Source organism: Podarcis cretensis (genome assembly GCF_951804945.1).
Source record: "Podarcis cretensis genome assembly, chromosome: 3".
NCBI classification, from domain to species: domain Eukaryota; kingdom Metazoa; phylum Chordata; class Lepidosauria; order Squamata; family Lacertidae; genus Podarcis; species Podarcis cretensis.
This window is the reverse complement of record NC_137172.1, coordinates 97,494,692-97,638,870: the sequence shown is the minus strand read 5'-3', so window position 1 is coordinate 97,638,870 and position 144,179 is coordinate 97,494,692. Positions and strand designations below refer to the sequence as shown.

The window sequence follows — 144,179 nt, the reverse complement described above, 5'->3', positions numbered from 1 at the left end:
GATTACTGCAACGTGATTTTTGTGGTGTTACCCTTGAAAATGGACCAGAGGCTGGAGCTGGTGCAGAATGACACTTTCTGGCTGTTATGTGAGGCAGCAAGATGGGATCACATTACAGTGGTACCTCGGGTTAAGAACCTAATTCGTTCCAGAGGTCCATTCTTAACCTGAAACTGTTCTTAACCTGAAGCACCACTTTAGCTAATGAGGCCTCCTGCTGCCGCCGCGCCGCCAGAGCACGATTTCTATTCTCATCCTGAAGCAAAGTTCTTAACTCGAGGTACCATTTCTGGGTTAGCGGAGTCTGTAACCTGAAGCATCTGTAACCCGAGGTACCACTGTACACTATTCTTTAATCCCTTCCAGTCGGGATTCAGGCCTCATCATGGGACTGAAACTGCCTTGGTCGCACTGGTTGATGATCTCCGGCGGGCTAGGGACAAAGGTGAGAGCTGTTTCCTAGTTCTGCTGGATCTCTCAGCGGCGTTTGATACCATCGACCATGACATCCTTCTGGACCGTCTTGAGGGGCTGGGAGCTGGGGGCACTGTCATACAGTGGTTCCGCTCCTTCCTCCTGGGCCGTGTTCAGAAAGTGGTGGTGGGGGATGAGTGTTCAGACCCCTGGGCTCTCACTTGTGGGGTGCCTCAGGGTTCTGTCCTCTCCCCCATGCTTTTCAACATCTACATGCAGCCGCTGGGAGGGATCATCAGGAGGTTTGGGCTGGGTGTTCATCAGTATGCAGATGATACCCAGCTCTACCTCTCTTTTAAATCAGAACCAGTGAAGGCGGTAAAGGTCCTGTGTGAGTGTCTGGAAGCGGTTGGAGGATGGATGGCGGCTAACAGATTGAGGTTGAATCCTGACAAGACAGAAGTACTGTTTTTGGGGGACAGGAGGCAGGCAGGTGTGGAGGATTCCCTGGTCCTGAATGGGGTAACTGTGCCCCTGAAGGACCAGGTGCGCAGCCTGGGAGTCATTTTGGGCTCACAGCTGTCCATGGAGGCACAGGTCAAATCTGTATCCAGGGCAGCTGTTTACCAGCTCCATCTGGTACGTAGGCTGAGACCCTATCTGCCTGCAGACTGTCTCGCCAGAGTGGTACATGCTCTGGTTATCTCCCGCTTGGACTACTGCAATGCGCTCTACGTGGGGCTACCTTTGAAGGTGACCCGGAAACTACAACTAATCCAGAATGCGGCAGCTAGACTGGTGACTGGGAGCGGCCGCCGAGACCATATAACACCGGTCTTGAAAGACCTACATTGGCTCCCAGTACGTTTCCGAGCACAATTCAAAGTGTTGGTGCTGACCTTTAAAGCCCTAAATGGCCTCGGTCCAGTATATCTGAAGGAGCGTCTCCTCCCCCATCGGTCTGCCCGGACACTGAGGTCCAGCTCCGAGGGCCTTCTGGCGGTTCCCTCACTACGAGAGGCCAAGTTGCAGGGAACCAGGCAGAAGGCCTTCTCGGTGGTGGCGCCCGCCCTGTGGAATGCCCTCCCATCGGATGTCAAGGCGATGGACAACTACCTGACATTCAGAAAACATCTGAAGGCAGCCCTGTTCAGGGAAGTTTTTAATATGTGACATTTTAGTGGATTTTTCATCTCTGTTGGAAGCCGCCCAGAGTGGCTGGGGAAACCCAGCCAGATGGGCGGGGTACAAATAAATTATTATTATTATTATTATTATTATTATTATTATTATTATTATTTAAATCTCTGCACCAGCTGTCTGTTAGCCACCAAGCCCAATTCAAGGGGGTAGTTGTTGTTGTTGTTGTTTAGTCGTGTCTGACTCTTTGTGACCCCCATGGATCAGAGCACGCCAGGCACTCCTGTCTTCCACTGCCTCCCGCAGTTTGGTCAAACTCATGTTGGTAGCTTCAAGAACACTTCCCAACCATCTCATCCTCTGTCGTCCTCATATATAAAGCCCTAGACAATTTGAAGCCCAAATGCCTTCCCCAATACCTGCTGACTCGTGCTTTAAGATAAATGAGGGAGACATTGCTTGTGGTCCCATTGGGCATGGCTTTCTCAGTGGTGGCACCAGTCCCGGGAAATTTTGTTGCACCCACATTGGCAACATATAGCCACAAACTAAAACTGTATTTGTTTGGCCAGGCATTTATAATACAACCAGCTGGGAGTCTTAAACAGTTACAGTTTTATTGTCCGCTGTGTTACGTTTTAACTGATGATACAGATTTTGCCACTATTATCAATAATATTTTTATCTTGAGAAAAGAAGGAAATAGAAAACAATGTAAAAACAGTTAAGCACAATAGTCGTAAAGTAATTGTAAGATTTAACTAGATTTGCATTACAATATAGCATGCAAGGCTTTCCAGACATTAATAAACAAAGACCATCTTTCAAAATATTTTTTTTCTTTTCATGAATGGGAGGTGCAGAGCAATCCAAACCTTCTTTTACACTGGGATTTCGACTGACCTGAGGCATTCCTCCTCTTAGTTCCACTCACAAAGCTGGCCTCCTCCTGAACGTCAAGGTGGGTGGGATCTCCACAAGTGAAGCCCAGCAGGAACCCCAAAATGGGGTGTTCCAAAGGCAAGAAAGGGGCAGAGCTGAGTTGGCCTAGGGCAGTCGTTCTCAACCTGTAGGTCCCCAGATGTTGTTGGACTACAACTCCCATTATCCATGAGCTCTGGCCCTGCTAGCTGGGGGGGATGGGAGTTGTAGTTAAAAAACATCTGGGGACCCACAGGTTGAGAAAGGCTGGCCTAGGGTCTGTTGACCCCCGAGCTTGTCTCCTTGCCATCTCTGGTTGGCAGCAGACCCACTCTGGGCACGACTGCTCTGCCACTATGCAAAGCTCCATCTGTGGAGTGGTTTTGATAAATTGCACTCTCAGTCCATTTAATTAACAATACGACTGCCCTCTCTTCAACATTCTTCGGAGAGACCTACAGGTGACCTCCTCTGAAGCTTAAAGTATCTATTTGCAAAGAATCTGTAATCCAATATTTGCTGAGGGATGGTATTCTCGAAGCCACTGATATTGTTTCGGGATATGTAGTTGAGATTTTAAAAGTCAAATCTAAAACTACAGTGGTACCTCAGGTTAAGTACTTAATTTGTTCCGGAGGTCCGTTCTTAACCTGAAACTGTTCTTAACTGGAAGCACCACTTTAGCTAATGGGGCCTCCTGCTGCTGCTGTGCCACCGGAGCACGATTTCTGTTCTCATCCTGAAGCAAAGTTCTTAACCTGAAGCACTATTTCTGGGTTAGCGGAGTCTGTAACCTGAAGTGTATGTAACCTGAAGCGTATGTAACCTGAGGTACCACTGTATTTAATTTTACTTAATGGTGGCTACCGAGTCTTTTATATGTTTATGTGTTTAGTATGTCTGGATTACCAATGTATTATGGATAGGTTTTTTTCCTCTTTTAAGATTTCTATTGTCTGAATTATGCCAATAAAGGCTGAATGAATGAATGAACAATACTGTGTCCCACATTTTTCAGTACCAATACAGGGTAGTGATGGGGTTGTGTACATTTCCATTTTTCTGCAAGGTGAGCTCACAGATTCCCCAGCCCAATATAGATCTATATCTCTATATGCCTACATAAAGAGACACATATATGTCTTATATCTCTTACCTTTGGATTGTCTCACTGAGGTCTCTTGGTAATTATAGGATTGCTTGCTGGTTCTTCTGAAATAAGCAAAGCTACACATAGATTGTTGTCTCTTTCATGCATGGTGTCTGCAGTTACTGCCCCATTCCGATGAATATGGCCAAATCAAACTGGGAGGAAAGTGCTGTACATTGGAGCCCTCAGGGAAGTTTTCTGTATTGCTTATTTACGGTAATTCATTTCTTCTTTGCTGCAGTTATTTACTTTGGAGCATGTATAATTTATATCTAAAATATTGCATTCTTATACTAAGGGAAGCAAGAGAATGACAACACACATACTTAAAAGCTTACAGCTAGCAAAGCCAAACTATAATTGTTCTCAGATGCCAAATTGGGGAAATAATATAATGGCAGCGTACTGTTTCTTACGTGTGAGTTTCAGGAACTAGAACTGACACTATAAACCTACATTGTGAAATGTACCAGTTTTTTGTTTTTTTCAAATAAAGACTCTCCTGGCCTTTTCTGATTAGAACCCCAATTAATCTGGAGCACTGGGTATAGTGCATACATTATAAATGCATTGCGCATCTTCTAGACTTTTTGAAAATGATATTGTGCTCGGGATAGAATATATATATATATATATATATATATATATATATATATATATATATAAAGTTCCTGTCTAATATCACTCAGAATGTTCTTGGACTACAACCCCCATCATCCACACCCAGGGATGATGGGAATTGTAGATCAAAAACACCTGGAGACTCACGGTTGCAGATGGATGCTCTAGGTCAGGGTTTCCCAAACTTTGGTCTCTAGCTGTTTTTGGACTACAGTTCCCAACATCCCTGACTACTGGACCTGCTAGCTAGGGATGATGGGAGTTGTAGTTCAAAACCAGCTGGAGACCCACGTTTGGAAACCCAGCTCTAGGAGGTGGATTTGCATCTTTAGGACCCGTCACTTAGCCCTGTTCCCCTTCACACATGCACTTCTAACATGGGACCTAACCACTCACAGGATTGTCCCTGCTCAATCACACAACCTCCATTACACCACAGAGAAGCAGCGTGGAGGCGACTATGGATTTGTGAAAGCAACCTTTGTTCAAGAACAAAGCCAAAGGACAGTGCTCCCAAGACTCAGCCTGGACTGCCATGAAGCAGAAAAAGGGGGAGCTATTCCAGATTAAAACCACCATAAAGTTTATTTTCAAGGAGATGCTCTAAAGCAGGGCTGGATCCTCCTTCACATATCCTTACAGGCTACAGAGCTGACAGGAACATGCTGTCCACCTCAGTACTGCAGGCTTCAGTCACATGTGCAAATAATATCAATAGATCATATTTATTAACGCTACAACAGCCTCTGTTGCATCTTCAGTTCTCCCCGAAGGAACACAGACCCTGGTTGAGGGTCAAGCTTCGGCTCGGCCTGTAACAATATGATATTACCCTCTCTGCCCTTGAACTGTGGTATTAGTTGGATTAGAATAGATTTAATTGGCTATTGTGCTTGAGGCCTACCCAACCTCTTTACTGAAAGAGAGTCAAAGCAATAAATGGATAGAGGGGTGGCAGTGGCAGAATGATACAAATAAAAATTGCTTGTTTTGGAGGGGTGCTTTTCTCTTAACAGAACTCCTGTCCCCAGCTATATTTAATGAAGGTGCATTTCAGCTGTTCCCGTAAGAGTTGGAAGAACATTGTGTAATGGAAATGGGCTCGACAGAAAAGGTTGCAGTCATTATATGAGGTTTTTTAAAATCCCCAAGAAATCTATTTAAACGTTAATAAATTGAGGCGAGGGCTGACACAGGAGCAGTAAGTGTTACAATGCAATGTTACCAGCTATGCAAAACTGCCATCTACGCTTCTCCCTCCCTGCCCCTGGTACATATTATTGATTTTTAAATTACATTGTCTTTTTATTACTTTTTTTTTCAAAATCTGTCACTGTAAGGACTGACACAAAATCTAATCAAAACGTAAGGAAACCATCCATTTTATCCAGTTATTCAAATAGCTGGCAGCCAACATGAGCCGCCCCTGGTCCTGTTTATACAGTAATGAGATCAAGTGGTGAGTTGTATATTGGAAGCAATATGTATCTGAATAGAACACCTGTTTAGGGATATGAGGAAGACCCAACGAGGGAGAAACAAAATGACTGAAAATCATTTACCGTATGGACCTATCCTTGGATTGCACTGGCTGGATGAAGATGGAGTGGTTACTAAATCACCCCATGAACCAGTGGAACATAGAACTTCATTAACGTGTGACCCCAACATTCTGGATCCCCCCCAACGGAGGCCAAAGTTTTGTGCTAAAGTTTCATGGCATTTTGTGCAGCAAATCCCGCATTTTGTGCTGCCCCCCCAAACCAAGTAGTTGACAAAGCAAAGCAGCGTCACAAGTTAATGCCCCAAAAATACAACCTTGTCCAATTGACTCCAAACCAATTGCCAATTTGTTCAAAAGCAGATAAGATTAGACTGCTGAAGCAAAGGAGTCTGGCCCAGAACAGGCAATAAGAGTCTTCTTATAACATGTAAAGGTAAAGGTAAAGGACCCCTGGACAGTTAAGTCCAGTCAAAGGCGACTATGTGGTTGTGGTGCTCATCTCGCTTTCAGGCTGAGGGAGCTGGCGTTTGTCCACAAACAGCTTTCTGGGTCATGTGGTCAGCATGACTAAACTGTTTTTGGCACAACAGGACACCATGACAGAAACCAGAGTGCATGGAAACACCGTTTATCTTCCCACCACAGCAGTACCTATTTATCTACTTGCACTGGCATGCTTTCAAACTGCTGGGTTCGTAGGAGCTGGGACAGAACAACAGGAGCTCACCCGTTTCAAATCACCAACCTTCTGATTGGCAAGCCCAAGAGCAAGGGTAGGCAACCTAAGGCCCAGGGGCCAGATGCGGCCCAAACACCTTCTAAATCCAGCCCATGGACGGTCCAGGAATCAGCGTGTTTTTATATGAGTAGAATGTGTGCTTTTATTTAAAATGCATCTCTGGGCTATTTGTGGGGCATAGGAATTCACTCATTCCCCCCAAAAAAATATAGTCCGGCCCCCCACAAGGTCTGAGGGACGGTGGACCAGCCCATGGCTGAAAAAGGTTGCTGACCTCTGCCCAAGAGGCTCAGTGGTTTAGACTACAGCGCCACCCGTGTTCAGTGTAAACTGCGCTGAACCCCTCTGAAGAACTGCAGGGTGTCAATACAATAAAATGCAACTCCAGATCATTATTATATTGGGAGAACAGGCGGTGGAGAGATTTGGTATCAGAACGTGATATTTCTTGTGTCAGATTATATAGTGCATTCCCATGTGCGAAGGTCACTGTACAAGATTGTGTTTGAACCATGGTTATCTTGACATTGGCGATGTGCCAAGGCCTAAAGTGTCATGTTCGGGGCTTCAGCAAATGCAGAGACGCCTCCTCCTTTATGAGGTACCTGGCCCCCCCATGCTTCTTAAAAAGAACACCAAACAACTCTTATGTGCTGGAAGCCTTTGAAGCAACCACAATAATGCAATCCTAAAGAAGTGCAGTTGGAACACAAAATTGGTCAAGCCCCCGCAAGAAACATTTGTAATAATCCATGGGACTCTTTGGATACTGGCCATTTTGTTTCATTTAAAATAAATACATTTTTAATTATTATTTTTTGCATGATGTCTTACCATTAGAGCATTTTTGTGTTTTAATAGGCAAATCGCAACACAAGTAAGCATTAGATTTATAACGTCTTGAATGGTTCTGATTTCACAGAAACACATGTGAAAGAAATTCTACCAAGGCTAAATTATTTTAGCAGCATGAATGCTGGTGCAATTATTTTAAGAGCATTTACAACTCTATAAAATGTTGCTAAAATAATTTCAAGAATGACTCACGTGTTTATGTGTATTTAAATGAGACAAACATTTGCTCAAAATACATTTTTAATGTCATTAAAGAATGACAGAAGTTACTGTCAAATCATCGGCTAACTGTTCAGGAACAGAGAGCAATAAGCGGGAACAAAACAAATCTGTTTTTGGTCCATTTCAATGAAAGTTGGGTACTCTGGAAAGGAAATATACAACCCACTGCCCATTTTAGGAAGAATCTATCAGTGTATGGCATAACTTTGGGAGCCTACCATATATGAATTAGGAGTTTGAGCAGATTACATAACATCAGGACCAGTGACATAACATGAGACAAGCAGTACTTGTGATGATATATTAGCACTCATTCCTGTAGTCTTGGCTAACATCCAAAAGGGGATTAAAATGGAATAGGCAGAGTTCAATTAGATATTTGCTTCCCGATCTTTGTTAAAAGTTTAGAGAAGGTCTGAGGTGAACTCTCTTTCATAAGTCTGTTCTGAGTTTTACTCTGAGGACACATTTGTGTGTACATCTTCCTTAAGCGAACAAAATCTAGGCAAAATTTTGTTGTACTCCCATTCAGATGAATGTGATCACTGGGGCTTAAAGAGAGTTTAACTCAGTTCTGGTCTAGCTGGTTCAGGATCTCAGGATGATTTGTATAACTAGTCCAATAAAACATTTTTATTGCCTAATAACCTCTTAGTGGCAAGGAAGAGATGTTGTGAAGGTCAGCACTTTGCCATAGCACAACATTAAAAAAAATTTAGACATTTGCACAGAGATGTGTTCCATTCAGTGAAAAATCATACCTTTATTACAGCATGGTTTTCTTAGGTTGATGTTCATACTGTTTTACGAATTCTGAGGAAAATCCTACAAACTCAAGCTTAGCTCCAATTTGTCGTCTCAAGGCACAATCAACTTCCCGCACAGGGCCAGCACAGCCATTAGGCAGAAGGAACTGCCTGCCTCAGGTGGCAGATCCTGATGATAGGGGAGTGGACAGAGCTAAGTGTAGATGGCCCTGTGCCCCCTAACCTAGCCTGTACCCTCAGGTTCACTAAGGACACTGTGTCAAAACAGTAGCACAAGGGGTGAAGTGAAATTGAGCAGCCCCACTACCCAGCCCCACTGCTTACTTACCTGAATGGGGTCAGTGGGAGCCCCCTCATAGGCCTGATAAGCAGCAGTAACACCTGCGTTGGAAAGGCAGCTCAGCCCCACCACAAACACAGCTACTGCTGATCCATCAAAGTAAGATTGATCTGCCCACTGGTTGGCTTTTGTACATGGAACAGGAGGAGGCACCATATTGCTCTTCACCTCAGGTAACAAAATGTCTTCAACCAGTTCTACTCTTTTCCTGCCTTCTTCTCTCTTAAGCACACATGCGCGCACACACTGGCTGTGTTTACCTTGGGCTCATGCATGCTCCTTCCCCTCTTATCTCCCAGTGTGAAGAGCACAGAGGTGGTAACACATGCCTAAGTTGTGTTCCACCTTTGCACCACTTCAGACAGCACCGCTGGGCTCTTCCACAGAGAGATATCTACCTGTTGAAAAGATCTGCCACGCAAGCTAGACCTTTCCATTGATATGCTAATTCTTCTATCAGCAGGGCATTTTTTGTATGGATCAGCACTGGGCGAGAGCTGCAGATCAGTGGGTCAATCCGCAGAATCTCTGACTAGAACTGGAAAAGGACCCTGTCTAACATCCTGGAGAGCTCCTACCAGTCAGTGTTGACAATACTGAGCTAGATGGACCATTGGTCTTCCTTGCTATAAGAAGTTCCTAGGTAAGTCCTCATCTGTACTCTGAACTGGTACTGGTACCACTCAGGTACAGGTTTGCCACCAGCTTGTCCAGGCCAAAGATGCCATTGAAGGGCTCTGAAATTCTGCTGGAAGTCCCTCCTGCAAGGCAGGAGTCCTTCTACAATTTAAGCAATAATTTTCATCCTTGATGAAATATAAAAGGGACCCCTGTCCATTAGGTCCAGTCGTGGCTGATTCTGGGGTTGCAGTGCTCATCTCGCTTTATTGGCCGCGGGAGCTGGCGTACAGCTTCTGGGTCATGTGGCCAGCATGACTAAGCTGCTTCTGGCGAACCAGAGCAGTGCACGGAAACGCCGTTTACCTTCCTGCCGGAGTGGTACCTATTTATCTACTTGCACTTTGACGTGCTTTCAAACTGCTAGGTTGGCAGGAGCAGGGACCGAGCAATGGGAGCTCACCCTGTCGCGGGGATTCGAACCGCCAACCTTCTGATCGGCAAGTCCTAGGCTCTGTGGTTTAATCCACAGTGCCACTCGTGTCCTTTTGATAAAATATCGATTTTTAGAATTAACGAATTAATCTGTTTGGTTTCATTATGAACCATGTATCTGATTACTCTGAACTCTGGCTTGTTGGCCAGCTGCTAATATCCTCCCCCTGCAACCCAGTTTTTGCCATGGTGCACCATGAGTCAGAGTCTGGGTTAGTGATCCCAGTTGTGTGTTTCTTGGGTGTATGTGTATAGTTGCATATAGCACACCTGATAACCCTGATGCCTCCTTCCACAGATTCTTATGACTCCCATGGAGGATACTGTTGTTTTAATACTTTATTTATTGCTGAATACTTTGGGTGAGGAGGAGGAACTGCCAGACAGTGATTGTGTTGCATTCATATATCAGACAAGACATGTTTATTTGCGTGGAGTGCTTCCATTTCCAAGCGTTGGTTCAAATGTTGAGTCACAAAACAAAATAACATTCAAGTGGCATATGACTCAACAATCGCCATTAATATGCTAATTCAGACACTGAGTGTTGAATTGACATTTGAATCAACATGTTGAAATGAAATGTTTCATTTCATCAACAATCCCAAAGTGAACATTTCATTTCCATATGTCAAAATATCTGGGTTTTTGTTGGAAATGTTAAAATATTCATTTTTGTACATTGACAAGTCAAATATTTTTGGCACTTTACATTTGAGTTTAATATTATAGGTTTTTGTTTCAGACTGACAAGGAAGTTTGAACTGTTAGAAAGTCTTTCAGAAGGATGATGGGATCAATTCTGTTTTTCGGTCGTCTTTCATATATCTGCAAATGTTTTCTTTTGCTGTGCTTTCCTCTCTTTTTGTTGTCGCCCTTTACATCGTCGTCATCATTCGGAACATTTTGACATATCAAGTTGTCTTAATTGTCCTGTTGCTGGTGAACCATGGCATTGATCACAAGGCCAGGTAAATTAATATGTCTATAAAATATATGAATTATAAATACAAAATCAAACATTCCAAATTAAAGGTAGAACTGGGATCCACCCTCCTCAGAGGAAAAAGCCCCAGGCACAGACAGATACTCTCTCAGATCAGGAAAAGGATTTGATTGTGGAAATACTTCTTGGTATCTCGACTTCCTCATACTGTTAGCAGAAGTTCCGTATTCCTCCTCATAGAGCTACAATTCTCAGAGGGGTTTAACAGCCAATCTTTCTTGCCCCTGGGGGAACTATAGCTCCGTGAGGCGGGGGGACATGACTCTCCTCAGAGCATGCTTAACAAAGTACAGCTCCCATAATTCTTTGGGGAAAGTCATGGCTGTTTAAAGTGGTGTGATACTTCTCTAAATGCATGGTGCAGGTGTTTCCTTCTTAGTAGGAAAGGCAAAAGGAGTCCTCTCCACCATACACTGAAATGCAGAACCATAAAAAAATATATGCTTAATCTACTGCTGGAAACATCTTCTCTTAGCACACATAGACATCTTACAGCAGCCAGAAAGGGGGCAAAGTTACGTTACGTTTCCTCACACTGAAGTGTCTAACTGACTTATATACAGTGGTACCTTGGTTCTCGAACACCTTGGTACTCAAACATTCCGGCTCCCAAACACCAAAAACCTGGAAGGAAGTGTTCCAGTTTTTGAACGTTTTTCGGAAGCCGAACACCCAATGCGGCTGTCGGCTATTGTTTCCGGGGCGCCTGTGCCAATCGGAAGCTGCACCTTGGTTTGCGAACGTTTCAGAAGTCGAATGGACTTCCGGAATGGATTAAGTTCGAGAACCAAGGTATCACTGTACAGCTTTAAGAATACAGACAATATAATACACCTAAGCTTAGCATCTACTATAAACCACTCGCTAAAAATGCCTAATAGAAAACAGCGTTCCATTATTAAGGTAAAGCTGAGAATTATTTTTTAAAAACGTAATCCTTAGTATTTCAGAAGCTAATTGCCTGTTTCGGAAATGAAAAATGATTTACCAGCAGCAGTTGTGTGTTCCACTGATTCTTTGGCAGTGATCAGTGTTAAATTATTCTTCTGAAAACAACGGCACATGCTGCGAGACTGGGTTTTTCACATTTGTTTTTAATTTGGTGTGTTTCTCCATTTTGCACCCTTTCTGTTTTAGTGCAGGACAACAACAAAATTCTTTTAGCCACCACAACAAAAAACAAAGCCTCTTAAGGAATAATAATAATAATAATAATAATAATAATAATAATTTATTATTTGTACCCCGCCCATCTGGCTGGGTCTCCCCAGCCACTCTGGGTGGCTTCCATAAAAACCAAAAATACACTAAAATATCACAGATTAAAAACTTCCCTGAACAGGGCTGCCTTAAGATGTCTTAAGAAGAAGAAGAAGAAGAAGAAGAAGAAGAAGAAGAAGAAGAAGAAGAAGAAGAAGAAGAAGAAGAAGAAACCCTTTCAAAGAAATAAGTAAAATGCCGGCACATAATAGCATAGCATATCGCAGCCCACTATCAGAAGCTGTTCTCTAATCACAGCATTCATGTACAGAAGTGTAAATGATAAAGTAGACAAGGAGAAACCAGAACTATATAAATCTGTCACAAATGGGCACAAATGAAGGGAGCTAAATGCAAGCAGACTGTAAATACATTCATATAACAGCCTGTGGCAGGGGGAAAAAAGTTTACCAAGAGAAAAAGGATTGCAATAAAAATGGCAGGGTGCCTTTATCCAGCAGTCCTTTCATCTTGATCTATCTCCTGCTTCTTCATTGAAATCCTCGAAAATATTGCACTGAATGTACTGCCTTTCAAAGAGGAAGTAGATGTTGCATGCAGCCCCAGCAGTTTGCATCGATATCAAGAATAGAGAATCTTCCTGTGTGCTCTTTTAGGCAACTCCCACCTCTTCATATTGCTTTCTTTGCAGTTCATGGGCACAGCTTTGTAATAATTTGTGATCTTATAAACAACCCGAAAAGGAAGAATCGATCAGTTTAGAAATAGTGAACTTAGATTCCTGGGACGTTCTATTGAAAGGAGATGTTGTGCCTGAGTGGATCATGGGCATGTTATCAATTGTGAATGGCTTCCATGGGGCTATCTTGGTCATCAATACCTGGCAGAAAATGGCATGTATGCCAAACAAAGGAGATGCAGCAGAGTAAAGACACATCACATCATTAGTCTTCATTTCTCCTCGGAATACAAAACAGTCGGCAAGCAGTGCTGTCACCACCGCACCGTTAAAACAAATGAAAACATCTGCAAAGCACTGCTTTAAAAGCCAGCACTGAAATAATGACTAATCCAGCATAACATAACCAACCCAGCCCGCAACACAATTTCTATTGGTTTGAATTAGGCTGCACTCCAAATTCCTTTCACAAAGGGCTTGGTAAGAGGGATTGGACTGAATAGAGCAGGCATAGGCAAACTCGACCCTCCAGATGTTTTGAGACTACAGTTCCCATCGTCCCTGACCACTGGTCCTGTTAGCTAGGGATGATGGGAGTTGTAGTCCCAAAACATCTGGAGGCCCCAGTGTGTCTATGCCTGGAACAGAGGCATCCCTCCACTTACTTCTGGCAACTTAGCTAGCCTCCTGTTAGCTGCCACCAACAATGTGAGGCAAATGTCACTCCATCAGCACAGATCTCCCCCTTGAACCTGCTGAAGGCCTGCCAGTTCTAGCCCCAGCATTTGGACCCTGGCAAAAAGGCCTGGTGTTATGAGTTCAGGTAGGTAGCCCTGTTGGTCTGATGCAGTAGAAATATATAAAAATAAATAAATAAAATTGTCCAGTAGCATCTTAGAGACCAACTAAGTTTGTTCTTGGTATGAGCTTTTATGTACATGCACACTTCTTCAGATACACTGAAACAGAAGTCACCAGGCATTTATACAGTGGTACCTCGGGTTACATATGCTTCAGGTTACATGCACTTCAGGTTACAGACTCCGCTAACCCAGAAATAGTACCTTGGGTTAAGAACTTTGCTTCAGGATGAGAACAGAAATCGTGCTCCTGCGGCACGGCGGCAGCAGGAGGCCCCATTAGCTAAAGTGGTGATTCAGGTTAAGAACGGACCTCCAGAACAAATTAAGTACTTAACCCGAGGTACCACTGTATATAGTGTGGAAGGGTATTACTCAGAAGGGTGGTGGGAATGCGTGATTGACTGATAGGTGTGGTAAACCTGTTGATGACTGTTAATGACTGCAATTGGTCTTACAGGAAAAAGCAAGGGGTGAGATGGCCAAAAATAGCTTTATCATGTATAATGAGATGAGAATCCAATGTCTCTATTCAGACCAAGTCTCTCCATGGTTATAAGTTATTATAATTATGAGGGTAGGGGTGGGGCCAAGCTAACTCAGGACCCACTAGATCCCTAAGCACCCTCACAGCCAGGACTAGACAATGCTGGTCCTCATCTGCGCCTGGCTGCTGTGCCAACTTGGTGCAGAAATTGGACCTCATCTGCTTGCTTCCCCACTCTTTCTGCCACTGTGAATGGCTAGATTTTGGAGGTGGTGATGGCTCCATCATGCCAGAGGTAGCAAGGAGGGGATTGGATAGCTCTGTCCACCACTGAAAACTATGACCAAAAGGAGAAAGAAGGTTCTTTTTATCATATGTGTTGGTCTTGTAGTAAGGTTAAAGCTTACCGGGAGATGATATATAATGAATTGAAAAAGGTGTTTAAAATAACGTTTGTAAACACACACACCCCAAAAAAACCCCAGAAACTTTCCTTTTGAGAATTATAGGGACAACACTACCCAGACTGTATAGAAATTTATTTATTTACAGTGGCAAGAATGCTACTTTCCCAAAAATGGAAAGGAGAATAAGTCCCAGCAAAAGAAGAACGGATACAAAAATTTATGGAATATGCTGAAATGGTGAAACTTACCGGAAAAAGTAAGAAATCAAGGTAACAAACTTTTTATAAAAGAATAAAAATGCTTTATTGAATATTTACAAATAAATTGTAAACAGATAAGAACAGGATTATTGTAACAACCTGCAGTTTTCTAAAAGTATATGTTTATGTTTAAAGTATATGTTTAAAGTAGCTGAATAAATGAGTAAATTAAGTTAATTTGAATATGCAGAAAATATTAAAAATAAATTTAAGGAGCCACAGAAAGGGGGGAAGGAAGTCGAATTTTGAAATGTTAAAATGATTATAAAATTATTGAAATGTATAAAATTGAAAATCATAAATAAATAAGAAAAAGAAAAAGAAAACTATGACCAAAAGATGAGTCTTCAAGGCCCATTTGAAATCAATTTGTTCCCTTCCTTAGCTGTGCCTATCTCATAAGTCAAGCTCTATAAAGCATCTCAAAACAATTTCACAATGCAATTTCACAATGTGTGTGCACACACACACCAGTTAAAACAACTGCATGGATAAAAACAATTTCAAATCCAAAACAGTTACCGAGTGGGACTGTCAATCTACTCTAGCATTCTGTTTTGCAATGTTCAGAAACCGACATTGGCTTTTCCCTTGAGATGCCTTTGGAGTCTGGGCAAAGAGGTTCCATTCAGCTCTCATAGCTAATTAGGGCCGGCTCTACCATTAGACGGGGGGGGGGGGGCAGGGAGCAGCCATGATGGGATGAAGGACAGAACTGTGTGTGCTCCACCTTGTGCCTAGTTTAAATGCTTTAAAACCTAGCCTGTGTGGAGGATGTTGTCCCATTGCCAGCCTTGAACTAAGATTCAATTGCCAGTACTGGTCAGCTTCTATACAAGGATTATGATCGTGTGCCATTATGCCCTTTGCCTCAGGTAGCAAAATGTATTGAGCTTGGCCTGCAGCAGCTAAAAGTTGTTGACAGGCCCATCTAACAACCCAAACCCTTTTTCTAAGGCCTCTCTGGGTCCAACTGCACCCCACAATCAAATGCACAGACACAGCTGTTTTCCTACCCATGGAATCTTTTTTTATGGGTGATCTCTGGGAAAATTTGGAACTATCTGCTTTCACTGGACAAGAAGGGTGCAGTGTTTTCTCTGGAACTTCCCATTGGCTTGTTTGTGGAGGAAGTGGATGTGATATATAAGAAGGTTTGGGAAGGTAAGTGGAGACGGCAGTTTCCGTGAGAGAGGGGCTGCATTATAATTCTTCAGGGTTGCTCCCTAGGCAGACGACCTGTGAGGTCTATGGCAGGAGTAAATTAATCTCCCCTGGAGTGTATGCTTGTCCAAAATTGGAATTTATACCTTTGAAGAAAGAAATGTATGCCTCCAAAAATTTATCTCTTTTTGTCAGATTGTAAGTGATAAAAATGACAAGGGCAATGCATGTACAACACATCTGCAATGGGTGATGTGATTTATACTTTCCCTGCTGAATGGAACTATGATTATTAGCATTAATCTCAAGGGGCCTCTCAGGCAAGGGAGTCTGAAGTGATGAGCATGTGGAGAGTTCTAGAGTCTTGATTTCTGCATGTTTCATAGAGGAGGAATTTAAAATGGCAGAATTTCTAGGCCCTGGGTAAGAGTCATTGAATCAAACAGCCACGAAGGGCTGAGAGCACAGGGAGCCATTCATAAACAAAGATATTAACAACAGCGACAGGCTCTGACTCAAGCAAGCTAAGCAAGATGGCATACACCAGGGCTAGCCAAGGGGTGCCCTCCAAATGTTTTGGACTACAATTCCCATCAGCCCCAGCAAGCATGGCCAATGGCCAAGGATGATGGGAGTTGACGTTTATAACATCTGAAGGGCATGAGGTTTGCTACCCCTGACATGCACAAACTCTTCCTGGGGGCAGGGGATAAGCTCTAACTAATTTGAACCAGAGATATATCCTTTCCTTGAATGGGGGTGGACGGATTCCTCACAAAATGAAATACGAAGGATGTGGGTGACGTTATCACAGATCCTGCTGTTCTGTTGGGGAAAAAATCCATTTGGGGAGGATTTGAGGGTTTCCACTGCCCCACTTTGCATTTTCGCTTTCTGGTGCTGCCTGTCCCCTCTTTTAACGTTTTCCTGGCACAATCAAGTTAGCCAGCAATCCAAGCCCTATGCTTCTAGGCAGTCTTCACCAAACGTGGTGTCATTCAGCTCTGTAGACTCCAATTTGTTCCAGGTTACATCCACAGCCTCTATCATTGAAAGCACTCTATGATGCCACTTTAACAGATATATTGGGAAATGTAGTCCATTAACGATGCTTAGAGCTGGCAGCTCTTCACTGAGCTAGTTCCCAGCATCCTTAACAAACTACCCTTCCCATAGCCCTCATAGGCGTTGCTTTCAAATAAGTTTGAGCGGAGCCACTACCTGTGGGGTCCTATATGCAAAGGTCATGATCCACCTGGAAATTTTTAAGTGCCATTCTGAAAGGAGTAGAAGCTATTATTTTAGGTATTTTTTATGTAAGCCATTAAAAACCATTATCATCATCATCTTTGTCATCTTCATCTTCATCATCCTCATAGTTTTCACTCTTCTGAACTGCTGTTGCTCCTCTCAACTTTCCTGAATAAAAATGCAACTTGAGGCATCAGCTGTTGAACCTTAGTGACTTTTTTTGTTTTCAATCCATCGGCATGAGCCATCAAAACCCAAATTTACAGAATCAATGCTCCCTGCATGAGGAAATGAAATGAACAAGCCTTTCCTCCACCTTCCATCCCTTTACTGCCCAGTGAATCAGCAAGTGTTTGCTGTTTCACTTTGCAGGCTTCCTGCTAGTCCCCCCCCCCCCACTCCCCTCCCAAACATGAAACAGATGCTGCGATAAGAGGGAGCATGTGAGACTTTGTGTGAAGCGCAGAGAGCGATCATCTTTCGGGAGGCTCCTGTGCCCTGACGTTGTGAAATGTCCACATTGCAAGAACGAATCTTTCTGCCGTACGGAAATCACAATTTTATATCTAAAAACTAAACTGTGGCTTTTGGTTTACGCTTCCAGGCAGGAGCCTCGTTTAGGAACTATGTAGACCTCTTTGCCATTAAGGTGTCCTGCCTGTTGTGTGACCTGCTTTTGTGTTCCCAATCCCAGGACCCCAAACAGCTGAGAACCCCTGCTGTAAACACATTATAGATAAGGAAACCTGCCCCCCTCTCTCAATGTGAGAATAATTCCAGCTGGAGATTAAGTCTTGGTGCAGTTGAAACTGACCTGCTTTCGTGTCTGTGAAATGCAGCCTCATAATTTCACGAAAATATCCTTTAGGTGCCAGTAAGCAGAATGTAACAGTGAAGGAAATGGAATGCTGTACATTAGTGACTGCACATTTCTTTCCAGCTAATGCAGGCTGCATTTCCCCTTTGTTATTATTCAGACAAAATAAAGCAGGCAGGCAGGCAATACAAGAATTAGATGTTGACCTTTATATTTCAGGGTTGTTGTTTTTTATCCAAGGTGTCAAATATGAAGAATGTAAGGATGTCTCAGTTCCCAGGAGTTTAGACTCTAATACTTTCAGTAACTGGCATGTGGAATGTGACCAAGAATAGACTTGGGTTAAATGCCTCTTCCATTCATTGGCTGAATTCAAGGTCAGGGCTGAGGTCATTAGCAGGACACAGTAGGAAAACCTGCTGCAGATGTCCTTAGCATCTGTTACTTAAGGACAAACAATACATTTTGGTCTAAAGCCTCTCTGCTCTTTAATCTAATTGGCGAGGAATGCTAGGAAATGATATAAAATGTTTTGAAAATCTCAGTCTCCTTCCACTTCTATGGCCTAAACATGAATCAAACACAGTGGAAAACTGGTCTGTACTGAGTAGTCTGTTACGACACTGGTTTTCAGCTGGTAGATTGCACCCTGAGCTGCAGTGAGCTCAGTCTTTCAGACAGACAGACAATTCAGGAATAAAAAGACTGAGAAAGAAAGAGAAAGGCAAGCGACAGAAGGATGGATGGAGCAAAGTTAAGATTAATGCATAAGTGGCTCGTGGAGTTAGAGCTAGGCAGGGAATATTGACTTACTTCAAGCATAGTATTCCTAACACTAACCTTTGACTTAACATTACACCAGGGATTGAGAACATGATGTGACTAGACTCCCAACTCTCATCAGCTTGAACCAACAGGCCAGTGGTCTGGGAGGGACATTGATTTCCCATCCCTGCTTCACACAGTCCTAGCCCCTCCAGTAGGCATTGTGTGGTGGAGGAGAAGACAGCTTCCAGTCTCTTCCTCCACAAACCTTGAAGAAGAGATGATCTTCACTGTGCTCTGATGCCTGCTCACACAAGGGCCTTATTATCGTGGGAGGTAAAAGGATATGAACAGCCAGGGCCTCCTAGCAACTGAGTGCCAATGTTGGACACCTAACTCAAGTGTTCTTTGAAGACCATGATTGAAGCACCTCCTTCTCCCAGCATGGTGTAGTGGTTAAGAGTGGTGGACTCGTGAATGTAAGAAAGTGAAAGGCTTCTGGGAAATTATTTATAATGAGATGAAAAAGATGTTGAAATATACATTTATTAAAAAAACAACAACCCAGAAGCATTTTTACTTGGTATTGTAGGCACGGATATTAAAAGACAAGATAAAAAACTGTTTTTATATGCGACAACTGCAGCAAGAGTGTTATTGGCACAGAAATGGAAGCAGGAAGAACTACCAACTAAAGAGGAATAGCAGATGAAATTGATGGGCTACGCAGAATTGGATAAGACGACAGGGAGAAGTTGAAACCAGCGGGACCAGAAATTCTTGAAAGATTGGAGTAAATATACGAGTTATCGGAAAGACAATTGTAACCAACTGACTATGCTTGTAGGACTACAAGAAGTTTTGTAAGGAGAGCTATATGAAATATTGTAGAAAAGAATTATGAGAATGGATTTTAAGTTGTGGATTATTAAAAGTAATAGTTAGGATAACAAATGTAAGATTAAGAGATGAGGTCTGAAAATCATTAGACATGGTTGATGGAAGTCTCAGGCTAAAATAGCCAAAATGTTGCATAAGATGAGATGAGATTATATGTTCTGTTTGAAAAATATATGTAAAAACTAATAAAAATGTATATTAAAAAAAGAGTGGTGGACTCATAATCTGGTGAACCGGGTTTGCTTCCCCACTCCTCCACATGCAGCTGCTGGGTGACCTTGGGCTAGTCACACTTCTTTGAGGTTTCTCAGCCTCAGTCACCCCACAGTTTGTTGTGGGGGAGGAAAGGAAAGGAGATTGTTAACCACTTTGAGACTCCTTAAAGGGAGTGAAAGGCAGGATATCAAATCCAAACTCCTCCTCCTCCTCTTCTTCTTCTTCGCAGGAGCCACCACCTCATCTTTTAATGGATATTAAAGGGTATTACGTGGTTCAGTAATATATAAACCAGGACACCAACATCAGCAAAGAGAGTCCAATGTGTTTCTACACTGAATCCAAGTGCAAAGCATTTGTAGCATTAAGTAATATACATATGTGTGGATTTTGCCTTGTGATATTTTTGAATTGCTTGCAATTATGCCAATTTTGCCATTCAATTCTCTCGATAAATCTTAGAGCACAACTCCCTATTTACTGTGCATAAATTTAAGATTCTGTCAATGGATGCTCAGAGGAGTATACCCCCTCCCTTTTGTTTCCTTCGCTAAAGGTTTAATTTCACAAGGGTGACTAGCAGTTAACATGATAGGACTGTCATAGCTGAGATGACAGCGCATCACAGTGAGCTCCTGTCAGCAACGAACTGTCCAGCAAAAGAAAAACAAATCAGCGCTGTCACTTTCTAAGCAATTAGCTTCACCACTGAAAGCCAACCATCACGAGTAGCATTAGCAGCAATGAAGCTTGCACACTGCAACAAAGCCATATACTCTGGCAATTGTGTATGCTGGAGGAATGCCAAAGAGACCCAGAAGCAGCAGCTGAAAGCAGCTAGAAGTTGTCTATGTTGAAAAATATTTAGCAATATCCCATATGATACAAGCATCATCTACCTATCTGTTGAGCCATCTTAATCCTATATGGTACATTGGTAGAGGAGCCCATGTGGATTATGGGAATTTTAATACTGGCTCATAGTATGGGTGACTCTGTATGATGGGTCATATCATTGGCTTTTCTATTTGTCATTCAGAACTGTGAGTTGTACTGGACAAGAATCCATTGTTGAGTTGGATCTAGACCAACAGAGCAATCCCAACTATAGTTACCCCTATTCCAAACTCTGTTAAGGAGGGATTTGACCAGGCTTCCTCAACCTCGGCCCTCCAGATGTTTTTGGCCTACAACTCCCATGATCCCTAGCTAGCAGGACCAGTGGTCAAGGATGATGGGAATTGTAGTCTCAAAACTTCTGGAGGGCTGAGGTTGAGGAAGCCTGGATTTGACTTAAACCATTCTTTTACTCCAGTAGTGATGTATGGAAGTGAGAGCTGGACCATAAAGAAGGCTGGTCACCGAAGAATTGATGCTTTTGAACTATGGTGCTGGAGGAGAGTCCCATGGACTGTAAGAAGATCAAACGTATCCATTCTTAAGGAAATCAGCCCTGAGTGCTCACTGGAAGGACAGATCATGAAGCTGAGACTCCAATACTTTGGCCACCTCATGAGAAGAGAAGACTCCCTGGAAAAGACCCTGATGTTGGGAAAGATGGAGGGCACAAGGAGAAGGGGACGACAGATGACGAGATGTTTGGATAGTGTTCTCAAAGCTACAAACATGAGTCTGACCAAACTGCGGGAGGCAGTGAAAGACAGGAGTGCCTGGCGTGCTCTGGTCCATGGGGTCACGAAGAGTCGGACATGACTAAACAACTAAACAACAACAATTCTTTTACTGGATAAGTTCCACTGGGTTGACAGCTCATATGACCAAGCTGAAAGACGGTTTGAGTCTCTCCTTGACCTGTCCAGCCCCCTCACCCACAGAATGCCCCTTTGGGGGTATTATACCAGTGTAAGTAACACTGATTTAGTGATCTCCTAGCTGAGATTCCCTGAGCTGGGATAAGGGACATATAGGGGCACAGCCCTTGAATAAATTCATTATTACTAAGTTCCATTGATTTCAATGTCAGCAAAGACCTGTTGACTTAGTCTGGATCCCACCCAGTAATTGGTTTGAAGCAGGGTAAATTAGCAGGGACATTTTTAAGGCAGTTGTTTCACCTATCCATCTACTAACACTAGCAGAAATGTTCCTCTTAAGGGCATTCTCAGAAGTATATGTTGTTGAAACCAGGTACAGCTCTCCTCTTTTTCTTTAAATATATTTTTATTAAACAATTTTAACAAAACAAATTATCAATCAACATAGCCAATTACATTTTCCCCCTTTTTGTCGTCGTCCCCCTTCCCTCCTTCTCCCACCCACTAAGGACTTCCTTCAGTTCCCCTCCTGATTTGTTTACACATCTTATTCTCTACATGTTAAAAAATGTAAATATCATTGCCTTATCTGTCATATATTCTACTAATAAATTTGTGGGTGTTTATTCAAAACCTGCCAAGGAGTCCAAATCATTTTGTTGTTGTTTTAGATAATTTGTAAAAAGTTCCCATTCTTCCTTGAAGTCACAATTGTCCTTCTCACGTAATTTGTATGTCAACTTTGCCAACTCCGCCTAACTTATCAGTTTTTCTTGCCATTGTTCTTTTGTTGGGCTTTCCTCATTCTTCCATCATTGTGCTAATAAGACTCTTGCCACTGTTGTTGCATACGTAAATAAATTCTTTGGTTTTTTTGGCGGGTCTCGTCCTAAAATCCCTAACAGAAATGCTTCTGGTTTCTTTACAAATGTCATTTTAAACATTTTTTTCTCCCAGACTTTTTTAACTTCTCTACATTCCAACCACATATGATACAAACAGCTCTCCTCTTAACCAAACCCAAGGAAGCTGTGAGCTGCAAATCTTCCATGGCTCTCCATTCCTAAAGCCATTCAGCAATGTAGTTCCATCATGATCCATGATGCAACCTTGTAAATTCTGAACAGTTCTGAACAGCACCATGTAGATTAGATTACTGCAATGTGTGATACATGGGGCTGCCTCTGAAGATGGTTCAGAAACTTTACCTGGTGCAGAATTCAGCAGCCAGGTTGCTCACTGGGGCAAGACGTTTTAAGCATATAACACCAATTCTGACCCGACCACACTGGCTGCCAACTAGTTTCTGGGCCCAATTCAAAGTGCTGGTTTTGACCTATAAAGCCTTAAAGAGCTCTGGACCACAATAACTCAAACACTGCCTCTCCACATATGAACTTACCTGGATCCTGTGATCATCATCTGAGGCCCTTCTCTGTGTGCCTCTTCCACAAGAGGTCTGGAGGATGGCAACCCCAGAACAGGCCTTTTCTCCAGTAGCTCCGTGTTTGTGGAATGCTCTCCCCAGGAAGGCTCGCCTGGCACCTTCACTGCATATCCTTAGGTGCCAGGCAAAAACTTTTCTTTTCTCCCAGGCCTTTGGCTAATTAAACAACCTTAAATTGTGGGGAGTATTGTTTTTGTTTGTTGCCGAGTTATGTATTTTTGCACTTTTCTATTGTAAACAACCCCATAATCCTTGAAGATTATAAATAAGTAACTGAAATAAAGGTGTAAATAATGTCAGCTCATTCTAACCATACTCAAGCATAGTATCCTTCCAAATAACTAAGCAGACAAGTAAAGTATACAGCAGTCTTTAGCACCATCTAGCAACCTTGCAAGGTAAATCACTATCTTGAAAGATTGAAGGCTGAATGTTCATTTTGGGCCTATCAGCTGAATAGCAACACGAAAAGCCCCTTTTCAGAAATAGACAGGTCAACCTATTTCTGGTCAATATCCATTTTCCATGTGTATAATAATAATAATAATAATAATAATAATAATAATAATTTATTTATACCCTGCCCATCTTTCAGTTCTATGTCCATGCCAGTTTCTTGAGTGTTCAATCATGAAGCTGCAAAAAAAATCAATTTTAAAGAAATCAGCAAATAAAAAATCAATTCCAAATGTATCCTTCCCCCCCTAAAGAAGCATTTATGTACCCATTTCCTGCTAAAATGCACATTGTATATGCATTTTGCCTAAAACACATATATAAATAAATAAATATTAACAATAATGTCTGTCTGTAATTCTGGCAGTGCTTTTTTTCCTAAAAAAAAAATAATGTTTAGGTGTACTCTCATTTTGACTCAAGAAAATCACTATTTTATAGTTCAAATCAGGAAAAATAAATATAGTAAATAACAATGAAACTGACCAATCACCATGCTAGATTCCAACTCCTACTTCACACATTAAATGCTCGCTTCTGTCTGAGACTCAGGAAACAGGGTGAGAGCAAATGAGGCCTCCATCGGGGGTAGCAACGGAAGTGACGATTCACCGTGCTAGAAAAGAAACTATTTTTTTTTTAAAAAAAAAGTTTCTTCTCCCATTAGATTGTTCAGGGGTATGCGTACCCCTGCATCCCCCCAGAAAAAAGCACTGACTTCTGGTATATTATTTTTGTCTGTGTGCGCATGTTTGTGTGCATAGATATGGGTCAGGATCTAATGAACCACATGCACAATGCGACTCCTGAGCTTGATGTTCGAAAAACAACAGCCCCCTTGTCCAATAGAGAAAATCACTTTTGAAACTGAGGGGGCTTTTAAAAGGAAGCTTTTAAATCTTATGTAATAGCATGAAGTCCTACCATTCAAAGTGATGGGAGGGAGGGCAGCGGAGTCACTGGGAATGCCCTGCTCCCCTGGGTGCCCCTAAAGTACTTCTTTGGCTCTCAGCCAGAGATAGCAAGTGAGGCCGGACTACTGCAAAGTTGTACAGTGTCAGTGGAGTATTTGTAAATGTGTTTCTTTCAAAATCCTGCCCCCTTTTTTATTTTTCATCTTAAGGGTGCATTTTGATATGATGATGGAGATGCCATTGTGTTTGATGTGAGATGAAAAGGAAAGGGGTGGTTTTTGAGGCAAAGCCTGAGGAGAAGGAAGGGAGGAAAGAAAGAAAGAAAGAAAGAAAGAAAGAAAGAAAGAAAGAAAGAAAGAAAGAAAGAAAGACAAATAGATGGTTGTTCATTTCATTTCAGAGTCTATAGGCCGCTACCTCCATAATCACGCTGAGCCAAAGGTAGCAGCCCAGATGGTCATGGTTGATAAAGCTTGCCTGAGGCTGAGGAGCTGTTCTTGCTTACACCAGTGAAATGCAGCCTTAGATATTTGGAGCTCAATTGCTTTTATTCCCCCCCCCCCATTGTAAACTCTTCAAGTTAAAAGGGTGAAAGCTCAATTTACCAACAATATGTCAGAAGTGCAAGTCAGCTCTCCCCTCCCTCCTGCTTCATCCAACCCAGCCTGAGACTCCTTTTTGTTAAAAAGAAAGAAAGAAATCTTTTAAAAAACACCCGTTCACAAACTCGCCAATCTCATCTTTGCCCATGCAGTTCAAATCAAGGCACAGCAGATCTTTCTTATTAATGCACCCAAATCATGCAGATGTCCTTTTTCTGCCCTCTTTGAAGTGACATATGCTTCAATTTATTTTTAATCTTCTAAGTGATGTTGTAAGGAAAGCCGCCCTGTGCGACATATGAAGTTACTATATATGGTTGGGCTTTTTTTTTCTTTTCCTTCTCCCCTCCTCCTTCATTACTCTTGTTCTGGAAAACCCAGTCACTAGAATCCCAGCCATATCTGAAGGCAGACCCAAGAGCCATGCAAAAAGAAAACAGCTTTTAACTAGCAAAGATGCCTTCAGATGCAACTGGAAAGAATAACTGGAGAGCCAAGAAAGACAATTTACTAAGCATTTGGAAGAAAAACCTCTCACATCTTCTTCCCCTTTTTGTTTTTTGCTGTTCTTTCCCCAAGTTTCATTAGCAAAGCGAGCCCCTTAGTCCTGCTCTACAGAGCAACAGTGTCATCCAGTGGTGATCCAAATAGCCGCACATTTCCCAAAAGCCCCATGAAGATGTTGAAAGACAGGCCTCCTGTGTGGCTGTGGTTCTCGAGGAATGACAGCTTGAAAATCAGCTGGCATGACATTCTTGCAGGAACAGTTCACATGCAAGAATTGCAGAATGAGGCTATGTTTCATTTGCTGTGGAACTAAACATGAAGTTGTTTAGTGCATGCTTATTTATGAGTGGGGACGCGGGTGGTGCTGTGGTCTAAACCACTGAGCCTCTTGGGCCTGCCAATCAGGTCAGCGGTTTGAATCCCTGTGACAGGGTGAGCTCCCGTTGTTCTGCCCCAGCTCCTGCCAACCTAGCAGTTCGAAAGCACACCAGTGTGAGTAGATAAATAGGCACTGCTGTGGTGGGAAGGTAAACGGCGTTTCCATGCACTCTGGCTTCCGTCACAGAAGCGGTTTAGTCATGCTGGCCACATGACCCAGAAAGCTGTCTGTGGACAAACACCAGCACCCTCGGCCTGAAAGCGAGATGAGCGCCACAAGCCCATAGTTGCCTTTGACTGGACTTAACCATCCAGGGTTCCTTTACCTTTACCTTTACCTTACCTATTTATGAGTGATTCCAAGTGTGAGGATACATCTCAGGTGCCTTTTTTCCCTCACTTAGGTTTTTGCATGCATACCCTGATACAACATGCACACATTTCACCATCAAGGTCTGTGTGTATTTTGTCACATTCCTCCATAACTCAGCTATAAAACTGAGTGGCCTTGGATTATGTGCTACCTGCACAAGGAGGATCATGTGCAAGAATAGGACAACATTGTTGATGTGGATCTGATTGGGTATGTTTGCTTTTCTTACATTAAAAAAACAACAACACTTTTTAAAATTATCTCAAGATCATCTGAAACATTTTGGTTTTCTAACAGCCAAAAGTAATGATCTAAAATCTTTGAGTGGGGAGAGAGGAATTCAATAAAGTGCACTTTAAATATTACATTTAAATTTGGAGCTGGACTATTTTCATTACAATACGAGCAAATATTTTAAGTCTCAGTAGCATATACTTCCATTACGTTATTTTGATTTCAAGAAGAAAAGGCAGAAAACTATTAACATACTAAAGATACTAAAATATTTTAGATTTGACTAGCTTTCTATCTGTTCCAGTTGTCCGGTCATGATTTGTGTTGTGTTCATTCCTTGTGCTGCTGAGGGGTTTTATGATACAACGCATTTCCAAAACTGGAAGATTTCCCACAGAAAAATATAATAGTGGAAAACCTTCCATTCTGGTTTTTGCGCAAGTTTTGCCAGTGAATATGACAAGCAGCACCTGCAGCAGTCAAAGGTGGAATTGACTGTGTGTTTGCTTCTTCAGTGTAACACCTGAAGCAAAGCTTTATGGATCACAGCTTTATGAGTCACGGTGACCAAAAATGTCAAAGGGTCAAACAGGGCCTTCAATGGTCACACAGCAGCATCTGCTGCAAGTATGCTAGAAAGTTTCTCTCCAAAAAGCAAGGCTTTAAACAGTAGGGAAAACACTGCCACCTATTGGTACATACTGTGCAAAACCACGGAAAATGTCAGAAGCCCACCTGCGTACGTGTATTGTGTTTCTCAAAAGCACCACAGGACTTCAGCGGTGCAATAGGATTTCTGCATGCATCTGAAAAGAATGATCTCCAGAAATGTGTCTCCTTCATTGGTAGGAATCTTGTGTCAATTGCAAGGGTCAAATTAACCTTAATAAAATGTGATAGATTTTTGTATTGCAAACGTATAGGAGAGTCGGTAAAATGCCTTCCCTCACCTTCGCTCTTTTTTGCAAAGCTGCTCACAGGCAAAGGATACAGGTAGAGGAGACACAAAGACCTGGTTGTTGTTTTTTTTCCTGAAGAGCTCACAGCATGAGCAGCAGAACGTTGAGAGAAATGGAGCAAAATGGCCGCTGGAAACATAACATCCTCTGAGAAGCGAAGGCTCCGTCAAAGAGGTCGCGAACATCTCCCTAGACTAGATTGGTCTTTCTCCAGCAGAGTTCATAAAACCATCCTATTAAGCAATTGCAGATAAAAAGGATAGGGTCCTTAGGAAGGTTTTCCAGCTTGAACTTGGCCGAAAGGAAAACGACGATGCAAGATAAAGCCATCTGTTCATCATTCTCATCAGAGTTGCGGTTTGTACTGAAGACTTATGATCCTTTTACTCCGTATTGCACTTACAGCTCTGCTCAAGTTTGGCGTACATTGGTGTACTCTGCCCATCTCCACTTTATTTATTAGTTTATAGAAATATTTATATGCCACTTTTCATTTTTTTAAAAAATCAGAGCGGTTTACAACAATTGTACAGTGGTACCTCAGATTATAGACACTCCAGGATACAGACGCTTCAGGTTACAGACTCTGCTAACCCAGCAATATTACCTCAGGTTAAGAACTTTGCTTCAGGATGAGAACAGAAATCGCGCGGCGGCAGCGCGAGGCCCCATTAGCTAAAGTGGTACCTCAGGTTAAGAACAGTTTCAGGTTAAGAACAGACCTCTAGAACGAATTAAGTTCTTAACCCGAGGTACCACTGTACCAGCTAACACAGAAGGATATTATCTTAATTGCTAGCACAAGTTTGTTTTCTTAACATTATCCTCACAAGAACCCGGTGCAGTGGGTTAGACTGAGAGTCAGTGACTGGCCTAAGGTCACCCAGTGACCAAGTGGGCATTTGCAGCTTGGATGCGCAGGTTCAGGTCTGACATGTTTACCACTAAACTACACTCGATCTGTGTTTTTAGTTGAGAGATTAGAAGCATAGCTCTAAGCATACAAGGACAATAGTAGGAAAATACAGGATGGTGGAACTTGATCCGGTTCACATTTAAAGGTGAACTTACTGAATTCCCATTTTCCTAAACAAGAACAAAGCCATCCTTTGAAAGCCACAATTCTTTGAATTTTGCAATGCGCTTTCCCAGCAAAGCAATGGGTAAAAAAATGCATATACTGTGGTGAAATGTGCAAATGAACAGATTTATTAGTGACAGTAGCATACAGAAAGGCATTATATTAGGGGAAATTGCTTTTCGAAAATGTATATATTCGGAGAAATTTGCACCAAAATGCTAATGAATTTTCATGGGGACTTTCCCCCACCAAAAAAAAAAAAGCAAACATATGTGGAAATGTAGAGAACCAATCTTAAGATGGGAAAAAAGAGAAACTAAAGGCTTATCCACACTTACCTTTCCTCTGCTCTTTCCAGGTACAGTCTGTGCTTTAAAGCTCCATGTCCAATCACCCTTTTTGTGCCCTGGAATTTCCCCCATGAAAACCCACTTTCTAATGCTCAGTTGGAGCAAACAACAATCCACAGAAGACCTGAATGGATGTTTGTTCTGATTGAGCACTAAAGAGTGGGTTTTCATGCAGTTCGGGGATTTTTTAAAATAATAATTTTATAAGTTGTGTGCCTTATGTTTCTCAGCTTGATCCTCTTACATGGTTTGGTATGTATTGTGGTATTTTACACATTGTGACTTGCAGTTATTTTTATTGATCACAGTTTAGTAATTATTTATTGTAATTGTTAAGGATGAATTTCTGATTATTATTTGCTGATGTTGTAAGAGTTAATTTTATGGGGTGCTGTTATATTCTAATACATTACTGGTTGTTACTTTATTTGCTATAAGCCTACCCATTTCAAAGTTACGTTTTATTGTGATTTTTGGTATGGGATCAGATTAATTTAAGGTGTGTGTTCTTCGTCTTATGTTCTGTTGCTGTAAGCCGCCTTGCGCATAGCATTAAAGAAAGGCAGTATACGAAATAAAAGTGAAATGAAATGAAATCTCATGGATACACAGCTTTTAAGCTCAGACCTGTGCCTGGAAAGGTCCATGTGTGTACGCCCTGAGAGAAACCAACATTGACATATTCTCCTAACCCAGCCTTTTCCCAAACTTCAGTCCCCAGATGTCATTGGACTACAATTCCCATCATCCCTAGCTAGCAGGACCAGTAGTCAGGGATGATGGGAGTTGTAGTCCAACAACATCTGGGGACCCAACTTTGAGAAAGGCTGCCCTGACCCAAAGCATGTATGAGAAGATCTCTTGCCAATCGGACTGGCGGTTTGAAAAGTAGTGAAGGAGGTGGCAGCAGCCATGACAATCTAACGCTCCTCCAAAATAATGGGAGGAAAGGCCCAGCCTACGTACCTGCCTGTGTATATATTCAGCCTTGAAATGCTGGAAAGGAGGAGAGCTCACTGTTTATACAGCCTTTGGGAATATATAAACAGAGCTTGGGTTCCCCAGGCTTCTGCGAGCCCCAGCAAGAGCATGCAGGACTCCAAGGGCATCGCAAGCACTGGCCAGGTGCAGCCCATATGTCTGTTTATTTGAGCACTTCTGAAGCACAAGCCTAGCGACTCTCTTCAGAGGCTCTGGAAAATAAAGGAGGGAGGGAGAGAGACACAGAAAGTGAGAATTTGTTTCAGTGTGGAAGGCAGAAAGAACCAGGACTAACATTGTTCCACGGTGCTTCTGGGCAGCTATCTAGAGTAGCGCTTTCAAATGGCCGGCATTAATATGGCTGTAGCAGCAAAGCAGAAGTGAAAGGTCCCTTCTGTTTCAGTGCATGAACTTCTGCTGCTCAAGATCAGCAGAGAGACAAAAGGACAGGCAGATTCATTCATGGGCGAGGGTTGCCGTATTTCAAAAAGTGAAAATCCATTCACAAAAGTTGTTGAGCTTCGTCTGAGAAGTTCTGGACGTATGGCACGTAAACAGTCAAGTTTGGGGCCCACTAGCGTGTGTGTGTGTTTGTGGCTCCCAAAACCATTCAGAATTTGACTTCTTTGTTCCTAAGTTGACTTCTGAAATACATTCATATTTTCCACATTGTTTGTTCAAATAAATCGTTGACTTCCCTCCCATCTCATGGTTACCTTAATTCTTTTTTATATCATAGCATTTATACTTCTTCCTCTTTACATGATGTCCCTTCATTTGTCAAAAATTTTATTTTATTTTTTTTAAAAGTTTTTATTAAGAGTTTTCTTAATACAATAGAGAAAAGACAGAATAAACAGATAATAGACAGAAAAACAAACAAACATAAAATTTAACATCTTGTAGTACCCATCTTTTCTTCATCCTTTGGACTTCCTCACATCTCCCGCTCTTGCGTTCCACATTTATAAAATTTTAGCCAGCAACTTATCACCATGTTTCAATTCTTATTATACACATTTCCAATGTTTTGTCCCTAACTTTGAATATTTTTATCTAGATCTTAAAACCTAATTTTAACACAATATTTATTCAAAATTTATTTTTCTCATGAAGTTCACTCATTCTCATAGTCTTATCAACTAACTTTATGGGCCCTGTTATTTTCAAATCTCTCATCCTTCTTAACACTCATATAATTTACAATGTTTTTGCATATAGTCCTTAAATTTCTTCCAATCCTCTTCCACGTCTTGCTCTCCCAGGTCTCGGATTCTGCCAGTCATTTCTGCAAGTTCCATATAGTCCATCAGTTGCATCTGCCATTCTTCCAGCGTGGGCAAATCTTGAGTTTTCCAATACTTAGCGACGAGTATCCTTGCTGCTGTTGTTGCATACATAAATAATGTTCGATCATTCTTTAACACCCTCTGGTCAACAATGCCCAAAAGGAAGGCCTCTGGTTTCTTGGGAAAGGTATACCTAAATACCTTTTTCAGCTCATTATATATCATTTCCCAGAAGGCCTTAACCTTAGGGCAGGTCCACCAGAGGTGGAAGAACGTTCCTTCAGTTTCCTTACATTTCCAACACTTATTGTCTGACAGGTGATATATTTTTGCTAGCTTGACTGGGGTCAAGTACCACCTATATATCATTTTCATAATATTTTCTTTCAAGGCATTACATGCCGTAAACTTCATACCGGTGGTCCATAACTTTTCCCAGTCAGCAAACATAATATTATGCCCAATGTCCTGTGCCCACTTTATCATAGCTGATTTAACCGTTTCATCCTGTGTATTCCACCTCAGCAGCAAGTTATACATTCTTGAAAGTAATTTAGTCTTAGGTTCTAACAGTTCTGTTTCCAATTTCGATTTTTCCACCTGGAATCCTAACTTTTTGTCCAATTTAAAAGCCTCTTTAATCTGAGCGTAATGTAACCAATCTCACACTTTATCTTTTAGTTTCTCCATACTCTGCAATCTCCAATTATCTCCATCTCTTTCTAATATTTCCCAATACTTTGGCCATTTGACCTCCATATTGGGTCTTTTCACTGCTTTAGCTTCCATAGGTGATAACCACCTCGGGGTCTTGTTTTCTAATAAGTCTTTATATCTTGTCCAGACATTAAACACTGCTTTCCTGACAATATGGTTCTTGAAATTCTTATGAATCTTAACCTTGTCATACCACAAATATGCATGCCAACCAAAAGCATTGTTGAATCCTTCCAAATCTAAAACATCAGCGTTTTCAAGAAGCAGCCAATCTTTCAGCCAGCAGTAAGCTGCTGATTCATAGTACAACCTTAAGTCTGGCAGGGCAAACCCCCCTCTTTCTTTAGCATCAGTTAGTATTTTAAACTTAATTCTGGGCTTTTTGCCCTGCCAGACAAATTTAGAGATATCTCTTTGCCACCTCCCGAAACACTCCATTTTGTCCACAATCTGTAAAGTCTGAAAAAGAAACAGCATCCTTGGCAATACATTCATTTTTATAGCAGCAATTTGGCCCAACAAGGAAAGTTTCAATCTTGACCAACTTTCTAAGTCCCTCTTAATTTCTAGCCAACACTTTTCATAATTATCCTTAAATAGACTCAGATTTTTTGCTGTTATGTTCACCCCTAGGTATTTAACTTTTTTCACCACATTTAACTCTGTCTCTTTCTGAAACCTCTCTGACTCTGAAGTTGTCAAATTTTTTTCCAGTACCTTAGTTTTTTGTTTGTTTAATTTGAATCCCGCCACCCGACCAAACTCTTGAATCAGTTGTAATGCCCTTTTCGTACTGGGTTCTGGCTCCTGTAGGGTCAGAACTAGGTCATCTGCAAAAGCTTTAAGTTTGTACTGTTTCGCATTTGTCAAAAATTTTAACCAATATGTATAAAGGTATATATAGTCAACATTATAAGTCTTCTTAATTAAGTCCTGCCAGTGTAGTGTTGTTAATTGCTTGCAATTGTCCTTCATGAAGAAGAAGAAGAATTTGGATTTGATATCCCACCTTTCACTCCCTTTAAGGAGTCTCAAAGCGGCTAACATTCTCCTTTCCCTTCCTCCTCCACAACAAACACTCTGTGAGGTGAGTGGGGCTGAGAGACTTCAGAGAAGTGTGACTAGCCCAAGGTCACCCAGCAGCTGCATGTGGAGGAGCGGAGACGCGAACCTGGTTCCCCAGATTATGAGTCTACCGGTCTTAACCACTACACCACACTGGCTATTGTATGAATTTACTCCAGTCTTTGGAATTTTTGATCACACTGGTTTTGGAGTTTCCCTGTCAGCTTTGCCAGTTCTGCATATTCAATCATCTTCATCTGCCACTCTTGTATCGTTGGTATATCCTGTTGCTTCCATTTTTGAGCAAATAAAATTCTTGCTGCAGTTGTTGCATATCTGAACAATCTTTGATCTTTTTTTGGAATTTCTTCACCAATGCTTCTGGTTTTTTAACAAATGTACTTATGTACATTTTCTTTAACTCATTATATATCATATCCCAGTAAGCTTTTACTTTACCACAAGCCCACCACATATGATAAAAATTCCCTTCCTTTTTATTACATTTCCAATATTCCTTACTTTTTTTAATTTATACATTTTGAGCAATTTTGTTGGTGTTAAATACCACTTTACATCATTTTCATAATATTTTATACAATTTATGAGCTTTCTCCATTATCTGCACAGCAGGGGGTGTTCAGTCAACCGTGCAAAGGCTGAGCTGAAACATTCCCTGCTGGTTACCATATTTCAGCAATAGTCATCACTGTTTGGTAGTACCCGATTGGTTAGCTGTCAGATTCTAGAGCTCCCTATTGGTGGCTCTTAGGTAATTCACAAAATACAGAGTCCATTCATAAAACAAACTGTTCATTCATAAAGCAGTAACATAAATCTCCATTGGTCCATATTGGGTGTATACGTACAGGTTTATGGCCATGCTGTAGTGTAGTGCTTATGCGACTGAATAAAATGTGGCTGGGCTCATTGTCCTGGGGTTTGGGGGGGTGAGAGCGGTGACAAAACTGATTTCTAATAAGTGCTTCCCTTTATTTCCATAACAAGTCCTTGAGTCTGTATTCTGAATAGTGACACCAGGGACCTAGAAGGGGCAGGGCTTGTTAGTCCAACCCCTGCACAGTCTCATCTCATCAGGGCTGGCCTTAAAGCAATTGGAGCAATTGGGCCAATTGGGCCCTGCGGGCTGCTCCTAAGGGGGCCCCTGCACCAGGGCAATCTAGATGGATTTTATTTATATCTCTAAGATTTTGCAGACTTTGGCTGTGAACAGGGGCTGTACCAAAAAAAAAAAAAAAAAAAAATCATGTTGGGTCCCAATGCTTCAAATTGGGCCCCACTGGCTAGCCCTGAGTCTCATAGTTGCTGGGCCCAAGTTGTCCTGCCCTTGCAGGAAGTCTTGGGTTTGCAATTTTGGGAGAGGGGAGACTGTGACACTGGGGTGCAGATAGGCTGGGGAGGCCCCCTAGATTTAAAGGCCCCAGTTGCCCTGCCCTTGCATGAAATCAAGGGTTTGCAGTTTTGGGAGAGGGGTGACTGCCTGCTGGGGAGCGGACTGGCTGGCGAGGCCCCCTAGATTTAGAGGCCCGAGGCCCTAGGCTTCAGCCTACTTAACCTATACATAAATCTGGCACTGCTTCTGACCCACCTTGATCACTCAAACCTCTTGCTACTAGCACCTCCCAGCTCATCCTTTCCCCAGACAGCTCCCCATGGTGTCCCATCACCATGATCTATGGTCTAAGTCATCTTCTATGTCTTCTGGAGGGTCTCTAGGGCAGGTGGCACCTACCACTCTTCCTCAACCAGGCAGTCCCTGACAGAGACCGGCAATCAAAGCCTCTGAGCAGGACACTCTGAATACTCCAAAACCCTCCCCATGCATTTGAGGTTAATTCTAAGAGTGAGCAGCCCTCTGTTCACCTATCCTTGGCAGGTCTAAAGGTAAAGGTAAAGGTAAAGGTACCCCTGCCCGTACGGGCCAGTCTTGACAGACTCTGGGGTTGTGCGCCCATCTCACTTAAGAGGCCAGGGGCCAGCGCTGTCCGGAGACACTTCCGGGTCACGTGGCCAGCGTGACATCGCTGCTCTGGCGAGCCAGAGCCGCACACGGAAACGCCGTTTACCTTCCCGCTGGTAAGCGGTCCCTATTTATCTACTTGCACCCGGAGGTGCTTTCGAACTGCTAGGTTGGCAGGCGCTGGGACCGAGCAGCGGGAGCGCACCCCGCCGCAGGGATTCGAACCGCCGACCTTTCGATCGGCAAGCCCTAGGCGCTGAGGCTTTAACCCACAGCGCCACCTGCATCCCTTGGCAGCTCTACCTTGAAGCAAAGTGATAACTCTGTTTTCCGCTGACTCACAAAGACACTGTGTGCCAAAGCTAGGTGTGGAGGTGCGTAGGAGTTGCTTCAGATCAGCAATTCCACAAAGCCAGGCTTCTTCATTCCTGGTCCAGGGCAAACATACCATGGAGATGTGACGTGGAATTGTGTGGAGTTGCATGATGTGGCCTCCACATAGGATGGCAACTACTGAACTGGTCCTGACTGCCCTCATATTACAGAGATGAGGGTCTGAGAACTCAAACCAAGGAGTTCCCCAGTCCCGTAACTCATTCCCCTCTTTGCCATTATAACACAACCTCTTGCATTCTTCTGAAGAGGGAGATTGTACAGCAAACAGTAAACATTGGGGCCAGCCCAATGCCAAGGCTGTAAATTTTCCTAGGAGTTTTAAAGGACCTCTGAGGGCCATTCTTTTGAAGCTTCTGTGCTGTGCATTTGAGACAAGCAAGAGATGCACGGTGGTTTGGCTCCTTCACCTAAGCCTGCTAAATCCCTAGCGCCATTCCTTTCCCAGAGCTTATGGGCTGACAGAGGATTATGTCATTCTACTAATTAAACCTGGTCCATCTTTTAAGCATAAATCCAGGAGGAGAAAGAGGAAGAAGCAGGGGGATCCTTTCCTACGATTGGGGATGGGTGGAAAATCCAAAATTGTTTGCATTTAAAGGCAAACTTAGCAAATGCACACTTTCTGAAACGGTATGTGAAACAAAACGAAGCCATTCTTTGAAATCTGCACTTCTTTGAATTTTGCAGTGCAGTTCTGCAGCCTAGCAATGCATACAAGAAAGTATATATTAGGATATGGTATGCATAAAAATGTGTGTATTAATGAATTATATTATGACTAATTGCATGCAAAGCATATATCTGTCAAAACTTTGTAACCAAATGCAATAATTTGCATGATGAATTTTCACTTTTAAAAAAACAAAGAAAAATGCAAATTGGTGCAAAAGTATGGAAAACTGGATTTAAGTTTGGGGAAATGATAAACTGAACGAACTCAAAATGGAGAGAGCCATCCATCTCTAGTCTGAACAAGGATGTTCCATTTTCGAGAACGTTCCTAAAAGGCTATTGATAGCCTTATCCTTCTATGTATTGGTCTTCATCAGGGAGGGGAGAGCTCACTGTGTTCACTTGAAGAATGACAGAAAGACATTCTGCACATGCTCAGGTGTATTTGCTTGTTATTCATCCATGTGTCCCAGGGCTGAGGGCCTGGCATTTAAAACTGGTTTAGGAACTTCCTGTAGGAATTCCGCATACAAAAGGGCCTGATTTAATGTTTGAAGTCCCACACTGGGGCTCCCTCTGTTCTATGTTTTACACGCTTGTAAACATTAATCAAGAGCTGTATGAACCTGGCTTCGTTATTAGGATCAGACTACAAATATTGTACAATTAATTCTAGGGAAACCACTGGCTCATAATTAAACCCAATTAGGAGTAGCTCTGGGCAAGAAGGGGAGGGTTTTATGGGGTCTTGGAACGCTATAATTGGACAGTCTTTAATTCCTTCGCAGCCCACGGAATCTTGCAACAACTTGCCCCTGCCTTTTGTCAGTCGGGGAAGCCTAAGAAGATGCTGACAATAAAAGCTTATTTTTTGACAGTTATGTGGAGGCCTCCTGAGGGGAGATAGATGGATGGAAGAGGTTAGCTTCTCCCTATTTGCACACATGCACACGCACAAATAGCAGCCCGCCTAATGAACTGGAGCCAAAAATATGTCCAGCTGAAGAGTTTTCTTTAAAAAAAAATTCTATTTACCCCCTCCTCTTTTTTTTGTTAAGATAATGTCCTCCAGAACTACATTACCACCAGCTAATCCTTTTAACCAGAGGCACATACATACATTCAAAATGGAAATCATATTTGGAACCTTATGTTTGCTGGTTGCATCTGACTGCTGACAAGAGGAGCCTCTCCAATAAGGGGGGGGGGGTGACGCCAGAGACCTCCTGCCTTCATACGGAGGGCCCTGTTACTTCCAGGGAAGTTGGCCCCCTTTTCTTTCCCAAGGGCCTCAACCTGGAGCACAACGCTGAGCCCACTGCCCTTTTGCTGGTGCCCACTTTGTCCCTGGGATCTGGGGTGTGGCAAGCGTTTCAAAGGGAAGTCTGGTGCTCTGAAACAATTCTGGCACCCTGGTCTGAATGCCTCTGGACAGGAGCAGAGTGCCCTTCCTTTTTTCACAGCTGGGAGACATTCCTTGGGTTGCCTTGAAGGGCACTGCACCCCCTCAACACATTCAGAGCGATTTCCACCTTGTAAAGGGGAGGGGAAGTGCTTTTGGGTGTGTGCAAACCACTGCTTTTTTTTAGTTTCAAAAATCACACTGTACAGAAAAGAAATACCTGTTTAAAAGGAACCTCTCTCATGCACAAACACATATTTGCCTCCCCTCTACCCGCTATATGCACTCCTGTCTTGGCTCCTAGCCAAGAGGCTGAAATCCAACTGGCAACCTTATTTACAGGGATTTTGCATTGTGCCACTCCTGCTGCCATCCACATTATCTTAGGAGGGCCTTGCCATCCTCCTGTGTTTGTATTCTTTCATTTGTGTGTGTGTGTGTGTGTGTGTGTTTTTACAGCAGCAGTAATTTGTTTCCTGGTTTACTGCCTTACAATCCACCACAGGGGTCTTTTGCTTCACTATTTATATGGAGCATTCTGCATTACAGCAGGAACCGGCTACGCGCCACCCTTTAAATGCCAGATTTCCGTTTCGCAGTGCAGGCAGCCTTCCTCGTCGCCTCTTTTTAACTGCAGCGTAAATGCAGTATTTGGCTGTATCTTACACAGCCCCTTTATACATGTTTGCAGCTGTGAGAAGCATGAGAGCACCTTTCTACTGCTGGCCCCCAAACCACCAACTTGATTTTCAAAAAGACGGGTTGTATTATCTCAGGCGAGTGGTGATCACAACTTGAAAGTGGGGCGGGTTGTGTCAGCGTTACTTGTATGGGCTCTTACTATTCACTTGTTGTACAGTGGTACGCCGGGTTAAGAACTTAATTCGTTCTGGAGGTCCGTTCTTAACCTGAAACTGTTCTTAACCTGAAGCACCACTTTAGCTAATGGGGCCTCCCGCTGCCACTGCACGATTTCTGTTCTCATCCTGAAGCAAAGTTCTTAACCCGAGGTACTATTTCTGGGTTAGCGGAGTCTGTAGCCTGAAGCGTCTGTAACCTGAAGCGTCTGCAACCCGAGGTACCACTGTATTTCCTTGGTGGTGAGAGAGGTTGGGGGGTGGCTTAGGGTGTGGCTGGTTGTTTTGAGTGACTTGCAATGAGAATTGTGTGTGAATGGGGTGAGAGTGTGTATTCTTGCGGCCGGAACTCGCTGGAACTAAGTTCCAGCACCTCTAAGGTGGGCGCCATAGCCGTTATAAGAGAACAAGAGAGGAATTCATGGTGAGTTCCGGCACCTCTTTTTCTAGAAAAATACCACTGTGCATAAGTATTAAGCTCATGGGGACAGGAATCATCATCATCATCATCCCATGGTGAGAACTGGTGTGGTGCAGAGGTTAGTGGTCTCTCACCTACCTCACAGGGTTGTTGTGAGGATAAAATAGGGAAGGGAACCATGTGTGACCCTACCTTGAGCTTATTGGGAGAAAAGTGGAATATAAATGCAGTTGTGTTCTGGAAGAAGCAAAGATCACCAGTGCCAAAGCAATGATTCCTCAACATCAACTTCGTTGAACTGGTTGTGTTGTGTGGGTGCCTGATGATCGTCTTCCAAAGCAACTACTCTATTATGAACTAAAAAATGAAAAGCCTAATGCTGATGGTCAACGACAGAGGTTTAAAGACCCTCTCAAGGCAAATCTTTAAAAATGTAGTATAAACACCGACAACTGGGAAACACTGGCCTGTGAGCGCTCCAGTTGGAGAACAGCCTTTACCGAAGGTGTCATGGGCTTTGAAGATGCTTGAACTCAGGATGAAAGGGAGAAACATGCTAAGAGAAAGGCACACTTGGCAAACCCTCACCATGATCACTCCCACCCAGAAACCTATGTCCCCACACTGTGGAAGGACGTGTGGATCCAGAATTGGTCACTTATGGACTCACTGTTAAGACCATGTTTATGGAAGACAATCTTGGCTATGAGTGATCGCCAAAGAAGAAGAAGAAGAAATAAATAAATCCATTGTTGTTGTTGTTAACAACAACTCTCCTGTATTTTATTCTGCGAAATGCCCTAAGATCTTATGATGCAGGGTGGTATATAAATCTAATAAATAATAATAACAACAGCAGCAGCAGCTGGATTTTGAACTCATAAACATGCCCTTGCAAGGCCACTCTCTGTCCTGGGTTCTCTTAAGGTTAGAGAGAAAAAGTCCTCCCAAATAACGTTGCCTCCAGCTGACCTATCAACAACCCAGCCTCATTATATTTGCTGTTTTTTCGGGTCGCCCACCCCTCGTGATCCACATTCCAGGCTACAACACAGCTTAGTGTGTTAAGCATGTGAGAGAATATTCTGATTTCTGCTCTAAGCAACCTCTGTTCTCCGACACCCATTTCTCACACATGTGACCAGTCAGAGCCCAGCAAATGTTGCAAAGGAGCACGGCGCGCCTGCATTGCTGAAACTAAGGGTGCCTCCGGAGACTGGAGGGATTCGAGAATGTAAGGTCGATTTAGGTTTCTGCAACTAACATGAGTTAAAGGCCATGTCACCTTGGAAAGCAAATCCTTAAAAGAAGAAGAACTTTTGCAGTTTCGAAAGTGACAAGGAAATGTATTGAACAGTTTGGAACGAATCAACGATTAACAAGACAATGTGCAAAGACGCTACAAGCAAACAGAGATAAATACAGGATAATCATTGTTACATAACCTCACAACAAATAAATCACAGTGGATACTTAATAAGACCTGGATCCAATCTGGCCTCCACGTAAGCTTTGTGCAAGTAAATCAGGATGAATGCTAAAGAAAAAAAAAAAGAGGTCATCTGAAGGAGAACTTAAGTGGGTCTGGCCATTTAAATTACCAGGATGGGAAGCACACACAAGAAGAGAAAGAGAAAGTGTGTGTGTGTGTGTGTTTACTCAGAGATCTTTGGTGGAAGAGTGGAGCATAAATGTGATTGATAGTTTCATAAGGAGAAAGAGCTGGTCTACCTTTACCTTCCGGTGGAACAGAAGCAGCCAATATTGTCACACATGTTCAAAATAGCTGCTGAAGCCCTGAAACAGGAAGGACTGCCAAATGCAGGCAGCCCAGTTTGCCAAGGTGCCATCTGCTCAGCGCTTCTGTTGCCACACTCCTAAAGCTGCAGCAGAGAGATAATGGATCGCTGTTATGCACCAACCTGTCCTCGCCCGTGAAACATCTCCTCTGTCGCATCTGCACCGTTGCCGTTCCAAACTGCAGCGGTGAAATAGAACGGTATTTATTTGGCTGTGCTGAGGCAGCTAAACAACATGGACATCTTCAGAGAGCGGCACAGCTGGGCATTTGCCAAGGCCTTATCTGAGATGGACCTACCCTCCTTGAAGGGAGCATTCAAGAAGACTGAAGACAATGCGTGGGGGATTTTTCAACCTGTGTAGCCAAGCACTAACTTTCAGCTTAATGAGGTCTTTTGAAAGTGCTCCACCAACCCCTGCCGATTCTGGGGCTGCCACCGGCTATGTGGCAGAGAGACACAGAGCCCGATCTACAGCGAGAAGTAACTTTTAAATGCACACCTCACTAGCCAATGTAGCACCGAGTGACTGGTTGGAATAGGCCGCCTTACGCAGGATTCCCAGGCCAAAAGGTTTTTGGAAGCGGGTCAGATTCTGAAGCCATATCTAATTTAGAGCAGGTGTGTGCTTCCCTGCTGCCCCAGGCCTGCTGAAGGAACAGCCGGTGGAGTGACCCCCCCAGAGATATTAGTACATGAGTTAATTCCCTTCCAGTGCAGAGCGTGCCAACTGGGATGCTCAGAAGATGTTATTAATTATGGTGATGCATGCACAGGCACACACACACACACACACACACACACACACACACGATGTTGAGGGCTCCTCTCAAAGTCAAGGATTATCCACAGGGCAGAATAATCAGGCCCATGTGTAAGCCACAATTTTGCAAGCTTGCAAGAAAAAGCATAGGATGTTATTATACTGGATGCAGGTTCCTGACAGGCTCCACCTTATTTTATTTTTTTAAATGTAGCAGGTTTCTAGCCCTTTTGTGAATATACGCTTCCACGTTGCAAGGTCTGCTGAAATCTAAGAAGTCAGAAGGCTTGCAGAGTAAGATATCCAGACGATTGGGAGAAGAGTAGCTTCAGTGCCCTGGACAGGCCATCACTCCACCTCGTGATTTACAAATGTATGCAGAGCAGGAAAAAATATTTCAGATTTCCATTGCTTGGGTAGATGATTTGTACTGGGTGCACATAGCCCAGAGAGTAATGGGTGATTGTGGGGAATCTCTTTGAAGCAAGCAGATGGAGGCTAGCTGGGGCATTTAGCAAAAAAAAAGTACTCGCATATTAATCCTGGAAAGAAAAACTGGCTTGGTTCAAATACTTTCAGGGAACATTTGGTTGCAACGGAGCCAACATGGTTCAATGGGTTCTTATCATGAACAGGCCTATAAAAAGGAGTGAGAAAGAAAACAAGCCTCTTTACCCCATCAACAGTAACTGTTGACGGAGTCAAATCGATTCAAGGTCTTGGAAATAAAACATTGTGGCTTAAAGAATTAACCAGTGTGGTGACTCCTGCGTGCTGAGATGAACATTTAAAAATGAAATCCACATGGTAAAGCAGCGGTATCAAATCCTCCTGCCGATGCCACAACATCATTTATTCGTCTTCTGAGGAGTTCCTGGGTATTTGTCTTCCATAAAACTCTGGTTGTCTGCAGAAGATTCTGGGGTACCTTTTTGGGGGAAGAATTGGGAAACCATAAACCTATAGGCATCTTAAAAAGTAGAGACATCACCTTGCCAACAAAGGTCCGTATAGTAAAAGCTATGGTTTTCCCAGTAGTGATGTATGGAAGTGAGAGCTAGACCATAAAGAAGGCTGATTGCCGAAGAATTGATGCTTTTGAATTATGGTGCTGGAGGAGACTCTTGAGAGTCCCATGGACTGCAAGAAGATCAAACCTCTCCATTCTTAAGGAAATCAGCCCTGAGTGCTCACTGGAAGGACAGATCGTGAAGCTGAGGCTCCAATACTTTGGCCACCTCATGAGAAGAGAAGACTCCCTGGAAAATACCCTGATGTTGGGAAAGATGGAGGGCAGAAGGAGAAGGGGACAACAGAGGACGAGATGGTTGGATAGTGTTCTCGAAGCTGCCAGCATGAGTTTGACCAAACTGTGGGAGGCAGTGGAAGACAGGAGTGCCTGGCGTGCTCTGGTCCATGGGATCACGAAGAGTTGGATACGACTAAACAACTAAACAACAACAACAAACCTATAGGCCAAAAGTGGCCTTTGGTTTCGCTGTATCTAGCTCCTAGGATTCCCTCTAGGCCACACACCCTCTCTCCAACCAGCACCCTTCACCTTCCTATTTGAGTGTGGCTGGAATGTGTGTTTGAGTGCTGGTATAGGATAGAGATGAAGGATAGAGAGGAATGTCTGAATGTGTGTGTGTGCGCGCGCGTGCTAGACTACTGTACAAAGGTGAAATTTACACTTGTACTTTGGCCCACTTAGGCCTCTGGCCTCACCCACCACTGGGATGCGGGCCTCAGGCTGAAAAGGGTAGACACACTGTCTCAGTTCCCTCAGAGATGCCTGTTAGGCTTCAACATTACCTCACATGATTTGGCAGTACACTCTCTGTGGCTCCCACAGATATTTCTAGACTACAATTCCCATCGTCTGTGACACCAGCTGAAGCTGACAAGAACTGGGATTCAGCAACAGCTGGAGGGCCACAGCTTCCCCATTTTAGGGGAAGAGAGTTGTAACTGTAGAAAAGCTGTTCTACAGAGAAGAGCCTTCAGGGAAGGTCTACCATTACTAATCTGTTCGTTGAGAAACCTTTGGTGCCCCAAATCACAGCTGGAAAGCCGTCAGGAGAAAGACATTGTGGAAAGACTTCAGGCTAGTGGGAACTACTGTGGTCTCTCTCTTTTTTTTAACTAGGACCCCCCCCCCAACAGGAGTCATGTGCAATAGTGGTGAGAAGTGGTATGTATAAAGGTAAAGGGTAAAGGGACCTCTGACCATTAGGTCCAGTTGTGACCGACTCTGGGGTTGCGGTGCTCATCTCGCTTTATTGGCTGAGGGAGCTGGCGTACAGCTTTCAGGTCATGTGGCCAGCATGACTAAGCCACTTCTGGCGAACCAGAGCAGCGCATGGAAACGCCGTTTACCTTCCCACTGGAGCAGTACCTATTTATCTGCTTGCACTTTGACATGCTTTTGAACTGCTAGGTTGGCAGGAGCAGGGACTGAGCAATGGGAGCTCACCCTGTCGCGGGGATTTGAACCGCCGACCTTCTGATTGGCAAGCCCTAGGCTCTGTGGTTTAACCCAAAGTGCCACCTGCGTCCCAGAGAAGGTGGTATAGCCAGATACAAAATGGTGGCTCAGCAGGTGGAGCCAATTATCTAATAAACCTCATGAGTTATACATTGGGACAACCTGAATGGGCATGGACATATCAGGGTGTAGCTCAGCCAGATAGTCTGTGTGTGTGTGTGTGTATGTGTATAATACACACACACACACACACACACACATATGTATAATATGTATGTATTATATCTTCATCTAAACTACTACAGAGCATGGATATTCCTTCTTGCTATTGCTAGACAGTTGGAAGTCAATATAAAAATTGCCATCTACAGCAACCTACCAGCAAATTCTGGTTTACCACTTCTTTCCCCTCTTGTGACAGCAAATGCATTTTAACAAGATTTGAGCGCTCAGACTCTGCATTTGCTTTCCTGTGTATTTTGTGCTTTAGTGGTTGGAAGTTTACTGAAAAGCGACCATAATGTGGAATCAGCATGTTGAAATCGAGACAATATACTCGATTAACAGGTGACCATGCTCTTATTCTTGCTGCAAACACGTGTGTGTGTGTGCGCGCGCATTTATGAGTGTGTGTGCGCGCACACACACACACACACACACAGCCTTTAAGCAATTGCTGTTAACTGGAGGTTATTATTTTATTTAAGCCTTTATGACATTTTTAATTAAAAAGGTTTTAGTGCTTCCCTCCGTAGCATGGTATTTGATTGCACTTTAGATAATGTCCCCATCTGAGCCCTGACTAATGGTCAGTAAGCCAAATATAAGATATATTCCCCCAAAAGGGCTTTTGTCAGATTTGCCTTGAATGAAAGACACTCTTTTAGACCAAATTTCCTCTGAAGAATAAAAACACAGCCTCTGCCAAGAGCAAGACAGCTGAAGAATAACACACCACCCAAACCACTGCGTGTGCATAACTGGCTACATTTTCACACTCCCTTCCACAGTCAGCCTTGCGCTCTTGTGCTATAGAGCGACTGAACTCTCTGTGAACCATTTGAAAGCACTGATTGAAATTAAATGTGCTGTAAATTATGTGTTTCCTGTTTGAATAACGCTGGGACTGATTTGTACTCTTATTTAAAGTAAGTTTTAAACTTAGATTTAATTTGTCACTTCATTAATGCAGCTTTTAAATTAAACCACGAGTCGTCGACACTTTGGGAGAAAGGAATGCGGTCCAATTCTTTCTTCTGCTTTCTTTTTAAACATATAACCTGCCGCTTCTCTGGATGGAAACAGATAACTGGAGAACCAGAGCGGATAGCCACTTAAATGTTTCCCATGTGGAGGCAACCAAACCTAGCAAGTGTGTTATTCTTGCTAGTTAGCATGAGAAGGGGCCAAGACCACAGAGCTGTATTGCTGATAGGCAAGACACTCAGACCATAGAAATACAATTGATAGAGAGGGCTATGTGTGATGTCATTTCCTCTCCTTCCCCATCTAGCACCTGCCCTGTGGAACTCCCTCCCACCAGATGTCAAAGAGAAAAACAACTACAGTGGTACCTCGGGTTAAGTACTTAATTCGTTCTGGAGGTCCGTTCTTAAACTGAAACTGTTCTTAACCTGAAGCACCACTTTAGCTAAAGGGGCCTCCTGCTTCCGCAGCACCGCCGGAGTACGATTTCTGTTCTCATCCTGAAGCAAATTTCTTAACCCGAAACTATTTCTGGGTTAGCGGAGTCTGAAACCTGAAACATATGTAACCTGAAGCATATGTAACCTGAGGTACCACTGTACCAGACTTTTAGAAGACATATGAAGGCAGCCCTGTTTAGGGAAGCTTTTATTGTTTAATAGATTATTGTATTTTAATATTCTGTTGGAAGCCATCCAGAGTGGCTGGGGAAACCCAGCCAGATGGGTGGGGTATAAATAATAAATTATTATTATTATTATTATTATTATTATTATTACTCCCCCTCAGTCTTCAAAGCAGCCACCACAGGGCAGTGCTAATTCGTACGTTGAGGGAGTAATCCAAATCCAATCCAGAATAGAATAGATTTGTTTCTGGCTGAGCCACCTGAAGGCCCTCATTCCAACTCAGAAAGGTATATGCCATCGGAAATTCTCCGAGTCACCTGGTGCTGGGTGGAAGCTCGCTGAGCCGAGGCTGGAGAAAGTCCTGGAAAGGGGGCACCCTGGGAGGGTGGAAGGGGTGTGGCGGGGGCAGAACAGGGCAAGTGGGTGACATACCCTCATTCCAAACTCTGTTCTGTCATGGAATTCTGCTCAGTATTGATCCAGAGTAGAATCCCAATGTATAGTTAGCAGAGCAAAAACTTAAAACACATTGCAGGATTCCCAAAAAGAGAGTAGAGGCAATTAATATTTCAACCAGCAGAGCCTTACTGTTACTGAAGGCAAATGAGCATACGGGTCACAAATCCTATACACCCAGGATTGGCATTGTCCATAAGAAATCCAGTTGCAGCAGACTTAAATTTACTGTAACTTATAATAAGTCATAATAAGTAACTTATAATGGGATGCAGGTGGCGCTGTGGGTTAAAGCCTCAGCGCCTAGGGCTTGCCGATCGAAAGGTCGGCGGTTCGAATCCCTGCAGCGGAGTGCGCGCCCGCTGCTCGATCCCAGCACCTGCCAACCTAGCAGTTCGAAAGCACATCCGGGTACAAGTAGATAAATAGGGACCGCTTACCAGCGGGAAGGTAAACGGCATTTCCGTGTGCGGCTCTGGCTCTGGCTCTGGCTCTGGCCAGAGCAGCGATGTCACGCTGGCCACGTGACCCGGAAGTGTCTCCGGACAGCGCTGGCCCCTGGCCTCTTAAGTGAGATGGGCGCACAACCCCAGAGTCTGTCAAGACTGGCCCGTACGGGCAGGGGTACCTTTACCTTTTACCTATAATAAGTCACTAACCTTAACACTAAGCATACTATGTACAGGACCACAAGTAAAAGAGATAGAAAGAGAAAGTGAAACCCAGGCTCCCTCTGGCCCTATTTTTATAGTCAGCATGACCTTGTCAGAAGAGATAAGAAAACCAGCTTAAGCCAGCTGTACTCAGCTTCTCTGAAGGAATAACCCAAACATCATAAACCTCCTGCTTGTTTCTTTCACACAGAGAAGCTTTCCAGAACCCTCTTGAATTAATTAGAAAAGGAAAGATCTCTACACATCAGATCAATACTTTCTGCACTAAGAAACAAACAGACATGTTCTCCTCAGTCATGTGACCTAGCAACTCAGTGGTGTAAGTCAACCTCTCTTTTAAAGGCTTGTTTCCCCTCTGCCAGACTCCGGCAGGCTCCTGAACAGCGTTTGGAAAAGGAGCTTGCCCACATTTCTGCTTCTGTCGGGCCCTAGAAGGCACAAGACCATAGAATCATAGAACTGTAGAGTTGTAAAGGACACCAAGGTCATCTTGTCAAACTCCCTGCAATGCAAGAATCCAAGGAGTCCAAGCTGTTTTCCTCTTGCCATGCTCCTTGCCAAGCTCTTTAGCGATAGATTGGAGCAAGTGGCAATCTGGGGGGGGGACCCAAATTGCCATTTGCTCTGATTGAGCCATAAAAGAGTGGTTTTCCCTGGGGGAAAGCCGTGAGACAAGAGGAACTGTGAATAAGCAAGTTACACCAGCATAATTTACCCTTACGTAAATCGCACTCGCTTCCTTTAGTCTGGATCTCCCAAAAAGGCTTGAGACATCCTCATCAAAGATCTCCTTTATCTAAGACCTGAGAAGACTTAAATTAAAGCCGTATTATAAAACAATGCGATCCGAAGATTAATTAACTAAGCTCTTTGTTAATAGTTCTTTACTTAATTTAGTGAATTTAGCTAGCTAAACTATTGTGTTTGCCTGACATAAAGGGATCGCTAAGCTTGTGGACTGCAACTTGTTCATGTCAAGGGTTGGACTGATTAAGAGAGGCACAAAACACACATAAAACTTCATCTCCCCACTTGAACCACATTCCCATAACTGCCAACTGCAAGATGGTGTTTCAGCGCACCCTTTCGTAATTATTTTTTTGTGATTTCTTTTAATAGCAAATTCACATTACAGCTATATTTCTTTGCACCAGAACAAAATTGGAGGCGGGGGCTGCGTAACCCAGTTGGAGGGGAAGGGAGACTTCAGGAGCTAATGTATTATTGTGTCCACTCCCTTTTCCTTTTCTTAATGAGCCAATTTGGTAAAAAAGAATGTTTTAAGGCATCCAGAAAAACTTTAAAAGCAGCGGGACCTCTTGTATATATCCCAAGATGCAGCCAAGAGTGAAATTTTATAGACCCCCTGAAAAAATCAGATCCCTATTATGGAAAGTCTGACACACCCTTAATTATAACAGCATGAGCGAACCTATTAAAATATAATACATCAGAGGCTCAGAAGGCTCTCTACAATGTGGTGTCAGATCAATGCAATTGGTACATGGTTTCGGAGTTCCAGGAACCAACATTTCCCCCAGGCTGAATGATGCAATAACGGAAATAGCGCTGGTTGAGAACGGCAACGTTGCAGAGCAGGTCCGCTAAGGAAGACTCTGAAAATTAAAGAGCAATGCAGCTGAAAGTGGAGGTTTTGCTCATAGGAGCTAATGAGATGGGCAACTCTATAATGATCAGTGCACCATCACGTTCCGCAGCAATTTAAAAGCTATACGTACATACATGGGGTACGTGCAGGGTTCAAGTTTCACCTTGCATTTTGGCGCTTTAAAAACATCCCAGCCTGTTTCCGAGGTATTCTGTGCACTCTCTGCTTTGCTCTGTAATCAGCTCCCAAGATGCTCTGTGTAGAAAATGAAGCTCTGGGTCCCCTGATTCACTACAATGGGGAATCTAAAAAAAAATAAAATGTTGGAATGCTTTCTCTCTTTCTTTTTGCCAAAGTAGATGCATTTTACCCACATGGGTGTGTGGATTAAGCCTCTAGAACATGGGTAGGCAAACTAAGGCCCGGGGCCTGGATCCAGCCCAATCGCCTTCTAAATCAGAATCACCATGTTTTTACATGAGTAGAATGTGTGCTTTTATTTAAAATGCATATCTGGGTTATTTGTTCTTTTTTCTTTTTTTCAAAATATTGTCTCCCCCCCCCCACAAGGTCTGAGGGACAGTGAACTAGCCCCCTGCTGAAAAAGTCTGCTGACCCCTGCTCTAGAATGGATGAAGCTTGGGAAATTGCAGACAAATAGGTCCAGGGGCTTTTTTGTGAGGGAAGTAAAATGGATTCACTTTCTTCCGTATCCCTTATGGCAGGGATCTCTAATAAGTCTTATTATGTGAGGCTTTCTCGATCAGATCACCGCCTGCAGAGTTCTGAAAAGCTGTGGTGTGTGTGTGCGCACGCGTATGCATGTGTGGTAAAGCAGATCAACACAGGATTTAAAAAACAACTCTTAAAAAATCTAACTCAGCAGAGAGGAGCTACTGATGTCTCCCTTCAACTTAGGGGAAGGGTACCCTCAAAGCACCTCTATTTGCTTTGTTCCTTGACATCCCATTCACAGCCAGTGTACACCCCTGATATATGCAAACACACATGTCTGGTAAAATGGGAAGAACTGCTGTTCAATCAAAGTGCCGAAGAAAATGCAACCATGGGTGTAGCCAGCTGCCTCCCCCCCCCATCAAGTAAATAAATAAAAATACTTAACTAACTGACCAATTGCATTGCAGACAACTTGGTTCTGCCTCCCCTAACATAAAGCCTGCACCGCTAAAATAAATCCCAACTACGCCCATGTGAGCAACCCTGAATACTTACTACCACCACCTCACTGCTTGTACTCTTCATCCCATTTACTTTAGAGTAGTCCTGTTAAAGTCACCTCCATTAAGGTCAATATCAGTAGACAACAGTTTTGCTGCCTTCCTTTATAGTGCAATAAAAAAATAAGGTCTTATATATATATATGTTCATAAATGTACCAACCAAGCACGTACATAGATATGTGGACCACATGTCTGGAGCAGCACAGGAAGATCTCCCTGAAACCATTTTGACTCTCAAACTGACCAAATGTTTTCTCTGCAAGGAGGGAGAGGGTGAGGGAACCTTCCCATTGTCTCAGGAATTGGCATAGTTGTCAACTTTTCCCTTTTCTTGCGAGGAATCCTATTTGGAATAAGGGAATTTCCCTTTAAAAAGGGGGAAAGTTGACAGCTATGGGCATTGGGTAATCAACATCTCAAAGGAATGGGCAGACTACCAGGAAAGGCAATCAGATAAGGCATTATCAGATAACCTGGCAGACAGGAAAAACAACAACATTCAAATTTCTGTTGTAGACCGCCTTTTCTGTGAAGTAGGTATGATGTTTGTGGGGGGTGGTCTTGGGTTACACCCCTTCTGTGATGTATGTTTGATGTATGGAGGGGTGGTCTTGAGCTCCAGGTCAGGGAATTTAAAATGTCTATATATGGGCAGGCACACCTTTTTTCTGGGTCCTCCTCCGTCCTCCTGTGTGTGAGGGAAGTATCCTGTTGCAACAGCTTTAATAAAGATCAGGCTTACTAGCTGCTTTGCTTCTCAATATTCTCTGGTTGGCCTCTGTTATTTTCTCCTACCGATAGGGAACCCACTTAAGGACTCTATACGGGCTCTTGGATACCCCATAAGGGAAGAAGGGCAGATTTTGTTTACAACAATAGTCTGTGTTTTATGTTGCCGATACCAGTTTTCTTGGATGGGTCATCCATTTCAGCAACTCCTTATTAGCAAAATGCCCTTGAACAAGAGCAAAAGAGATGAGCTCCTAGCAGGGGGTCAAGAGATATGTTGGCCTTCCAAAAGCGCTACTTTCTAGTTTTCACACGATTTAACAATTTTTTTTGCCAGCTTTGGAAACACGTGTGAAACGTTTTCATTTCAGAACATGGAAACCGCAGCAAAACTGAGATGCTAAAGAAAGGTTTCCATGTTGGGGATAATAATCACTTGCAGCAGGCACCTTTTCAACGGGAATGCCAAAGTGTTTTTAAGCCAAAACAGCCTTTCTCATCATCCTGGTGCCATTCAGATGAAGTCATTCCAGCACCCATCAGCCAGGAACGATGGGCGCTTGCAAAATCCGGAGGGCACCAGGTTGCCGAAGGCTGTCTCACAGCATTTCGCCCAGGGAAGCCCCCCCCCCCCTTATTCACAAAATCCTGCCAGACCAGGATCTATCAACAGCAGCTCCACCAGAGAGCTCCAGCATGGCCCGAAGCTCTAGACTGAGTGTAATGCGTTCTGCTGTTTCAGCACTCTTTATCTCTGCTCGCTATCCCTGCAAAGCTGCAAATGATTGCCTTGACAGAAGGTATTTGTTGTTGCCTGACTTTTGAGACATGCTGTGCCTAGCTCTTTTCTGCCCTCTAGTGGCAATATCTGCTCATCTAGTTAAAAACAACAACAAAATGAAATTCCCTCCCTAACAAAACCGTTTGCCAATTTTAAAAGGCAAGTACGGTACACAGCAAAGAAACTACAGTGGTACCTCAGGTTAAGAACTTAATTCGTTCTGGAGCACAGCTCTTAACCTGAAACTGTTCTTAACCACTTTAGCTAATGGGGCCTACCGCTGCCGCCACTCTGCAATTTCTGTTCTCATCCTGAAGCAAAATTCTTAACCCAAGGTACTATTTCTGGGTTAGCGGAGTCTGTAACCTGAAGTGTCTGTAACCTGAAGAGTATGTAACCCAAGGTACCACTGTAATTTCCATAGACCACAACCAAGTCCTTTGGATTAAAAAGAGCCATTGTAAATATTGGTTGAGATGGCGACGCAGAACTATGTTAATGGGATTTTGGTCAAGTAAAATATCATGTTAGCTCTAGATCATGGGTAGGCAAACTAAGGCCTGGGGGCCGGATCCGGCCCAATCACCTTCTAAATCCAGCCGGTGGATGGTTGGGGAATCAGCGTGTTTTTACATGAGAAGAATGTGTCTTTTTATTTAAAATGCATCTCTGGGTTATTTTGGGGACCTGCCTGATGTTTTTACATGAGTAGAATGTGTGCTTTTATTTAAAATGCATCTCTGGGTTGTTTGTGAGGCATAGGAATTTGTTCATAATTTTTTTTCCAAAATATAGTCTGGTCCCCCGAAAGGTCTGAGGGACAGTGAACTGGCCCCCTGCTAAAAAGGCTTGCTGACCCCTGCTCTAGATGCACAAGCTAGTGATGCTTTAGCCAAAAGGCCCCCTGGTGGGCCCCACGATATTCCAAGGGGCCACAGGTAAAAATGCATAAATGGGGGGCCACAGCACAAGGATAGGTGGCCACAGAGGGAAGTGATAAGTGAAAAAAAAACTCCTTAGAGTATTAATCTTATTTTTTTCTCTTCAATTTTAGTGAATTGAAATATGCATTAAAATCACAAAAATCCGCTGGTTAACATTTTGAGGCTATCTTTCAATTTATAGCACCTAGCAATTTGAAATATGAACATCCCTCTTCGTGGAAATGCATCTTCAAGCATCTATTAATGACTACTAAAAGTCATGATGGCAACTACACAGAGTTCTTTTTAGGTTATCATGTTGTTGCCCTGAATGAGTAGTCTGGTTTATTTTATATGCACATGCATAACCACACAGACAACAGGTGCACAGCCAAAGTTTTGCAAGAGAAATGACATTTTTAATCCGTGCAAGATACATTGCTTCTCCTGTTAAAATGCAGTACAGTGACAAATTCAGCTGATTAAAACACGAGAAGTGGGAGAGTAAACTGGCTCATTTAAGTGAAAACTAGAGACCCTTCGGCTCTACCCACTACAAGTCAAAGTTTTGGATTACTTTCCTACATAGAGCTTGCTTGAAGAGACATGAATCTTCTTCTTCTGCAATAGTTCAGATATCAGCCACTCCCAAGGATCACTGGTAATATAGGACAAAACTAAAAGTTGAGATCTAAACAATATCCCTTACGATCTTTTGCTGAAGCCAAAATCCAGCCCAGCGGGCTACGCATAAAAACTCCTGTTTCCCCAATTTCTTTTTTTAAAACAGTGAGCTGCACCTCTCTTTGCTGCCACTTGAGTGTGCCAAAAAAAAGGGAAGGAAGGAAAAATGAAGTTGAGTGGTGTGAGTTACTTCGTAAGCCACAGAAAAGCAGCAGTGTGGCACGAAAGGACTTGCACATCCACCATTCCGTGCTGCCCCCCAGTGCAGAATTATATCTCTAACTATCAGAGTAATCAGCTCTCAGGACATCATTTTACATTTTTATGGACTATGACTCACTGGGCAGATTGACTCTACAAAAGCGCATTAGTGTTATAATGGCTTAATTGTCATAGCCTCCCTGCAAAGAATTGTCACTGAAGTTTGGTGAGAGTTGGGAATTAGGATCGTGCCAAATTGCTGCCTGTGAACATTTTCCAAGCGGAAGGGTGTGTGTGTGTGGAATTCATGATCCCCACCTTTTTACCTTTTTGGTGCACCGCCTTGCTACTTTTCAGAACTACTGTCTTCCCTAACCCACAGTTCCAGCTCCATATTTTTTTATTAAATGGGCTAGCGAAAGCAGAATCATGTAGGCAGCATAATGAGTTTGCTAAATTAAGTAACCCATCAGGTTTGGCCATGTGATATTGTCACAAAGCCAAGTCAGAGCAAGAGCAAGAAGCAGTGCCCTCATTCTTACCTTGTAGTCCCCTGAAAAACTGGGGAAATAATAATAATAATAATAATAATAATAATAATAATAATAATAATTTTTATTTATATCCCACCCTCCCCAGCCAGAGCCGGGCTCAGGGCGGCTAACACCAATAATATCACAGTAAAAACATAATAGGAGGAATGAAAAGAAAAGAAAAGAAACCAATTTAAAATACAGGTGAAAACGAGAGGGAGGGCAACAAATCCCTCCCCAAAAAACAGATACCCCTGATTTGCCTCTGGTTCTACTAAGATTTCTGTTACAAATCCTTGGTGCTCATCAGAAAACTGTAATTGACAGGATTTTTGGTTAACCCACGACAATGTGGCATCCGTCCCATATAATCCAATCTGCTTCTCACTCTTTGAGAAAACGAAGTTGTTAACACTCCTACTCAACACTTATCTGCTGGGAAGTTTGGGGGCAACCCCTTTTATGCCAAAGCAGCCTGGCACTACTAAATTCTCAACCAATTATGGTAAATGACACTGGTTTTTAACCAGGTGCAGAACAGCTTTGAGAACCTCTTCTCTAGAGGGACTGGCGTCAACTGGTTGACACGTCGGATTCTCCATCCTTCTGTAAGATTCTTCAACTCTGTCAGAAAAGAGTAAGGAAGAGTACAAATTTAACCCACACATAGAAGTCAGTCACAATGTTTCCATTGCAATGCTACTCAGTTCACTCCTTAGGAACTTACTCCCAAGACGATGTATTTAGGATTTGCTCCTGTAACAGATTTCAGCTATCCACTGATTTGTTTATAGTACTATCCTCCCAGGGTGGTGGCACTGTCGGAACCATGTAAGTGCACCAGCAGAAATGCCTGATTGGCTCTGCCGCTGTGCTTCTTCAGCTCCAACCTCACCGTGCCACTCTCACACCATCCCAGCAACAGTGCTGATGTCAAATGGGTGGCTCCATGGAACCACCCCACCTGTGTTTACCCAACATGAATCACACCAAGCTGAACAGGCCTTTCACACTAGAAAGCTTGTTTAGGATTGTAGCCTTAATTGAGCTGTTTTAGATGCATTTCCCACTTTCCAACTGGAGTCAAAAGACTTCACGACACATCTGAAGGACAGCCATAATTAAAACATTGAAAGAAATGGATTCCTAAGGAGAACTAAGGGACAGCATGGCAGGGTGGAGAGAAGAGGGGAGCAGGATGAAAAACAGCTCAGAAAATGGGCAGGGGGTGTCACTGCTGTGTTGGTGAAGGGGTCAAGTGATCTGGTTCAGGAGCAAGTGGGTAGCAGGATCTTTGCCTGCCTGCCTCCTTCTCCAGGCTATCTCGCCTGGAGCAGGTGGCCTTATCCAAGTCTTTAAAAATGCCACATGGTGTAAGCCATGGGTAGGCAACCTAAGGCCTGGGCGCCAGATCCGGCCCAATCGCCTTCTAAATCTGGCCCGCAGATGGTCTGGGAATCAGCGTGTTTTTATATGAGTAGAATGTGTCTTTTTATTTAGAATGCATCTCTGGGTTATTTGTGGGGCCTGCCTGGTGTTTTTACATGAGTAGAATGTGTGCTTTTATTTAGAATGCATTTCTGGGTTATTTGTGGGGCATAGGAATTCATTCATTTCCCCCCAAAAAAAATATAGTCTGCCCCCCCACAAGGTCTGAGGGACAGTGGATCGGCCCCCTACTGAAAAAGCTTGCTGACTTCTGGTGTAAGCCATGAAGTGGGAACCTATGACCTCCAGATGTTGTTTGACTACAACTCTCATCATCCCTGAATATTTGCCGCACTGACTGGGGCTGAAGGGAATTGCAGCCCAACAACCTCTGGAGAGCCACAGTTAAAACAACTCTTTAAAAAAATGTCCAGCTCACTTCTTCTCTTTTTCCTTCTCTGTTCAGGGTGTGGCTCCTCTCTGACAGCTCTGCTTTCTCTATACAGGCATTCCTCCTCAACCAACACCTAAACCTTCTTCAGCCATCTTGGTTCCCAGGCAACACATCATCAGGTTGTTGACCTAACAAAGCAATATGCCGGGCTAGAGCTGACCGACTGGTTTGTCCATTTTAGCAGTACCTTACAATCATAGAATCAAGAGTTGAAAGGGGCCCTTGAGTTCATTCGCTCCAATTCCCTGCCCAAGCTTACAACAATATTATGGGTTTAATACATACTTTTGACGGAAAAAAGTATTAGCTTCTAGCTCAGTCTCCTCCTCTGTTTTCTCCATCCCTCGTCCCTTCAGTCTCCGGATTCTTTCCTCAGGACTAACAGTTAGCAGCAAAACAACATCTGGTTTTAGGAGGTCTTCGGGCCAGTGGTATACTTCGTGATGCAGAGGAGGGAGATTCTTTACTTTCCCGCTTATTTCGGTGGCAACTGCATACGCGGCAGTGCTGTGCCAATACCTATCAAATCACGGGTGTGAGCGAAACTCGAGGCATTTGAAGGTTTCAATAAAATTCAACACTAGGTGCATAGAATGAGCTGTGCAAATAGGCAACTCTGCATCTAACTAAAATCCGTTATGTGGCCTTCATTCTCATTTTGGACTACATCTCTTCTCAAGAGGCATTTAAAGCAGTCTATATGAAGGGCTAGCCTCACAAGAACCATGTGTGAGGTAGGTTAGTTTAAGCCTGCAGGGATGTCCAACAGGTCGATCGCGATCTACTGGTAGATCCCTGCGAGGTTTTGGTAGATCGTGGGTCAATCTGTGGCTTCCTTTCCTCAGCGGCGTTGAAACTGACTCCTGCCCCGCCTCCTCGCCCTGCCCTCCATTGTTGTCTGATCAGTGGAAGGGAAGACGGAGCTTTCTCCCTGTGGCTGTTTTCATTAAAAGTGATATTACTGTGAGCGGCTTTTTTCCTTAGACCCTTGCCTTCCGTCCTAAGAAATGGGGTTTTCATCCTCCCTTAAAAAAGGTCAACAACTTTGCCCTGAACCCCAAAAAGCAGGGGTAGATCATTGTCAGATTTTAATTTTGAAAGTAGATTGCAGTCTCTCAGAAGTTGGCCACCCCTGGTTTAAGGGATGGTGACACTGGTCACATCTATGCTATGTGCATTTAAAATACGTCTGTACCCCTTTGACAGTCATGGCTTCCTCCAGAGAATCCTGGAAAGGGTAGCTGCTGTTGGACAAACACACGTTCAATCTTCCTTGAGTACAAGCAACAAGTTCTCTGGATTCAGGCCTGTTAACTTCAGGTAAGAGTAAGATCCAGCCAATCAAAACAAGGGGTGATTGGCTGGTTATATTATACATGCTTTTGCTTTCTAAGACTCTAAAGCAGGGCAATGGCAAGTAGGGCAAAAGTAATGCCAATAGTGGCCCCATACAGGAAACAGGTAATGTAATTACTGTATTTTTCACTCCATAAGACGTCTGGTCCATCTTATAGAGTGAAAAATACAGTATATACAGACAGGAAAAGGGCTCCCAAGTTCTTTTTGATAATGTGCAATGTTTTTACCAACCTGTCTACGATCACTGGTGACTTAGACGATGCTTTCGCTATTTCGGAAGCAAGGATGTAGTTGGTCAGAGCATAAAATGCTCTCCGTATGAGCGTTGGTTCATCATCAAATATCTTTCTCCACTGGCTGACACTAGGCGGAGGAGATCTCAAGAGAACAGCATTCAGCGACTCCTTCACAGCTTGCGTCAATGTTGTTTTGCCTATATATGACACAAGGAAGAGCATGTCCTTTATTCACGGCACAGTGCAAGAGTTGATCTAAGAAGTTCAACAGAGACAAAAGCATCCTCTGAAAGCCTTTTGAATGTTGTAGCATCTGCATAAGTACTTCTTAAGTACTTAAGCCGGAAATTGCAGGATGTAATGATTTATTTATTTATTTATTTGATTAAATTTGTATACCACCATTTATCCAAAGATTCCAGGGTGGTTGACAACAGAAAAATACAAAATGGGAACACAAAATACATAATAAAACAAAACCAACCAATAAGTCCCCTTCCACAGACACATTTAAAAACCCACAGAATGCCTGGTTGGAGAGAAACGTTTTTGCGTGGTGCCTAAGAATATGTAAAGAAGATGCCAGGTGAGCGTCACTGGGGAAAGCATTCCACAGATGGCAAAGGGACGTGGGTGGCGCTGTGGCCTAAACCACTGAGCCTCTTGGGCTTGCCAATCACAAGGTTGGCGGTTCGAATCCCTGCGACGGAGTGAGCTCCCGTTGCTCTGTCCCAGCTCCTGTCAACCTAGCAGTTTGAAAGCATGCCAGTTCAAGTAGATAAATAGGTACCACTGTAGCGGCAAGGTAAACTGTGTTTCCATGCACTCTGGCACTTGTCACAATGTTCTGTTGTGCCAGAAGCAGTTTAGTCATGCTGGCCACATGACCCAGAAAGCTATCTGTGGACAAACACCGGCTCCCTCAGCCTGAAAGCGAGGTGAGTGCCGCAACCCCACACTCACCTTTGACTGGACTTAACCGTCCAAGGCCCTTGACCTTGACCTTTTTACCTCTACAGATGGGGAACCACTGCAGAAAAAGCCCATTCTTGTGTTGCCACCCTCCAGAACTTCTCGTGCTGGAGGCACACAATGTAAATGTAAATGTGCCTGAGTGAATTTAACAGCCTGTTTTTCCCTCCTTCCTGACACTGATGGTTCTTTTGGTGATATGGAGACACCAGTTGTCTTCCACCCTACTCTGATTCATTCCTTCACACTCGAGACATGTTTTGTGGCCTGTGCTCCTGCTGCTCTTCTCCCACGCCTGACGAGTTAGGGTCATGCTGAGTGTGTGAATAGGTTTGCAGGTTTAGCATCATCACCAGAGAGACCCAACCTTCTTGCAGCAGCCCTATCAAGGGGGAGCCCCAAGAACCGTCCAATGAAGACCAAATGTGCTCATTGGCCACTGAAAGTTGACTACTGAGGATGGACAGAGACCTGGGTGGAGCAGCTGAAGCCCTGAATCCCTTCTCACTGCAACATTCTGTTGCAGAGCTCACAGGTTTATTCACGCCTTTTGAGTTTTGCCTTAAACTCTTACCTGTTGCATCCAGACCCTCGATAACTATCACCGGAAAATCGCCCTTCTTTGGATGCTGAGGGCACTGATCCACCAGATCAAGGACTGCTTTAGCCTCAGGAATGAGAGAAGTGCACTGTAAGGAAAGCATGTATTTACTAAAGAAGCAGTTGCTTATCAATAACTCAGGGACTGAAGCCTCAGCAATGCCTATGGGGGAACATTTAAAGGGTTGTCACAAAAGCCTTGAAGAACTCTGAGAGGTAGCCTTTGTTTCCTGGGGTTCTTTGAAATGTCCCAATGACAGCCTGCCCAGTGCCCTTGCTGGGAGGCCAATATATGTTTGAATTCCCTGAAACAGGGAAACGGCAGAGAAAGATTCATTTGGGCATTCAAGGTAACAGATAGGGAAGAAAAAATGCTACTATAGCAGCTGCTGGATAGCTCCCTCAGTAAAGCATGAGACTCTTAATAATCTCAGGGTTGTGGGTTCGAGCCTCATGTTGGGCAAAAGTATTCCTCCATTGCCTCTTTGATTCTATACTTTTCCAGCAGTTGAAGAAGACCTTGTTCCAACAGGCATTTTGGAACTGACTGCTTTTAACAAGGGAGGTGGTGCCATGCTGCTTTTGTTGTGATTGTACATTTTCAATAGAGAAAGAGGGGGGGGGTTCAATTTTATTAAATCATTTTTTTAAAAAAAAAATTATTGGTTTCTTTTTCACTTTTCAGCTGTTTTTAGCTGTAAGCTGCCTTGTACCCCTTTCATGGGGGAAATAACAGGAAAACAGGAACCTCTTTTTTGTTGTTAAAAATTGTGGCATTTATTGTAACAGCTTGATGGTGAGTACTGGCACCGGAAGGCTGCCCATTCTGCCAATCCTGGGAGTTATTTCATTTGCCTAAGCAAGAGACCATAAAGAAGGCTGATCACCGAAGAATTGATGCTTTTGAATTATGGTTGCTGGAGGAGACTCTTGAGAGTCTCATGGACTGCAAGAAGATCAAACCTACCCATTCTTAAGGAAATCAGCCCTGAGTAGACACTGGAAGGACAGATCCTGAAGCTGAGGCTCCAATACTTTGGCCACCTCATGAGAAGAGAAGACCCTGATGTTGGGAAAGATGGAGGGCACAAGGAGAAGGGGACGACAGAGGGCGAGATGGTTGTTCAGTGTTCTCTAAGCTACCAGCATGAGTTTGACCAAACTGCCGGAGGCAGTGGAAGACAGGAGTGCCTGGCATGCTCTGATCCATGGGGTCACGAAGAGTCGGACATGACTAAACAACAACAACAACAACAACAAGAGATGCACATGAGAAGCAACACTCACCTCCTCCAGGACCCTCCGGGCAGCTCCCCGAGAGCGGAACACGGCGTCTTCCAGTAGGTGCGCGCAGGCGGAATGCAGCGCCGGCTCCTCCTCGGCGACCACGCGCGCCCTGCGCACCAGCTGCCTGTCCTGCGCCGCCCCATCAAGGCGCCACAGTGCGCAGCGCACCTCGCCGCCGTCCGCCACCTCGTATACCGCGAGGTGGACGGGCGCCGGCAGCAGGTGGCGAAGCAGCTCTTCGAGGGAGCGCTCGGTCTCGGGCGCCCGCCGCTCATCCTGCACCAGGAAGCCTCTTTCCAGCGCAGCCTCGCGGCTGGGGCTGTAGGAGAGGAGCGCCAGCGCTGCGCTCCCGGGCCCGAAGGGCTGCTCCTGGCTCAGCCTCCGCTGCAGAAGCCGGTGCAGCCGGGCAGCCCGGACTCGCTCCCGGGGGCTCCCCGCCGCCGGGAGACAGAAGGAGTAGCATCTCCCCGGACGGGGCAGGAAGCACCGGGGAGGCGCACGGTGCTTGTTGTCGTCGTCGTCGTTGCTTAGGTAGAACTGGACCAGCTCCGAGCTCGCGAGTTCCACCACGAAGCGGCGATCGGGAGGCGTCGCCATGGCGGAGCTGCGTCTGAGCTGCACCAGCAGAGCGAGTGCGCCCCGTCGCAGCATCGCTTCGCCGTAGAGAATCGAAACTTACCGAGCGGGGCGCGCAACAGGCAGGGACGCGAAAGTGATCGAGGAGGAGTGGGGGCGGTTTCCGCCAGGCGGCGCATGCGCTCTCTCTCTATAGTGCCTTTGCTCCGGGGGGACGAGTTGCTTTCTGCAACTTTTCATTGGGCTTCTTTCTAAAAGCAGGTTCGCTTCGTCACCAGCCGCTCCTGCAGAGGGAGAAACGAACCTGAACTTTGGCAGGGAGCGTTTTGCATGTCCTGATTAGGCGGGAGCTGAGGAAAGGGGGCGGGGGTGTGCAGGCGCTTCTTTGCCAAGCGGAGCAAGAATCGGATCCAGAAAACGAAATGAAAACTGACGCGAAGGGAAAGTGAAGCTGACCCTTCCCCTGGGCATTCTCGATTGCTGGGGCGACGCATCCAGAGGGCTAATAATAATAATAATAATAATGAAGGGACAGCCGCATTGGTCTCCTAACGAAAACCACGGCGCTTTCGCAGATATGTTTTGGAATAAGCTTTCATCAGCTCACATTCGCGGGTATAGGGAAACTGAAACGAGGACCCCACAAAGACCCCCAAAAGCTAGGAGAGAAGCCTGGGACGTTTCTAATACAGAGCTCAAACGTGCACACTATGAACGGAGCGGCCGTCCCCTGCGTTGGTTAATGATGTTTATTTTAGTTTTAATCATGATTTTTATTGAGTTTTCCATATTTCATTTCATTTTATCATACATCTCTCGAGCTTACATTACTACTCCAAACGAGTAACGACTTCCTTCCGTCACTCTTTCTGGCTTTCCTACTATTTTAACATATTTATCACATTTCTGTCATCACTTCTTTACCTACTTCCTAATATCATGACTTTATCCAAGTTTCTTTGTTTCTTTGTTTGTGTGTTTTTTAAGCGTGCAGTTGGTGACAAAACATGGACTTGGTGTGGGGGAATGTGCGCTTGGAAAGAGGGTACTGTAATCCGCAGTTTTAAAAATGGGGGGGGGATTGAGCATTCAGATGACAGACAGTATCAGCAGGGGCACAAATTATTTGAGGGTGGAATGTGCTCCATTTCTAGACTTCCAAATCATATTAAGCACCAGCTTCACTTGCGCAGTCGGGACAGGTGAGATTCCGCATGAAAAGTTAGGCTCCCTTTTGCACAGAAGTAGAGTCATGAATGAATCACGGCTGTATACGAACTAAAAAGGAAAGATTCCTGCTAGGTGTGTTCTCTGTGTGTGTTGTGTGCGCGTGGGGGCTGCTAGTGGGTGCGCCTTTGCATAGGCAGCCGAGCGAGTCCTCGCGCCCTTGGCAACCCCGAGCCAATTTTAGTTTCTCGGGAAATGGAAAGCGAAACTCTCCTCCTCCTCGCAGCCCCGTTGTCCCGTTATCTGCTAGCTAAAAAGCCGCCGGCTCGCTCCCCGCAGCGCACTGAAGCCTCGGAGAGGAGCGCCTGTGTGCGTAACGAGGATGATGCTCTCGCCTCCCCGCCACCTGCTCGGCCTCCTGCTCCGCGCTCTGGCCGCGCTCTGGAGCAGCCTGGCGCCCCTCTGGCTCTGGGGGGCTCCCGGGCGCCGCCTGCCCGCCCCGGAGAAAGGGAGCCCCTCCGGGACGCCGGTGCCGCTCAGCGTCAACTACCACTTCACCCGGCAGTGCAACTACAAGTGTGGCTTCTGCTTCCACACAGCCAAGACCTCCTTCGTGTTGCCCCTGCAGGAAGCCAAGAGAGGGCTCAGCTTGCTCAAGCAGGCGGGTGAGTGAGTGGGTGGGTGACCCGGGGCTGTCTGGCCAGTGGTGTAGCGTGGGTTGCAGTGGCGTAGAGTGGGTTGTCAGCACCCGGGGCAAGGCAAGTAATTTGTGTCCCCTAACCCGTGGATTTTAGTAGGGGCAGAGAGCTGCGAGCGCGAGCGCGCCCCCCCAGATGTTGCGCCCGGTGCGGCCGGCCGCCCTGCACCCCCACGCTACGGCACTGGTGGGTTGCCAGCACCCGGGGCAAGGCAAGTAATTTGCGCCCCCTAACCCGTGGATTTTAGCACTCGAGTGTGAGCGCCCCCCCCCCAGATGTTGCGGCCGGTGCAGCCGGCCCCCCTGCACCCCCCACGCTACGCCACTGTGTCTGGCTAGCTAGCAGGGCTGCCCACCTGAATAAAACATTGGGGGCACCCAAGTAATCGATCACAAGATGCTATTTGAATAGCAATGCCCATCAACTTTGGGCAGGGTGGGTGGGTGAGCCAACATCTCAAATATTTTATGGGGGACTGGAAGGAACCTCGGCCCCTAGGAGTTGGCTCCTGTACTAGCTAGATAGCTGGTGCTTTTCCTCCAGGAGGGAGTCCTGCTGTTTGTTGTTTAGGCACACAGTAGTTCAGCCGTGCAAAGGGGCAGCGGCGATGGGACTTCTTGATGTTTGTCTCCCTCGCAAGTTCAAGTGGATTTATCCTGGTGTGAATATGTATAAGATTGCAGCTTAGATTAATTGCACACGGCCTTTCGTTTGCAATAATCAAGACAAAACGATTGCATTCCAAGACTCCAAACTCTTCTTTTGTATATCATTTTATTAAGCTTTCTGTTTTACAATTTAAAATACTCATTTTACATCCTTAAGATATCACTGACTTCCATTCTTCTCTTTCTGTGGTTCATTTTACATATCATAAATCCCTGCATATTTTACCAAAAAAAACCCTGTACCATTGAGTACAGTCTTCCATTATTGCATCCATCAAAACCATTTTATACTGATGAATTTGTCTTAATGCTGACGGCATGTTCAGCTGTACACAATTATTTTCCATATGTTCAATAAACTTTAAACATATGTTCTTCTTGTTTTCTTATTCTATATGTTAAGTCTGTGAGTTGTGCATAAGCACGACTCTGGCCTCTTCTTGACCTGCAGGGGCCCAGCACTTTCCTGTCAGCCCTCGTGACAATACACACAAACACATACACGCTGCATGTGCAATTGTCAGAATATGCTTTCGACTTACTCTCTCTCCCCCCCCCCACCTACTTCTGCATCCTAGGCATGGAGAAAATAAACTTTTCAGGAGGGGAGCCGTTTCTGCACGAGAGAGGAGAATTTGTTGGGAAGCTGGTCCAGTTCTGCAAGGAAGACCTTCAGCTGCCGAGCGTTAGCATCGTGAGCAACGGAAGTATGATCAAGGAAAGATGGTTCAGATGCTATGGTAAGAGAGAGCGCAGGAGAATCATAGAGTCGGAAGGGGCTGTGAGGGTCATCTAGACCAACCCTCCCTGCTGGGCAGGAATCTTCCTCCTAATGTAGGGCTCAAACCCACGACCCTGAGATCAAGAGTCTTGTGCTGTACCTACTGAGCTAGCTGGGCATAGGTGCTTTACTTTACAAGTAAAAGAAATAATCTCCCATTCTCACAGGAGAAGGCAAAATATCAAGGGGTGGAATACTTAATTTGCATTTCTTAGTGCAGAAAGTATTGATCTGATGTGTAGAGATCTTTCCTATTCTATTTAATTCAAGAGGGTTCTGGAAGCTTCTCTGTGTGAAAGAAACAAGCAGGAGGTTCATGATGTTTGGGTTATTCCTTCAGAGAAGCTGAGTACAGCTGGCTTAAGCTGGTTTTCTTATCTCTTTCTGTCAAGGTCATGCTGAGTATAAAAGGAGGACCAGAAGGAGCCTAGCTTTCACTTTCTCTTTCTATCTCTCTTTCTTCCTGGTGTGGTGTTCTGTAGGTTTAGACTTATATATGTTATTGTAAGTTTAAGTTAAGTCCGCTGCAACTGGATTTCTTATGGACAGTGCCAATCCAGAATGTATTGAATTTGTGACCATTATGCTCATTTGCCTTCAGTAGTGGTGAGTAAAGGTCTGCTGGATGAAATATTAATTGCCTCTGGTCTATTTTTGGGGAATCCTGCAATGCATTTAAGTTTTTACTCTGCTAAGTATACGTTGGGATTCTACTCTGGATCAATACTGAGTAAAATTCCGTGACATACTTGTAGCAAGGCATTCTGGGACTTGAACCAAAGAAACCCAGGTGAATATTCCACACTCAGAAAGCTCACCGAGTAATGTTCAGTTAGTCGTTATCTCCTGTTAATTTTTCTGCTGTTGATGTCAGGGAAAAGCGGTGGAATGAGAATTTCCGAATCATATGCATCATCTTGAGAATCTTGGAGAAAGAGTAGGATACAAATGCAGTACAGTGGTACCTCAGGTTACAGACGCTTCAGGTTACAGACTCCGCTAACCCAGAAATGGTACCTCGGGTTAAGAACTTTGCCTCAGGATGAGAACAGAAATCGCACGGTGGCAGCAGGAGCCCCAGTAGCTAAAGTGGTACCTCAGGTTTAGAACAGTTTCAGGTTAAGAACGGACCTCTGGAACAAAGGGACCCTGTTCCCTGAATGTAAATGGAGCCAACGGAGACAGTCTATCCATGCACAACAGGACAATGACTATATCCCTACAACAGCTTTGGGACGCGGGTGGCGCTGTGGGTTAAACCACAGAGCCTAGGACTTGCTGATCAGAAGGTTGGTGGTTCGAATCCCTACGACGGGGTGAGCTCCCAGAGTCAGCCACGACTGGACCTAATGGTCAGGGGTCCCTTTACCTTTTACTCTTGTCTGCTTTTGCTCAATAACATTTGATGCTGAATGCACAACTACTCACATAAATTGAATTTTTAGTGCAGCCTTTTCGTGTGCGTTTTGGTTTTTTTGTGTGCATTTTGGTAGTCAAGACATTAATTGGTAGTTGCTGGAAGAATGAGCCCGTTTATTCACTTGCTTTGATGCAGTGCTTATCTGCGGACCTTGGGTTGCTGGGCTCTTGGCCCAGAGAAACTTATCTGTAAGCTCTGGATAGTTGCCACCTATGGCCTCACTAGGCAGGTGAATGGGTGGGAGGGTCTGGCATGCTGCTTTGTGTATAAGGAATGTGTAAAAGTTTGCTTGGGTACGGACAAGTCACGGTGACCTCCCACATTTGTGGTGTTTGTCCCGTTTCTCCAAAGGCAGTAGAGCTCCAAAGGTTGGGCTGTAAGTTCACTCTTCCCTACAATAGAGCACTAGAATTGACCACACTGGCGTTTTTGACATCCACCTTTGGTATCCCTGCACCAAACCACTCCAATGAGCTGGTGGATCAGGACAGCCGTTCCTCAAGAGGGGTGAACAGCTCAAGGCTGCTGCTCCAGACATTCTGAAACCTTGAACAGGAATCTTTCTCTAGGGAGCAGAGATACATGACGTTTTGTTTCAAGGCCCATTCTTTTTCATCTGTTTGAAAATGTGCTATTAGTCCTTTATCCTGCTTAACCTTCATCTACTGGCTGGGGGCAAAAAAAAGATCACATTGTTGATTTAGGGGGTGTTTTTCTGCTCCGGTGAGATTTCCCAGGTTTTCTCATACCAGGGATGCTCTGAAAAGGGGAAGGCATGAGAAAATCTGGATTGAGGAACAAGGAAGTATGAGGAGGATGTGTGAACAGTGGAGAATTAATGGAGGCACCAAAGCTTGTTGTCTGCATTACCCAGCAGTATGGATCATCCCTAATTTATTTCTGCTTGTTTTTGGCCTCAGCTATAAGTTGCTCTGTTTGGACAATTGGATACCTGTTCAATTAATTAATTAATTAAAAACATCTGAGTTTATTAGTATTTTAGTAAAACTCCCATCATTTTGCCTGTTCCAGGGCAACCAGCAAGAGGGGGCAGTAATGTTGAATGAATTAATTCATGGTTGTCACAATAATGTTGAGCTCGATTGACGCTTTGGTAAGGAATTTATAGGTAAATGGAAGAACAGTTAATTACAATCCAGAAGCACATTGTGTGTTATTTTCTGGTCCGGCCTGTGAAAATAACCCCATACTTGGGATTGAATAGGATGTGAGTCATTGACCCATAGTGTGGATCAGGGCTGCCCCAAGACATTTTGCCACCTGAGGCGGACCCCAAAGTAGCCCCAGAAAACAAGGGGTGAGGGAAAGATCTACGTCATGAACAAGGAGGGAAGAAAAATCAATATCAATAACTTCTGCCCTGGTGAATCCTGCTGCCTGAGGCAGTCATCTCACCTTGCCTCATGGGTGGGCTGGCTCTGAAGAAAGATCTGCATTGGGACCTGCTGCCCCTGGGGCTCTTGCCTCACCTTGCCTCATGGTGTTCATGGGTGAAAGTTGTCTCTTTCAGGGAAATACCTAGACATACTTGCAGTGTCGTGTGACAGCTTCTGCGAGGAAGTCAATGTTTTGATTGGCCGTGGGCAAGGGAGGAAAAGCCATGTTGAGAATCTACAAAAACTGAAGAAGTGGTGTCAAGATTACGGCGTCGCTTTCAAAATAAACTCCGTGATTAACAGATTCAACATGGAAGAGGATATGAACGAGCACCTTAAAGCTCTAAATCCTGTCCGTTGGAAGGTAAGAACATCTTCTTTTCAGCAAAATACTTTCATTTCACTATAAGATTTCTTACTTGCCCTTCACCATGATGTCCCAGGGCACATTAGCACATAACGGCTGTGTTCTACCTCCACTGTCAGGGGCACCATATCCCTAAATACCAGCTGCTATGAATCCAGCAGAAGCAAATAATACATGGTATATACAGACCAAAAGTAAAGTAAGAAGAAAGGATAATGTGCTCAGCGGCAGGTTTATATCTCCCTGTCCCTTGAGTTTTCACATGGCTCATAGGAGAAAAACACCAGCTGCAGTCATGTTTGACTTCTTGTTGTTTAGTCATTTAGTCGTGTCCGACTCTTCATGACCCCATGAACCAGAGCACGCCAGGCACTCCTGTCTTCCACTGCCTCCCGCAGTTTGGTCAGACTCATGCTGGTAGCTTCGGGAACACTGTCCAACCATCTCGTCCTCTGTTGTCCCCTTCTCCTTGTGCCCTCCATCTTTCCCAACATCAGGGTCTTTTCCAGGGAGTCTTCTCTACTCATGAAGTGGCCAAAGTATTGGAGCCTCAACTTCACGATCTGTCCTTCCAGTGAGCACTCAGGGCTGATTTCCTTAAGAATGGATAGGTTTGATCTTCTTGCAGTCCAGGGCTCTCAAGAGTCTCCTTCAGCACCATAATTCAAAAGCATCAATTCTTTGGCGATCAACCTTCTTTATGGTCCAGCTCTCACTTCCATACATAACTACTGGGAAAACCATAGCTTTCACTATGCGGACCTTTGTTGGCAAGGTGATGTCTCTGCTTTTTAAGATGCTGTTTAGGTTTGCCATCACCTTTCTCCCAAGAAGCAGCCATCTTTTAATTTCGTGACTGCTGTCACCATCTGCAGTGATAATGGAGCCCAAGAAAGTAAAATCTCTCACTGCCTCCATTTCTTCCCCTTCTATTTGCCAGGAGGTGAGGGGCCCAGTGGCCATGATCTTTGTTTTTTTGATGTTGAGCTTCAGACCATATTTTGCGCATGTTTGACTAGAAAGTACAATAATGTTCTCGTGAATCCAGGAAGATTCTGAGTGCTCACTGGAGTGCACTCAGGTTCTGCTTACAAGCTTCCTATGAGCATCTGGTTGACGGCTGAGAACAGAGTTCTGGACTAAATGAAAGTTTGGCCCTAGAAAAAGAGCACTGGTTGTGTGGCTCCTCCCAGTTCTCAATTGGGCCAGGAGCTTCCATTGATAAAGCAAACTCGTTGCTTCAGAGACATAGTGGTGAGGATGAGGCTAGACATACAGCTGCGCAGCCCCTTTTGCCACATTCATCCTCTTCACACGTGTAACTCCTGAAGAGACTAGTGATTCTGTTGCTGCTCTAGGAGGATCATGGACCTACTGGCTCGGGTGGTTGGCAAAATGCTGTGGGTGTGTTTTCTCATAGGTGACAGTAAGTGAGCCTCCAGTCACTATCGTATAGTTTAAACGTAAAGGGACCCCTGACCATTAGGTCCAGTTGTGACCGACTCTGGGGTTGCGGCGCTCATCTCGCATTACTGGCCGAGGGAGCCGTCGTACATGGTCATGTGGCCAGCATGACTAAGCCGCTTCTGGCAAACCAGAGCAGCGCACGGAAACGCCGTTTAGCTTCCTGCCGGAGCGGTACCTATTTATCTACTTGCATTTTGATGTGCTTTCAAACTGCTGGGTTGGCAGGAGCAGGGACCAAGCAACGGGAGCCCACCCCGTCGCAGGGATTTGAACCGCCAACCTTCTGATCAGCAAGCCCTAGGCTCTGTGGTTTAACCCACAGGACCACCTGCGTCCCTTATCGTATAGTTTACCCGTGGTCTATTACTGTGTAAAAAGAGACTATCGAGAGTCTCTCCATCAGATCATTGTTTGCCGCGGTGGTTGTGTGACCGACAAACATCTCCTCTTAATCATACACTCGGCTGTCTCACAGGTATTTCAGTGCCTGCTCATCGAAGGAGAAAATACAGGGGAAGAGGCTCTGAGAGAAGCAGAGAGATTTGTTATCAGTGACGAAGATTTTGAACGATTCCTGCATCGCCATAAAGATGTCTCATGCTTGGTGCCCGAATCTAATCAAAAGGTAAAGTTCTTCTAATGCGGACTATTCATCAACTCTGAGAAAAGACCTTTTTATCTTGAAAACTAGAAATGCTAATAATGGTTTGGTTTTGTATTTTGAAAGGAGCTTGCTAGCAGAAAAATGCAGGCACAAAGTTTCCTGCTTTCCCCAGCTGGAAATGGGGGCCACGTCGGCTAGAATTCTTGTAAGCTTGCAGCGCTGTACGATAAGCACTCCAGATGGGTAGGGCTTGGACGGATAGGTCTATCAGTGGAAAACATTAAGCCTTAACAATATGCGGGCATTGCAGCAGTGTTAAAGCAGCTTCTGATGCAGTCTGTTTCATCACAGAGGGTAAAAGCTAAAGGAACCCTGGACGGTTAAGTCCAGTTGAATTCGACCATGGGGTGCGGTGCTCATCTGGGCTTTCAGGGAGCCGGCATTTGTCCGCAGATAGCTTTTCCAGGTCATGTGGCCAGCATGACTAAACCGCTTCTGGCGCACGGAGCCCTGTGACAAGTGCCAGAGCACATGGAAACGCCATTTAGCTTCCTGCTGCAGCAGTGCCTATTTATCTACTTGTGCTGGTGTGCTTTTGAACTGCTAGGTTGGCAGAGATGGTAGCTTTGTAGGTTTATTCACTTCTTAAACATTAGTTCATTTTTTTCAAAATAGTTAAGAAGACAAAATTACGGTAGTAATAGAGCTGTTGCTGATGAATGCTCTCACCAGGGCCATGTATTATTTTATAACTGTGAGGTGTAAGAGAAGTAACTGGGATTGGGTATAGAATTCAGCATTCTGAAAATCTTAGGGGGTTCCCCCCCTCACTTAATGTTTGAAGATAAACCATCCCCTTTATGTTTCCTCTCTGTTGAATTTTTGATTGAAAGCACTTTAATACAGAGAGCTGTCCTCTTAAACCCAATGAAGTTGTTTTTGTCTTAAAGCATGGATCAGTTCCATGTAATTTATATACAGGTTTAAGTTATTAGAAGAACAACAATCCTAAAGCTTAGGTAAAATCTGTCATTATTACTGTTCACCAATCTTCAAACCTACAGATATATTTTAATATTATTATTTTTTTCTCCATCCCCCTTTTTATTTAACAGATGAGAGATTCATACCTAATTCTGGATGAATATGTAAGTTGTTTTCTTTTGTTTTATTTACCCCGCCCCACACAACCACAACTTGAAATTTTCATTCCATCTATGGGGCAAAATACAGTGGTGCCCCACAAGACGAATGCCTCGCAAGACGAAAAACCCGCAAGACGAAAGGGTTTTCCGTTTGCGAGTTGCTTCGCAAGACGAATTTCCCTATGGGCTTGCTTCGCAAGAAGAAAGCCCATAGGGAAATCTCCGGGGACCTCTTTTAAATGCTGGCGGTGGGGAGCAAAGCCTTTCCCCCCCTCCGGCCTTCAGAAGAGGTCCAGGAAGGCCGGCGGGGGCCGAAAGGCTTTGCTCCCCACCGCCAGCATTTTAAAAGCAGTCCGGGATAGCAGGGAAGCACTTCCCGCTATCCCTGACGGCTTTTGAAGGCAGGCGGAGGGGAGCAAAGACTTTCGCCCCCCGCCCGCCTTCAGAAGAGATCCAGGACAGGTCCAGCACAGTTGGCTCTGGCTGGCTTCAGGAGCTTCTCGCTGCCATGGTGTCCGCCATTTTTCCTCACCGGAAGTCCCCATGTGATGTGTCTTGTGCAATCTCCTGCCCCCTTTGTTTTGACTGATTGGGTGGAAGCTCGGGAGTTGCGGGCAGGTGGCTGATGCCCAGTTTTATGCATTTATGTTTCACAGGGTGCGAAAGAAGGGCTTTGCACCTCTATACAATATGCATGTATGCTTGGATCTAGGGTCTTTTGCCTCAGCATCCCCACTACTGACTCCCTACTCAGCTTCAATAATAATAATAATAATAATAATAATAATAATAATAATGGGGTATGTCCCCGGATTCATTGAAAAAAAATCTGGTAAGCCACAGTAAACTGTGGTTAATCCAAAACAGAAGTGATAGTTTTTGATCTTCTTGTGACTGTGCTGGTGGAAATCTACTGAAGCTTATCCCTGTAATGTGTGAATGGCACGATGCAATATTTACAATTCTAGTTTATATTTCATTATGATAAAATTTAAGTAAAAAGAGAGAATGGTACACCCTGTGGAGAAACCCAAGGAAGTGCTGCGCCCCAGTGCAACAAAACGAAACAATATTGGGATACTGCACAAATACCTGCCATGTTTTTTTCACACTTGGATACCAGAAGTCTTTATTCATTTATTGAACTTATATCCCACCTTTTTCTCTGTAGAGTTCAAGATGGCTTATATAGTTCCTCCACTCCTCATTTAATCCCCACAAGAACCCTGTGAGGTAGGTTAGGCTTAGAGGGAGTGACTGGTCCAAGGTCACCCAGCGAGCTTCATGGTTGGGAATCAAACCCTGGAGTCTCCCAGCTCCTAGTCCAACATTCTAACCATTGCACCACCAGCTTTTAGATGGGGTTCGTGAATAGATGACTGTGCTTGGCTGTGCAGCTCTGGAATATAAATTGATTCAGCTTGAGCCTTCCTGTATTTTGATGGAATACAACACCTATACCTGAGAGGATGGGTAGAGCCCCTGTCCCTGAAGATTTCCCGGTGTGTTTCTAGTGTAAGGTTGCCAGATTTTTTTCCAATGAATCCAGGGACACTTTTCAACTTCAATGGTTTTTGTATGGGGACTGATTTGTATATCCAGGGATTGTCCCCGGAAAACGGGGAAATCTGGTAACCTTAGTCTAGTGGTTAAGATTTGTGCTGTCAGCATCCTGATGTTTTAATTCCTGACCACACCAATGTATCAATTCTTCTTCTTCATTATTATTATTATTATTATTATTATTATTATTATTTACCCTACCTAGGAAACCTACAGTCCAAACTGCTCAACCATAAATGCTTTCTGAAAGTGTGTTTTTTTTTGGGGGGGGGGACAGTTGCACATCTCATTAAAAGTGTATGGTTGTAATGTGACAGCAAATTCTGTTATTGGCTGGAATGTACATTTCTATTGCCTGTTCTATTTCACCTGCATACACAAGTAGTGCAAGGCGGTCTCAAAGGGTTGTGTAAAAATTCAGTGTGGCAGGGTAAAGGTAAAGGGTAAAGGGACCCACTCATCTCGCTTTATTGGCCGAGGGAGCCGGCGTACAGCTTCCGGGTCATGTGGCCAGCATGACTAAGCCGCTTCTGGCAAACCAGAGAAGCACACGGAAATGCCGTTTACCTTCCCACTGGAGTGGCACCTATTTATCTACTTGCACTTTGAGGGTCTTTCAAACTGCTAGGTTGGCAGGAGCAGGGACCGAGCAATGGGAGCTCACCCCGTTGTGGGGATTCGAACCGCCAACCTTCTGATCTGCAAGTCCTAGGCTCTGTGGTTTAAGGGTAGGAAATGCATTTATTTAAAAAGTTCCTCTGTGGATCTTCACTGCATACTTTACATACATTTGGAGTAAGGCACCAGGGGTGTCCCAGCAACTTTAATCTCAAGTGATTGGGATGTGGGTATTTGTTTTGTGGGATCTGCTATATATGATCTTAATTCTCCTCTCTGTCCGCCCCCCTGCCCCCAGATGCGTTTTCTAAACTGTGCAAATGGCCGGAAAGAGCCTTCCCGATCTATCCTGGATGTAGGTGTAGAAGACGCAATAAAATTCAGTGGATTTGATGAAAATATGTTTTTCAAGCGAGGAGGAAAATACGTCTGGAGCAAAGCAGATATGGCACTAGAATGGTGACCAAACCTGTCTGTTTACCACATGTGCACTGAAACCATGAACAGTATCCATTTCTTCCACCCTCAAGAGAGAACGATATGTATTTTAGCTTCTTTGGGTGTGCGGTAGGATTTTCATGACTGTGGACTGCTGCAAGCAAAATAGGTGTACATTTCCCCACAAGTGGGAAGTAGCTTTCAGTCACTGTATATTTAAATAATGGTTTGCACCAGCAACAGAAGCAGCACGGTTTATACATCGGCTTGGATAAAACACCTCCCCAAAGACTCAAACACAGAAGAAGATTTGAACTACCACACCAAGTCTTCCTAAGTCTTTGGGTTTGTAGAGGACGACTACATATTAACCAGCAATACCTAACGCCAGTGAGGCTTAAATGTATAAAGAGGAAAGCCCACAGTGTCAAGGACACAAACTCTCAGATACTTATTTACCTGCACGGAGGGAGCTGTCATCAACACTTTCAGATAAATGCTGTTAAGTCGAAGATATAGCCGGGCATCAAGCAGACACAGACATCACTGGAGCATTACTAAATTACCAAGAGTGGAAAGATTGTCTTTGGCAAAGACTTTAGCAATACATAGAAAACTAAATATGCTACCGCCAAAAAACCAGGGGAACTCTCAAACAGACTAATGGCCCAGCAGTGGCTAATGTGGCATTGGAACACAACAGAACAAATAAAATGGCACAAGCTTTTAAGAAAATATATATATAGGTGTGATCGCCATTTATTCCATATACCAGCAATGATCCGTTAATTCTGGCTGGACACACGTAGCATTATTATTTTGTAAAAGGAAACTATAATTCATAGAATTGCAGAGTTGGAAAGGAGCCTGAGGATTGTCTTGTTCAACCCCCTGCGAATGCAGGAATAGGCAGCTGTCCCGTGCAGGGATCGAACCTGCCACGTTGGTGTTATCACCGCAGTACTGAGCTATCTGGTAACTTCCAGGTTATGTGCTGTGTCACACCTGAAGCTTCAGCTATTGAGAATGCAGCAGCTAGAATACTGATGGGGGCAGAGAGGGCGGGCAGTGTGTGACCACTCTGCTAGATCACCTGCACTGGCTGCCTAGGTTCAAGTGTCTTGTATTAATATACAAAGCCTTTGAACTACTTGTGCCCAGGATACCTTAAAGGCTGCCTGAGTCCTTATATCCCAGCTCCATCAATGAGATCATGTGGAGGAGCAGGATTTGTCCCCCGTGTTTCAGAGGTCCAACTGGCCTCAGCTAGAAGTCAGGTGTTTAGCGATGCTAAATGTGTGTGGGTTTTTTGGGGGGGGGGCTATTGGGTTGTTGTTTTTATTTTTATTATGTCTTTTGTGGTTTTATATCTTGATTTTATTCTGTGTACCGCCCTGAGACCCCCGGGTATAGGGCGATATATAAATTCAATAAATAATGCTATGGAAAAGACGTGCCTATTTGGTTTAAGTTTTATTAAGATTAGGCAGGCAACTTGAAGATTATTTTGTACTGTTTCATTCTGTATATATTGCCGTACACCACCTTGATGTTTCTGATGTGACATATAAATACTTTTGTAAACTAATACAGGCGAACGGTCATAAAACTGGAAAACCATTGCTTGTTTCTAGTGATTATGTATTTTTTGTGTTTTTATATTGTGATTTTATGTTGAAGCCACCCTGAGAACTGTGGGTATAGGGAAATATACAAATTTAATAAATAAAAAACAAACAAACAGTAGTGTTGTTTTTCTTAATTAGATGGGGGATTACATGTGCTTGTGTGAGGGATGGAAGTAAAAGCAATAAATAAAAATGGCTGTTAAAAGAGCATGTGGTGCCATGTGCCTTGTGAAATGTAAGTCTCCTTACGCAACATAATATTCTCTCCCTCTCACGCCACAGCCCCTAAACCAAGGAAGGAGTGTCCACCACAGAAGAGATGCCAAGCACCTCCACACTCATGCTTAGAAACATGGGGTGCAGGAAGGTTCCTTATACCAAGATAAACCATTGGTCCACCTAGTTCAGTATTCCTTACAGTGGCTCTCCAGGGTTCCAGGTAGGGACACCTCCCATCCCTATCTGGAGATGTCGGGGGGACTGAACCTGGGACCTTCTGCATGAAAAGCAGATGCTGTACCATTGAGCTACGGCCATTCTTTCCTCCCCGCCAAGGCCCCACGTCCCTCAACTTCCATAACCCTTGGCGAACTAGCTTGGAAACAGGACTTTGCCAAAATGATGAAGCAGATGGTAGCCCCAATTCATCTGGGTGGGAAAACTGGATGCCTACAAGACCAGGGACTCGAGGGACACTGGGAGGCTGATGCTCCCCTGCACTATTTCTACCTAAGAACTAGGGCTGGGAGATATCTGGTTTTCAACATCGCAAGATGTATCACCAGTTAAACATTGCAATATACCTGCGATAACACAATGTCCAAAATAAGGATGGAGCAGATTTTCAACATTGCGATGTATCGCCAGCCAAACATCACAATATATCACAATGTCTGAAACAAGGATGGAGCTATGTAGCGGCATCTGCTAGCATCACAGTTTCCCCCACATTGTTATTTCTGCATAGCACACACACACACACACCATGATTGTAATATATTGCCAGGTCAAAAATTATGAAAGCAACATCATGGTATGGACTTCAAACCAGTTTTGGATTATATATCGCCCAGCCCTAACGCATATCCTGATTCACGATATATTGCCAGGCCAAAAACTATGAAACGGATATCACAATATGGACTTCAAATTGATTATTTTGAACGATATATCAATATAGCGCCCAGTCCTATCCAGGACAAACATCATGACAAGGGGGAGACCAGCCTCATCCATTAGTCATTGAAGGAGCCGCTGTAGGGAGCTTGCTCCCCTCCTCTCCCACCACCAGAAAGAACACTGGACTCTCCTTCCTTGAGATTCCTGCATTGCAGGGGGCTGGACTAGATGACCCTCAGAGGTCCCTTCCCATTCTACAAGTCTATGATTCTATGGATAGCAACGCCAGAGACCGTGAGATTGCAGGCCCCAAGCACGGAGCACGCTCTGACCATCAACAGGGCTGTTGACCTGCATGAGTTTTGAGCTTGTTATTGCTGCTGTCAACAACTTGTAAGCTGGCCTGAGAATAACTGCATTTCAAAGACAAGCCTAAAATCCTCCAAAAAAAAAATCATCATTTTTTATTTGTATGCCACTTTTCCACAGTTAAAAAAAATGCTCAAGGCAGCTTACAACATGACAAGATTTACATAATTACAAAAGTCATAAACAATAAATAAACCACATCAAAAAAATACACAACCAAATGGAAAACAATTTCCACATAAATCAAAATCTAAAACTAAGAATACAGCATTAATATCGCAGTTTAAAATGACATAGGTAAAAAATAACAGCAACTTAAAATTTAATGAATATTCTGAACAACAATGAACCTGGGCAGGTACTGTAATGTGCCATTATGCTACAATCCTTTCCATTTGAGAGGGAATTTATTTTGTCCCTTTAACCACACAGCCTAGTCATATTTTGAAAGATGAATTTTAAGCTGGTTACGATGACCCGCGTTACATCGGCAAGACACCAATTTAGACCAAAGCCACAGGCGCTATATAAAGATGTATTGTTTGCTGCCGGGACAAAATAAATATGTAAAAAAAGAACTTCTTGAATGGTAATTCTCTGAATCACTATTTTTATTGCCATAACCATAATCATATACAACAAAGTGTGTCCAGAAATTCTCCCATCCTTATTATTTCTTTTATGTAGGCCTTTGACATTAGTTTTCCCCCTCCCAGCCTTCAAAATATGTAAGAAGAAATTATGGGGCTTGATTCCACAGCAGTTTAGCCAAATCTGCCCTCTCTTCAGATGGAATCTTGCCTAAATAAAGTTTGCAAGTCTACACCCAAACCACATATATTTCATTATGGATTGCATCGAGCCTTAAAACCTCAAAGCCACCAGCACACATGTTGCAAGAAGCGTGATGGCGTCTGTTCCAGCCTTACTAGCAGTGCTACTCTACCTTTACAACCGCTGCCTGCTGTTCATCCAGAATATCTGCAACTTAGCAGCTGAATGTATTACAGCCTGTAGAACCGAATCTCCTAGTTCAGTTAGCCAGCAATGTAGTTTTCCTGGGCAATTCTGCACGGAGATTATTCCTGATGCCCCAGAGAACGATCTAATTAGCGTGTTGATCTTGCCCATAATTAGTAAAAAAATTTTTTTAAAAAAATGCTATACGCTTTGAAATTGCCAGGCTTCCATTTGCAACTGGCATTCATTGTTATGAACAGATAACCCATTCAGATCATCACCAGACAGTTAAAAAATGCTGCCTACTTGATTGTGCTTGATGGGAGTGTGAGGGGAGAGTTAGTACCTCTGGTGGGGGAGACATGTTGTGGTTCTCCTGCAGTAGTTTGCTCACTTTTGGTCCCCCCCCCCCTTGCACTCAGCTCTCACCTGTGGCTCCTATAAGCTGTCAGAATGTGACAGCAGCCATACCCGGGGAATGGCTTCAACTGGCGGGCTAAACCAAGCAAGGGCAGCCGATAGGTATCAAAACCTTAATGAGTGAAGGCAGCCTCTGGAGGATTGAGCAGACAGAACAATAGTGGGTCTAACAGCCGAGAAGGCAGTTTCTGCACATGCTGTAGAGCTGGCATCCCCAACCTGCGGCCCTCCAGATGTTTTGGTCTACAACTCCCATGATTCCTAGCTAACAGATCGGGGTGATGGGAATTGTAGTACAAAACATCTGGAGGGCCAAAGGTTGGGGATGCCTGCTGTAGAGGGAAGTGAGGAGCACATATGGGTCATCAACTTGGGAAGGTAGCCCATCTAGAAGAAACGACCGTAAACCTGAACTGCCTTGTGGGATATCTTCAGGAGAAGAAAAGTCTACACAAATCCCTAAGGCGGTTGGATGGCACCTTGTACACCTCCTTCCGGCAACTCCAGCAGCCAAACTGGTGCCAAACGTATTGCTCTGCTTTCCTTCGGACCACATCAGCGAGGCTTGTCATCCGGGCAGGCCAGGTGCTCCATACACACTGCCCAGGGGAAACAAAGAATGTGCCTATTACCTTTCTCCATCTCGGGTTTCCAGATGTTGTTGTACTACAAACCCCAACCATCCCTAGCCAGCAGGGACCAGCACTCGGAGATGACGGGAGTTGTAGTCCAAAGCCACCTGTGTACTTACAGCAGGCTAGTTTCTACTCACACTCATCCTACCTATCTTGGCCAGGGAGGACACAATCTCTCCTCGCACTGCCGCACAACCCACCCAGAGGCGCTTTTTCGCACCGGGTGAAGAAACCGCGCTCCAGCTCCTGGAGCGCCATCCGGAGGCCTATCCCGACCACAGGGCGCTGTGAGGGGCTGCTACCCGCCCCCCCCCAGCCAGCCCTCTTCTCCGGGGGCGCTTCTCCTTCCCAAGCCGGAGAAAGGAGACCCCCACCACGCCAAGCCTCCGCCCCGTCGGAGCGACGCGCGAACTGGGGAGTCCGGCAGGGGGCGCGTCCTCCCCGCGCGCGCGCGCCGCGCCCCGACTTGAGCGGCGCGCTTCAAAGCCCAGCCGCCGCGGCTGCAAAGCCGCCGGAGCTTAATGGCGTCCTTGCGCTCAGCTTAGCTGCTCCCTTTTCCTTCCTTCCTCCTCCCCTTCCTTCGGGGAGGCGGGCAGCGGGCAGGAGGAGAAGAAGAAAAGGAGCGGCGGGAGAGGGAGAGGCAGAAGCGCCCAGGCGCGCGGGCAAGACTTCGCCGGGGAGGCAGCAGCCGCACACAATGCGCCAAGAGGCAAGACCCGGGCAAGGCAGCGCGGGAGACTGAGGCGCGGCGGTCCAGGCGAGCGGGAGGCGGAGGAGAAGCAGCAGCAGCAGCAGCAGCAGCAGCCGAGCAGGGAAGAGGGAAGAGGCAGCGGCGGCCCCAGTCCGCCCTTCTTTCCTCGCGGCGGCGGCAGGAGGGTAAGGCGGCGCGGCGCGCTCGGCTTTGTGTCTGCTTGCATCCGACGGGGATGGCGCGCTCGCTAGGCCGCTCGCTCGGGGATTGGCGAGGCGGCTCCTTCTCCGAGGCGTCCGCACCGACACGCGCCTTTGTGTTTCCTTCCCGGTGACGAAGATGCGGACATAGGAGCCCCTTCTTAGGGCCCATGCCTCCCTTCGCCCCCCTCCCCCAAATAAAATATTGGAGGGGGCTCCCCCCCCCACAGTTTATGGACATTGCCATTCAAATGGCTTGTGCGCACCGCCACGTCTTGTGATGGATTACGCGGGGCGGATCTTACCTGGTCCCCCATTCCCAATATTTTGTTCAAGTTGGTACCCCTGTGCAGGGTTAGGTTTTAGCCCCACTCCCCCTCCCCCCAAGAGGCTGAGGCGGTGGCGCCTTGGAGAAGTTCACTTTGCCCCCCAGGGCGGCTGGGAATGCGGATTCCAGGTTCTCGCCTGTCCCTCTGGCTGGGTCGGTGGGTGTGCCTCTTGGGTGGGGAGCATCCTTGGCTATTCCCCTCATACTTCTCCACCAGGCAAATGAGCGTAGGAAGTTGAATCGGGCACCTCTTAACGCTTCTTGATTTATAAAGTGCTATATAGGTAGCATCTCCCTGAAACAAACAAACAAAAAATCCACGCAAGTCGTTGTTCGCCAAGAGGCGCAAATTGATTTTGTGTTGGTTATTTATCTCTCTTGGAATTGGTTTTCACGTCGGTTATTTATTTCCCTTAGCTGGCCTGCACGCTGGCCAATAAATGAGGGTGTATGGGGGGAAGACCTGCTTGATTGGCACCCGTGGCAGGTACAGATGGCTGTGGAAGTACTTTATTGCATAGCTATGGGGCATCTTGTGGGTCATTGCATCTGGCTGTTGACCCCAAAGCCTGGTGGTCTGAGCCCACCAAGGCACAGCTGTGGGCAGGATTGCAAGGGGTTGGACTAGATGACCCTTGGGATCCCTTCCGACTCTACGATTCTTTGTACGCACACAATTTAATATAATCATGGGCTTCTTTCCTGCTGTCCTCCTGCCGCATTTGGCATACATCCTGACGTGACTCTCCATTTATAAAGCCCTCTGCGCCCATGGGACACTTTTTGTTTTTTTGTTTAGTTTCCCCCACCCTGCCCGAGCCAGGGTAGAAGCAGGTTTGTAGAGACAGTACAAAAAGGCAGAGAGATGCAGCCAGCATCCACAGTCTCCACTGACATTAATACTCAGGCAGCCTTGGAATCCCTTCGCATGGAGAAGCAGCAGCAGGGAGAGCAATCTCCCAACTTAATCCTTTCCACTGGCAGATTTTCTGCAGGGGGAAAAAGGGTGAGATCTGACAACCTTTGGCCGCACTTGAAGGTCTGAGTATGTGGGGAGGGCTGCCAGAACAGAGGGGAAAGCGTTGGGAGAGTATTTAAGAAGCTTTCAGAGGATTTAGGCCTGGGATGGTGCTATGTGTGTATGGATGGATGGATGTGATTATAACGCCCAGATTCCCCTTTGCTGGTTCTCTGATTTGTTGAGACGTATTATATCCCCCGAAGGGACACGGGTGGTGCTGTGGGTTAAACCACAGAGCCTAGGACTTGCCGATCAGAGGGTCAGCGGTTCGAATCCCCGCGACGGGGTGAGCTCCCGTTGCTCGGTCCCTGCTCCTGCCAACCTAGCAGTTCGAAAGCACATCAATGTGCAAGTAGATAAATAGGCACTGCTCCGGTGGGAAGGTAAACGGCGTTTGCATGTGCTGCTCTGGTTTGCCAGAAGTGGCTTAGTCATGCTGGCCACATGACCCAGAAGCTGTATGCTGGCTCCCTCGGCCAATAAAGCGAGATTGTGCACCGCAACCCCAAAGTCGGTCACGACTGGACCTAATGGTCAGGGGTCCCTTTACCTTTACCTATTATGTCCCCCGGGAAGGTCAAGGCTGTAAGGCTGCGATGGGGAACTTGTGGGTCCCCCAGATGGGTTTTTTAGGACTCCTAATTTCCATCATTCGAGAGCATTAGCCATTCTGCCTGGGGCTGATGGGAGTTGAACTCCAACAGCATCTGGAAGGTGGTAGGTTCTCCATCCCTGCTGTTGGGTAATTGACTTTATTCTTATACCTGTGGACATTTTCAGATGAGCTGTCTCTTCAGGATACATTGTTGGGAGCAGCTGCACCTGTAGTCACTTCGTCCATCTCACGCTTATTGGTTCTGCCTTGTGTTGCAAGAGGAAAGCCATTATCCAGTGGAGGCTTCCATTAGAGCAGGGTTTCCCACATTTGGCTCTCCACCTGCTTTTGGACTACACTTCCCATTATACTTGACCAGTGGTCCTGCTTAGCTAGGGATGATGGGAGTGGTAGTCCAAAAGCAGCTGGAGACACCCAAGTTTGGGAAGCACTGGTTTGCATACACTGGTGAGGTGCTTCCACCTCTTTCCTGAACCCATTGGGCTCACCACTTCTTGTTATGGAGATCTTCTGTGTCAAATCACTGCAATCACTCCATCAAGAAAAGCGCTGGCATTGCTGCTGGCTATTGCCACCTGAAGTCATTGTGGTTGTCTGTGCAACCCTATAACCAGGAAGGCCTTGGGCAAGGTTGCTTGGAAGATGGGTGGGGGAGAGAAAGTGGCCTGCTCGCATGTGTGAACCAGTTCCTTGTGATCATAAGGAACCAGATGGTGGAGCTTGCCTGGACCAATTCATGGACTACATAAGGGGGCAATCTAGTTTATGGAGTACCTGGTTCACAATCCGGGAACGCTTTGTACCTCCTGTTCACATGTTTAGCAAACGTCCTGATGATAATACAGTGGTGCCTTGCAAGACGAAAAGAATCCGTTCCGCGAGTCTCTTCGTCTAGCGGTTTTTTCGTCTTGCGAAGCAAGCCCATTGATGGCTTAGCGGATTAGCGCTATTAGCGGCTTTTAGCGGCTTAGCGGATAAGCGGCTTAGCGGCTTAGAAAAAGGGGGGGGGGAAGGAAAAAAAACCCCGCAGGAACTCGCAAGACATTTTCGTCTTGCGAAGCAAGCCCATAGGAAATTCGTTTTGCGAAGCACCTCCAAAACGGAAAACTCTTTCGTCTAGCGAGTTTTCCGTCTTGCGAGGCATTCGTCTTGCGGGGCACCACTGTAATAATAATAATTCTTTTGCAACACATTCTTTGGGCACTTCACAAGTGGGTTTTTCAAAATGCAAGTGTGGAAGTGTTGAGGCTTAGAGTGCAAGCGCCTTTCTCCCATTCCCTCTGTCCGCTGGAGGAGCCAGAGTTGCATGAATGTCAAGTCTGTCTGTCTCTCTTGTGTTGCTACTGGCAGATGCCTTGCTCTTGGAAGTTCAGATCTGCTAAAATGGCTGAAAGGTGGTGAGTTCCTAAAATTAGCCTCAGAAGAAGCAACAGAATTGTGCAAATACCAAGTGTTGTTGTTGTTGTTTAGTCGTTTAGTCATGTCCAACTCTTCATGACCCCATGGACCAGAGCATGCCAGGCACTCCTGTCTTCCACTGCCTCCTGCAGTTTGGTCAAACTCATGCTGGTAGCTTTGAGAACACTGTCCAACCATCTCGTCTTCTGTCGCCCCCTTCTCCTTGTGCCCTCCATCTTTCCCAACATCAGGGTCTTTTCCAGGGAGTCTTATCTTCTCATGAGGTGACCAAAGTATTGGAATCTCAGTTTCAGGATCTGTCCTTCAGGGAGCACTCAGGGCTGATTTCCTTAAGAATGGAGAGGTTTGATCTTCTTGCAGTCCATGGGACTCTCAAGAGTCTCCTCCAGCACCATAATTCAAAAGCATCAATTCTTTGGCGATCAGCCTTCTTTATGGTCCAGCTCTCACTTCCATACATCACTACTGGGAAGACCATAGCTTTAACTATATAGACCTTTGTCGGCAAGGTGATGTCTCTGCTTTTTAAGATGCTGTCTAGGTTTGTCATTGCTTTTCTCCCAAGAAGCAGGCGTCTTTTAATTTCGTGACTGCTGTCACCATCTGCAGTGATCATGGAGCCCAAGAAAGTAAAATCTCTCACTGCCTCCATTTCTTCCCCTTCTATTTGCCAGGAGGTGATGGGCCCAGTGGCCATGATCTTCGTTTTTTGATGTTGAGCTTCAAACCATATTTTGTGCTCTCCTCTTTAACCCTCATTAAAAGGTTCTTTAATTCCTCCTCACTTTCTGCCATCAATGTTGTGTCATCTGCATATCTGAGGTTGTTGATATTTCTTCCGGCAATCTTAATCTGAAAAATACCAAGTATAGGAGGAACTATATGTTGCATTCTGCCACTTCGAGACCGCAGAACTGCACAGAGGCCTCCTTACATGTTTTCTAAAGGAGCTCCGGTCATCTCATCCATAGGCTGGCTTGGCGAATATTCCACTCCCTCCAACTCTGCTGCCTGGAGAGGCTCATGTGCTATTCTTGGTATGTTTTTTAAAGCGAGCCTTGCTAAAGCTGCTGGCAGGAAACCCACACAAATTGACTCAGGATACTCATCATTTGCTGCAGGGAAACATAAAGGAGATAGATGGGGGCAGGGAGGGGGAATAGTACCCTCAAGTATGCTGTCAACGCAGCGTAGCTGGGCATTTATCCATAACCTTGCTTCACAATAAAGAGGCTCAGAGTGAGATCGAAGTGTAAAAAATAGAACACAGAGAAAGAAAGGCAATAAGTATTGTTTGGCCGAGTCATTCAGAATTGCTGTATGCAAGCTTTCAGCTAACGCAGGTTTCATCCCTGTGTAAATCAAAATTTAGGAATATATGTGTATGTGTTGCATCGTGTCTGGGCTGTACTTATTTACTTATAAACTTATTTATAAGCTGTCTTTATGGGCATACTCCTTACAAGGCGGCTTACCTATCATAAAAACACAATACCTTTTAAAGCCAAACTAGACCGTTTTAAATGCTAGCAGCACAAAATTACCCGAAACATAGACCAGTTAAAAATAAATGGAACAGCAGTATGAATTCCAGAAGCTAAAAAAGCTATGCATTCCAAAAGAGCTATTTAATTTTAGCTCCTAAAATTAAGGCCTAAATTTAAGAACTGGTTGGGTTTTTTTAAGCCTGTAGATTTTAAAATTTGCAAAGTTGAAGCCACCTGCAGTTGGGGATGAAATCTGGAATTTTAATTTTTGAGTAACTGCAACGGATGAATTAACTGGGTGGCTTATCATAAGGGATTCCATCCTTTGCTAACTAAACACTGACAGCATGAGAACTTCTCGGTTGTTGCTGTTTTGCCTGCATTTTCCATAATTCATTGGAGTTCTCTGCGTCCTTCCCATCTTGGCTTATATTTTGGGGCAGATTTCATTAATGTCATGAGTCACCCCAGGCTATTTCAAATCTAGTTACATCATAGGAATCTTATTTTATTCCAGCAGATCTTCCGGTCTAATTATATGAGCCTCCCTCGCTGACCTTTGACCTCTTCACATCCTTCAGAATTCTTGTTCTCTTCTGCTCTCCGGCCATTTCTTCTCTGTAGCAGCACACCAAGCCTTTATGGGGAGTTATGAGGATCCTATAGTTTCTCTTCAAGAGATCTCTCCATCCTCTTACCTTTTTTGCTTGTCAGTTTAAACATGAATATCTACTGAGGGTTTCCTTATTATCTATAAGAGGGGAAATAATAATAATAATAGTAATAATAATAATAATAATAATAATAATAATCTGGCTGGGTTTCCCAGAAACAGAAGGGGGGGGAGTTGAGTGAGATGGAAGGAACATTGCTGTAAATATTTACAGCACCATGGAGTTAAATCTACAAAAGATGGAGCCCTTACAAAGGCTTGCTCTTGGCCTGTTGTGCAAAATTATCTGCAGTTACTCAGCACAACAGTGGAATAGCTATACCTTCCAGCACAGGGGTCGAAACAGCTCTTTTATAGAGAGGAAAAATAATGAGAGAGAGAGAGAGAGAGAGAGAGAGAGAGAGCATCCTGTAGTGTAAGCTAATTGAAAATAAAGGCTAACAACTTTCTCTTCTTCTTTTGCCCTGGGAAAGTTCCTTTGCCTATTTACAGCTGCCCGACAGGCAGAAATATAGCAGATGAAGCTTTTCCTGCCATGAAGACGAATGGATGGCTAAAGCTGCACCTGCTACATTTCTGCATGCCAGGTAGGTGTTAAAGACCCAGGAGTCCTGCCAGGAAACATTTGGCAACCTTAGCTGGGGTGGAGTGGGGGTGGGAATAGTACTAATTGTGCTGCTTATGCTGGTGTGATCTCAATGTCTTTTTTCCTTTTCTTTAATGGGGCACCAGTGTTTAGTTAATTGTACCCTTAGGTCAGGGGTCAGCAAACTTTTTCAGCAGGGGGCCGGTCCAATGTCCCTCAGACCTTGTGGGGGGCCGGACTATATTTGGGGGGGGGGATGAATTCCTATGCCCCACAAATAACCCAGAGATGCATTTTAAATAAAAGCACACATTCTACTCATGTAAAATCACGCTGATTCCCGGACCGTCCGTGGGCCAGATTTAGAAGGCGATTGGGCCGGATCTGGCCCCCGGGCCTTAGTTTGCATACCCATGCCTTAGGTATAGTGTCCATTTCATCAGCAGCCCTCAACTTCACACTGTAATTCTGAATCACAAAGGAGAAACTGGCTATTTTGAGGGGGTTGGGAATAGTGTTAGAAACTCCTAGGCGCCAAATGGCTCCTTAAACCAGGGTTGCAGTCGCCAAAACGGAATGTCCATTTGCCATTTTGGGGCAAGACAGCTCTAAAGTCTTATTTTTCAAATGATGTACTGACTCTGATTATCAGTTAAACATGTGGCTAGTGCAGAAGACAACCTTGAGCTTGGTTACGAACTTTGAGAAGAAAAGTCACTTGATCCAGGGACAGTCCACATAGATATTGGCCTATTCCTGCCTCTTTTTCTTCATGGTGACACGGACCATTCATAACATAAGAATATTCTGCACAACTGTGAGCAGGGCAGTGGGGTAGGGTAAGTGGAGACAAGCTACAACAATTAGCTATAACGTTGTTCCCTGCACAGAAAAAGCGAAGTTTGGTTCCTGAAATTCATTCCGATTCTGAAGGTAAAATATAACTGATAGAATTCTGCAGGATGTGAAATTAGTGTGTGGAAACAGTCAAGATCCAATGATCCCCAGGCATGCACCTCCAGATGGCGTAGATGTCAGGCGCCATCTTGGCACCCAGGAATCTTCACTTGGTCGCAAGTGGCCAATAAAGGTAAAGGGACCCCTGACCATTAGGTCCAGTCGTGGCTGACTCTGGGGTTGCGGTGCTCATCTCGCTTTATTGGCCGAGGGAGCCGGCGTTCAGCTTCCGGGTCATGTGGCCAGCATGACTAAGCTGCTTCAGAGCAGCACATGGAAACGCTGTTTACCTTCCCACCAGAGTGGTACCTATTTATCTACTTGCACTTTGTCATGCTTTCGAACTGCTAGGTTGGCAGGAGCTGGGACTGAGCAACGGGAGCTCACCTCGTCGCGGGGATTCGAACCGCCAACCTTCTGATTGGCAAGTCCTAGGCTCCATGGTTTAACCCACAGCGCCACCCTTAAGTGGCCAATAGCCAGGTGCAAAAAGCGCCTGGCACCTGGCTGATTTTGAACACTGGTTGGGAAGGCCCTCCAACACCCAAGTGTGCATCTGTTGAGCAGAAGTTACTTTGTTCTGTTTTAAGGACTACGTTATCTAACACCACTCACCATGCAGATAAGTAGCTAGCATAAAGCACAGCATGGGCATGGCTTTATAGAAAAGGCTGCTGGTATCCCTGCCTCAACAATTTTTCAGAATTCTTTGACACTGTCAGAACACATGGAGGAAGTCACCCATTGGACTTCCAAAAAGGTTTCAACATTTCTCTTCTTTAGCTCTTGGGTAAATTTAGCAGACGGGGAGGGGGTGGGGTGGGAGGGTGGATTCTCGTGTGGTTCAGGAATCGATTAAAGAAAGCAAAGAATCTATGTGACATTTTAACAAATAGCAAGTTTACTGTGTCATTAGCTTTCATGGACTGAAGTCTACTTCATCAGATAGGTGAAAGGGTTATCTTAAGAGGCGCATTTATACATGGGTGGAAGAAACAGTGAAGGTCAGATGGCAGCGGAATGGATAAAAGGTAAAGGTAAAGGTACCCCTGCCCGTACGGGCCAGTCTTGACAGACTCTGGGGTTGTGCGCCCATCTCACTCAAGAGGCCAGGGGCCAGCGCTGTCCGGAGACACTTCCGGGTCACGTGGCCAACGTGACATCGCTGCTCTGGCGAGCCAGAGCCGCACACGGAAACGCTGTTTACCTTCCCGCTAGTAAGCGGTCCCTATTTATCTACTTGAACCCGGGGGTGCTTTCGAACTGCTAGGTTGGCAGGCGCTGGGACCGAGCAGCGGGAGCGCACCCCGCCGCGGGGATTCGAACCGCCGACCTTTCGATCGGCAGGCCCTAGGCGCTGAGGCTTTTACCCACAGCGCCACCCGCGTCCCTGTTAGCGGAATGGATAGTGAAAGGCAATTTAATTATGTAGAGTAAGTTAAGGGAGGGATTCACAACAACAGTAGCTAGTGAAAACTAAATAATCTTAGATTTTCTAGGTTGCTTGGCACTAAATTTGTAAGCTTTTGAACTCAGGAGATCTGGGCCTCAGGGATCTATCCATTCTTAAAAATGCCTGGAAGTTAAATGTTTTGAGAATGCTTGGCCACATGTTTCTGTCCAGGGTAACTCCAACAGCAGAGATGTCAGCGGATATCGGTCTTGTGGCTATCCCTCCAAATATTTTAGGGAAATGTTTTAGGGGACCGTCATCTTGACACATTTCCCCAGTTGGTGCAGATGATGACTTCTTGCTGTTGGTGTCTGTTGGTGTTGCAGAATGTGTTGAACTCTCAGTGCAATTCATTCCGCATAGCTCTGAGGCATAGTTTGTGGAAATGTTTCGGCAGTGCGTTTAAAGGGCTGTTTGTTCAGAGTTCCACTCAGCACCAATGGCCTGTGCCCCCACCCTCAATTTAAGGAAGGTGGAATGTTGTTTTAGCCTAACTTCGATGCCGTCACTCGCCGACACGCCTCAGGTTATTTTACGAGCAGATTGCCATCCTGTGTAATATAGAACATCCATCCATCTTTGTTTTGGCTGCTCGTACTTCTGGACTGCCCGTTAAATGCAGAGGCCAGCTTCTCCAGCATAGTTTGGTTCAGGAAAAAGACTGACCTACACCTCTGAGAACACCTGAGTAGTGTTTCAGAAATGCTGCTTTATTGCTTTGGCAGCACATATACTAAAATTGGAACAATACAGAGAAGATTAGCATGGCCCCTGAGCTGAAGTAAACTGCTTTTTATGGAAGGTATGTGGCATTTTTGCTTTGCAGTACTTTGGGGGGAAATGTTCAAGTGCCACCAATTAAATAGGACTATTCTTGGATTTTCCAAAATGAACTGGTTTGAAAATTCTATCTGTTTACTAGAACTTACAGTACAGTATCATTCCTAGATTTTTATAGGGAGGTAAAAGGAAGCTGCAGTCAGAGTTCTTTTTATCTATTTAGGTCTTTCGGCGCATTATGTTCCAGACATTTAAAAAACAATTGCAACCATAAATGGCTCAGTTGCTCCCTCGAAAGCCTCTAGATAATGTCTCATTTGGGAGCTGCCCATGTAATCCACTCTTGCTGTCTTCTCCAGAAGGATGTGAAAGAGGAAGAAATAAAGCAGCATATTAGCAGGATATCTCCAAACTCCAGTACACTAAAGCAGAACACTAGGTCTTTTTGGGTCCAGACTTTTGAGAAATAGGAACTCCAGCCCAGGTAGACATTTAGCTAATATTTTGAAAGGGTAGCTTTTGGAGGTATGAGCTTTCAACAGAAAACTGCACTCAAAATAATATCCTTTAAATTCTGCTCCAATTTCTAGATAGCTTTCCGCCGCTCATGTGGGAATTCTTTGAACCTGAGGTGCAAAACTCTCATCTGAGGCGTGTTTCACGCATGAGTCACATGCATCCCTTGATCTTTCTGCCAGCTCTCATTTGATTGACTGTTAAATGTGTCAGCTACTAAAAAGCCCTCTGTTTGTGATGGCAACTCTTTGCTGCCTGTGGTGATGGTCCATTATGAAGTCTGACAGTCATGAAGTAGGGAAGAGCATGTATGGATGGATGGATGGATCAGCCTGGAGATAGGTGTGACTCCAGCTAGATATCCAACTTTTAGAAAATACTTCCGTCTCAGCTACTTAGCTCCTGGCTGTCACATATGTCTATGGGTTAGACTCAATCTGGTTCTCTGTGCTCAGTGACGTTGTGTCAGGAGCAACTCGAACCGTGGCTTGGAGTATCTTCCCACAGCCGTGGTTGTACTGCTCTAGCACATTTTTGTTTGCTCGGACTCCAAGATTTGACTTCTGGCTAAAGTGTCTCCCTCGCCCCACTAAAAAACACCTCCCACAGCTGACCACTGTCTCATTCCATGACCCAACTACTGACCTCTGGTTCCCATCTCCTGATTTCCCTCTGACAGCTGGTTGTGGCTTAGCTGTGATACAGAGCTGGGTACAGTGTGGTGGTTCTTAACACACACACTGAGAACTGAGTATTTCCAGAGCCATACTTGACCTTGGATAAGCTGGCAGCACAAATGAACATTGAATTGGGTACCACATAGCAAGGGGCTCTTGGGCAAGCTGTGTACAGCAGCTTGCAAGTGATGTGCAGGTGTCCTGGCATGTGCTTTTCCTACCATTAAAGGCTTTCCAGTGTGGAGAGCCTGTGTGGTGTAGTGGTTAAGAGTCATAATCTGGGGAACTGGGTTCGCGTCTCCGCTCCTCCACATGCAGCTGCTGGGTGACCTTGGGCTTGTCCCACTTCTTTGAAGTCTCTCAGCCCCACTCACCTCACAGAGTGCTTGTTGTGGGGAAGGAAGGGAAAGGAGAATGTTAGCCACTTTGAGACTCCTTCGGGTAGTGATAAAGTGGGATATCAGATCCAAACTCTTCTTCTTCCCTGGGCTGGACAGGCATGAAGTTATTTGTAGCCCATTTGAGGTGCCAGCATCCCAGCAAAGCCATGGAACTCCTCACCCAAGAAGCACTTGTGAGAGGTACATCCAAGCCCCAGTAGCTGCCTTGGAGGAAGCAGAGGTGAAGTACCACCAAAATCTTCTTCCCGTCTGGAGAGAACTGTGGCTGCTGGGAGCTGCTACTAGACTGCATCTGTGCCCTCCGAGGCACCATGAGATGTGATGGCAGGGTGATCCTTACCCTGGGTCTCTAAACCTTTGTTCATGGGCACCTAATCCTAGCCATAAGGGCCCACTTTGGGTATTCCCAATGCTGCTGACAACTGAATGTTCTTCAAGCTGAGAGCAAAACAACAATCCCGTTGGGATGGTGTGAACTAGTCACTGTCTCCTCTGGTGATTCGGTAGAGGAGGGAGCAGGAGGCAAAGGAAACAAACACATCAGCATTGAAAAAGAAAGCATCGCTTATTATTTAGAGGGACTTGAGATGTTTGAAGATGCTGAGAAATGGTACAAAAGTGATTTGCACTTTCTGTTCCTGCATTCCCTCACTGCATCCAAACTGGAACTTTTGCATCCTTCCCCACACTAAGATGCTCAAGAAGATGCCTTTCTATTCTGTGGGGAGATTGATCATCCTGAATCTTTGTGTTATCTAAAGGTGATTTCTTTAAATATTTTTTTTAAATTAGGATTTATAAAGAAAAATACAAAGATTATTATCAAATAGCTTTCCCCCCCCTAAACTAAAACAATAATCTAAAGGGGAGGGGGGAAGAAAAAAAGGAAACAGGGTAAAGGAAAAAAGAAAGAAAGAGGAAGAGATAGAGAAAAAGGAATAGAAAAAGATTTCAGAGAGAGAAGTAAAGAAGCTAAATAACTTCTGATTCTTCATCTGACTTATGTATAGAATTATTTACTTCATTCCAGTATAATTTCAGTTTTTGTCTCATTTCATTCTATTTGAAATCCATAGCCCGAATCAGTCATTTGATTTCTCTCCCCATTTCCTTGTATGCTGGATACATTTGAGGAGGACGGATCGTGCCCAATAGCTCTGTCTTCCAAACTTTTTGTGTTCAGTGCAGACATGGAAAGGGGTTTTTCTAAGTGTATACAGCTGTACATACATTGGCTTCTCCAAATGGTTGGACACCCAGATTTCATGAAGAACCTTTGTTAGCTTCCAGATGTTCCTAACTACAACTTGACTCATCCGTGGCCATTGGCCATGCTTTCTGGGGCTGATGGAAGCTGTAGTACAGCAACATCTGGAGCTCCAAAGGTTGTCATCCCTGGCAAGGCACACAGATCTCCTTTCAACTTGCACAGAACCATGGAAATCTGATGGATACATATAGTTTGTGAGAGAATGGGTGAAGCACTAATACTTGCTGTCAGTGATATCCTGTTGGAACAGATGAGCCTTCCCATCTGAAGAAGTCTGAAGCTCATTATGTGTGGTGCCTCATGTACTGGGCAAGGAAGAGCATTTCAGAAGGTGGGTAATGCCACAGAAGAGACCCACATCTGAGAAACTGTTAAACAACAGTTTGCCAATAATGGTATGGTTAGCAATGCCCCCTCTGAAGATCTTATGGTTCAGCTGGGTATACAACAGAATGGCCGTGTTTTGTAACTTCTGAGAAACTTCTGTTGTGTTTTTCTTTCTTATATCTCCCTTTTAGTTTTGCGTTAACAAACTTTTATGGCCCTGGATCATCTGCTTGGTCCACTAAGTGTTACATACGTAGTGTTTTGAAACAAAGGGGGAATTTGAAGTAAAGGGCATTTTGACAGGTGTGGTCTCGTTTTATCTAGTAGTGTACTTCTTGTGGTTTTCATTATGCTCAAGATGAGATGAATGGGATACTGTTTTAATGTGCCTTGGAACATTATTTCTGAACTGTCACTGCCAGATACTTTCTGCAGCCTTGGATGGATGCAGACCAAAGTTGGTGTGTGTGTGTGTGTGTGTGTGTGTGTGTGTGTGTGTGTGTGTGTGAAGCTTTCCAGTACAAATGATTCAGTGCCAAACTGCTCTACACAGGGTTTTAAAAGTGATTTGGCTTCAGTGAATTGATAAAATCTCAACGATTTGAGCACCTACATCATGAGCGGGGACTCTGTGGCCCTCCGGATTTTGATGAACAACTCATCATCAACTCTGACCATTGACCATGCTGCTTGAGGCTCATGGGAGCTGGAATACATTAACATAAGAGGGCCACAGGTTCCTTGCCCCACGTGTACACACTAACTTTTACACATATGCTGGTTGCTTCTGGGAATCAGTGTGGCCAGCCCCACTTAGACAACACATAGCGGATTTCGAAATAAATCTAATCCAAGACAAAGAAAGGTGGAATTCCAGACTGTTAGAGCCACACCCCAGAGATGACCATTTTTTTTGGGGGGGGGGAGGTCATTCAAATGCAGGTTGAAGTCAACTCACTTCTGCATATAGTAACTGTCCTGTTATTGGAAGAATCATAACAAAGTTACTTCTCATGGGGTGAATATTTCATTTTAATATGCCTGTTTATGATTCAGAGCAGATATTTGCACCATGGGGGGGAAGCAACAAAAATTAATTTGCCCTGATAGGTAAGTGCCAACCTTTGCCAACAAACAGGGCATACAAACAAAATAACCCCAAATATGGTAAAATTGCCTTATGTTGACCTTTCTGTATCAAAAACAATGGGTGGAACTGGGCGTTGTTTTAAGACCATTGAGAAAAATGAAGAGTCCATCATTCCTCCAGGGGTTGTTGATCCTCTCCTGATTTCATCCTCTAATTTTAGTAAAAGAGCTAAAAGCATGCATGTACGAAAAAATGAATAGCAAATCATGAAATCAGAAATACATACGTTGCTGATAAGGAGAGGAGCTGCTATTTGGCAAACTGTAAAACACTAGGAAAATAAAAAGGTTTTCAGTTGGTGCCTGAAACTTAACCATGCGGGAGACAGACACACCTGAGTCAAGGCCACATCACAGAGAAGGCTGCCCTGTGTATCCCCTCACCCTGAATCTTGGCAGGGTCTGCAAGCAGATTTAGTTGTCTGATGTTGCTGAGATTTGGGTCCCAAGCTGTTTAGGACTTGTATACGTCACTAGCGCTTTAAATCAGATCTTGAATCTGAAGCCTTGAATTGAGGTTAGAATAATATACATGCAACTGTTGCCTCCACAGCTCAAGGAAACCGGCATTTTCTACAGCCAGCTAATCTTCTCTGTCCTGCTGTTCCCCGGAATCATTTATTTATTTATTTTATTACTAAGGAAAACAACTGGCTTAAATTTGGCACAATTCCTCCATCCCCACCAACAGTGCACAAGGCATTTCCTCAGATTAATCCTGCTACAACAGAACCTCAGCTTCCCTCTCTGGTTTCTAGCAAACCTTTTATTGATTATAACAAAAGCTGTGCAGCAGAATAGTATGGTGGTATAGGATCTGCTTAGTTTTCAGTAGAGATAGTAGGAAGAATGGCCGAGTCTGCTACCTAGTCTGGAATGTCCTTGTATCTTTGTTGACTGAGGAACAATGAACATGCTGCACTGCTGAACATTGAAGTGTTAGGCCTTCCATCTTGTAATGTTCCCTCCCTTCAGCCTGACAATTTACCAGCATTTAAAGGTGAGACAGGCTTGCAGGTATGTTTTTACTAGCCCACAAGACATCTACAACAGAGTTATACCTCACTTTTCCTCTGAGGAGATTAAGGTCATGTACATAGTTCAAAGCAGCCCCTATGAGGCTGAGAGATGGTGACTTGCCCAGGGTCACCCAGTGAGCAGATCCTCGCCCATTTATGTTAGCTAATTACCTGTGGCATATTGATGAATTGAAAGGGAGGGGAAACTGTTTTTACTCATCACATACAACCAGAATAGTAGCTCTTAATAAGCCTGAAGAGAGAAGTGGATTTTGATATGGAATACTATTGCAGACTCCTGCCAACCTAGCAGTTCGAAAGCTCATCAAAGTACAAGTAGATAAATAGGTACCGCTCCGGTGGGAAGGTAAACGGTGTTTCCGTGCACTGCTCTGGTTCTCCAGAAGCAGCTTAGTCATGCTGGCCACATGACCCGGAAGTTGTATGCTGGCTCCCTCGGCCAATAAAGCGAGATGAGTGTCGCAACCCCAGAGTTGTCTGCAACTGGACCTAACGGTCAGGGGTCCCTTTACCTTTTACTATTGCAGAAAAGAGGCAAGGAATTTTAAAGCCTCGACACCCCATAATGGGGTCCATTTGTCCAGGAGATGATGTTTCCTGGCAGGGTGGTTGTTTAGTTGTTGTTTTGCCATTACTGTGATAACAAGTGGCTATCAAATGAGGTAGTTTCTGATCTCAGAAGCTGACAAATCTAAAACCAGCCAGGCCAAGTTTAGGACAGTGGTATCTCGAGGTGGTGATCTGTTTGGGTTAAGATCTGTGTTTTCTTACTTGACACCAGTCTGGTGGGCTACCTAATAACAACACATTTGCAAACTGCTCAGTTCTAATCTGCTTTAAACTTTCACAGTAGGTACATTTCCCTTCTTAGCCTCTAAAATAGACTTTCGTTCTTTCTATCTTTCTTTCTGGCATGTATTGCATTTTCCTGAAGTAGCTGTCAATTGGATAAGGAAACTACCAGTGTTCAAAGCCTTTCTCTCACATTTTTAACTTCTCACCATATTAAGTCATCAGCAGGGTTTCTGCCTTCTGTAGATAGGTTTTGGCAAGAGATTCTGCTTTTTTTAAAAAATAATAATAATCTTGGGATATAGTTTACTTGCCTGAGTCACCACATCTTTCTTGCCAAAACTAAAACTGCCATCTTGGGGACGGACGGCACGTTCTGCCTCAGCCTCATGTCTTCAACACCCTGCTACCGTTTCTCCTCTGCAAGTTGGGGTGGTGGTGCCAGAAGGTGTTGATACATTTATTGAGGTGGCGGAGAAGTGGGCAAAGGGGGCTTAACTCACCTACCCACCCCCAGCTGCTTCCTTCTGCAGCTCAGATTACAGGCCCATGTTTCTGTGTCAGAGGCAGGTTGCAGCAGGATTAAACTCTCATTGCTTGCCTGACCACCTCCTCTAGGAAGACGTATCACACCTTCAGAATTCCCCCGCACCTCACTCCTACTTTCAGATGAGAATGGGAGCTGAGTGTGGAAGACATGAATGTGCCTTCATGACCCTCCCAACTTCCCAACTGCCCCTTCCCCAGGGCAGTTTTAATTTTGGAAGGAAAAATGGAGGAGGGGCCCCCATGGAAGAAAACCAGTGAGCAGGAGAAGGGTTAAATATTTCTTCCACTTATTGCTCCCCCCCCCCAATGCAAATTAAGCCCTTCTTGCAGAGGGGAAGGTAAAGGTAAAGGGACCCCTAACCATTAGGTCCAGTCGTGACCAACTCTGGGGTTGCGGCGCTCATGGCCGAGGGAGCCAGCGTTTATCTGCAGACAGCTTCCGGGTCATGTGGCCAGCATGACTAAGCCACTTCTGGTGAACCAGAGCAGCGCACGGAAATGCCGTTTACCTTCCTGCTGGAGTGGTACCTATTTATCTACTTGCACTTTGATGTGCTCTCAAACTGCTAGGTTGGCAGAAGCTGGGACCGGACAACGGGAGCTCACCCCATCGTGGGGATTCGAACCGCCGACCTTCTGATCAGCAAGTCCTAGGCTCTGTGGTTTAACCCACAGCGCCACCCGCGTCCCATTGCAGAGGGGAAGCAATGGCCAAAACATATTGACTAGACTAGGGTGAAACAGAAGGCAGTTCCTCCCTTGGAAAGTTAACGTTGTGCTTCCTGCCCTTTGTTCGTGTTAGACTAGCTACATTTTTGTTGTTTTTGAAGTTATTTATTTGTTAATTTATTCCATAAACTTTATACAATTCTTTATTGCAACTAGCTACATTTTGTGAAGGTTCTCCTTATTCCTAGTAACAATGGGGATCCTCTTAGGACTGCCATGTTTTGTTCCAGCATGGTTCTTGTGTTTTTAATTTCGGTGTAACAGTCTGAAATCCAACAGACACACATACAGTTGTACCTTGGTTGTCAAATTTAATCCGTTCAACTCCTGAAACGGTTCGAAAACCAAGGTGCCGCTTCCAGTTGGTTGCAGGAGCTTCCTGCACTCAATCGGAAGCTGCAGAAGCCTCGTCGGACATTCGGCTTCCGAAAACTTTTCGCAAACCAGAACATTCACTTCCGGGTTTGCAGCGTTCAGGAACCAAAACGTCCCAAGTACAGTCATACCTCGGGTTACAGCCGTTTCAGGTTGCCTTTTTTTGGGTTGTGGACTGCCAAAACCTGGAAGTACCGGAACGGGTTACTTCCAGGTTTCGACGGCTGTGCATGCGCAGAAGTGCTAAATTGCACTTTGTGCATGTGCAGAAGTGCTGGCAACCTGTGTGTGTGCAGATGTGGGTTGCAAACGCTGTGGGTTGCGAACATTCATCCCGCACGGATCACTGTACCAAGGCGTTTGACAACCAAGGTACGACTGTACAGTGATAAACTCCCCATTACGATGAGGTTGGTTTTTTTTTTTTTTTTTTTTTTTGAGAATGCAACTGTTAAAGGTACTGGAACCCACTTAATTTTAGTTTTAAAGACAACCATAGATATTATAAAAGGGCTGTAGAACAGGATCTAGCAACACTCCTTCACAGGCTTAGGCTGAATCCTGCACACCTTTACCTGGAATTCACCTTGAACTCAAGTGTGACTTACTTCTGAGTAGACATGGGATTGTGCTGTTAGTGGATGGACCTCATGCCTCAAAAGTCTTCATTTCATATAAATTCTTCTGATGTGTATTTTTTGAAGTTCAAATGGCTTTAAGAAAAATAAATGGCTAAAAATAAATAAATTGCTAACAACTTAAAAAGTGCTAGCTGGCAAGTTGACTCCAGCTGTTTGCCAAGTTTGGAAAGAAAAGCTATATATTGCAGAAGTTCATTCAGCAGTAATGTAAAGATAGAGCTTGGTATTTTTGTCATTTATTTTCACCTTGCACCTGCAACACACAAGTGCTGGGCTGAGAGAATAGAGTTACAAATAATATAAGTACAAATAGGTACAAATAATAACGTTGCTGTTGTTGTTTATTGATGTTGTTGTTATCATCTCAAGTCCAATAAAATGACAGCCTAGCTGATAAATACAAGAGATAAAGATTTTTAAAACTGTGTCTACTTGGAGGTAGGGATGGCAGACAAATTAGATTTAATTCATATTGAAAGGCAAACCTACCTAGGGACGTGGGTGGCGTTGTGGGTTAAAGCCTCAGCGCCTAGGACTCGCCGATCGAAAGGTCAGCGGTTCGAATCCCCGCGGCGGGGTGCGCTCCCGTTGCTCGGTCCCTAGGCCTGCCAACCTAGCAGTTCGAAAGCACCCTCGGGTGCAAGTAGATAAATAGGGACCGCTTACTAGCGGGAAGGTAAACGGCGTTCCGTGTGCTGCGCTGGCTCGCCAGATGCAGCTTGTCGTGCTGGCCACGTGACCCGGAAGTGTCTGCGGACAGCGCTGGCTTCCGGCCTATAGAGTGAGATGAGCTCACAACCCTAGAGTCTGGCAAGACTGGCCCGTACGGGCAGGGGTACCTTTACCTTACCTAACTACAAAACATTACACAAACTGAAATTCAGGCATCGTTTGAATTTATTTGCAGTTCTCCAGCCAAGCAGTGTGTACTAACATACATATGCTAGGTCCAAGTGCTCATACAAATGTATTTATTAGTGGAAGCAACATTGGAAAGGCATTGAATTAGGGAAAATTGCTTTACAAAAATGTATAGATTATGCAAAACTGCATAAAAAGCCTATGTAGTAGTATAAATTTGCTGATAAATTCTTACGAGGACTTAAAAATAATAATCACAAACTTATGTGGGATTGTGGAGAACTGAACTAAACATTAGAAAAATGAGAAACTGAGTTTGACCAAATTCCAGTCCTATGCCCCACAACTAACCCAGAGACGTCCTGTGGTCTAAACCACTGAGCCGTGGGCTTGCCGATCGAAAGGTTGGCGGTTCAAATCCCCGCGACAGGGTGAGCTCCTGTTGGTCCCTGCTCCTGCCAACCTAGCAGTTTGAAAGCGTGTCAAAGTGCAAGTAGATAAATAGGTACTGCTCCGGTGGGAAGGTAAACGGCGTTTCTGTGCGCTGCTCTGGTTCACCAGAAGTGGCTTAGTCATGTTGGCCACATGACCCGGAAGCTGTACACTGGCTCCCTTGGCCAGTAAAGTGAGATGAGCGCCACGACCCCAGAGTCATCCGCGACTAGACCTAACAGTCAGGGATACCTTTACCTTTACCTTTACCTTACTCAGAAATCAACTCCATACTTTCAGGCCAGTAGGTATACATTTGCAGCTTATATTCCTGGCAGAGATTTTTGTGCCCCCTCCAACTTTTCTCCAACAGGTCCCTCATACCCTGGCTGCTATGTTGTGTTATCATCTCAAGTGCAATAAAATGACTGCCTAGCTGATAAAATACAACAGACAAAGATTTTTTAAACTGTGTCTACTCAGAGGTTGGCTGCTATGGGGTAAAACCCAGAGTCCTGCCTGCTTCAACAAGCAAGAGGGGACTGTCATCGAGAACCAGCTTTTCAGTCTGCCCCTGCAGCTATGCCTTTTAATAGCTGCACAAAAGGCAAGAATTAGCCAGCAAAACTTTTCTCCTGTACAGAGATGAACATTATCACATGCAAATTGCAGTAGATCACACTGTTGGTGCTTTGTTTTTTAAAGACATGGTTACAGGTGCTAGTTGCAAAGTTGGCAGCCTTAGACAGACAGGGTCTGGCAACCCTACAGCTGGGTTTCATGACTGTAAGTGATGATTTGCAGCCACTTTATAAAAATTGAGGCTTTTTATTTATCCAGGTTTATAACGGGCTCATAATTGCTGCCCTTTGCTGGGTTAGGATTTTATTTTATTTTTTTTGCCATTGAGAAGCAGGATCCTGAGGTTTGCAGAGGTTATTATTATTATTATTCCAGGGATCTAGAACATGGATGTTGGGCAGGGAAGGACAGAGGAGAAGAGGCTTACTTGCAGTCTTGGGATGGGGCTGTATTAGGTGTTCCCTCTCTTGCCTTTATGTTACTTCAACTTGTTGGATCTAATTTTTAACTACATGCACCAGGTTGCACAAACAGTGTCGTTTGACATTTTTGTTGGTTATTTTCATGCACTGCTAATTGTTCCTTAAAACCAAGGAATCTTCACTGTTTTTACACACCCACACACAGACACACTCCTCTGCGAGAGTTGCCAGTCCTTTCCCTGGCAGACATTCCATGCCTTTAAATAGCTCTTTGGCTTTTAGAAATTAAGCAGGGGAAGCTTTTCCCCATGACTTCTTCTCCAGGCCTAGAAAAGTTTCCTCTGTGGAAATGCTGCACATCAGGCAGTTCTCCCTTAAAGGCAGAGGATCACTGCCACCCATGTAGAACTCGGTGCTCCCTCCCTCTTTCCTGCCCAAACAAATGCCATAGATTTATTCCTACAATTGCCTTCTTTTCCTTGCAGGTGTCTTTTTAAAAAAAAACAAAAACAAAAAAACAGAACAATATTTAGAATTCAACAATAAGAAAGGAAAAAAAACACCACAGTAGTTGTTACCGTATTTTTCGCTCCACAAGGCACACTTTTTTCCTCCTAAAAAGGGGAAATGTGAGTGTGTCACATTTCCTAAAAAGGGGGAATGTGAGTGTGTCTTATGGAGTGAATGGCGCTGCGCAGAGAGGTAGAGCTGTGCAGCGCCCCTTCAGCGAAGCGGGAGGAGGAACGGAGCCCCTTCTGTCCCTCCTCCCGTTTCGCTGAAGGGGTGTTGCGCAGCTCTCCCTCTCTGCGCAGCGCCTGTCCTGGAAGCCAGAGGAGGAACAGAAGGGTCTCCTTCTGTTCCTTCTCCAGCTTCGCTGAAGGGGCGCTGCGCAGTTCTCCCTCTCACTGCCCTGAAGAGGCTTGGCGTGGTTATCCCAGAAGCCAGAACAGCCACACGGTATCCCAGAAGCCAGATCCCTCTTGCTGTTCTGGCTTCAGGGAGTCAGAATAATTTTTTCTTGTTTTCCTCCTCCCAAAACTAAGTGTGCCTTATGGTCTGGTGTGTCTTATGGAGCAAAAAATACGGTACATCAAATCATTACAATTAACCAATTTTAGCATTAATAAAGAAATTACACAACATCACTTTTAACTTACTGAGGTTTTCCTATTACACTTTTATCTCTTTATCTTTTTCTTAACATATCAAAAGGAGAAAGACCAAGAAAGGAGACACCAAAAGGAAAAGAGAAGAGAAAGAAGAAGGAGGGGAGGAGTGAAGGGAAGGGGGGGAGGAGGAAAAAGAAAACAAAGCAAAACAAACACATTTGGCTTCCGATTAGACTCACTGTATTATTATTTCTACAGTTTTTTCACACACAGTTCCAAGTTACTGTATTTCTTTCTTTGTTTTTGTAAGATACCAAATATATATATATATATATTTGTTGTTTTCCTTGCAGGTGTCAGGTGCCTTGAGAAAGCAAGCAAGGTTTCAGGCTAATGCAGCTTTTCCAGATTAGAGGAGCAGCGATAGCAGAAAGTTTTGCTTCCTGCACACATGCCGACCATGCGGCTGCAGGCATTGGAGTCCTTTCAGAAAACATGGTTGCAAGAAGGGCTCTTGTTGCATTGATTGGTGGGAGCACTTGCAGTTTGCTTGTCTCCATATACCAGGCATCCCCAACCCGTGGTCCTCCAGATGTTTTGGCCTACAACTCCCATGATCCCTAGCTAAGAGGACCAGTGATCAGGGATGGTGGGAATTGTAGTCTGAAACATCTGGAGGGCTGGAGGTTGGGGATTCCTGTCCTATATGTTGTTACGGGTTTTCTCTACCTGTGTTGTAACGTATCTAATACAGAAATGTGTAACATCCCGCCTCCCTATATATATGCACTTACATTTAATGCCTTATTTGTAAATAAAGAAGTAAATAAATTGCAGTTCCACACAAATTATGTTTCCATTGCCTCATCTGTGTGTACAGGCAACCCCTGATTTGTGTGGGGGTCACGAGCCTAGTCATCGTGTGTGAAGGCCACTTCCGAGTCACCACAACGCCTGTGGGGGTGTCAGTTGGACGTGCATAAATCTGTCATTGCCTCTATGGAAAAAAGGGAGGCAGCGCAATACCTACTAGTACTCAACGTCTGTCAGCAAAATCAGGCTGCTTGGTGCAGTTTCTTCCCGTTTAACCTCCGTCTTTTGTTTCAAGATGGGAGCTCCATTTTAGAACTCCCAATGTGGAAGACAGATTTCACAGGGAAGAGGAAGATTAATTTTAACTGCAGTTTGTGTTAGAGGTTTATCTTGAAACAAGGCTTTGACAAAATACCTCAAAGACTTGCAGAATCAAAGCACTTGGATGTCTCTTTGCAGACTGTCAGCTGGTGCTAAAATATTTTCACCAGCCATTTCACATTTCATTTAAATCATCAAACAGCTCCAGTTCACAGTTGTACATAAAGCCTAACACTTCCCTCTTGTTCCTTACTTTTGATCATGTATTAGCCCTGGTTGTATTGTCACGCAAAGTTTTCACCCGGTGTTGCTGCTGTTTTTTAATTGCCTGTCTCTCTAACTACCAGACAGTTGCTCTTTTGAAATAGCGCATGCTGCTCTTCCTTTCATTCATATGCCCTGTTCTTTGCTAAGGCTGTTTGTGCTGAACAATTCACTTCGATTTTGCAAAGTGTTCCAATATGTTTTAGCTCCTATTATTGCCGAGAGATAACCCGAAGGATTGTTATGAGCTTGAGAGTGGGGAGGAAGCAAGATGTATTTGAGATCCTTCTAACCTCTGTATCCAGCAAATTCCAAAGGAAGAATACAATTACAAGATAATAAATGAATAATCATAGAAAGTTTTAAAAAGAATGAGTGGCGTAAAATATATTCCATATTGAAATACAGTGGTACCTCAGGTTAAGTACTTAATTCGTTCCGCAGGTTCGTTCTTAACCTGAAACTGTTCTTAACCTGAAGCACCATTTTAGCTAATGGAGCCTCCTGCTGCTGCCGCGCCGCCGGAGCATGATTTCTGTTCTCATCCTGAAGCAAAGTTCTTAACCTGAAGCACTATTTCTGGGTTAGCGGAGTCTGTAACCTGAAGCGTATGTAACCTGAAGTGCATGTAACCTGAGGTACCACTGTACACAGTTTATATTTGTACCAAATATTCATGAATGTTGCCAAATAGACTCATATTTAGTGGTAATGGGCCAAGCCAAACTCTATTTTAAAGGCTTTCCTCCCCTTTGCCAGGCTCAGCCAGAACTTGTGTTGTAGCAGAGTTTGTCTTTTCTGAAAATGCATCACATATGCAGGGGGCATAAATGCAAAAAGGAATGGCTTCAGGGTAATCTCTCTCAAGGCACAGAGGAATGATGGCAAGCCATGCATGCAGAGAACCCATGTTCCTTATCAAAGTCACAAGGATTTGACAGACATATAAATAGAAACCCCCTTTAAAAAAAAGGCTTCGGAAAGCAAAAAATGCTGAATGACAGGCAGGCTGTGACTTTTGATAGGTAATCTTTTTCTCTCTCAATGCATGGCACCAGAGGGCTTCTAGCATTGCTTGTGGTGAGAGCCGATTCCTACAAAATTGCTTTTAGATGCTTTGTTTATATGCTAGAACTCAGCATAACCTGCTTTGGCAAATCCAGGAGGTATGTGGAAGAAGAGAGAATTATGAAGACATCAGTGTGTTCAACCACATCAGCTTGAAAGGGCAGTACTAGCATTCCTGGTGAAGGCATGTATTTCTTGAATTTCTTCGGTAATACAAAATACCTGCGTTTTTAAAAATTGAAATATTAAAAGTATATTCACTAATAGTTAAATGGTGGTACGTTGCTCCGTTATGGGAATAAGGGAAGTGTGTGTGTCTCTTTTTCCAAGTGCAGTGGTACCTCAGGTTAAGTACTTAATTCATTCCGGAGGTCCATTCTTAACCTGAAACTGTTCTTAACCTGAAGCACCACTTTAGCTAATGGGGCCTCCTGCTGCCGCCACGCCACAGGAGCACAATTTCTGTTCTCAACCTGAAGCAAAGTTCTTAACCTGAAGCACTATTTATGGGTTAGCGGAGTCTGTAACCTGAAGCGTATGTAACCTTAAGCGTATGTAACCTGAGGTACCACTGTATACTTGCAAAGTGATGTAAAAATTCAGCTCTTTAAGAAATGAAGCTTTTCTCCCAATGGGAAAAAAGTGGTGGTACGTTAAGAAAATGGAGATAACAACACAGTAAGCCACATTTTGTCCACAGGGGCATCTGATAACTTCGGCCTGGTTTCCAGAAGCCTCAGGTCATGTGATAAAAGCTGCTCCTGGCTCTGCTATTTGGACTAGCAGCAGAGGATTTGCATGTTTGAATGTTTGGGAAGGGGGGGGGGAGAGAGAAATAGCGTGTCAGTGAATGCTAGGCTGGAACCCTGTTCTTCAACCTCCAGTTCTTTATGAGTAGAGAGTTTCTTTAAATACAGGAAGATTCAGTCATGCTGCTGCTCCCTCCTGCAGTCTTTTGATAGCTCTGTCGGTAGAGCGTGAGATTCTTCATCTCAGAGTTGTGTGTTCAAGTCCCGCATTGGGCAAAAGATTCCTGCATTGCTGGGGTTGGACAAAATGACCTTTATGGTCCCTTCCAACTCTTATGATTCTGTTATCTGTGAAGAAGGTGCCGTCCATGTGATTTGCTCTTTGCCCACGTGACCTGTCATCAGCACTGTATTCGCCAGTTAGGGCCAAACCGAGATGTAGCTGCAGCATATCCAGATGTTTTAAAGCCTGGATTTGCCCAAACTGCATAGAAAGGGGTGGAGGGGATATGGTTTTTAAAAGCAAAAGTGTTACGTAGGCAGAGACCGCTGAAGGTGGCAGTTCATCTACCCAGACTCAGTCCCCCCCCCCTTTACTTGAGCTGTGTAACGGAAAGCTCTTAGGCAAATGCGTCTAAGAACAGCAGTGGGGAGCAGCAAGAAAGCAGGGGTCAGCAAGCCTTTTCAGCAGGGGGCCGGTCCACTGTCCCTCAGACCTTGTGGGGGGGCCGGACTATATTTTGAAAAAATAATAATGAATGAATTCCTATGCCCCACAACTAACCCAGATATGCATTTTAAATAAAAGCACACATTCTACACATGTAAAAACACCAGGCAGGCCCCACAAATAACCCAGAGATGCATGTTCAATAAAAAGACACATTCTACTCATGTAAAAACATGCTGATTCCCGGACCGTCCACGGGCTGGATTTAGAAGGCGATTGGGCCGGATCCAGCCTCCAGGCCTTAGTTTGCCTACCTATGACCTATGGCAACAGAGACGGTGTACGTAACCAGCAACATGGAAAAATGTTACACCGTTTGCCATCACTAGCAATAGGAAACAAGTCATTGAATCATAGACCCTTAGGATCATCTGGTCCAATTCCCATCACCCTTAACCATCACTAGTCTTGCTGGCTAGAGATGATGGGAGTTGTAGTCCAAAAACAGCTGGAGGACCAATTTTTGGAAGCCCTGATTTAGTCCAACCCTTCAGTGCAAGAACATGCAGCTGTCCCATACAGGGATCGAACCTGCGATCTTTGCATTATGAGTACCACACTCTAACCAGCTGAGCTATTTCCTCAATCCTCAAAGGTATGAATTGAGAGCTGAGGTGGGCAAAGAACAGCAATTGCTTCTGAAGTTCAGATTATGCCCAGGGGGACAGATCCGGAGCCTTGAGGTTTCAAGCATTAAGAGTTAAATTTGGGTCTTTCCTGAAAGCAGCGTGCACAGCCTAGTTCCATTTCCACCTAATGTATTCAGTGGCAGCGGACAGTTGCCCTTTCTTCCCATTCAAAAGAGGCTCGCTATTCAGAAAACCTGCGACAGCTCATTTAGCTCTTCAGTTACCAGCCTCATAAAGCCCAAGGCATAAAAGAGTGACCCTTCAGACACGAATAATGGTGGTTCCATGACTTGGCGCTTTTTGTGCCTCTGTTTTAGTTTAGTAATCTAGATAAGGTTTGGTCCTCCAACTAGTTCTTCTGTTAGATATTTGGCTCACAGTATTCTAACGTTCCCCCTGCTGCCCTTTTCGTGGGATAGGCAGTGCAGACAAAAGAGACATTGTTGTGCTGGACTTTGCATTAGCTGTCTTGACAACAGTTGGCCTCTGCACACAGTTTTCGCTTTTTATCCTTTTATTGTCGTCCGGTGCCAAGAAGAACATGGATTTTACTTTGCTTAAAAATAAAAAAATATTATGGCAAGTTCCTTTGAACGAATCTGAGATACAGTGCAACTTTCTATTTATATATCCACCCCCCCTCCATACCAACCATGAAAATAATTCAATTGCTTTTTTTAAAAAAAAGAACCAGAAAGATATATATGATAAAATGAGTGCTCATTACTAAACTCTTGGCAACAAATTTCAGCGCAAAAGAAAGGACAGAGTTGACAAGATTTTTGGCAGTGTGCTAAACAGGACCAGGGTAAATTGCTTTTTAAAGTGATTTTGGGTGGCTTTTTGTCATTTTAGCTGGAACTCCCCCCTCCCCTGTGTAAAATACTTAGCTTGATGTACTTTATCAGTTTAATATATTATTTTAGTGTTGCATGAGAAATGCATTTTCAGTTTTAAATACAGCTAGAATGGCTGCTATCCAAATAATGAATTAGTGAAGCAAAATGCCAAATTTCCTTTCATACTGGAGAAGCTCTGTGCATTGTATCATTAGAAGAGAATCCTATATTGCAGTGTTTCCCAGTTAGCTAAGGAAGGCAGACCCCCCTGTTTTTCAAAAGCCAAAGCATGGACCTCCTACTTTGGTAATTTTTGTTATTTGAATGGTGCCACAGACACCCTGGGTGGGTTACTTGGAGCTTCTGGGGTCTGTGGACCACCAGTTGGGAACCACTGCTGGTATGTTTATGACTTAGAGCAACATGGCTTTTGTGAACTGCTTTTTTTTTTCCCCTGGCGGTATGGCCACCACTTGGGATGAGTCTTAAACCGCTTCCAGATTAAAACTCAACTCCTTCAGCACTCCAGTTCAGCTGTACTGTATACTTTGAGCAAGAGAATAAATCTGTAGGGTCAACTAGTATGCTCCTTCGTTCTACATACAAAGTAGACCTTAGTTGTGCTGCTGTGCCAGAGATAAGTAAATGTCCTTTCTGGGAGCTTCATATTTAGCCACAGTATGTTTTAGGTCTGTTAAGGGAAGAAACAATGCTGTCCAGGGTTGTAAAGACTGTGGAGAGAATAATTGGGTGCACTCTTCCCACCTTGGATCAAATCTATGCTTCCAGGTGTCATAAGAAAGCTGCAGAGATAATGCAGGATAGTGCGCACCCCGGAAATGATCCTTTTCAGCTTCTGCTTTCTGGAAGAAGGTACAGGGTTATAAAGACTAGGACTAGCCGCCTGAGAAACAGTTTCTATCCAAATGCAGTTCTGGTTTTAAACACAGTGTAAGGTAGTTTCTATGGGAGTATATGGCATTTAATTATGGGGTATCAGAGTTTTTAGGGGGTTAACCAGGCTGGGATAGGTGGGATAGCAGGCTTGTTGGTTTTTGAATGTCTGATGTAGATTTTTTCCGTTTCGTTGTTCTGTATGGGACAATGACCATAAAGATTATCATATCGTATATTGTGTAGACTAGGGTTCTAACATCAAGCCTAGGGTCTGTTCTTGTCTGAATTTGCCCATGGCCAGATTACAGGTGCCCAATTGCTGCCTACCTTTTCTGACCCTATTGAGTCCCCTGAGCAGATTTGTGAGTTAAGTTCAGTAGATCAATTGAGTTCAAAAGATGGTATTGCAGAGTACTCTCAAAAGCACTGCACCACACAAAATGGCTGCAAGTACATTGAACATGGACAGATAAACACGGGTTGAGTTATTAAGGGGCATGTGCTAAATCAGTAGCCAGGTGTTACAATCCCTTAGAGCAGTTTAGAAAGCTAATTTCCTGGATTCTGAATCACAAAAGGAGACTCTGTGAGTACAGGGTGCTCCTAACTTCAGAAGTTCACTACCCAGTTTGCGGAGCAGGGTGGTGACAGAGGGGAACTTTCTCCCTCTCAAGATGGTACTCGTGTAGCGGACTGTAACGCCTGTAGAGACCTAATCAAATCACCCGGTGCCAAAACTCAGATGCCCTTGACCTAAACACTTGTGACCAACCCCACTTAGGGTCACATGAATTGGCCACAACTCCCTCTTGTTTCCCCATTTGAGTTTTCCTTCATAGTTAGATTTGGCCAGTGTCGGAAGCAACCGCATAACTCATTCCTTCCACCCAAATGGACTTGCGCTTCCAAAACCGCAGCCTTCCCCGCCATCCCATGACTGTGCCAAATGGCTTTTAAAAATGTGCGAAGCTTCAAAAGCAATTTATGATATAGCCCAGACGGAGGTTGCTCTAAGTATGACTGACAACTGAACAGTAGCTTCTTGGATCCTGGCCGTTTCACGTGCTCTCCCTGTTCTGCTCACATTTCTGGTGCAGTCGTGATGAATGTGCCACTTGTTGCTACTTTGTGGTAGTTAGACGGAGCCATTTCTTTTAACGCAGAGAAGGCCGCTATAACAATAGTTTTCTATGAGGGCAAGCGTAACCTTGCCTACACAGGTCAAGTGGTTGTTTGTTTTCTTTAAACTGCCTCTAAAGGGAAGGAAGAGCTCTATCATAGGAATGTGGTGAAGGCTAAAGTACATTTTAATTGTGTTCTGTGGTCGGGAATGGGCAAATTTAGAACTGTACGCAGCAGGTCTCCCACTGATAAAAAACCCCGGGACTTGGATGGGTGGTATCGGAACAATGCACAGCTAGCTTCATTTCCAATTATGCAAGGTCTTTTGAGAACCATCAGTCCTTTGGTTTTCTTTGTTAGGAAGCTTGACTAATCATGGTGGCATGGTGCCGCAGCCGAAGCCACTTCCTGGAAGTTGTATTGAAATAGTATGGACTTAAAAGTAAAGGTAAAGGGACTCCTGACCATTAGGTCCAGTCTTGACGGACCCTGGGGTTGCGGCGCTCATCTCGCTTTATTGGCCGAGGGAGCCGGCGTACAGTTTCTGGGTGATGTGGCCAGCATGACTAAGCCACTTCTGGCGAACCAGAGGAGCGCACAGAAACGCCGTTTACCTTCCCGCCGGAGCGGTACCTATTTATCTACTTGCACTTTGACGTGCTTTCGAACTGTTAGGTTGGCAGGAGTAGTATGGACTTAATTTCTAGTAATTAATTCTGTTTGGGTGTCAAGCAAATACTAACGTGGGACGTTGCTACTCATGGCTTTGAAAGTCCTGACCTGTAAAACCCTAAACGTTGCATTGAGAAGAATGGATCACATTGCTGATTTGATCCTCATTTGGAAGGTTTCGTCAAGTCACGGCTCACAGGTTTAGACGTAAAGGCGTTTCCGTTGTTTTATTCTTTGTGTAAACTGTCCTGGGAATACAACTGAAGGATGGTAACAGAAATACTTACAATGCATAATATGCGAAGCTGAAAGCAGAGAGGGAATGTGCAGACGCAGGGCTTGTTCCAGATCGCCCAAACCAGGACACCTGAATCTCACCATTGGGACTTAAGCCAACTTGCAACTGAGATTGGTTCCATTGATTTTGGTGAGACTTTATAGCTCAGTGCCAGCCATATTTGCACAGTGGACATAAGTCCTATTGAATTCAGTTGGACTTACTCCCAGGTCAGTAGGGTTAGAACTGCAGCCTTAGTCATGACTGATGACTTTTGAGGTGTTGGTGACTCACACTCATGTTTTTGCCTCAAGAAACCCTGTGCAAGTACTTCTGCTTGCACAGCAAGTACCCCCCCCCCCATATTGGCTCAAGGGGCTGTCAGGAGAACCCCAGAACAGCAGGGGGAGGGGGTATTTTTAATTTTTTTTTACATCTGACAAGCTGGAATACTTGCACAAGTAGAACCGTCGGAAAAGCGCAATGTTGAATTCCACCCAGAACCATGTTTAAGAGCTTTTTTCCACAAGGCTCCTCTTCAAGGCTGAGATGTGCTATTCCAAAATGTTTGATCCCAGCGAGCAACCAGCCCAGCCCAGCTAGATAGTATAACACAGGGGTCAGCAACCTTTTTCAGCCATGGGCCGGTCCCTCAGACCATGTGGTAGGCCAGACTATATTTTGAAGAGAGAGAAAAATGAACGAATTCCTATGCCCCACAAATAACCCAGAGATGCATTTTAAATAGAGGGACACATTCTACTAATGTAAAAACATGCTGATTCCCAGACCATTTGTGGGCTGGATTTAGAAGGCAAGTGGGCCGCATCCGGCCCACGGGCATTAGGTTGCCTACCCCTGGTATAACAGACCAAGGGTGTGGGGCTGTTCCTTCGGATGCCTACATTTCAGTTCACTATTTGCAGTTACAGTGGTACCTCGGGTTAAGTACTTAATTCGTTCCGGAGGTCCGTACTTAACCTGAAACTGTTCTTAACCTGAAGCACTACTTTAGCTAATGGGGCCTCCTGCTGCCGCTGCATCGCCGGAGCATGATTTCTGTTCTCATCCTGAAGCAAAGTTCTTAACCCGAGGTAATATTTCTGGGTTAGCAGAGTCTGTAACCTGAAGCATATGTAACCTGAAGCGTATGTAACCCAGGGTACTACTGTATTCTCCCCACCTCAACCTCCACCAAAGGCATGGATTTAAGTATTTTCTGCTTTCATTTTCTTACCATATGAGGACTGTGTTTGGTTAGTACAAGTGTTGACATAGAATCATAGGACTGTAGAGTTGGGAGGATCATCTAACCAGTCCAACCTCCTGCAATGTAGGGGATTGAACCTGCAACCTTGGTGTTATCGGCACCGAGCTCTTACCAACTGAGCTATCCAAGCTCTGGAAATAGACATTCTGCTCAAGCGCAGACCTCTTTGGTACGCATTTGCAGTAGCATGTGAAATAACAACAAAAACAGCCTCCCCTGAAAAAAGTTTATGACTTATTAAGATTTAATCTGTTACTGGAAATGTCCGAAAACAGCTTGGAAGTCCTAATTTAAGCATTCCGATGTAATTTAGGGTGTTCAGTTTTAAAACAGGAAAACCCAAGGTAGTGCCCTCTTAGAACCCAGATCCTATTTTTGTATCTGAGATGGTAATTCTGGACTATAAGGCTGCCCTTAAGGAAAGAGCGGTCATTAAAGTAAATAGGAAAGGACAATAATGAAAGAGACTGACCCAGAAAAAGATTCACTGTTGGAACAGTGGTATTGCTTTAAATAGACATGTATGTCCCAGGAGCTGATTTTCTTTTACCACATGACTCAACTGGGCTACTGTGGAGGGATCTTCATCTATGATCGTCCCAGAAGCTTGAACAGAGGTCAGGGCCCTGTGGGTTTTGGACTGGTTTGATCTCTGTCAGCAGAAGTTCAGTTTTGAGATTCCTACCTTCTAAAATATTCAGCAAACACTCTCTTTTGGAAACTTTAGAACAGGCTTCTTCCTCTTTAATCACAGTCTCTTTAATAATAACTTGATTTTTCCAGCGAAGCTTTTTATAAGAATTTATTTGAAGCGTTTACTTTTTGGGCATGAGGAAAAAGCAGGTCTTCTAAGCGTATCCCAAGAACTCTTTGAGAGAACGGTTTGCAGAGCAAAGCCCGATTCAAGCATTCCTTTTGCTGTTTTTAACCACCATAGTTAAATGGATCATATTACTGCAAGGATAAAGATTATTGCAAGAATACAAAATGCTTATTTATAAAAATGGTGTCAAGGGAAAGGGGGTGTCTGCACTTTTCATTTAATTTAAATTTATATATGTTTTTCATCATCACTGTACACAAGGCAGTTTTTCAATTGATAAATGAGTATGCATTAGATTTGTTTAGTATTCTGCAGGGCAGTATTCTGAATTGGCAAATCCCCCAAATTTTACCCAAGTCCTGCTTTGGGTATACAGTGGTACCTCGGGTTAAGTACTTAATTCGTTCTGGAGGTCCGTTCTTAACCTGAAACTGTTCTTAACCTGAGGTACCACTTTAGCTAATGGGGCCTCCTGCTGCTGCCGCGCTGCCAGAGCACGATTTCTGTTCTTATCCTGAAGCAAAGTTCTTAACCTGAAGCACTATTTCTGGGTTAGCGGAGTGTGTAACCTGAAGCGTATGTAACCTGAAGCGTATGTAACCCGAGGTACCACTGTACTTCAGTAGCAGTGATGTGCCTTTCTCTTACTTTCTTCTCCTTGCCAGTTTCAGAGCCAAATCACATGAGCCTTTGTGCACATGGCATGTGCTGGTGGTTGTCATTTCCTTCCTTCCTTCCTTCCTTCCTTTTGGCCAATTCAAGCTAATTTCAATCCACACTGCTCTATGCCAGAAGGGTCACGTAACTGCCACACACTGAAGTTGCAGAGCTAGACTTTTAGGACCCTCCCACAACAGAAGCTTCTAAAGGGTTTGCTGCAGTGTGCACATATTCACACAACCCTTCTCCGTGCAGGCAAAGCCAATCCAAGCAGAATGAACAGTGCAGCTGTTGAGCACAGATGGATTTGTTAGAATGGGTCCCTTAATCCTGCGAGGAAGCTAAAGCTAAAGCCTTTCCTTCCCGGTTGCATTGTGTGGTTCTGCGCAGGTCGACTCTGAAGTACTGTACCTCCTCCCCCACAATCCTTTTTGTGTCGTGTCTTTTAGATTGTAAGCCTAAGGGCAGGAACTACGTTTGTAAGCTGCTCCAGAAGCCCTCTTTAGCTGAAGGTTGAGATTTCTTTTAAAAAGCTTTAAATAAGTCTTTAGTGCAGCTTGCACTTTGATAAGTGTGTTTAGGAGGATTGCAGCCTTATGGAGGAGTCCCATGCATGGTTACTCACAGGTAAAGCTTATCCACACCTACTTTTTGCCCCGCCCCACTCTTTTTTTGCCCCTAGCTTTCCTCGCAAAAACCTGCTCTTTAAAGCTGAATCGGTGCAAATGTCAGCTCAAGTTTCTCCGTGGATTGACGTTTGCTCCAGTTGAGCTTTAAAGAGCAGGTTTTTGCAGGAAACGCAAAACAACAACCCCAGGCACTCAGACACGAGAGCTTTAAATCACGAACTGTCCCAGGAAAGAGCAGAGGAAAGCTAAGTGTGGATAAGCCCCCTGTTGAGCTGAACAGGACTTAAAAAGGTAAGGTAAAGGGACCCCTGACCATTAGGTCCCAGTCATGACCAACTCTGGGGTTGCGGCGCTAATCTCTCTTTATTGGCCGAGGGAGCCGGCATACAGCTTCCGGGTCATGTGGCCAGCATGACTAAGCCGCTTCTGGCGAACCAGAGCAGCACACGGAAACACCGTTTACCTTCCTGCCAGAGCAGTACCTATTTATCTACTTGCACTTTGACGTGCATTTGAACTGCTAGGTTGGCAGGAGCAGGGACCGAGCAACAGGAGCTCACCCGGTCGCAGGGATTCGAACCGCCGACCTTCTGATTGGCAAGTCCTAGGCTCTGTGGTTTAACCCACAGCGCCACCTGCGTCCCTGCTATGTAAATGTGGACAGAATTGGCTGGAATTTGTAGGCCCTAAGCTTTTTACAGAGCAGGAAAAAGCATTGAAATCCTCAGCTTCAAAAGGGTTTTTTCTGTGTGTGTGTGTGTGTTTTTTTACAGCCCTTAATTCCCTGTTTCTTTCTTGCATGATGGAATCCTCACAAGGTAAAAGGAATAAAGCAGTTTCTCTCTTCTGATAACCACTCACGGCTAGCAGCTTCTCCTCAAGCAGGGACATGTTGGGTGTCACATCAGGACATGGTTGAAGGAGGATTTTGTTTGATGTTCTACCAAAACCACTTCACTGCTTGGAATGTGCAGTTCTGAGACGCACAAGCAAATGCTTTGTAATGAGCACTAGGATTTATTCAAGACGTCTCTATGTTTGAGCCCTTCACAGAGCCCTGGATATTATTAACACCGACATAGGTAGGCTCGCAAAGGTAAAATAGCCCAAAAGGAAAATTCCTCCCAGAATAGTTTCCTGGCAGGACAACCCGTACTCCTTCGTGGAGTATGATCAGCACAATATGGCGTGTGTTGTCTACTGCCTGGTGCATGCAGTCACAGATGCCAGCAGGCGCACAATCCATTGGGAGGCTTTCCAGCAAAAGCCCCATTGTAGTGAATGGAAGCTGTACAAGATTCCACGGTGGGCAAAAAGATGGCAGGCATTATTTCTGGGTGAAGTGAAAGTCTGTAATAGCATTTTCATAGTTTTTGCCCATTCACCTGTAGGTAAGGTAAAAGGTAAAGGACACCTGGACGGTTAAGTCCAGTCAAAGGCAACTATGGGGTTGCGGCGCTCATCTCACTGTCAGGTCGAGGGAGCCGGTGTTTGTCCACAAACAGCTTTCTGGGTCATGTGGCCAACATGACTAAACCACTTCTGGCGCAACAGAACACTGTGACAGAAACCAAAGCGCACGGAAACACCGTTTACCTTCCTGCCACAGCAGTACCTGTTTATCTACTTGCACTGGTATGCTTTCAGACTGCTAGGTTGGCAGGAGCTGGGACAGAGCAACGGGAGCTCACTCCGTTGCGGGGATTCGAACCACCGACCTTCTGATTGGCAAGCCCAAGAGGCTCAGTGGTTTAGACCACAGGCTCTAACAATAAGCACCACTTGTTTAACTCTTCCCCACCAAGGGGATCAACCTCCTATGGTTGGATGTCTGTTGGAGACAACCCAATCCCCTCCCCCCAATGCACCTTATAACTTAGTCGCAATCTGGAAGTTAAAAATAAAACTTGCAGTTCTGAGCATGCTTACTTGAAAATCAATTCCATCGAAACCAATAGGACTGGTGTTTTCAGAAGAATGTTTAGCATAGTATAAGAGAAGTATATTATTATTATTTCTCTTTCTGAAATCTGATAGGACGAAGGAAGCTTGTCCTGATCCCTGCAGTCCACTTAGCTTCTTTGCTTCTCTGTGCTGTGTTCCGCCACACAAGTTATTTGTGCCCTCATTGCTGTCCATGCCAGCCATCAGGTATTTGACAAGTTGGGAGAGCCAGACCATTATGGATCCCTGCGTGCCCAGCTTGATGTGGCATTGTAGTATCTACTTAGTTGGTTTATGCAATGGCCATATGGTACACGGTTGCATAGACAAGCAGGCTGCGCATAAATCACCCCTCTTCAATTAGTGCAATTTCATTGGGAGCAGTGGTTTATGATGGGAAGTGTGGAAAGTATTGCTGGCTCTAGTATCTTGAGATACATTCAATTCTTCATTCAGTTTTTATGTTCAAGCTATCAAGGTTATGAGTTATAGTACATGTTTATGCACACCACCCAACATTTCTCTGATCAAAATAGGGATGTCCTATTCCATACCTGCCAACACTTCTCTGATGAATATAGGGACATCCTACCATGCCCTCGAACATTTCTGCGATGAAAATAGGAAAAGTGGGACATTCTGGGATCAAATCAGAAATCAGGACAGCTTCTGTAAATCTGGGACTGTCTCTGGAAAATAGGGACACTTGGAGGATCTGATTTATGTAAAAGTACAAATGTTTCGTGTCTTTTTGTGTATTTCTTGCTTGCTGTCCGCCCACTCTTGGTCCAAGTGCCACTAATTACCTTTGAAAACTCTTAATGGCTTTGGACCCTGGTACTTAGAGAACTGTCCCCAGGCGGTACAATCCTCATCAGAGGCCCTGTTCTGTATCCTGTTGCCCTCTGAAGGTGGGTGGATAGTGACCAGAGAGAAACTTTTAAGTAGTGTTGCTTGCTTAAGAAGCGCAGAACCATCTGTAAGGGGAACACAAGTTTGTTTTAGCTCCAACTGAAACGGAAAGTTAATTTCTAAATCTGGCATTCCTCTTCCTTAATTTGCTTAGCTCGCTAGAATTGCTAAACCACTTTCAGAGAAGCAGCTGAAACATGGATGGAATTAATCAGTTTACTAACTCAGAAGTTAATTTTCGGTTTCTGCTTGAGACGGACATGGCAACAATAACTATCTTCTAGTTAAGATGCTTCCTTCACACACACACCTTTTTTTAACATTTAGTTTTAAATAAGCTGACCATAAAAAATCCACAAAATGCTTCCTCAATTACAAAGTACGTTGTAATTTTCATTGGTATATTAGTAACAGATGCATTTTCATATTTTTCAAGTAATTGCCAAAGGGGGCAGAAATTGCCTGACCAGAATTAGGGTTTGCCTTGCAATTCACACCTGTGGTACCAGCAACCTTCCACCTGGAAGGAAGGTCCAACGCACATGCCTTTTGTCCCGGAGAAGGAAGACTCTTACGCTGGGAGCACCGTATTTTTCGCTCTATAGGACGCACCTGACCATAGGACACACCTTGTTTTAGAAGGGGAGAACAAGAAAAAAAAATTCTCTCCCTCTCTGCGCAGCGCCCCTTCAGCGAAGCAGCAGGAGAAGTGGAGCCCCTTCCATTTCTCCTCCCGCTTTGCTGAAGGGGCACTGCACAGAAAGGGAAAGCTGTGCAGCGCCTCTCCAGCAAAGCAAAGCCAGGAGAGCAAGAGGGATCGGTGCACACCGACCCCTCTCGCTCTCCAGGCTTCAGCGAAAGCAACGCAAAGCCTCCGGAGCGCAGTTGGAGTTCCCGCCACGCTCCGGAGGTTTCGGGTTCCTTTCGCTGAAACCGAGAGTGTCTTGCTCTCCTGGCTTCAGCGAAAGGAACCTGAAGCCTAGAGAGCGAGAGGGGTCGAAGCCTCCCGAGCGCTCTCCTGACTTCAGGCGGCTATCCCTGAAGCCTGGAGAGCGAGAGAGGCCAGTGCGCACCAACCCCTCTTGCTCTCCAGGCTTAGCGAAAGCAATGCGAAGCCTCCAGAGCGTGACGGGAGCGCTCCCACTGCGCTGTGGAGGCTTCGTGTTGCTATCGCTGAAGCCATGGAGCCTGCATTCGCTCCATAAGACGCACACACATTTCCCCTTAATTTTTGGAGGGGGAAAAGTGTATCTTATAGTGTGAAAAATACAGTATATTTTTTTTCAGTGGCTCCCTCACATTGTCTGTCACACTGTAAAATGTGGCATCTAAGGCTCTACCATGATTCATTGCTATTATGGGTGGACTTGTGCATACTGGGAACAATAATTTGCCACAGTGAAATAGCCCTCAGGAAGCCTGTGGGATGTTTATGTTGCTTCCATCTTTTGTAAGCTGTGCCTCATGATATTATTTTCATCGTTTCTCTGGGATGGTGCTCCTGTTCTTAACACAGGCTAACGCTTTGCTGAATGGGACTCGCTCCCAGTTAAGTTTGCCCAGCTCTCCCACGTGCACCCTCATTGGAGCAGCCTAGGTTGACTTGATTCAACACATACACACACACTTCATAATCTTTCCCCTTAGGAACAACGTTTCCTCATTCAACCTCCCAAATAATATATATGCAGGCCTCTGTTGATCACCTGGCTTGGTGATTAATTACTTACTACAAGCGGCAGCTGCATATGATGGGACTCTTCAACAGCATAAGGCTCTGAAACTACTCGGCCAAACAGCATCATGTCTGGGTAAGGGTAGTCCATTGCTTTTGGACCTAAGACACTTTAAGGCAGGTCCAAGAAGCCTTTGGCCTTCCAGATGTGACTGAACTACAGCTCCCATCAGCCACAGCAGACGTAGCCAGTGGCCAGGGATGTTGGGAGTGTTATTACAACCACATCCGAAGGGCTAGCACTTCCCCACACTCGCTCAAAGGCAATCCGGTGCCCCTCCAGATGTTTTGAACTCCAACTCCTATTGGCTTAGCCAGCATAGCCAATGGGAGTTAGAAGAATAGAACTGGACCCTAGTTGGACTTGGGTCATCTCGTCCAACACCCTGCAATGTAGGAATATTTTGCCCCACGTGGGGCTCGTACCCACAACCCTGAGATTAAGCTAACTGAGCTATCCAGTGAGACTTCATAGTTGTATAGTCCAAAACATCTGGAGGGCACCAGACTGAGGAGGGCTGTTCTAAGGCACTCAGGTCCAGTTAAAAAAATCATTACAATGGAGCTATGCTGCTTGCCCCTTTTGAAACATATTTGGGAAGGGGAAGCTTGTAGCAAAAAAGGGGGCAGAATGGGAAGAGGCTAGGGTCTTTCATTAGTGGACTATTTTCTCTTGACACAGTCCTAAGCTGTCTCCCCACTCCCCGCCCTGCAGGGTTTCCGACTCATATTTAACGAGGGTTCCTTTACAAGGGAGAAACATTTACTGGACTGGCATTACTCATGATGTGTAGTTTTGCTCAGCGTGTGAGTTATTTGCAGCTGAGCTAATGGCAGCCAGAGTGCCTGTGATGTCATGCTGCTTTGCAGCCACAGGTGACATCAGAGTAGATCTTCCAGTGTACCAAGAGGGCAGTTAGCGAGGGCAGAGATGGAGGATGAGGCTGCAAGAGGGATGAGGTCAGCAGAGACAGAAGAGATTTTATGGGATGGTGGATATTATACTGATGGGATTTAAAAATAATAATAATACAGTTAGTTAACGGTACAAATCAATGTTGTCTTGCTTGCTTCTGCATGAGGCCCAGCCTCTTCGAAAGCTTCTCTCAGAGATGATGTCTCTCCTGTGTACCATCCCTGACAATAACAGAAGAGATGGACACCCTTTTCTTCCCTGGACGGACTCTGCGCCTTTAACAGTTCTGTGGCCTGCACACAGCCTGGCCCTATAGCACTTCCCAACAGGAAATAACACAACCCTGGATTTCAAAATATTAAGTGTTCTACTCCCACTTGGCTCCCGACAAGTAAACAGGCCTCTTTGTTCTCTGCTTTGCACCAACCAAGTGCCTGCGTTTTTCTCACCCACAGACAACAGACTTCCTCTCTAAGGGCAGCTTGTTGTGTTGTGTTTTGTAATTGGATAGGGAGCACAGCAAGGAGAAAACACACTTGCCTCCACATCACTTGTGAGAGTGCACATATGTATAAACAAACACTTTCTCCTTTAAAATCCACAGGCTTGGCAACTGGGGAAGGCTCTTCTCTGCTACTTGTGTGTATCTTGAGAGGAAAGTAGTACTGTTGAGCCACCCTGGCATATTGAAAACAGAGCAGCGCCTTGAGTAGTCATAGATGAAATGGCATCTCTTGATGTTCCCACTTTCAGTGTTGTTTTTGTTTTTGTAATGCAGCAGTAAGTGGTATACCCAATGCATCACAATGCTTAAAAATGTACTGGTAAGCCAATTTCATTCCCGCATAAACTCAGGTAGTTCAATGTCTCTCAGTTTGGAAGGAAAACATGGAACCATCTAAAAATAAAGTGGTTTCTACATATTCCAGGAAATCTGTAGAGACACATTTGTATGAACGTTTTTCAAAACCAGCACTGGATTGATTGGTGGGGGGGGGAGGGGAGTGAACCCCAGTAAACCAAAACCAACAAAAAGTGTTTTTTAATACAGTGTTTCCCAACCTTGGGCCTCCAGCTGTTTTTGGACTACAACTCCCATCATCCCTAGCTAGCAAGACCAGTGGTCAGGGATGATGGGAATTGTAGTTCAAAAACAGCTGGAGGCCCAAGCTTGGGAAACACTGGTTTAATATACACACAAATATCTCTACCCTCCTCCTTCTGCCTGGTTCACACACTCTTGCACACCCTTAGAACTTCACACAAGGAAAACAGTTTGTTCTGAGGTCCACTGTATCTCTGTAACAACATGATTTAGAGCTAATATCCAGTTCAGTACCTTTTTCTATCCCCTCGCCGCGAGCAAAGTTCATGCCGTGGATTTTCAGAAGAAATGATCTGGGACGCCCACCCCAATATATGATTGCTTGATCTTTTCTTGCTTTTCTCCTTCTCATCCAATTCTTGCCAGTTCAGTGTTAGCTTTGCCTGATACTGCTTTGTGGCGAAGAACTGAAATATTTTGTTTGTTTGTTTCCTTGGAGACCTGAAGGCCAAACTGTAAAGCGATTTTTCGTAACCGTTGGAGGGCTTCAAGTCCGCAAATCGATAGTTACAGGAAAATGCAGCCTTTTGAGCTGTGATATGAATTACGAAAAAAGCTAAAACTGTAGCTCGATATAGGGATGAATCATATAATTACATTGTTTGTTAGACTGGTGGGAGTGCATGGGCTTTTATCCCTTTTAGTATTAAGGTGCAGGTGTGTGTTTGGGCATTTAAAAGAATGGGGGAGCTGAATGTTATGGATTATGAAGCCTGTGGCAGAAAGCTCATGCTCTGTTGCTCTGCTCCCCACCTCAGTAAAGGTAAAGGTAAAGGTACCCCTGCCCGTACGGGCCAGTCTTGACAGACTCTGGGGTTGTGCGCCCATCTCACTTAAGAGGCCAGGGGCCAGCGCTGTCCGGAGACACTTCCGGGTCACGTGGCCAGCGTGACATCGCTGCTCTGGCGAGCCAGAGCTGCACACGGAAACGCCGTTTACCTTCCCGCTGGTAAGCGGTCCCTATTTATCTGCTTGCACCCGGAGGTGCTTTCGAACTGCTAGGTTGGCAGACGCTGGGACCGAGCAGCGGGAGCGCACCCCGCCACAGGGATTCGAACCGCCGACCTTTCAATCGGCAAGTCCTAGGTGCTGAGGCTTTAACCCACAGCGCCACCTGCGTCCCCCCCCACCCCACCTCAGTAGAACAGAACTAAAAATACACCAAGGCTCAGGATTCACTAGCATGGCACAGTCTGAAGCTTGGACTCAGCTTACAGTATATATGCCAGCAAGGCTGGCCATTGCTGAATATAAACATCCTCTTTGGCCTGTGCATATGAGTTATGTGATAACATAAAACCATTTCTCCTCAACAAGATTACGTCTTAAGTGTCCACTCTATGCATCATTACACTCTGCAGTTTGAAACGGGACTAGTGATTGAGCCCATTAGCGCTGTGATGGAAGTGACGAATAGCCTGATGCGATAAACTGACCTGTGGCGCGAACACTGTGGGCAGAACACCCAGTCAAGTAGGGTGGCCATGCCTGTCCCCTTTCTATGCACATTTCCCATTTGGGAGGGAAAAATAAGGCTATGCTCAGTGTTAGGGTACCAAGGGGTTGCTCGAGAGCAAGTAGGCAAATGCCTCCCCGCTCAGCTGTGAAGCCTTGCTTTTGATGCCAAAATAAACTTTCTCTGTGCAGAGCGCCACTCTCCCGTGGCTGGCTCATTCACTGGCAGAATCTGTGAGTGGGCGGTCCTTAAACCTTCCCCAGCAGAGTACAGTGGTGCCCCGCAAGACAAATGCCTCGCAAGACGGAAAACTCGCTAGACGAAAGAGTTTTCCGTTTTGGAGGTGCTTCGCAAAACAAATTTCCTATGGGCTTGCTTCGCAAGACAAAAATGTCTTGCGAGTTCCTGCGGGGTTTTTTTCCTTTCTCCCCCTTTTTCTAAGCCGCTTATCCGCTAAGCCGATAAGCCGTTAAAAGCCGCTAAACCGCTAATAGTGCTAATCCGCTAAGCCGTCAATGGGCTTGCTTTGCAAGACGAAGAAACCGCTAGACGAAGAGACTCGCGGAACGGATTCTTTTCGTCTTGCGAGGCACCACTGTAGTTTCTTGATGCCCAATCTGCGCCTCCCCTCTCGGCATGGAAGCTTACTGCGCAGGGAGGGCGTGGGTAACGGAGGACCTCTCTCCTCCCCGCTTTGCCCAGGCAAGGTGTCCTGGCACCTCCTTGCCTCCTCCGAGCCCTGAAGCTCCTCTCCACTGGAGGAGTGGTTACTCTCCTCTGCGAAGGAGGAGCTGCTTCCCACTATCTTTGGGGGCTCTCTGTAATCCATCTGGCTTTTTCCCTCTCGCCCCTGAGCCGATGGCAGTTCCCTGACACTCAGCTTTGCATCAAGGCCAGGCAGCAGAAGATGGACCAGGTGTCTGATAAAGTTCTCTTTCTTTCTTTCACTTATGCATCTCTTCTCTCTCATTTCAGGTTATTCTGCAATGACTACAGCAAGATACAGACCTACTTGGGACTTGGTGCTCGATCCTCTTGTGTCGTGCAAACTCTGCCTTGGAGAATTTCCAGTGGAGCAGATGACAACAATCGCACAATGCCAGTGCATCTTCTGTACTTTGGTTAGTAGGCTTCAAACAATGTATGCGCCTCGGCTGGAATCGGTTCTGTTGTCCACACCACACCCGCCAAGATCTGTGCAATGCCAACAAAAGTTATGCTTGAGGATTTGTGGGTTGTACATAGTTAATGCAGGCTTGCGGGCATAGTCCCAGGGTTGTTGTGGTGCTTTTACACCTCCTGTTGTATTACCCTGGTACTTAATACCACACATACAGACCTGTGGGCAAATTCTGGGCTGCTTCAGGGAAGATGGGAGTGGTGAGGTTTATTGGACAGAAGCTCCCAAGATGCACCTTGCTGGTTCAGTCACTGGCGTTTGGCCTAATCTCACTTGCAGTGCCTGTGAGAGGATAAAATGGAGGTAATCCTTATAGGTGCCGCTTTTGCAGAGGGATGAAAATATTATAATGATAATTATGTACCCATTTATGGATGAGCGGGCACCTGGGGCTTATTCAGACCCATATTGTTATGATCTGTTACCGGATTGTGAGGTTGTGTTTATTAAGTTGTGTGCCTTACTTCATAAAAAAGCACATCTGAAAGAAAGAGGGGAACGGAATGTGTGTGTTTGTGTGTGTGTGTGAGGAGGGTGTCTTTGTGCTACATCAGCGACATTTCAAACAGAGAAGCCAAAGAGCAATCTCCTAAACGGCTGTGTGGAGCTTTTGACGTCTGGGTTTTGAAAAGCAGCGTGCCACAGAAAAGAAAGAGCCATCTGGTTAAGGTCATAAGTGTATTGAGAATGGCATGGGCGGGAAGCGAGTGGGCGTCGAGCTTCATCCATCTCCAGTTAAAAACAAAAGCCTAAAGTAGCTTCAGTATGTATTTACACAAGGAGAACTTGGCCGGGTTGGGTCTGGAAGGGTAGTAAGGAAGAAGACTAGTTTCAGTCAAAGAACACCACTCACTTCTACAGGTTTTTCCCCCCTTAAAAAAGAAATTAATAGGACTGAGTCTAAGCAACAGCCAAGCAGAAAATTCTTTGGAGATTCTGGGGGTGGTTAGAGGGTGCAAAACTCCTCCCTTGGCTTAAACAAAAAATGCAACCCTAAATGACTTTCAGCTTCATTCTTCTGCAGCTTCATTCTTCTTGCCCAGGTGATGGGGACTCTTATTTCCTCAGGCGCTGCACTTTGCAGCACAGGAAGGCTTAAGGGCAACTCCATGTTCCCTGGGCAGTGAGGTAGTTCCCCCACACTTGCATATACAGTGGTACCTCAGGTTAAGAAGTTAATTTGTTCTGGAGGTCCGTTCTTAACCTGAAACTGTTCTTAACCTGAAGTACCACTTTAGCTAATGGGGCCTCCCGCTGCTGCCATGCGATTTCTGTTCTCATCCTGATGCAAAGTTCTTAACCCGAGGTACTATTTCTGGGTTAGCAGAGTCTGTAACCTGAAGCGTCTGTAATCCAAGGTACCACTGTCCAGTATTTCATTCACCAAAAAGCAACATTTTAGCACCAGAGCATCTAGCTCAATTATGCAGTTTCACAACAGCAACAAAATCCTTAGCTTGCAGTTTTGTGCTCTCTACTGCTAGTTGCAGCAGGAATTTGTGCACGCATACAAATTGCTGGTGACAAGCAGCAATCATCCCTTATAGAGCACGTAACTGGAAAAGTTTAACTATTTTCTGGACCTCCCCACGGTGCGCCTTTCCCCTCTTACCCACTTGGTTGTGGCTGCTCGAGGTACCTGTTCCAAGCTTTTCAAATTCACGACTGGCAGCGTGACATGCCCCACACTTCGGTTTTCAGCCCGAAAGACAGCACTGTCCACACAGTCCTTTTGCTAAAGCAAGTTTGGGGGATCTTTTTTGGTGCCATGTTCCATTCTGAGTAACCTTCCAAGGGGCAGGGGAGGGAGCAAACGAGAGCAGAGCAGCAACTGTTAATTGACTCAGGCAGCGCTCCCTTAGCAAGCAAGGCCTATTCTCAGTTCACAGACACATTCTAGCTCCAGGAGGAGGCGAAGCAGGGTTGTTGAGTGGTGTGGCCTGGAGATAAGAGGTGGCTGCGGAGAGTTCTGAAAGCCAGTCAGAGAGGCCTGGAGCACTGCCCTACTCAGGTTTCCCATTGCCTGATTTTTAACTATCCGGATAGTCAACAATTCTGTGGCTACACTCATTCCACATTTGGCTGTTTTTGAGGTTCTCTTCCCTCCCACTTTCTCTGAAGCTTGCATTGTACTTCCATAAACCTCTGGGTTGCCCCAAGCTGGCTGACATCTCCCTTTTGTGTGTGCATGGGAGCATTTTGGCTACATAAACAATGGTACTGAAAGCCTGAATGTTGTAAATAAAGGGAATGATGGCAAGGGCCCTTTAAGGCAGGGTTTCTAGGAGCGATTGAGCCTAGGTACAAACCTGACTGTTCTTGACTCTTTGAGCCTAGGTACAAACTTGACTGTTCTAGACTCTTTGTTGTTGTTGTTGTTGTTGTTGAAATCACTGGGTTTGGCTTTACTTCAAACTTTTTTTATAGAATTGCAGCTCTGAGCAGCTCCCTTAAACTGGGGAGGACTAAATGCAGCTGTTAAGAGATCTGCCATTTATTACAGTTCAGTACGTTGGTAGGAACTGCTGGAAGATCTCTTTCATTTTTGTGGGTGGAAAAATGAATGGAAAAAGAGCCACACAGAGATCTTTCAGAACTACATAGTCGGAACAAAGTACACATCCTACGCCAACGTTTTCGTTTGCACTAGTAAAGGATCATTATATCACTGAATAGCCCTCACTACCTTGGCAACCCCTGAAGTGTTGCTGGAAAGGAGCTCATAAAGGATAATCTCCTTGACACATTAGCATAATGTTGTCGTTTTTGGGTGGTGTGGGGAGGAAATAGATTGGTCAGCTGTCAGGGAACTGCCATCGGAGCCAGAGGAGGAGGGAGGGCTCCAGAGGGATTCCGGAGAGCGTCCCGGGATGGGGAGAAGCAGCCCATCTTCTGGGGAAGGAAATCAGCGTAGCACCAGTGGAGAAGGGGGGCAGATGGGGGAATTGGCGAGGCGGTCCCATGACTCCTCGCCGGGGACCAGCGGGGAGAGCACGGGTCCTCCGCTGCCCACACCCTCCTTGCGCAGAAGGCTTGCGCGCAGGGAGAGTAGGTGGAGACTAGGCGTCAAAGAGCTTCTTTGCTGGAAGAAGTTCAAGAAACGCCCACTGACGGATTCTGCCAGCGATTGAGACAGCCACGGGCGAGTGGCTGTCCGGACAGAAAGGGTTCACTCCGGCAACCCAGCCAGGTGTGGCGCCAACTTACGCACGAGCAACCCCTAGAACCATTACAGCAGCTTAATTCACTATGTTATGTTTTGGAACAGTTTCTATTACAAACCACCCCAATCACCGCTAAGCAATAGCAAGAGATTCCTGGTGTGTGTGTGTGTGTGTGTGTGTGTTTGAGTACTTAACCAGGGTTTGTGTTTCCTTGTTGTGTCCCGCACCCATGCCTTTCCCTGAGTGCTAATTATGTGAGGGTGAGCGGCTGTTGGGGAATCAAACCATCTTTAAATTAAAACACAGTTCACGAGCTGAGAAGCACCTAAGAGTACTGCTAATTAATCCTTTCGGCAACAATTTCTGAAACTGCTTTCCTAGAATATATTCCAGTTTCTCGGCTATTAATCTCACCGTCTACAGCCAGTCACTTCCCCTAGTCATGCTTACCCCAGCTTCTTTTAACGGGTAGCCAGCGCTGTGGTCTCTCTCAGGGCAGCTTTGCGAGAGCATCTGCTGCCAGTGCCCTTTGACATGTTCTCCAGCAAACATGTAGCCCTGTGTCCTTTTTTAAGGAAGCATCCCTCTCAGCTCCATCTGAGGCCTTGTATAAGCCACAGCCGTGATTAAAAATGCACTGATGCTTTGCAGGGGAATTACTTGCCAGCCGAGCAGGATTAGCGCGGTACGAAGGTTGCAGAAAAGGACCCGTTTCCTCAGCCCACGTTTCACCGATGTGTGGGCGGGAAGAGCTTTCCAAGGTTGTCAAGCTGCCTGTTATCTTCTGGTGCAGAGGAAAAAAACCACACACAAAGTGCTGGCCCTGGCATAGTTGGGCAGCCTTGCTTGTAGAAGAAATGCAGTTGAAACGAGTTTGCAAAGAGGCAGGTAGAAGAGGGCAGGAGCTCCTGTTCACAGAAGGGCTGTAGCTCAGCAGTAGAACACCTGCTTTGCATGCAGAAGACCCTAGATTCAATCCCTGGCATCTCCAGGAAGGGCTAGAGAATCACTGCTGGTCATTGTAGATAATATGGAGCTAGAGAGACAAATGTCTCTCTAGTACAAGGCAGCTTCCCATGAAGAAGAAGAAGAGATTTGGATTTGATATCCCACTTTATCACTACCCTAAGGAGTCTCAAAGCGGCTCACAATCTCCTTTCCCTTCCTCCCCCACAACAAACACTCTGTGAGGTGAATGAGGCTGAGAGACTTCAGAGAAGTGTGACTAGCCCAAGGTCACCCAGCAGCTGCATGTGGAGGAGCGGAGACGCAAACCTGGTTCACCAGATTACGAGTACACCACACTGGCTCCTTGAATGAACTGGTCCCCTGCTCCCTTGCATTTGGAAGTGGAATGAGCAGTGACACCCATGTATGGATGTTGATCCTCTGTACTCAATTGTATACACATCCTCATGCAAGGGAATTATTATCGTTGTTATTGCTGCTGCTGCTGCAGTTTATACACCACCCTTTATCAAAAGATCCCTGGCAGTGTACAGCATTAAAAACACATTACAGAACATCGATGATAAAATCATAATAGAAAGCATACTGTCAGACAGCCTAATAATAAAATAATCATCATAATAACAGCCGTCTCCCCTCACCCCCTACTTTCACAGGCCATAGATTATTTAATAGCCATAGGCCTGGGTAAAGAGGAATGTTTTTGCCTGGCACCTAAAGACATGTAATGATGGCCAGCCAGGCGAGCCTCTCTGGAGAGAGCATTCCACAATCGGGGAGCCACCACAGAAAAGGCCCACTCTCTTGTTGCCACCCTCTGAACCTCTCTGGGATGGGGGACATAGAGAAGGTGACAAGCACAGGGCCTTGGCTGGGTTTGTACCAGCACTTTGAAGTGGGCCTGGAAACTAATCAGCAGTTGCACCAGGATTGAAGTTACATGCTCAAATGATGTCCTAGTTACTTTGGCAATAGAAACAAGGATGCCCTCTTTCCCTGCCCCAAGCAGAGAGGATTGGAAAAACATTGGCACTAAATGGACACCCCCCCCAAAAAAAAAAAGTGTAAAGGGGTGCTAAGCAATGTGAACATCTGCTGTGCAATATTCCGTGCAACAACACCAAAAGAGATGTTATTTGTGACAGAGATAAAACAGCCCTCAGCGACATCTATCATCTTTATATAAAAATGCTTTAGCCCGAATGAATTATCAAGTAATTATTCTGATTATGAGAGCTCATGAGCGGTGTGTTTCATCAGTGCAAAGCATGGGTTTTGCCTTTCTTGTACTATATATTGCTAGCTTTGATGCATGGATATGTTGTACGCCGCCGTACAAGCATGCTACCTCTGGCTATTTATGTGTAGCAACAGCTCATTGTGTTATGCGTTGTGACACAGCTGCCATCCTTGCCCACCTAGCAGTTTACCTCTGCACTAAAAACAACAAGCTGGTAATAGTGGGAATGAACCTGAGCTGTTGTTGTTATTTATTTGTTAAATTTGTATACCTACCTGTACGTGTAGATCTCAGGGTTATGCATGGGTAGACCTGTATTAACACAACTGGACTGCCTGCCATGTATCGCAGGGGGATATTCTGTATCCTCTTTTGTTTGGAAGATGTTGGGAAAATAAAATTCCAGCTAACCTTGGTGGGAAGAAGCCCTTTTGTTTTAAATGAATCATTCACAAAGTATACTCATCTCTAGATGTGGCTCTCTGAGGGCTAAATGTTGTCATCAGATATGCACGCAGTCTCATTTTAATGCACATTTCTTATGTGCAGGTGGGGTAACATTCTTGATCTCTCTCACAGCGCCCTGTCGGAAATCTCACTGTCCCTGCCCAGCCGGGTCCCAGTACTGTGTGATATGTGGCTGATGATCATTAATGATGCTCCTGTTGAAAATAAGAATATGTAAGAATGGATTAATATCAGATGAAAATTTGAAGTCAGAATATGTGAGGATAAACAATTAAGGGTAAATTAAGAGGGTATGAATTTGCTGAACAAATTTTTAAATGGAATACAAAAAAGGAAGGTTTGAGGAAGTCATGAAAATAAGTAAATGAACGGTAAGATATTAGAAAGAGGGATTTTTCTTTTTTCTTTTTTCTTTTTTTTACTTATGTTAAACTTTGGTTTTTGTATCTTTTTTGTGTGTTCTTTGTTTACTGTTTATTGTTTTGTAACCTTTTCTTTGTTAAAAACTTAATAAATATTATTTAAAAAAAATTAATGATGCTCCTGTTGGAGAAAGATGCGCTTCTTTCTGTGATCTGTGAGCGCACAGAGCTGTGATGTGCACAAAGGTCCCCTGCCCATAATTACTTTCGCTGCAGAAGGCTGCTCTGCTTACACAAGGCAATTTGTGTGTATATATATTTCTTTGTTCGTTCCGAATATTTATATCCCGCTGTTCAGCATGCAAGATGATCCCACAGTGGGTTGCCAGTAAAATACCTAACCCAACAACCCAACCCGCAGGGAACACATCAACAAACTCTAAAAATATAAAATAGCAGCAAGATAAATAAATTACACAGCAGCAGGTATAGAGGCCAATAAATCACCCACAGGGCTGTGGAAATAAATAAGTGTTTAATTGATGCCAGCAACTTAAGAGTTGGCATTGTTTGGGTTTGCGAGGGAAGTTGAGGTGCCTGAGAATACCTTTTCCCTTGTCACTGTCTCATTGGAGGAAAAAGAGAGACCATCAAATGAGCAGCTCTTTCTGTGAAAGCGGATGGGAGAGCCTAGTCTCATTTGAGTAATTTGTAATAGGACTGGAATCCCTCAGAGCAGATCCAGTCACCTGAACAGACCATGAAATAGGCCCGTTCTGCTTTAGAGTGTCTTGGAAAGGAAAGATATCTACAACTTCCATCATCCCTATCTAACAGAACCCGTGGTCAGGGAAGTTGGGAACTGTAGTCCAGAAACACCTAGAGGCGCAAGTTTGGGAGACACTGCCTTAGTTCTCTCCCCTGAAGCCAAAGTGAAATTGAAATGACCACCTGTTTGTCTCCTGCCTAGCTGTGCCTCTTATTCCCACCACTCCATTCTCTTTAGAGTCTGCAGTTCTTAGCCACTGGGAACATGGGAGAAAGAGAAGGAAGTTGGCCTCAGAGGTACTATAAAAAGGAAAAAGAGAGCATAGCACCAGTTTGCCACATGTATACATATGTGTACAGGTTTTGCTTACAGTCCCATTCAGCACACCCATTCCCTCCCATCGAGAGAGGCTGAGTGTGAGCAGAACACAAACCTATATGCTTTCCTTTTTTTTTTTTTTATTAATTTTTTAGAAAAAATTTCTTTTACAGATTTAAATAACACATTCACATCCAATATAATGCCAAATTCTTTTGGACTTCCCCCCGCTCCCTCCACAATCCTCATAATTTTATATTTATTTCACATTTCCTTTATAATTGTATTGCCAGTTAATTAATCTTTGCAACTCTTATCCCTCCCACAATACCCTTTCTCATCACAAAGCCTCTTTAAATCCAACTAGCGTTGTCTGTTCATCACAAATATTTTCCAGATAAATCGTAAACTTTCTCCAGTCCTGTGTGAACTTGTGATCTTTCTGGTATCTGATTTTTCCTGTCAGTTTATCTAGTTCAGCAAAGTCCATCAATTTCCGTCTCCATTCTTCCAATGTTGGTAATTCTTCTTGTTTCCATTTTTGAGCCATTAAAATTCTTGCCGCAGTCACTGCATATTGAAAAAGTTTATAATCACTTCTATTAATTTCTCTTCCTGTAATTCCTAACAAGAAAGCTTCTGGTTTCTTCACAAACGTGTATTTAAACATCCTTTTCAACTCATTATATATCATTTCCCAAACCTATATGCTTTCAAACCTATATGCTTTCCATTTTTTCTGCAACCGTTAATCTCCCAAAACCTGGATTCTCACTTAAAACCTATTAAACGTCATATGAAAGAAAGCTATGGCAACTGGGGGGTGGGCGGGTATCTGCTGGTGTGAATGGAGGCTGCCTGAGCATGCATATATGTGTGTGTGTGTTAAAAAGCATGGGTTCGTTTATGTAAAGCACCGTGGGTGGAAACAGCTATATAAAGAAAACGATTATAGCAAAATGCTCTAGTTTTGTATCCTTGAAGATGGGAACGGCTTGGTAGTTGCTAAGAGCATTGTGGAAAGAGCTGTGGGAATCCACAGTTCACACCACGAAGGATGAAAACATGTTACCGGTCTTAGAAAATGAAGCTGCCGCAAACTTGGTTTTAAATGTAACTGTCAATAGGCCCTGTGTGCTGGGAAGGGACCATAGAAGTGTACAAAGAGTTCCAAGGATTGTATAAATGAACTTAGTCCATAGCAGCCCCCATGCCACAGTTGTTTCTAGTCATGTGACAGGCTGCTGTTGAAAGGGAAAGAGTTGAACACATCCCACTGGGCGAGCTGAGCTGTAGCCCTTAGGCTATCCCAAAATAGCCCTTTGGATCCCTGGTGTCTGATTCTGTAACTCATCAACTTTCTCTTGAGTCTGGTCAAGTCTGAGTCTGGTTCAGTCATTCCTGTCAAACTATAGCATGGTCATCAGGAACATGTTGTATAGACTTGCATCCTGGGGGTGGGGGAAGAAAGACCCTCATGCACTTTCTGCTTCATAAATGAATATAGTTTGACATGAGGTCTGAATCGGGTAACCAATCACCATTGTTTTCCCCCAAACCAGAAATGGAAAGCATTTCAAACAATGGTTCTGATCCTGGTTTGGAAGCCAACTATAGCCAGTTACAACCATAGTGACTGGTCTTTCATGAAGGTAACAGCAAACTGTGGTTTACCCTGAACCAAGGATGTGCAGGAGGGCATTATTACAGAGTGATGCTTACTCTAGTAGGCTAGTGACTTGTTCACGAAATGAAGGTTGGCTTTCCTTTTAAGATGAAGGGTTCGCCAATCCTCACATGGCAAACCAAGCTCTAAATAAACTATTCATAGTTTCCCAGCTGGTGTCCAGGAAGTTGGGAGTCTAACCAACCACATGACTGTTTACATCCAATATATTACCAGCCTGGTTAAAAAAGGAATGGACATGTGCAGAGGAAAGGCGCATGATTTCCCCACTGCATGCTTGGTATCAAAACTGTGGGTCAGCCATAACATCTCAACTGGGCCATGGGCAGGTCAGATTTTGTAGGAGCCGTCCGATGAGTGCAAATAGACATTCAAACTGGGGAGCAGAGGCAGGGGTCTTCTTTGGTGAGCAGCCAGGTATTGGAGAAGGAAGATTAAATGCCCGAGGAAGATCTGAAATAACGCTGCTCACATGAGTAGACCCATCGGGATTTGTACCTTTTGGATGACAGAACAACTGTTATTGTTGAAGCATATATTTCAATGGTGAATAATATTGACAGCCACTGGGTCTGACTTTCTTACAGTGCCTGAAACAGTATGTGGAGATTTTGATCAAGGAAGGCTTAGAAACAGCCATTAGCTGCCCTGATGCCTCCTGCCCGAAGCGAGGTCATCTTCAAGAAAATGAAGTACGTTTCCTGACACGAATTTGTCTTACGTAAAAGTTCAGCTCAGTTGTTATTGCAGATATTTGTGCGTGTTGCCGATATGTAACTTCTGCTCCAAGCTCATTGTCTATCTTTGCCTGTTATCCCTTTAGTTATCGCTATCATTAATCGGATGCTTGTATCTCTCTCTCTCTCATTCCCTCTCTCTCTTTAAAACAGATTGAGTGTATGGTTGCATCAGAAATCATGCAGAAGTATAAGAAGCTACAGTTTGAAAGAGGTATACAGCAGACATCCCAGGTGGCCCCAAACTGGGGGTTGTAGCCAACTAAATTCCACTCACAGTAGACCCACTGAAATTAATGTGCCCATGTTCATTAACTTCAAAGGGTCATCTCTGGGCATGACTAACATTGGATTCAATCTCGTGTGTGGAAAATACATTTCCAAACCACGAGGAAAAGGCGCTTTATTCTTATTTTTTTTAACCATGTGGGATGGTCTCCCCACGGAAATTCGAAATGTGCTGTCAATATTGTATTTCCAACAGATGTTAAAAACTTACCTGTTCATCCAGGCATTTATTGATTTTGATTACATGTATTACCACCTATTGTAGACTCTGTTTTAATGAGGCTACAGATACTATTTAACAAGGTTCTTATTTATTTTTCTTATGTCTTCGTTATACGGTTGTACATCACTTGGAACATTTTATAAACAAATGGTATTTAAATTTATTTATTTATTAAACTATTTATTAAACTGCTTCCCGTTGATATTCCACAGCCATACCAAAGAATAAGATATTGGATATGATCAGGAATTGGCATTCCACTGTGTGTGGCTTGATTCAAGATCAATTCTCCATCTTAGAAACGTTTGCCTTATGCTTGAGTCAGAACATTATCTTCCAAGGACAGGGATTTTCCAGCCCTACCTTGAGATGCTGTGGAATTGAACCCATGCAAAAGCATATTATATACATGCTCCTTCACTGAGCTGTGGCCTTTTCCCAATTGTAGTTTGTTTCCCCTACAGAAGTGCTTTTGGATCCTTGTCGGACTTGGTGCCCATCCTCTTCCTGCCAAGCGGTTTGTCAGCTTCAGGAATCAGGCCCCCAGAACCCCCAGCTGGTACAATGCAAATCTTGCGACATAGAATTTTGCTCGGCGTGCAAATCGAATTGGCATCCAGGACAAGGCTGTCAAGAAAATATGCCAATCAGCTACCTTCCAGGGGAAACAAGGTATAGAACTGTACATTACCAATTGATGTTGGCATAGTTCTTAACACATAACAGCTTCGCTCAGCAGTTGTTTTGTTTTTAAAAAGACTGATTTTCATTGTGATAGCCTCAGGTGTCTCCTTATTCACCTGTTATTTGAAGCCGTTTCTCCCTCCCATCACAAGACTGAAGCAGAAAAAGCCAACTCTGGCAGATAGATTGCCCTACTTCTGAAACCAGGTATATGCTAGGAATTCCTCAAGGTTCTGGAAGTTATAGGAAGTCACCTTGTCAATGTGGGTTACCTTTTGGACTGCGGCTCTTTGCCCTGCTGTTTGGTAAGAAGTCCATGTTCTGATGGAAATATTCCACACCATGGCACACCTGTGTTACTCAGTTTTCCTATGGAATTCTAATGCTGCTGATCAGCATGAGAAAAAGTCATGGAGCAGTCCTCCATCGCAAGTAACGTTGGAAGGAGCCCATAATTTTGTGCACAACTTAGCTCCCCGCCCCCAATTCTTGGGTTTATACAAATCAGATCTGGTATTGACGGGCAGACATATTACTAGTCAACCTGACTTATTTGAGGTTTGTAGAAGCTATTAAAACTGAATGATAAAGATGAAGGATGTGTAGTTTCAGTGGAAATGAAAATCCGCCTTTGATCTTGTGGCTGTGTGACAAATCCATGCAGACATAGGAATAGCTTCAGTCTGCGAAAGGGTCAGAGTGTTTTAAGAAATGCACCTTTTAAAAACCAAGAGCATTTTGTCAAGAATGAGCCAGTTCCAAGCGAAGGTTTGCAGCCAACTGCAGAAAGCAGCCAGGAACAGAGAGGCTTAGATCAGTGGTAGCCAAATACGACTCTCCAGCTGTTTGTGGGATACAGTTCCCATCATCCCTGACCACTGGTCCTATTAGCAAGGGGTGATGGGAGTTGTAGCCCAACAGCTGGAGGGACCGAGTTTGGCCACCACTGGCTTCGATTGTACTTAGGCTGGGCAAAGACCACAGCAGACAAGGGTAACTCTTGCGGACATTGGAATGTCGGTTGCCAAGGGAACAACAGAGCGGGCTGGAACACAGTCAAAGCTCTCAGAAAGCTCAAGCAGCCGCAAACAGTCTGTCAGAACGGGAAGAGGTTGGAGCTGATCCAATATCTCCTAAGAGTCATCAAATGGGAGGGCTGCTAGACAGGAAACAAAACGAGACAAGGTATGAAAGTTCAATATCTTCTGTATAAACCGGAAGGAGTCTTCAGAAGCGTCATCTTGATTGATGATGCTTTGTTAGAGCCGTCCAGAGCTATCTGTTTGTTTTTGCAATAAATCCTCCTTTTTAATTAACAACGCTTACCGTGTTACCAAGCCGGGAACCTGGACTCACGACACATTTCTCCCATAAAATTTCCAAAACATCTCTTCCAGCTCTGCTTATAAAATGGAAGAAGATGATGCACCCATCAAACGCTGCCCAAAATGCAAAGTTTACATTGAACGGGATGAAGGCTGTGCCCAAATGATGTGCAAAAACTGTAAACATGCCTTTTGCTGGTACTGTTTGGAATCACTTGACGTAAGTATACGTAGTTGAGTTTAAGATTGGAAGATGAAATTCCTTGATGCTATCCCTGTAATAAATTCCTGTTAATAAGGCATTCAAAATGTCCATTGATATAATATTCAAAAACTGTAAAGGGAAGCATTGAAATGTTAAAAGTCCCAGAAAATTAGGTTGCCTCTGTAGACATAAATACAGACTGTGGCATACATTTAGCTGTACTGCAGCAAACAATTAGCAAGATACCATTACAAGAACTAACATTGTTACAAAAAGTTAGAGTTCATACATATTTATGACATAAAAAGCGCCATCATCTGGGACAGAAGTGAAAATTTAGGTTGGAGTTACTTTGGCCATATCAGGGTTTAGGCTTTGGCTTAGCTGCTGCTGAAAGCAAATGTAGCTTTGTTTTAGAGATACATTTTTTGTTGCTAAATTTAGGGCTGTTTCTGTGTGATGGTGGTTTTGTGAATTCTTCTGAATACGATGGGCTGTTTAATCTTTAAGTTTTGGTACTGAATGTTTCGATGTGGGATGTGTTTGAATCGGCCTGTTAAATGTTGATTCTCTGCTGCTGTAAACTTGTTGGTATGGTTTTTGTGTTTTTAAGCAATGAACTGTTTTGAAAAGTTAGGGTTACATTTTTTGTTACATAATATTGTTTTACTGTTATACCGATTATGGCACCTTGGGCATGGTTTAACTGCAGAAAAAGAGCACAAGAACAAACCCTGAAATGGGATGAACTGGGGAAGGGGTCTTATTTGTACTATCTCAGGTCAGGCATACAGTGGTACCTCTAGTTACGAACTTAATTCGTTCTGGAGGTCCATTCTTAACCTGAAACTGTTCTTAACTAGAGGCGTGCTTTCGCTAATGGGGTCTCTTGCTGCTGTGCTGCCAGCACACAATTTCCGTTCTCATCCTGGGTCAAAGTTCTCAACTCGAGGTAACTCTTCCAGGTTAGCGGAGTTTGTAACCTGGAGCATTTGTAACCTGAGGTGTTTGTAGCTCGAGGTACCACTGTATTACCTTTTCCTTCTTTTGTCTTTAAGTTTTTTTGTTTTTGTCTTTTACACTCCTCCTGGCATTAACTCACAGCGCTGAAAGGGCTGCTGCCAATTTTGTAGATTGCACAGTGGCCCACTTCGGCCTAAACCTGTGAAATATGCGTTATTGGGTTCCACGGGGCCCTTTCTGCAGTTAATATTGACTTTGCGCTCCATGCCATAGAGGTGAGTGGTCTGACTCATTTATGCTGGCTGTTAGCTGCTCTCTGTTCCAAAGGAGCCAACTCAGTGATGTCATTCCACTTGGCACAGCAGCGGAATCCATAGCTTGTGACGTTGCCATTGCATTGTGAAATGTGACCGATGTGCCAAAAGTAGATAGGGAAAAAAATGAAAATTGACCTTTGGGGGTGGGGGCGGAAAAACAGGGAGAAGTACCATTCACTCCTCTCTCTCTCTCTCTAGCCTGTGGCAGGATCCTAGAACTGCAGTCCTCTGCACATTTACTTGGGAGTAAGCTCTGCTTGCTAAACCCAGTAGGACTTATTTCTGAGTACGCAATTGGACTCCCAATCGAAATTATTCAGCCCTCATTGCAAATCAGTTTTATTATCAAAATTTGCAGACTTTCAGCTGTTTGCTGAAAACAAGAAGCAATTGAAATAGCTCAACCCAACGGGTGCTTCAAGTAGTTTCCGAAAATTCAGCTGAAATTGCAACCATACCTGCTAAGTGAAAAGGTTTTGTAACCAAAAGGTTTGGTAACCTTTTGACTGCTTGTCAAGAGTCAAGTTCTCAACCACGGCTGAAATAATATATATGCATATTTCCCCCTCTCCTTTTATTGACACTTTACAGGATGACTTCCTTCTTATACATTATGACAAGGGACCTTGCCGAAATAAGCTCGGTCATTCCAGGGCATCAGTTATTTGGCACAGAACGCAGGTAGGTGTCGATGTGACTTTGCATATCTGCTGGTCCCCCCTCCCCCAATTTTCGTCTTATTCATGAAAAAAGTGAATGTGGGGAATTGTGAGTTAGAAGAGGGAAAATGGCATGAGGAAAATGGGAAGTTTTTAAAAAGCAATGTTAGCTGGCTTGCCTCGCATACAAGTATTGCTGATGAAAGCTGATCTGAGGTGCAGAAACAATAGTTCCTCTTCAAGGTGGAGAGACTACAGAGTCACGTTCCAGGAAAATAGAGGCAGTTACCCAACTTGCAATGAGGTGGAGAGTAAGGTAAAATTGGGGTCTCAGTCAGTTATTCTCTGTAGTTTCTGTGGGTATGTAGCTGCTAGATTTCTGCTGGGCAGAAACAAAACACCCCTGAGAGGTGTTGCAGGATTTACAGACTTTAGTCCACAAACCCAAGATAACATATTTTGATCGAAGTGGCCCACAAGACAGATTGATAGCCGTTAAAACCTACCATGTTTATTTTGACATAGAAGAACCTTGGAAGAATAATATTAAAAGAGCAACTGAGCTTTTATTACTACAGCAGGCAATGTGTTGTTCATGCCAAAATTACACTTCAGAGATGATGTATAGCAGGAGATTGCAGAGAGGGAAGCAGACATATTTTTCAGGGGATTCGGGGAAAGCCCATGTTAAGCACAATAATAAATTCGCCGCTCCACAAAAATATAAATATTTGAGGAATTATTGGGGGGTGGGAAGGGAAATGAAATGAAAACCTCCAAATATACTATTATATAATACAGTAAGTAATGCATGCCATTCCTTATTTTGAATGTTGTTCAACAGTACCACCTGCTGGCCAAAAACAAATTGACTTTTTCAAGACCAATAAAGAGAAAGTTAAGTAATCTGAATCTGAAGCAAAAAGAAAGAAAGAAAGATTATTATAAAGTGGCTTTTTTTAAATAAGAAAAACCCTCCACCCAAATCATCCCTGTTTAACTTTAAGACAGTTATGTTAGTGGATGTATTACGTCAAACGCTAAAGGCTGCACCTGTTGTACTTTCCTTTAGCTGGACAATTTTATAAATCATTGGAACCATACTTTTCAAGTAGGTCAGCAATTTGGAGATTTTGATCCTCCATGAAAGTGAATCCTTAGATGCATATTGAACAAGGTATGAATCCCATACCTCCTCATTGGCTACCCTGGGGAGTGCGTAATTCCATGGATAAGCTCAGGGCCTTTCATGAGACAGGTGACAGGAGTGCAAAACAGTTGAAACTGCAGTTGCCAGCCCTTTATTCTGTGTCTGTGTGTGTGTGTTGCAACAGTGTGCAACCCCTTGCCACTGAACAGTTTGGAAGGGGGTGGGGAGAACTCTTCCCCCAGTCCCCCTTCAAGCAGATTATTTGAGAACAACCGCTGGCATACGTGATCTTCTTTCTTTTTCTTTTTTTATCCAGGTCGTGGGGATCTTTGCAGGATTTGGTCTGTTACTGTTAGTGGCCTCCCCTTTCCTTCTGCTTGCTACCCCATTCGTGCTTTGCTGCAAGTGCAAGTGTAGTAAAGGAGACGATGACCCCCTCCCGACTTAAGGTGGAGTGAAAGTGGGACTGGCTCATCATCGCAGTGCATTTCCTACTCACCCACCCTCTTCTTGCACTTGACATTGCGTTGGCCTTACTTGCCCTGATTCCCGACGTTGCAGGAGACGCTACGATTCCCAGCGACCTTGCCCGCAAGTCGGTTTACAGAGTGCAAGGCATATCCTGGTGTGTTTCAGGGGGTCCAGCGTGAATCAACACAAGGCTATGTTGTAACGCAAGGCTACGTTGGCCGATTTGGAACTGAGACGCTACGGTGTCGAAACAAAGCCCGTTCAGCATATCTATTTGCATCAAATTGAGGTGTTAGACATGTGTGTTTTAAGAATCGCTTACCATTAAAAAAAAGAAAAGAAAAATCAGCCCATTTTAAAGTGTGACTTTAAATACCTTGTCTAATGAAACTGAAGTCTCTGTTAATATTTGCCCTGGGAAAATATTGAGCATCCACACATCAATGAAGCTGTTTCCCATGCAACATTATAAGAACAATCTGGTCACGTACGTATAGGCCAGGAATGTTTGAGGGTGGGAGCTGATGCAGCCCTCCAAGCAAATGTTTCTGCATCCCTCATGCCACCAAATTTGGTAGTGACACTAAAAAAGTAGACACAGCCTGGGGGGGGGGGGATAGAAACCTTTCTGCCCACCCCAGCACCAGCTAGGGATCCCCTTTTCCCCATAATGGGGGATTGGATATGATTGGGCTGTAGCCCCCGCTTCTCAGCTGATCTGCATGCATCTGTGTGTTGTCCATGAGCATGTGAGAGTATGGGGAAGCAAGCTGCACCCGCCGCTGGCATGGAGGGTTAGCAAAGTGTGAATGCATCTATTAAAAAAGGTTAGCCACCCCTGACATAGGGCATCCTATGCCTATATCTTTTCAATAGGATGCCTCCTAACATTTTGGGAAACGTGAACTATTTGTGGGGATGCACATTTGTTCTTTGGAACAGAAAAAGAAATTGCAAACCATTGAGGCTGAGATACACAACCCAGACCTGCTATTATTATCAAGGCTCTTTTTTTTTTTTAAAAAAAAGATGTTGGTATTCCTTTTCTTTGAAAGTCTGTCCGACATACTTTTCTACATCTCTCTCACCCGTTACGTGGCTACGTATTGCATAAATAGGGCTACCTCTGGTCAGGTATCTTTTTATGTACCTAAATGTCATTTTAAGCCAAATAGATCTTCTCCTGAATAGAATGAAGAGGGAAGAAGGAAAGAGTGTTGTATTGAGCCTTACATCCATCTCAGTGCATGAGATGTAAATTTATTTGTACAATCATCTCCACCCTATAGAGTATGCAGATTTTTAGGCTCTCTGAGTTTGCTTTGTTTTCACTTTTCTTTGATTAATGCAAGCACCCGCAGTTGTAATATAAAGAGTCTGTTGAGATTGATAGGTTTTTCAGTCCATTTTTAAAATGGTTATATCTCGTGCTGTATGATACTGTGACAACAAACATTTTGTTCTGTTTGTTTTTAAGCAGCCCTCCCCTCACCTTCGTTTTTCTTTGTTTATCATTTTGCTGCTCTGTTTGTTGTCCCGGGTCTTGCCTAAATTGAGGTGCTGCCATTATCCTGAAGGAGAACGATGTGGACATCAACTTACTATATCGATAGGCTACTCTATGTGAGTCTTTCATGCTGCTTTGGGTGAGAACTGTAAACAGACTCTCTCAAAAGCACGTAGGTTTCCATAGTAGGAAAAAGTATGAGTTGAAAATGTAGTATATAATCAAAATGAAACGTGATCCCGAAGAATGAAGACAATGGGAAATCTTTCGATGCCTGTGCAATGACAGTGAACAGGAGCTAGGCCTACATCTCAGGTAGGTGACAACCAAAAATTTCCAGGCATTAAGTACACAGCAGTGGGGATTGGGCAGGTAGCTTGTGAATCTAATGTACACCTGGTTCATGCTGTTCCCCACATTCCAAATAATCGATCCATTGATTGCAGGAGGGAAAGGAACCTGTTCTGTCTATCTTTGGACCTTGTTTTATATACTAATTCGCCCAATCAACAGCATCATATGTTGCTGTGGAGGTACCCCCTCAGACATCAAAGTGAGGATGGTTTGCCTGCTCCTGTCAAGTTGCACAGGCCGTCTTGTATGGAAACACTTAGTCCTCTGCTGTGTTTTCGGCTATTCCGCTTACGAAGTTAACAAATTCACTGCCTGGCTCTCCCATTTCTCACCCTTTCAAATAAAGATGGAGCTGAGGCAGCGAGCATCGGTGAAAAGTGGAAGAGACCCGCTAAGGTGGGCACTCGCTTTTGTTCTCTCTGGTTACCTCAGGTTGCTGACTGCGACTTTGTTTTGTGTGTGCTTGCTTGTGGGTGGTACAGAACCTCCAGAGGAGTTCTGTCCATCAGACGACAAAAAAATCCAAAGTTGCATCACACTAGAAGCAAAATGGCGTTAGAGGGACACTTCTTTTCTTGCCTTTGGGTTGCAGACTCCGTCTTATCTTTGGAAGCCATGCTGTTCCGAACATATCACGTCCTCAAAGAATACTTCAATGAGGGGGGGGGGGGAACCTCCTTTAATATTAAACCAGACACTGAAATCGCTTTTGCATCCTGCATATCAGACACATCACACTGTATTTTAAGTTTGGGTCCTTGCTTTGAATCAAGTAGTTGCCATTTGTTGGGAATCACATATTTTGACTATCAGTATTGCTTTGAAATGGGGGGGGGGGGGGGCGTGATATAACATGAACTTATTTAAACTTTAAATTTCAAGCCTCTGTAGAGGAACATCAGATATTAGCATTTTTATTGTCATTCTAATGAAGGGTGGAGCTCATCTACTGGTATCACTTGTATTTTATTTCTGTACTGTTGCTGCTTCTAGTGCATTGCCTTAAATCCCTTTTAAATGGACATAATGCATTTTGTTTTGGACAATACTGATGTAAAGCTTATTCCATGGCCTAGGACGTTCCAACCCCTACCAGCTGACCTGGGTTATACTTCTACACATGCTAAAATGAGAGCAGCAACTAGCAAAATGTTCTGCCACACCTGGTCCCTAAAACTTTAGACCAAACTCCAGTGTATGCCAAATTGAGCTTCACCCATGTGGGGCAAGTCATTTTGACTGCATCTTTCCTTGCCCACCTATAAACAAACCTCATTTTGCAGGAGTCTTGTGTCTTTCAAGCTTCTCTGGGAAGCGCTTGGGGTACAATTCTAGTTGTCTTCACCTTCAACCCTTATACCATACAAAGTCACCATTTTTCTAATGTTGGGCATGGCAGTGTTTTAGATAATGTTTTATTCTGTATACCTTTGGGCTGCAAAAAAATAAATAAATCAGAACTATTTAGACCAATTCTTCGTATGCAACAAATGGTCTAGTGTAGTTAGCACAATATCTTTTTGTCTGAAGCAGAGCGACAGAAATTTTGGACATATGAACCATGTTAAGAAATATATACATACAAATACTTGTTTGCAATTGTAAATATTTGGCTGGGAGAGAAAGTAATAGTTTATTTCCTAGAGCTGCTTCCTCTATGGGTTTGGGTTTCTGAATTACTTGATCTTCTTTGCAATATCGCACTAATGCATTAGGAATCCATCATGGTTCCATTTTTGATTTTCAGACTTTGTTCATGCTGCTATGCGTGCACACAATGTGTCACAGTTTTCAGTTCCTTCTCATTTGTTTTTAACGAACATCAGTGCATATACATGCTTGTTGATGTCCCTTTTTTTTTTAAAGTCCACCTGAGGCAATGCTATGATTGCACCAAGATCCTTTGAAGGCCTTTTTTTTATCCATACTTCAATTTAATTTCCTGCGCACCAGTAACCTGTAGGAGAGAGGGTGGTACAAAAAAAGTGAACTGAAAACTGCAGTAAATTCCAAAAATAATGTTGAAAAAAGTCTTAAGTTGAACAAGAAAAAAGGGTGAGGGAATGCAGGACAGAGCCAACCCATGGAACTCATCTCTGGTTTTGTGTGTGTGTATCAAAGCTCTTTGGCCTGGTTAGCTTCACAAAGAGATTTCTCCCAGGGACTCTACTGAAGATGGACAATAATGGATTTAGTTGATGGTGATGGCATTAGGGATTTCCAAACAGCTTGTAATCACGCTTACTTACTAATACTCTTCCATAAAGTAAACGCCTGTCATTTGTGTTTAAAGCCCCATGATGGTTCTGGCTTTGTTAATGTGTGTATCTTTCTTAACAAAGATGAGGAACCTTTGGTACAGGTATAGGTATGTGCCCTATAAACAAATCCCTCCCTTACTCATTTTACCATGGATGTATTTTTAACCTTGTATAGAGAAGCACGGAGGAGTCATGCATATGTATAAATGATGTATTTGACTAGTGTAAAAAGAATTTAATTTTTGTTTTCTGTATTTGAAATGTAACTACATTTCGTGCCACTAACACTGTGATGTATAAAAGAGCTGTTGAATGCCTTTGAATGTTGTTTTGTACTTCGAATCATATTGAAGAGTTTTATTTGTAATTTCAATAGATATTTTAAATGAACCTGTCTCCTGTCAGAAGTTTGTTTATTCCCCTCTTCCCTCTCAGCATAATAGCCTTCTCATGGGCTTGTTCTCAATGAGAAGTCAACACAAAGTGATTATTTTTTCAGGGCTATGCATTGGATGTTTTCAACTGCAAAAAGAAAAACACATTTAAGGTTTGCATCCTGGTCAGCAATAAGCCACAGGGGCTACTGGTTTATTTCAGCTAAACTATTTTCTTCCATCACGTGCAATATGTGCTTCATCTGTCTGGCTGCTTGCAAGAACAGTACAAAGAACCATCCACCATGAAACTGAGCAATGATAGAGATTCAGCCACCAGAATCTCTATCAGCAGCTTTAGCTGATAGAGATTCTGGTGGCTCCAACCCTTTCTGTTGTTCCCAGTCAACCCATATCAGAGTGACAAGATTTCGATCTTGCCCAATGTTTCACTAACATCCTGCTTGCTACTTCTGCTCCACATAACCCAACCACCTCAAATTGGTGAAGAAATAATAATATTTCAATGTCAGATCTGTCCACAGTCCTGCGGCTGTCAAAAGGCCCAGTTTAAACTTAAAAGCCTGGGGTGTTTCCAATAATATTTTGTCCCAAACTAACCCCCTGCCTGTAAGCAGGGCCTGGTTGCCCCTTCCCCAACCTTGCATGCTTTCTCCCTGCACTTCTATACAGGCTGATTTTGTATGTGTCATCCCCACTGCTATATTTATTTTTAGAAAAAGAGGTGCCAGAACTCACCGTGAATGCCTCCCTTGTTCTCTTATAATGGCAATGGTGCCCACCTGAGAGGAGCCAGAACCGCGTTCCGGCTGGAAAAAAAAAAAAAAAAGCTGGTCATCCCTATGTTTAATCCTCAATCACTCAGTTGATTTCCCATTGGGGAATAAGCTGTATCTTTGAAGCTTGCATTTGTGTGCAGGATCACATTTGGACAGGAAGGTGAGCATGGGCACAGTGACGACAAGTGTGCCTTAACTTTGATCTGCCAAATCGAGATGAAATTATCATCGGAACTCACTCAGTCCTTTATTTTCTCCTTCCTGGAATCAAAACACAATCATTACTGCTTTTCCCCCAAAACGCTATCCTTACTGCTTTTTCCCCATTAACGAATCTCTGCACAAGAGGCACCGCAAAGCAACTTAAAAGGAAGAACCCTTAGGATCATGTAACGACTTTTGTATAGTAAATTGAGAGTTCAACCTGTGCCTTTGGAGATGTAAACAGAAACGAGGTCAAAATGCCAGCATGCTCAAGACAGCCATAAGATTTGCAGACATCTCTCTGGAAAATGCTTCGGGTGATATCTAACCCGAAGAAGAATTCCTAGCTTCCCTTGCCTGTCACTCCAGCCCTCTCTCCCAAAACAAATTTTGCCCCATGCATTCATATATCTGGTAAGCTGGAATGACAGTGGCCAGGCACACAAGGTTTTCCCCTCCCTCATCCATCACCCTGACCTACTTGGTAGCAGTGTGCCAGCATCTAAAGCCCAAGTGACTGTCAGAAATTTACCCAGGAGGGCTAGGTGAGTGTCATTGCTAAGTATACTGAGGAGCGAGAAAGGGAGGGAAAAGAAGAACAAGGGTTTAATGGGAACCTCACCTCTAGTGATCCCTTGTCCCTGTCACTTATGGAGGAAAGGAGAAGAAGTTGGACTTTTGTTTTGGAGGATTGCGGGTGAAGGCACTGGCAGAGACCTTTTTTTGGTATGGGCAAGGGTAGATTTCCAAACCCCTATATTGGCTTAGAAAAATTATTAGATTTCCTTGTTTCCCCAGGAAAATTCATCATTTCCACAACAGCACATTTGAGAAGTGATTCAGTCTGTTATTTGTGTACACTTATTTGTGAAGATGAATTGACCACTCTAGTGCTATATCAAGTTTAATTTAAAATAAGAAGAATAAAGAAGGGTGCGAAAAGAACAGCCTTTTTGTTTTCAAGCTATGGATAAATAAGGCCTGCCTAGTTTTCACCTCTCTAAACAGAATGCAGCCTATCAGCCATATATTCACACTGTAAACATTTTTTTAAAAATCTGGTTTGCAATCTCAGGCAAGCCACTAAAAGCAAGTTTATTGAACCGCTAATAGCCCCCAGTTTTGATATGAGTTGTATTCAGCCTGGTTGGGCTGTTGAACAGGTCTCAGTTAAATCAAACCCAATAGATACACAATGATGGGATTTTTTTAATGAATATTTGGCAAGTAAAGTGTAAAAGAAAATCAAAAAATGTGCAGTTATTACCATGAGAGTGTCATTTTTGTCATTATAATAAATACTTTGTCTAGCCATGCTAGAAATGTGAGCTACCAACATAAAGATTTCCAGGCAAAGACCACCATGCATACATTTTATGCTTCAATAAATGTTGGTTGTTCATCCTGAAAACTGAATGGCTAAAGGCCCCACAATTGTTACTTTAATGATGCAATTCTGCCCGTTTCTTTTACAAGCAAGTGGGTTTTTAAGCATCTCATATTTTCACTTATTTTGCTAGGAAACCAGCAGGGCGCAGTCTTTACACACATTAAAGTATGTCAAACAGCTTCCTTGATCAAATATTTAGCATGCATCACATAAGAAATAAATTTATTGTAGTGCAGATCCACTAAACATTATTTTGTGTGATAAACATTATCAGTGATCACTTAATCCTTGCTGACAATGAGGCAGGCACATGCTTAGGCCGCTGCAGAACATTGTTAACCCGTCTTTTATTGCATATTAGAATGCTCTGTTTTAGGAAAAATACACAAATGAAAGCGAGTGGGATATTACTTTAACTGAGGTCAAGC

The 144,179-nt window shown here is 44.4% G+C and overlaps 3 protein-coding genes across 3 annotated transcripts; 2 read left to right on the top strand and 1 right to left on the bottom strand.

Annotated features, from left to right (window-relative positions):
* Positions 1 to 52,371: 52,371 nt before the first annotated feature.
* CMPK2 (cytidine/uridine monophosphate kinase 2) lies at positions 52,372 to 60,946 on the bottom strand. Its single transcript, XM_079969972.1, has 5 exons — positions 59,729 to 60,946; positions 58,416 to 58,530; positions 56,865 to 57,066; positions 55,560 to 55,793; positions 52,372 to 54,016 (listed from the first exon to the last, which is right to left on the bottom strand). The coding sequence occupies exons 1-5, from the start codon at positions 60,377 to 60,379 to the stop codon at positions 53,893 to 53,895; spliced, it is 1,326 nt and encodes a 441-aa protein (XP_079826098.1). The 5' UTR covers positions 60,380 to 60,946; the 3' UTR covers positions 52,372 to 53,892.
* Positions 60,947 to 61,391: 445 nt separating this feature from the next.
* RSAD2 (radical S-adenosyl methionine domain containing 2) lies at positions 61,392 to 74,369 on the top strand. The gene is made up of 6 exons (XM_079970059.1): positions 61,392 to 62,136; positions 63,416 to 63,577; positions 66,570 to 66,799; positions 68,745 to 68,894; positions 69,989 to 70,021; positions 72,498 to 74,369. Exons 1-6 carry the CDS (start codon positions 61,854 to 61,856, stop codon positions 72,660 to 72,662), a joined length of 1,023 nt encoding a protein of 340 aa, XP_079826185.1. The 5' UTR covers positions 61,392 to 61,853; the 3' UTR covers positions 72,663 to 74,369.
* Positions 74,370 to 78,338: 3,969 nt separating this feature from the next.
* RNF144A (ring finger protein 144A) lies at positions 78,339 to 141,373 on the top strand. The gene is made up of 8 exons (XM_079970161.1): positions 78,339 to 78,644; positions 120,658 to 120,803; positions 130,427 to 130,531; positions 130,730 to 130,790; positions 131,552 to 131,759; positions 133,169 to 133,316; positions 135,173 to 135,262; positions 136,707 to 141,373. Exons 2-8 carry the CDS (start codon positions 120,669 to 120,671, stop codon positions 136,836 to 136,838), a joined length of 879 nt encoding a protein of 292 aa, XP_079826287.1. The 5' UTR covers positions 78,339 to 78,644; positions 120,658 to 120,668; the 3' UTR covers positions 136,839 to 141,373.
* The last annotated feature ends 2,806 nt before the right edge of the window (positions 141,374 to 144,179 follow it).

Coding starts and splice junctions, on each gene's coding strand:
- CMPK2 (XM_079969972.1), bottom strand. CDS start 60,379: ATGCTGCGACGGGGCGCACTCGCTCTGCTGGTGCAGCTCAGACGCAGC. Junction 58,531..59,728: donor CCCGGAGGGTCCTGGAGGAG/GTGAGTGTTGCT, acceptor CTTTCCTTACAG/TGCACTTCTCTCATTCCTGA. Junction 57,067..58,415: donor CGAGGGTCTGGATGCAACAG/GTAAGAGTTTAA, acceptor TGTCATATATAG/GCAAAACAACATTGACGCAA.
- RSAD2 (XM_079970059.1), top strand. CDS start 61,854: ATGATGCTCTCGCCTCCCCGCCACCTGCTCGGCCTCCTGCTCCGCGCT. Junction 66,800..68,744: donor TAAATCCTGTCCGTTGGAAG/GTAAGAACATCT, acceptor GCTGTCTCACAG/GTATTTCAGTGCCTGCTCAT. Junction 68,895..69,988: donor TGCCCGAATCTAATCAAAAG/GTAAAGTTCTTC, acceptor TTTATTTAACAG/ATGAGAGATTCATACCTAAT.
- RNF144A (XM_079970161.1), top strand. CDS start 120,669: ATGACTACAGCAAGATACAGACCTACTTGGGACTTGGTGCTCGATCCT. Junction 130,532..130,729: donor GTCATCTTCAAGAAAATGAA/GTACGTTTCCTG, acceptor TCTTTAAAACAG/ATTGAGTGTATGGTTGCATC. Junction 131,760..133,168: donor TACCTTCCAGGGGAAACAAG/GTATAGAACTGT, acceptor CATCTCTTCCAG/CTCTGCTTATAAAATGGAAG.